Source organism: Salvelinus fontinalis, chromosome 8, assembly GCF_029448725.1.
Source record: "Salvelinus fontinalis isolate EN_2023a chromosome 8, ASM2944872v1, whole genome shotgun sequence".
NCBI lineage: Eukaryota > Metazoa > Chordata > Actinopteri > Salmoniformes > Salmonidae > Salvelinus > Salvelinus fontinalis.
In genome coordinates, this window is record NC_074672.1 from 29048960 (window position 1) to 29193138 (window position 144179).

Genomic DNA, 144179 nt, shown 5'->3' on the forward strand with positions numbered 1-144179 from the left:
TCAATGGAGACAAGTTTGTTTCTAAGGAGTCAAACTGCCGACGCGTTCACGTCACGTACACGTCATGTAGAGGTGGTGTTCACATTGCGTAACGTGTCACTGACACGTCACGTGTCAGTTTGCGTGTAAGTTTATTATGATGTTACGTCTACATGTGTTACGTGTTAGTTTAAGTGTCTGTTTAGTTCATAAATTTCATTTGTCGATTTAGCTAAAATAGGCCTATCACCGCAATGCTAAAATTATTAGGCTAGTTGATATGGCAGCCACCATTACTGTGTAGATATACCTATTTCTTGCATCTATACAAACCCAAGGGCTTCTTGGTAGCCTAGTGGTTAGAGTGTTGGGCCAGTAACCAAAAGGTTGCTAGATCAAAGCTGACAAGGCAAACTTTTTTTTGTAATTTTTCCCGAAAGGCAGTTAACCAACTATTCCCCGGGCGCCAAATACGTGGATTTCAATTAAGGCAGCCCCCTGCACCTCTCTGATCCAGAGAGGTTGGGTTAAATGTATTTTTTGTTGGTCCTGTCAATGTTGAGTGATCACACATGTCTCAGCACACATAGGTTACTTTGCCTGCTTGCAAATGTGTGTTAAAAGTGGGGATGCTTCATAGTATTTCTGATTATCTTAACTCACCACCACCAATGAATTAGATTTTTCACAGATATCCACGGAACCATGACTGCAATATAGGCCTACACTCAGATAAAAAGGTGCTATCTACAAACTAACAGGATTCTTCCACTGTCCCCATAGGAGAACCCTTTTTGGTTCCAGGTAGAACCCCTTCTGTCTCTAGGTAGAACCTTTTTGGGCTCCATTCCACATAAGGTTCTACCTGGAACCAGAATGTTTTCTCCTTTGGTGACAGCCAAAGAACCCTGTTGGAACCCTTTTCTCAAAGAGTATACTCAACAAGTTTAGCCTGTTAAGTTTACACCATTTGATTCTCAAATGTACTCAAACATCTGCTTGGTATTCAAGATAACATGCAACATAGCACCACCACCTTTGAAGGTTTTTGTCAACCTCTGCTCAGACTTAAATCGCAGTGCTCCAAGAACCTCCACCAGGGTAGTATCCTGTAGTATCCTCAAACGGTCAAAAAGGAGACACGAGGAACCACACACTCATTTTAGATCCCAAGGGGTCTTTATTTTCATACTGTATGCTCTTACTCTCATTACTATCTCCTTAGCCATCTTCTCAAGTCTTTACTTGGAACTCCATCCACACACACACACACACACACACACACACACACACACACACACACACACACACACACACACACACACACACACACACACACACACACACACACACACACACACACACACACACACACACACACACTATAGCATCTTGCTTACATTTCTCACATTTTAGGCATCCAGCTGAGGCCTTGGATGCATCATGTTACACTGAGATGGGCACAGGGGTATATGGACAGTCATTTTTAGTGTGGTGGCAAAGTAGTTGAACAGGAGAAGATGATGTGGTTACTTGTGGAGGGAGAACAGTGAGGGTGGTGGGTTGAGCACCTGCAGTGAAACTGATTGGTTTACATCTTGACTAAAAGAGAGATTTAGAAATTCACATCTTGGCTAAAAGAAAGAGATTTAGAAATTAGTTTGACATTGCCATAGTTCAACAGCTGAAAAGCCATCATTAACATACTCCCAGAGATAGCAAGACATTCAGTATTCACTGAATGAAGTAGCCTACCCATTCCCATTTACATGTAGACAACTCCTGTATCTACCATGTACAATAACGTAATCATTGAATGAAATAGCGTACCCATCCACATTTACAATTGAACTGATCAATTAGATAAATAATCATAGCACATACATTGTTGTAGAATAGGCTACTACTGTATCCACACTATATTAGGATACCGTTGTGATATTGTCAGGCATGATTTTAGGTCTTCGATCGAAGTAGCATGTTATACCTTGTTTCCCTTCTTCAGTGAAAAGTAGTTATTTCATTTACAATTGAATTAATCGATTAAATAAATAATATTAGCACATCAAATTATGTTATTGTACACTAGCCTACTCCGCTATCGACACAGTAAATAATATTTCCTATGTGCTTTCGACAATACGTTATCAGCAAAAAATTATTATTTTCAAATAAACCACATTTGCCTTAACACGGTATACTGTAATAAATACCATTTAAAATAACACAAGCATATTGCTATTACATTGTTATAACTAACTTCTTTCTAAGCAGGGTTTCTCACACACCCAGAGACAGATGGCTGACACAGAACATTCATAAACACTGATAAGAAGAGGGTGCAGACACACACACATACTCAAGGACAGAGGGCTGACTACGCACACACAAAATCTCCTGTTTTAGCTGAACATTTTGATAACAAAGAACTTTTGTTGCAAGACTCAGAAGGATGACGCACAGCTCATCCGGACCAATCTGAGAAGACAACAACCTGTCCAGAACCAACCAAAGGACCAGAACTTCCAGACTCAACCTACTTTCTGTGTTGTATAAAATGTCTATGCATTCTGTTATCTGGGCTTTTTCTGGAGGTTCTCTATGAGCCGAAGGAACGAGACCGTATACGCTTGTACCAGATATCTTTACTCATAATTAAACTGTCGCTTGTCATACAATTTATCACCTTGTCTGAATCGATCCTTGACCGGCTCGCCCTTCTCCATATCCTATTATCAACAGAATGGTAAGCAGAGGATGGTTGTCTAGATACCCGGTCCAGAGTGGTTGATATGGATGTGAGGGGGCGAGTTGGTGGAAGGACGGTTCACAGAGGACAGGTGAAATTCTTTGGGGGGAGGACAGCAGTTCTGCTCAGCTCGGGAAACTGATCTTCTGGTCGACCATAAACAAGGTAAGCAAGACCTGTTAAATCAAACTTTGCATATTGTCGTATAGTATATCCAAATTTCGATCAGTAAGTACCGAGTCTGGGTAAGAATTCTTGTTTAAATTTATGTGTATAGATGACATGTGAAGGACAGTGAAGTAAAGATATGTGGTTATTAGTTTTGAAAAACTGTGTTGAAATCGGGGTTAGATACGCCGTGGTGTTAGATACGCCTGTGTTGAAATCGGGGTTAGATACGCCGTGGTGTTAGATACGCCAGTGTTAGAGACACAAGTATGTGGTGTTAGATACGCCTTGGTGTTAGATACGCCAGTGTTAGAGACACAAGTATGTGGTGTTAGATACGCCGTGGTGTTAGATACGCCAGTGTTAAAGTATGTGGTGTTAGATACGCCGTGGTGTTAGATACGCCAGTGTTAAAGTATGTGGTGTTAGATACGCCGTGGTGTTAGATACGCCAGTGTTAGAAACACAAGTATTAATGTGTATTGTTTAATGACAAACGCTCCATGTACCAATAGGGTCGGATGTGTAAATTTCAACTGATTAATGTGTATTGTTTAATGACAAACGCTCCATGTACCAATAGGGTCGGATGTGTAAATGTCAACTGCTTAATGAGTATTGTTTAATGATGTACATTGCTAGTTAAAAATAGAGAAGAGAATTATAACTTAAAACGTGTGTAAATGTTGATTGCGCATTCCACAACGTCTGTAAAATAAATAACATCTATACAATTCTGAGTGTGCGAGGGAGGAGCTCTGAGATAAGACAGAGTACGTGTCTCCAGGAATACATTGCTGGTACTAACCGGTGACGGGCTAAGTATATTCAGATAGTCTAATTACAGTGTTACATTTGTGATAGAATTTAAGCTAATAAAGTAAAAAATAAATAAGCATAAAAGTATACAATATATGACAAAATGACGACCCCAAATACTCCAAAGCTAAAATTCAATGATTTTCTAGATCAAAAGATACAGGACAGGTAAGGGGGAAAGGAACAGTGGAAGACTATAAAGAAGGTTTGGGAGGGATTGAAGTTGAGATAGACACAGGTAGGTTATCGAGGAGGGGGGCCGCCAAGCAGGGTCCAACTGAGTACGATGGAAGGCGGACTGAGAGAGGCAGTGCAGGAGGCTAGAGACAGGGAGGTAGAAAAGAATAAAAGTCATTTGTTTAAGAAGGAAAGGACCACCAAGAGAGGGAGGTCATATGCCCGCTCTTGATGTACACCAGATAGGTATGACTGATTATGTAAGGAAACTGACGGAACTCTCTGTAGCACTCTCTACCCAGGTTCGCAAGGTCCAAGAGGGGGAGCTGCCAGGAGCACGCCGGTTTTGAATGGGCTGTTATTGAATTGGTTTGAACAGGAGATATTTTAAGCCTATAGGGCATGGAAATAAAAGTGATAGAGAGCTTATTAGTAAAGAAAGGAATTTATATGGTTAGCATTTGTTTTGGCCATAAGAAGATAGAGATAGGTTTATTAAGGTTATGTAAGGACTTTAGAGATTGACACTATAAGACATGTTGTTAATTTTAAATCCATGATTTTAGATAAAGTCATAACAGTGAGACACTTAGTTAATGTTTGGGACCAAGCTACAGACAGATAAGGGAAAGGGCAGACAGAGTGGCCCTCCCCGCACTGCTGAGACCTTGAAGGTTTGAGAGCAGAGAAGGGAGTTTTGGAAGGGGCGCCAGGACAGAGATAACAGAATGGGTAGATAACAGTTACTGAATGGAGACAAAAGGGAGAATTGGACATGTGGAGAATAAAAGGGGCGCTCCTACATAATAATGTAGAACATGAGAATATTTTACTAAGTCATTATTTAGAATAGGTAAGGTTGATACCTGTGCAGAGCCAGGTATCAAACGGGGGAGGGGTACATTGTGGTCTAGGATAGGATGGGGCCTATTGGATAATAAACTAATTTAAAATAAAAAATTCTAGCTAAAAAATAGACATAGAAGTTAAATATATAATCAGATAGAACAAATGACGAACTGTTTGTAAACCAAACCTGTATGTCCAAGATTTTATGCATTACAGGTGAATTAAAGGAGAAGGTGATTCACTCGACCTGGGGGCATATCGCACTTGGAGGGTGAGACACACTGACACTGCCGAATGATCACAGAGTTAAGGAGAAGAACCGTTACTAATAGAGTTCGGGGATCAACTCCTTAATGAAGAATTTCCTTTTCCCGACCTTTCCTCACTGTGTTTGTTCATAGAAGTGAAAGTGTTGCTTGGTCTCTGGCTGATGATGTGTTCTCTGGGAGAGGAGGGGGCTTTACAGGATTGCTTGTAGTCCTGAGCTGTCTGTTTAGGATACGATGGGGATGTTACCATCACAGTACTGCCAGAACCACCACCAGTTCCAACAGACCAGGTTCAGCCGGCCTCCTCCACCACTTCAAGACCAAGTCCCACGCCATCACCTGAACTCTACAATCTGGTATAGAAGTCCGTCCCCAGAAGACACCATGGGGGTTAAGGCATATGGGGGATATTACAGCTGTAACACTGGTACAGGTAGAGGTATGGACTATGGGAGGTTCCCTACTGCTGCCTGCATCAGTAATGTCACTATTAACTAGAGGTGTTGCTGATGTATGGTGGATGTGTGGACCTGCCAGGCGGTTGACCCCATTTTGAAAGGAGATTATCAGGGAACATGTGTTTTGGCCAGTCTGATAAACACCATTGCCTATTATTGAGGTTCCAGCTAACCAACTTTTGGGAGCTGCACATGACAGAGGCTTGGGACCAATCGAGGAGACGGCAGAAACGTGACGCTCCTTGGTCCGAGGGTACAGATAACATTCACACCAACCTGTTGGGGGTCCCAATAGGGGTCCCCCACGAATTCCAGACATTAAACAGGAATGATGGCCTGTGGCATCTGATGCCCATCATTGGCCCAGCTATTGTTGATGCTGAGCATAATGCCTGGATCAATTATATCTAGTATAATCAACAATGATTTGTTAACTACACCCACACTGCACTTAAGGGGGTGGCTGAACAATTGGATGCCACCTCGTAGACCAAATAGACTAGCACTGGACATGATTCTGGCCGACCAGGGGGGTTGTTTGTACAATGTTTGGAGAACAGTGTTGCACGTTTGTCCCTAACAATACTAGTCCGGATGGGAGCATTTCAAAAGCTCTGAGTGGGTTGGCAAGGTTATCGGTGGAGATGGGGGGTCTTGCAGGTGTGGAGGAGAGTGGACTGTTCCCCTGGCTGGGTGGTTGGTGTGGTAAGTGCACTACAGTGATGATTACTGGATTTCTGACCCTAAGTTGTTGTTTTTAATATGCTCATGTTCCGTAATGCCTGTGTCATACCTTGTTTGAAGAAGTCTGTTACAGATGTGGAAAGGGCCTATGGTATGATGCCGCTGCTTGATGCTCCAGTTGGAGAGGCTGATACGAAATCAAGCTTTCGCAGGAGAGTGGGCCTGACAGAGGGGGACCCTTGGTTCGCTGTAGTTGATGTTGTCGAATGAATAAAAAGTGATGTTTGTCCTCCCTGTTGTGAAGGTTTGAAGTTCCCGGGTGGCGACGAGCCCATCTGGTACAGAGTGTATAGAGGGATGGACCTGAGGGTTTAACATGATCTAGCTTTTTATGTCACGTCTCTTTTGAGACGTGAAGAGAGGGAATCAAAACTTTTTCCTTCTGAAAAAGTTCCCTGTCTCTGCTTGTCTTAGCTTTTGTCACGTCTCTTTTGAGACGTGAAGAGAGGGAATTAAAACTTTCTCTCTGAGAAAGTTTCCCTGGTTGTTTACTTTTGCTTTTCTTACTCTTACCTAGTTTATGTCACGTCTCTTGTGAGACGTGAAGAGAGGGAATCAAAACTTTATCTTCTGATAAAGTTTACTCTAATTTTGCCATTTATAGCTTTTGTCACGTCCCTTATGAGACGTGAAGAGGGGGATTTGTAATAAATACCATTTAAAATAACACAAGCATATTGCTATTACATTGTTATAACTAACTTCTTTTTAAGCAGGGTTTCTCACACACCCAGAGACAGATGGCTGACACAGAACATTCATAAACACTGATAAGAAAAGGGTGCAGACACACACACATACTCAAGGACAGAGGGCTGACTACGCACACACAAAATCTCCTGTTTTAGCTGAACATTTTGATAACAAAGAACTTTTGTTGCAAGACTCAGAAGGATGACGCACAGCTCATCCGGACCAATCTGAGAAGACAACAACCTGTCCAGAACCAACCAAAGGACCAGAACTTCCAGACTCAACCTACTTTCTGTGTTGTATAAAATGTCTATGCATTCTGTTATCTGGGCTTTTTCTGGAGGTTCTCTATGAGCCGAAGGAACGAGACCGTATACGCTTGTACCAGATATCTTTACTCATAATTAAACTGTCGCTTGTCATACAATTTATCACCTTGTCTGAATCGATCCTTGACCGGCTCGCCCTTCTCCATATCTAATTATCAACAATACCTAAATATTTCCTAAAGATATCACAACTTAAATATAGCCTACTTACTCCTCAACTGGATCAAGGACATCTTGGTAATTATTTTAATAATAATAATTTAATTTTAATCGTCTCTAATAAGGAAACTATCTGGGTCAGATACTCGAAAATCGCTTCTGCCACTTAAAAAAAGAAAGAAAATGTATGCCTGTTTTGCCGGCTAGCTCTCTCAAATACCGTGCCAATCTCTCACTCTACGAATGGTCACAGCTATCCGGATTCCTTGGGACGTCCTTACCCTGAACCTTAAACTAACACAAAACTTAACCATTTTATATATTTATACTTGATAGAGATAGGGACATCCCAACGATTCCGAATAGCACGGACCCTCTGGGAAAGAATATGCACTCCTCAGTAGGTAAGATTGCCTACATGCTTTCGACAATACGTTATCAACAAAAAAATATTATTTTGAAATAAACTAAATCTGCCTTAGCACAGTAGGACTAAATATTTCCTAACGATATCACAACTTAAATATAGCCTACTTACTCCTCAATTGGATCAAGTACATATTGGTAATTATTTTCATTGTCTCTAATGAAACTATCTGGGGCAGACACTCGAAAATCGCTTCTGCCACTTGTAAAAAAATAAAATAAAAAACAACTAACAAATGAATGTCTGTGTTGCTGCCGAGCTCTCAAATACCATGTCAGTCTCTCACTCTATGAATGGTCACTCCAATCCAGACTCCTTGGGACGTCCTTACCCTAAACTAACACTAACTTTAACCAATTTACATTTATATGTGTTAGAGGTATGGACATCCCAAGGATCCCAAATAGCAAATACCCTCTGGGAAAGTATGAACTGCTCTATCGACTTAAGGGACATCCCAAGGATACCGAATAGCACCTATGAACTCCTTTGAAAGCCGTGGACAACTCTTATTGGTTGTCTGATGTGAACTGGTAACAACACAGTCTGTGATTGGCTAACAACATTTAGATCTGTATACAGCGAAATAAAATAACACACCATGCCATGAGGTGTTGAGGAAAAGACAGATTATCTATAGATTGGGTATAATCTTTTCTAGGCCATTAGCGATAACAGGAAATACACAAGCCGTAGGCTACACTATAGTTCAAGGTGGCTACTTTGGAATGTCTGCTTGCAGGAACAACTGTACGTTTCTAACATTTAAGGTTGAGATTTAATATTTCACTTCACAGCCTCTTAAGTATTTATTTTATTATTAATGTAACATTGTACAGTTGATTGATCCAAATAATGAATGTACAGTATGTATTTAATTATTATTGTGTGATTAAACAGTAGATTGATTCAATTATGCAGGTGTCACGCAGACGTTAGGAAGGCGTTGGTATCATGTCATGTGGTACGGTTGCCTAGCCTTATATGTCCCTTATCACACCCATGGAGGGCAAAAGGGGGTGTGACTCAACATTAGGAAGGTGTTCCTAATGATTTCTACACTCTATGTAACTTACTGTATTTTAAATCACAGGTTTCGCCAATGGCTGCTGCTTAAACTGACATGCATTCATTGATGAAAAAAATAAAGTTTGAAACAAGCTTTGGTTTGTTTTCATTTTGAGTACTTGTTTTTTTCCATTCGTCTGATTTGTGGCTTATCTGGGGTGCACCACTATAAAACAAGTGGGTAACATCAAAATGTGATTTCACCACGCCATCCTGTGATGTGATTTCCCACTCATATTCTGGGCAAGACACGCCCCACTGAAGTGCTGCGATTGGCTTATTAAGGTCCTTAGTCTCAAGAATCCTCCTGATTTGCCAGCTGAAGGGCGCACCAGGCAGGGTTCCACGCACACGGTGATAGCTTGCTAGCTAGTAGAGACAGACTACTAATGAACTGAGGGGACAGGCAGACTAATTTATTTTGATCACCACCGACAGACTCAATGTCTGTGTCTTATAAGCACACCATAGCCATTTATCTTAAAGATCAATGGCACTCATGAAACAAACAGATTTAGAATGTAAATATAAATATTTTATTCCATCAAACTGACAAAACATTGACATTCAAAATAGTAATTGAATCAATCTACTGTTTAATCACACAATAATATTTAAATACATACTGTACATTCATTATTTGGATCAATCAACTGTACAATGTTACATTAATAATAAAATAAATACTTAAGAGGCTGTGAAGTGAAATATTTACACAAACTCTGCTTTCACCAGGGTCTGGAATCCCTGGCTATCTCAGTTCTGTCCCTAAATAAACCATTCTGTGAGCTTCTGGTAGACATGTAGCATTGGTCAGTTGCAATGGGTCTTTTCTGTGGAGTCGGGGTTGTCTTTCACCTTGGGAAAACAAGTTTGACAATACAGACAACTCAACTCCTGAACAACTATTACAGTAAAAAGGTGTATGTAATCTCAACAGGTCAGGCCCTGATGTTTTTGTGGTTCGTCCTGCAGCCCGGATGTCGTCGTCCACCCAACCTGTCCTTCCTGCGTGCGACCGATGTTTGGTTGCGCTGAGATTTGAGGCCCTGTATGTCTGGAGGCTCACTGGATGGCACTGGATCTCTTAGCGCAGTTCACCCTGCCACGTCGGCCAAACATGCATGACAGTTTTGAAGGGATGTCTTACACAATAAATCTCAACTGATAAAAAAAAAAACGTTTTGATTTACAACATATTTTAATTTGTGCCTATATGCAACATTTTGCTCTCATTTCAGATGTTAGTGGCAAGAAGTTGCTGCTCTGGCACTGGATGATAATGGCAGTCTGGTGCTGGCATGGATCACCTTTTCATCCCACTGGACAATTGCACATCTCCATATTACATGTCCACTATGTAGATCTGGCCAGGTGAGGACGAGCGCTTCACTTCAAAGTGCATGTCATTGATCTGTGAATAGACCACCCATACACAAAATGTATGCACGCATGTCTAAGCCGCTTTGGCTTCATAGTAAGCTGATAGACGAGTGGTCAAGAAGTCAAAGAGCTGGGGGACGTTATAAGCATTTGTTCCAGGCAGAATTTTATCCTTTAAGATCCTCTTGGCCGATCCTGCAAAGTTGTCAGTGCCGTTTCCTCTCACTGGCATGGTTTTTCAGTAGCACAGGGCACAATATTCTCTGCGGTAGTAGAGCTTTTCCAGGTCGTTCTTGAAGTGTTGTTACCTGCAAAGTTGAACACATGTATATGTATAAAATTAATGTATGCATGTATAAAATGAATGTACATTACACAATGAATGTACATTCATTATTATTCTAATTACTTAAACAAACAAAAAATAATATATACACATACCAAGATAATGCCCAAACTCCTGTCAGAAAATGAACCAAAATGAAATTAATTGTATATGCATTCAAACAACCTTTGTAACCCATAAGGCATATGCTAAACTGAAGTACTGTGCACGTGTGGTCCAATGAGTAAAAAAACAGTAGTACAACCTTTCCTGTGGCAGTCCTCATGAGAGCCAGTTTCATCATAGCGCTTGATGGTTTTTGCGACTGCACATGAAGAAACTTTTAAAGTTCTTGAAATGTTCCAGATTGACTGTGCTTCATGCCTTAAAGTAATGATGGACTGACGTTTCTCTTTGCTTATTTGAGCTGTTCTTGCCATAATATTTTTTATTTCACCTTTATTTAACCAGGTAGACTAATAGAATATAGCAAGTAAAACACTGGAATGTTAGATTTGCAGTTAGAAATAGAAATAATGGGGTGCAAAGGAGCAAAATAAATAAATAAATACAGTAGGGGAAGAGGTAGTTGCTTGGGCTAAATTATAGATGGGCTATGTACAGGTGCAGTAATCTGTGAGCTGCTCTGACTGCTGGTGCTTAAAGCTAGTGAGGGAGATAAGTGTTTCCAGCTTCAGAGATTTTTGCAGTTCATTCCAGTCATTGGCAGCAGAGAACTGGAAGGAAAGACGACCAAAGGAGGCTTTGGGCGTGACCAGTGAGATATACCTGCTGGAGCGCGTGCTACGAGTGGGTGCTGGTATGGTGACCAGTGAGCTGAGATAAGGCGGGGCTTTACCTAGCAGAGATTTGTAGATAACCTGTAGCCAGTGGGTTTGGCGACGAGTATGAAGCGAGGGCCAACCAACGAGAGCGTACAGGTCGCAATGGTGGGTAGTGTATGGGGATTTGTTGACAAAACAGATGGCACTGTGATAAACTGCATCCAGTTTGTTGAGTAGAGTGTTGGAGGCTATTTTATAGATGACATCACCGAAGTCAAGGATCGGTAGGATGGTCAGTTTTACGAGGGTATGTTTGGCAGCATGAGTAAAGGATGCTTTGTTGCGATATAGGAAGCCGATTCTAGATTTAATTTTGGATTCGAGATGCTTAATGTGAGTCTGGAAGGAGAGTTTACAGTCTAACCAGACACCTAGGTATTTGTAGTTGTCCACGTATTCTAAGTCAGAGCCATCCAGAGTAGTGATGCTGGACGGGCGAGCAGGTGCAGGCAGTGATCAATTGAATAGCATGCATTTAGTTTTACTTGTGTTTAAGAGCAGTTGGAGGCCACGGAAGGTATGGCATTGAAGCTCGTCTGGAGGTTAGTTAACAAGGTGTCCAAAGAGGGGCCAGAAGCATACAGAATGGTGTCGTCTGCGTAGAGGTGTATCAGAGAATCACCAGCAGCAAGAGCAACATCATTGATGTATACAGAGAAGAGAGTCGGCCCAAGGATGAACCCTGTGGCACCCCCATAGAGACTGCCAGAGGTCCGTACAACAGGCCCTCCGATTTGACACACTGAACTCTATCAGTGAAGTAGTTGGTAAACCAGGCGAGGCAATCATTTGAGAAACCAAGGCTGTCGAGTCTGCCAATAAGAATGTGGGGATTGACAGAGTCGAAAGCCTTGGCCAGGTCGATGAATACGGCTGCACAGTAATGTCTCTTATCGATGGTGGTTATGATGTTGTTTAGGACCTTGAGCGTGGCTGAGGTGCACCCATGACCAGCTCTGAAACCAGATTGCATAGCAGAGAAGGTACGGTGGGATTCGAAATGGTCTGTAATCTGTTAACTTGGCTTTCGAAGACCTTAGAAAGACAGGGTAGGATCGATATAGGTCTGTAGCAGTTTTGGTCTAGAGTGTCACCCCTTTTGAAGAGGGGGATGACCGCGGCAGCTTTCCAATCTTTGGGAATCTCAGACGATACGAAAGAGAGGTTGAACAGGCTAGTAATAGGGGTTGCAACAATTTCGGCAGATAATTTTAGAAAGAGTGGGTCCAGATTGTCTAGCCTGGCTGATTTGTAGGGGTCCAGATTTCAGAACATCAGCTATCTGGATTTGGGTGAAGGAGAAATGGTGGGGGCTTTGGCGGGTTGCTGTGGAGGGTGCCGGGCAGTTGACCGGGGTAGGGGTAGCCAGGTGGAAAGCATGGCCAGCCGTAGAGAAATGCTTATTGAAATTCTCAATTATAGTGGATTTATCAGTGGTGACAGTGTTTCCTAGCCTCAGAGCAGTGGGCAGCTGGGAGGAGGTGCTCTTATTCTCCATGGACTTTAGTGTCCCAAACCTTTTTTGAGTTAGTACTACAGGATGCAAATTTCTGTTTGAAAAAGCTAGCCTAAGCTTTCCTAACTGCCTGTGTATATTTGTTCCTAACTTCCCTGAAAAGTTGCATATCACGGGGGCTATTAGATGCTAATGCAGAATGCCACAGGATGTTTTTGTGCTGGTCAAGGGCAGACAGGTCTGGAGTGAACTAAGGACTTTATCTATTCCTAGTTCCATTTTTTTTTAATGGGGCATGCTTATTTAAGATGGTGAGGAAGGCACTTTTAAAGAATAGCCAGGCATCATCTACTGACGGGATGAGGTCAATGTCATTCCAGGATATCCCGGCCAAGTCGATTAGAAAGGCCTGTCCGCAGAAGTGTTTTAGGGAGTGCTTGACAGTGATGAGGGTGGTCGTTTGGTCGCAGACCCATTACGGATGCAGGCAATAAGGCAGTGATCGCTGAGATCTTGATTAAAAACAGCAGAGGTGTATTTGGAGGGCGAGTTAGTTAGGATGACATCTATGAGGGTGCCCGTGTTTACGGGATTTGGAGTTGTACCTGGTAGGTTCATTGATAATTTGTGTGAGATTGAGGGCATCAAGCTTGGATTGTAGGATGGCCGGGGTGTTAAGCATGTCCCAGTTTAGCCTGTTGAGGATGGGGGCGCTGTTGTCACTATTTATGCTAATCGTGTACTTTTTGAAACGGCTTCCCACAAAATTCTTGATCGTACAATATGCATATTATTATTATTATTGGATAGAAAACAGTCTATAGTTTCTATAGGAGTTGAAATTGTCTCTAAGTGGAACAGAACCCATTCTACAGCAATTTCCCTGACATGGAGTCAGATTTCAGAAATGTTGGCCCCTGATCTGGAGTCAGTTAAAAGGGCACTGTTATTGCTATGAGTATACGGACACTGCTTACGTCTTCCCCTGGATGCCTTTACGTGATGACGATTTGAATGGGGTCGATTGCGCGTTCACAGGCACTATAAATTAAAAAACCCTGTAGCTAGCAAGTCTTTTCTTGCTGCGTAATGCGCCTGGAGGACATCGACCCGCACTTGTTCCAAGCATTAGTGGAGGGAGTAATATTACTCTGGTCATGTTTCTACTCGTTATGGGAGTTAAAAACATCATAAGGTAGTTAATTTAAAGCGTTTTATAGCAATTTATATCCGTTTAGTGCGATTTTGGGACATTTATTTCTGAAACGCTGTGAATTGCTGGGCACGCTTCCAGTTCATCCCGAACGCAGTTGGCATTTCCACATGGCAAGAGGACAGCTTTCCACCAAAAGACGATTAGACCCAAGAAAGGATCCTTTGCCCAAGATACTGATGGAAGAACAGCTCAAAGTAGGACATTTTTATTATGATAAATCGTGTTTCTGTCGAAAAATGTTAGTGGCTTAGGACGCCATGTTTTTTGACGTAGCTTCGCTTGGCGCAAACTGTATTGAAAAGTAAGGATAATTTAAAAAATGTAATTCCGCGATTGTATTAAGAATTAAATTGTCTATCAATCCCTGTCCACCCTATATTTTTTAGTCACGTTTATGAGTATTTATGTATAAGAGTAGATCACTGTCTAATATGGCGCACGGACATTTTCTCACCAGCTGGGCTACATTTCACATTGTCTAACCATGATTTTGGTGGCTAAATATAAACATTTTCGATCAAACTCTATATGGATTGTGTAATATGATGTTACAGGAGTGTCATCTGAAGAATTCTGAGAAGGTTAGTGAAAAAATTAATATATTTTGGCGATGTTGACGTTATCGCTCACTTTGGCTAGAATCAATGCTGGGCTGCTATGTGCTATGTGCTATGCTAATATAACGATTTATTGTGTTTTCGCTGTAAGACACTTAGAAAATCTGAAATATTGTCTGTATTCACAGGATCTGTGTCTTTCGATTAGTGTATGCTGTGTATTTTTACGAAATGTTTGATGATTAGTAAGTAGGTAAACACGTTGCTCTATGTAGTTATTCTAGTCCATTTGTGACGGTGGGTGCAATTGTAACCTATGCCATCTACCTGAAATATGCACTTTTTTCTAACAAAACCTATCCCATACCATAAATATGTTATCAGACTGTCATCTGATGAGTTTTTTTCTTGGTTAGGGGCTATAAATATCTTAGTTTAGCCGAATTGGTGATAGCTACTGGTGTTGGTGGACAAATAAAAGATGGTGGATTATGCTAATGTGTTTTTAGGTAATAGATGTACATCTTTACATATTGTGTCTTCCCTGTAAAACATTTTAAAAATCGGACATTTGGCTGGATTCACAAGATCTGTGTCTTTCATTAGCTGTATTGGACTTTAATGTGTGAAAGTTAAATATTTAAAAAATATATTTTTTTTGAATTTCGCGGCACTGGTTTTTCAGTGGGGGTGGGGGGGGGGGGGGGGGAGTGCCGCTAGCGGCACCCTCATCCTAGACAGGTTAGGTCGCCTAGTAGAACGAGCTCAAAAAATAGATGGGGGGCAATCAATTCACATATGGTATCGAGGGCACAGCTGGGGGCAGAGGGAGGTCTATAGCAAGCGGCAACAGTGAGAGACTTGTTTCTGGAAAGGTGCATTTTTAGAAGTAGAAGCTTGAAATTTTGGGGTACAGACTTGGATAGTAATACAGAACTCTGCAGGCTATCTTTGCAGTAGATTTCAACACCGCCCCCTTTGGCAGTTCTATCTTGGCGGAAAATGTTATAGTTAGCGATGGAGATTTCAGGGTTTTTGGTGGTTTTCCTAAGTCAGGAGTCAGACACGGCTAAGACATCCGGGTTGGCAGAGTGTGTTAAAGCAGTGAGTAAAAGAAACTTAGGGAGTTGGCTTCCAAAGTTAACATGCATGAAACCAAGGCTTTTACGGTTACAGAAGTCAACAAATGAGAGTACCTGGGGAGTGCAGTGGAGCTAGGGCACTGCAGGACCTGGATTAACCTCTACATCAGAGGAACAGAGGGGAAGTAGGATAAGGGTACGGCTAAATGCTATACGAACTGGCCGTCTAGCACGTTCGGAACAGAGAGTAAAAGGAGCAGGTTTCTGGGCACGATAGCATAGATTCAAGACATAGTGTACAGACAAAGGTAAGGTAGGATGTGAGTACATTGGAGGTAAACCTAGGCATTGAGTAATGATGAGAGAGATATAGTCCCTAGAGACGTTTAAACCAGGTGATGGCATCGCATATGTAGGAGGTGGAACAACATGGTTGGTTAAGGCATATTGAGTAGGGCTAGAGGCTCTACAGTGAAATAAGACAGTTATCACTAACCAGGACAGTAATGGACAAGGCATATTGATATTGGAGAGAGGCATGCATAGCCAAGTGAACATATGGGTCCAGTGAGTGGTTGGGCTGACTGGGGACACGACGATTCAGACAGTTAGCAGGCCGATGCTAACAAGCTAGCAGTTAGCAGACCGGGTTAGCAAGCAAGCAGTTAGCAGGGGCTAGCAGTTAGCAGACCGGTGCAGGTGTAACAGTATAACTTTAAACCGTCCCCTCGCCCCGACACGGGCGCGAACTAGGGACCCTCTGCACACATCGACAACAGTCACCCACGAAGCAGCGTTACCCATCGCTCCACAAAAGCCATGGCTCTTGCAAAGCAAGGGGCAACACTACTTAAGTCTCAGAGCAAGTGACGTAACTGATTGAAATGCTACTAGCGCGCACCCGCTAACTAGCTAGCCATTTCACATCCGTTACACTCACCCCCCTTTCAACCTCCTCCTTTTTCCGCAGCAACCAGTGATCCGGGTCACGGCACCAATGTAACAGTATAACTTTAAACCGTCCCCTCGCCCCGACACGGGCGCGAACCAGGGACCCTCTGCACACATCAACAACTGACACCCACGAAGCAGCGTTACCCATCGCTCCACAAAGGCCGCGGCCCTTGCAAAGCAAGGGGCAACACTACTTAAGTCTCAGAGCAAGTGACGTAACTGATTGAAATGCTACTAGCGCGCACCCGCTAACTAGCTAGCCATTTCACATCCGTTACACAGGCAAGCTAGCAGTTAGCAAACCGGGGCTAGCAAGTTAGCCTTTGGGGGACGTCGCGATGGGGGTAAGTCTGTTTTTGCCTCTTCGTGCAGTGACGTCAATAGACCAGTCGTGGAATTAGTAGGGTTCCAAGTAGCTCTAGGTAACTAGCAGGCCTAGCAGGTTAGCAGAATGGGTCTTCAGCGGGCGTCGCGCCTGAGGGGCCTGTTGGAATCCTTGGGCAGATTATGTCGGTATTCCAGTCGTAGTGGATTGGCGGGGTTCCGTGCCCCGTACCGGCAGTAGAAGGGGACTTGGATATGGACTTGGGCTTTTACCAAATAGGGCTATCTTCTGTATACCACCCCTACCTTGTCACAACACAACTAATTGGCTCAAACACATTAAGAAGCAAAGCAATTCCACAAATTAACTCTAAACCAAGGTACACCTGTTATTTGAAATACATTCCAGGTGACTACCTCAAAGCTGGTTGAGAGAATGCCAAGTGTGCAAAGCTGTCATCAATGCAAAGGGTGGCTACTTTGAAGAATCTCAAATATATTTTGATTTGTTTAACACTCTTTTAGTTACTACACGATTCCATATGTGTTATTTCATTGTTTTGATGTCTTCACTATTATTCTACAATGTAGGAAATAGTCAAAATAAAGAAAAACTCTTGAATGAGTAGGTGTGTCCAAACATTTGACTGTTACTGTATATCAGAGGATACATCATCAATTATTACCTTTTCTTGATCCTATCTGAGTTCACCATCTTCAACAGCTGCCCGGGAAACAATCTGGCGTAACTATCGTATTTTTGTTATTTTATTTCGCTGCACCTTGGTCAAAACAAAGCGCTCGAGGTAACTTTTTTTTGCAATTTCTCGGTTTATTTCGTTGCACCTTGGTCAAAACAAAGCGCTCGATGTAACTTTTTTGCAATTTCTCGGCACCGTAGTCAAAACCGCTTACAAGACTCGAACCTAACACCAGCAGCCAATCGCAACACTTCAGCGGAGGCGTGTCTTGCCCAGAAGACGAGTGGGAAATCAAATAACGCCATTTTGTGCCCATCATTAAACAGTGTTTGCCGGTTTCCACTAGTTACCACACCCACAAAGTCATAAATGACGATATGGTCAAAATTCATGATTTATTTTTTGGGGTTCTTAATTTAAGTTTAAGGTTAGGCATAAGTATAGCAGTGTGGTTAATGTTAGGGTTGAGATTAGGTTTAAAATCAGACTTTAAGAAGACAACTTGAAATAGACAGGGTTTATGACTTTGTGAATGTTGTAACTAGTGATGACCGCGTTCACAGGCATTGTGCCGAAAATCTCCCCCGACAGAATTCCCCCCTTCGCTTGAACGCGCACGCACTCAAATCTTCATTGCTGCGACTTGCTTGCTAGTTGAGATTTCTGATCACGTTAGGATGCGTTTCATAATTTTTTTGTCGGTTTGATCGTGGGGGAGACAGTAATGTCTGCAGTTTTCCCATGTCCTATTCATCTAGTAGTTGTTCTGAAATGTTTATTGCTTGCCTACATTTTACTCCCTCCTCTATGTTTAATATAACACACATACATTCATTATTAATTTCGGTTGCCTATCCTGAAGTGAAGTTTGTTCTATAGAAAGTACTAAGGTATTAAAGAAATTAGAGGGGGGGGGGGGGAGAATTTCGCCAGGCAAGAAAATGGCCTTGCCGAATTCCCCCACCCCCCTTATAATTTCCTTATTTTTGTGGCTAGTGTCAAATACTTTCTGTGGCACACACTACTGGTCAACATGAGCTACCAAAAGGATTCCAAAGTGTGCCAGGCCTTGCAGTCCCAAGATAGAAGGGGGGGGGGGGGGGGTTGGCACACATCAGAGTCAAATACTTTCTAAAGAACAAACTTCACGTCAGGATAGGCAACCAAAATTAATAAGTAATATGTGTGTTACATGAAACATAGAGAAAAACATTTAGGCCAGCAATAAACATTTCAGAAAAACTACTAGTCGAATAAGACATGGGAGCGATGACGAATTTTGTCAAAGATATTTATTTATAGACTAATACACAAATAGCTAAACCGAAAACTGCAGACATTACTAGTGCCTCCCCTGCGATCAAACCGACATATAAAATAAAATGTAGTCTAACGTGATCAGAAATCTCTACTAGCAAGCAAGTCGCAGCAATGAAGAATTGAGTGCGTGCGCGTTCACGCGAAGGGAGGGATTCTGTCAGGGGGGAGATTTTCGCCACAACACCGGAAACCTCACAAGTCGCAGGCAGGTTTGACGGCAACGCCACAGGTGACAACGCCAGGTAGCACAATATGGCTGGTACAAACCTTTATGGGCATTCATTTGTTTATTGTTTTTTTCAAATGAGTTTTTAATGAAACCTGTTGATAGGACAGGCTCATTTGTACATAGGCCTTTGTGTGCTGTCTCTCTTGAAAGTTTTCATACATAGACTTTTACAACAAGAAGTTGAATGCCCCGGACCGACCGCTTTCTGCATTGTTCGCATAGGAATCGAAAGTAAAATGACGCTGTCACGAAATACATAAGGTAGGTGGTGATAATGAAACGAACCTGACAGAGCAACACAACAAGCCCACACCTGATCAGACGTGTGTTGCTGGTAACGACTGAATGAAAAGAACCATTTCACTGGAACTTCTAAATAAAATAAATGGATACACGGCCATACGAGACAACGCAGGGCAAGGTAAATATACCCGCTATTCTTATGACCGACTGACCTGTGTGATCATTCCTACTCTGGTTTGTCTCATTGAAGGAAAAAACATCCGTTAAGCTGTCAGCTAGCTTATTTTGTCAACTAAGTGTTTTACCAAAGAAGTGCACCCTGATCATGTAATTATGTAATATCCTACTCAAATCCACTTCCTGATTGTTTCATTGTGAAGGAAGTGTCCAACCAATGCACTGTGTTGTTTACAACTGAAACAAACAGGCATATTTGTGGCTCGGCTAAAACTATTGTTACAAGACATATTTCTAAATAATTGGTCATCATAGCACAATCAAACATTGAACATTTTCTTTGTACTAGCAGTCCCAATCCAGACACAAATGCATGAGTTACACCTCCATTAAAACACTAAAGTCTGAAGTATGATTCAACTTTCACTTTCCAGAGCTCCACCATGCCACACAGAGAATGCAATGAAGAGTCACGTGACAAGAGGCCACGCGAGGGACATATCAAACATGTCACTGCGGTATCAGTTATATAATCACTCAATCAATTTAACTGAAGTTACATGTGAGTCATTTTGTGTAATGCCAGGTTCAGCATGGTCCCAGTCGCAGATTTATAGTTGTTTGCTTTAGCCAACTCTTCTGCCATATTCATTCTATGGCATTTGCTGCATACAGATCTGGAAACCAGGCTACAGCGAGATCACAGTGGATACAATTTATCATCATGAACACTAATTAGCTTACTATGTGACATTTTCAGGAGGAGAAACAACCTTTGAGAAGAATGAGAAGTCCGCCTAGAAACAGAATAACTGGTTCGTTTAGGCAGAGGTTTGGAGGAAGAGTCAACAGACCACGGTAAGACCTGAGGACATTTCAGAGCAGGCTTGTGTAGCCTAAGGTTTGTTCTTGGTCATTTCAACATTTCCACACCTTCACCGACTCACAATACTCTCACTCATTCACGCTTTTTATTTTCTACTGTTTTCTTTACTGTACAGATTCATAAGGGACGATCATTCATTCCGGAAGCCCCGCTTCAGTTTTGGGTTCCAGAGATACCACTCCTTTACCCCCCGCCCACGGTTTCACTGGAGAGACCAGTCCGGCCCCCCTGGGCCCCCAGGCCCACCACAAGACCCATCAGGCCCCAACAGCCAGTACAGTGACCAGAGGAACATGGACAGGAACTCCCCCGTCAAGTCCTCACCTAAAGGACACACCAGTAGGTTTACGCTCATGTTGTGTTTGATGGGAGTTTTGACCAAATTAATTAACCTGTGGCTACAGGGTAAGCGTATTACCATCTATGCCAACATGAACCAGATCTCTTGGCAGAGTTCATAGTAGGGGCTAGGGCTGCACAATTAATCAGATTCACATCGAAATGTCAATATTGACATGTGAAATATTCATATCGCAATAAATATTTTGAAACGCATCTCAGCCGCGTAATGGCCTTTTAAAAAAAGTTTTCTATTTTTTTTGTTCTCTTGTGGCTGTTTCCCACCAAGCCCGCCCCCGTCAATCAAGCAGCGCAGTTCCTCTTCCTCGCTGTTAGATCATTATAAGTTTGCATGCTGTTCTCTTAGATCAAATGCAGTCAGCCGATTGTTCAAAACAAGAACGATGCTGCTTTCTACTTAGCTTCTCAATATGTCATCCTATTTCTAGGATTCCAACAGTTCACCCAAATGTTTTGATCTATATCGCACAAAAAATCGAATCGCAACATTTGGTTAAAAAAACCCTCATATTTTACCCATAGCGGGTAAAATATAGTACAGGCAACAACAAAACAATTATACCTGAAATACCTATATCACTTTCCTCGTGTGAACACTAGAGTGCAGTATGAGCAAACAGTGTTCATGTCAACTCAGACAGTGAATATATTAGCTACATTTGGAATGTGTTTTGCTCATCAGTATTCCTGGTGGTTGATAGTCACCAAGCAACAACCTGACAATGTTGCATAATACTGTCTGCACACAGCATTGGTAGATATTATAATGACAGTATTATGTCATCATTCTATATAATGAAATGGCAAACAATAGTATCCTACTGAAAAAGTGCTAATCATTCCAACCTTCATTAAACACCAGTGTATTTATGTCACCTCTTATGTAGAATACATAACAGCTGCTGAGCATCAAATTATAATATCATTTATTTTATACAGTACTCTATTGGGCATATATTTAAAGGGATACTTTGGGGTTTTGGCAAAGAGGCCCTTTATCTACTTCCCACGAGCCAGATGAACTCGTGGATACCATTTTTATCTCTCTGTGTCCAGTATGAAGGAATTTAGAGGTAGTTTTGAGAGCTAATGCCAACTAGCGTTAGCGCATTGACTGGAAGTCTATGGGTATCTGCTAGTATGGTAGTAGATACACATAGACTTCCAGTCATTGCTCTAATGCGAGTTAGCATTGACTCGTGAAACTACATCTAACTTCCTCATTGCCAAAACCCCGAAGTATCCCTTTAAGTACTGAACTGTAAATATTTCTGATCATCAAAGTTCGCCTCATCACATTAGCATTAGTATCATGAAGAATAAAAGTGGTTTAGTAAGACCACAATCAATGTGCCTGTAAGTCATCAATTACTTCTTATGCTTAAGCCCCATTCTCTATCATGTTTGAAAGTGTTTTCTTGAATAACTTTGCATTGCCTGAAGACGACCCAGGTCTTGTTATCTGCAATAGAAACCATGTCATTTTTCATCTCCTTGCTTTTGTTTAAATTAGCTGTATCGCTATTCTCAACTGTGGTAGTAGTGGTGGTGGTTGTTTTTTCTCCTATTTTAGTCAGCTGCTATGTCTCTGCGCAGACTGCAGTACTGTGGAGGTGTGTGGGTGTGGGTGAGTGTGTGAGGAACAGGTTGCTCTATGTGCCTGAGAGATCTGCTATGATGGTGACTCATTTGTATAGTGTGTGTTAGAGATGGAAAACGAGAGAGATATAGCTAAAGAAATCAAGGAGAAAGAGGGAGTGAGGTACCGGGCAGACAGGCAGCTTTGAATACAGGTAATGAACCATAACAAAGCTATCGCCTCACACACTGCGAGGCAGACTTTGCAAATCACACCCAATACTGAAAGAATGCTTAACGAAACATTAATTTTAGCCCCTGCGTGCTGCCTGTAGACAATAACTCTCCCGCTGATGGCAGATTGCAGCCAGAGAGATGGAGATGGGGAAGCTTAGTCCTGAATTATACCTGCAGCTAGAGGCACTAATGGGATGTTAGTTTGGCCCTGAGGACACTGGGTAGGTTGAGTAGTCCCAGCATCAATCACAGATATTAGAGTTAATTGAGAGATATCAACTGGGCCAATCAAGGATATTAGAGTTCATCACAGATGTCAGCTGCTGTAGTTTAGCTCTAAGTTATCCCCCATCTGTTCTGAGCTGTAGGTGTGTGTTATGTTGAGTGGGGGCTTGTGTTGTATTGTTGTTTGAAGATGTGGTTTGTCTGTGTGATGTTGCAGGTGCTCTCAGGTCTTCTGCAGGCGCCAGCAGAGAGGAGAAGCAGCCTGTGTCGTTCACAGTAAGTCCACATTCCACCACTCCTCTCAGCACGTTTGGGATCTGGGGAGTCTGTGCTGTTTAAAGTAGGGAGGGCACACATCCTGTATTTGTTGTCATGCTCCGCTAGTGTATTGTGGTGACTGAACTTGTAAATCATTCCCTCTCTCTTCCAAAACTACATGTAGGTAGGCCTCCTTCATAATTAAAAAAATAATAAGTTTCGCCAGCAGGGTTTGAGTAGGTTACATTCTAAATGTAATCCGTTACATTTACCTGTCAAATTGTAATCCACAATGTAACTTTTGGATTATCAAAACTCTGTAATGTTATCTGATTACTTTCCCCTTAAGAGGCGCGGGTTCGTGGCTGTCACAGCCATAAAGTCATAAAATCGGATTTTAAACCTAACCTTAAGCACTGTGCTAACCCTAATGCCTAACCCTAACCTTAAATTAAGACCAAAAAGCACATTTTTGTTTTCATAAGTTTTTACCATATAGTCAATTTTGAGGTTATGGTTAGGCATTATTGTTAGCAGTGTAGTTAAGGTTAGGGCTATATTTAAAATCAGATTTTATGACTTTGTGGCTGTGCCAGCCACTAACCTGGGCGTTACAATTTTGAAGACAAAATTACCATTTGAACGACATCAATAGCAGGAAAATTCAATCTTATAGTTTACATAGTTCGCCATACATGAATCAGATGTATGATTTTTACATTTTACTTTATGGGTTGGTTATGTAGGGTTCTTCTAATCCATTGCTTTCTACTACAGATAATAATACGATTAGGCTATATCTTCACATTAAAAAAACTGTGTACATTTCCAGTCATTCCAATTAATTAAATACTCCTTGATCCTCAAGAATAGGACTTGGAAATGTACACTGATCAAAAATATAAACGCAAAATGTAAAGTGTTGGTCCCATGTTTCATGAGCGGAAATAGAACATTTATGGGATCTTTTATGTGCACATAAAGCTTATGTGCAGAAATGTGTTTGCATCCCCATTTCTTCTCTGCCAAGATAATCCATCCACCTGACAGGTGTGGCATATCAAGAAGCTGATTGAACAGCATGATCATTACACAGGTGCACCTTGTGCTGGGGACAATAAAAGGCCACTCTAAAATGTGCAGCTTTGTTACACAACACAATGCCACAGATGTCTCAAGTTTTCGGGGAGCGTGCAATTGGCATGCTGACTGCAGAAATGCCCACCAGAGCTCTTGCCAGAGAATTGAATGTTAATTTCTCTACCATACACTGCCTCCAACATTGTTTTAGAGAATTTGGCAGTACCTCCAACCAGCCTCACAACCGCAGACCATGTGTATGGTATCGTGTGGGTGAGCGGTTTGCTGATGTCAGTGTTGTGAACAGATTGCCCTATTGTGGTGGTTGGGTTATGGTATTGTCAGGCATAAGCTACGGACAACAAACACAATTGTATTTTATTGATGGCAATTTGAATGCACAGAGATACCATGATGAGATCCTGAGGCCCATTGCTGTACCATTTACCTGCTGCCGTCACCTCACGTTTCAGCATGATAATGCACGCCCCCATGACACAAGGATCTCTACACAATTCCTGGAAGCTGAAAATGTCCCTGTTCTTCCATGGCCTGCATTCTCACAGACATGTCACCCATTGAGCATGTTTGGGATGCTCTAGATCGACATGTACAACAGCGTGTTCCAATTCCCGCCAATATCCAGTAAATTCTTACAGCCATTGAAGAGGAGTGGGACAACATTCCACAGACTACAAGCCCGATCTACTCTATGTGAAGGAGATGTGTAGCGTTGCATGAGGCAAATGATGGTCCCACCAGATACTAACTGGTTTTCTGATCCACACGCCTACCTTCCTTTTTAGGGTATCTATGACCAACAGATGCATATCTGTATTCCCAGACATGACATCCATAGATTACTGCCTAATGAATTTATTTCAATTGACTGATTTCCTTATATGAACTGTAACTCAGTAAAGAATTTTAAATTGTCACATGTTGCATTTATGTTTTTGTTCAGTATAGATTAGCCATTATTTTACCTGATCATATCCCCAAAACTAAGGACGAATTAGCCTCATTTATTTAGTCATGGAGGCCTGATTGCGCTCATTGCTTCGCGTTGAAAAATAAACGGAAGCAAACTGAGTAGTCCCTTATATGTAACTGATTACATATAATCCATTAATCCATGATCGCCCCTTGCTTGACTGCTGCTTCAATTTCTCAGAAGTGATATGATCCACACTGGGAGGTATGTACCACACTGGGAGTTATGTACCACACTGGGAGGTATGTACCACACTGGGAGGTATGCACTGCAACAAATGTACTTATATTGAATTTAAGTCTGAGTGAATCTCTTTGCCCATTATGCTCGCTGTCAAAATGTTTATTACACACACACACACACACACACACACACACACACACACACACACACACACACACACACACATACAGCGTCTTTCAAGGTCCTTCAAATCAAAGATATAAAAAAAGAAAAACTCAAACATTGAATAATCTTGGCTAGTCTGCTCGGTAAAATTATTTATATGTGTGTGTGTCCTCCGCGCTCCTGGCTATGATGGGAATTAGAAGGACAGAGAGAGCACAGGTGCAGCATAAAGAATGGAATTGAAGGTTGGATGGTCTGACTTAGAAAGAAAGGAGCAGAGTGAAGCAGAAGTCTCCTTCCGTTTTACCATGCTGATGATTCCAACTGCCTGCTAACCTTGAGAAGATGAACTCAACAACAATCAGGTGGGCTCTGAATGGCAAATGTGCTAAGGTCTTAAGGAATACAAAGGGAACATGGACTTCCTGAAGGGCCACCCCCAGGTGGTAAGGGTAGGTAACAACACATCCGCCATGCTGATCCTCAACACGGGTGCCCCTCGGGTGTGTGCTCAGTCCCCTCCTGTACTCCCTGTTCACTCATGATTGTATGACCAGGCATGACTCCAACACCATCATTAAGTTTGCTGATGACACAACAGTGGTAGGCCTGATCACCGACAACAATAAGAAAGCCTATAGGGAGGAGGTCAGAGACCTGGCTGTTTTTTTTGGCATGGGTCAAAAGATCCTCAGATCCTCAATGTTCTACAGCTGCACCATCAGGAGCATCCTGACTTGTTGCATGACTGCTTGGTATGGCAACTGCTCGGCCTCTGACCGCATGGCACTACAGATGATAGTGCGTATGACCCAGTACATCACTGGGACCAAGCTTCCTGCCATCCAGGACCTCTATACCAGGCAGTGTCAGAGGAAGGCCCTAAAAATTGTCAAAGACTCCCGCCACCCTAGTCATAGACTATTCTCTCTGCTACCACACGGCAAGTGGTAACGGAGCTCCAAGTGTAGGTCCAAAAGGCTACTCAACAGCTTCTACCCCCAAGCCATAACACTCCTGAACAGCTAATAAAATGGCTACCCAGACTATTTGCATTGCCCCCTCCCCTCTTTTACACTGCTGCTATTCTCTGTTTATTATCTATGCATAGTCACTTTAACTCTACCTACATGTACATATTACCTCGACTAACCGGTGCCCCTGCACATTGACTCTGTACCGGTACCCCCTGTATATAGCCTCACTATTATGTTACTGCTGCTCTTTAATTATTTGTTACTTTTATTTCTTAATTTGTTACTTATTTTTTTACTTCACACGTATTTATCTTAAAACTGCATCGTTGGTTAAGGGCTTGTAAGTAAGCATTTCACTAAGTTCTACACCTGTTGTATTTGGTGCGTGTGACAAATAAAATTTGATTTGAAGTGGAATGTGTCTATTATAGTTGCACAGAAGACTGTAAAACCAGAGTTCGAACCAGAAGGAATGCAGAATTTTTAGATTTGAAACAATTTCACTGTTCATAAGTAGTGCTTTGCTTATAACTGCTTGTAACTCTCTCTCCCCTGTGTCTATGTAGGTGGCTCAAAAGAAGGAGAGATCCCACAGCAGAGAGGGAGAAAGAGAGAGGGAAAGAGAGCTCCCCTCCACTGTGAGCAGGGCCGCAGCACGAAACAGAACCATCCAACAGAAGAGGAAAGAAATAGAACAGGTATAGTACAGTGAGCTTTTAACATCTAGTATTGTATATCATGTTTGAAATGATTTAGAGGAAGAGTAGATTTGAGAATAACAAATGAGTGAAAGATAAAGGAAGAAGGACTAAGAATATAACATCAGAAGAATAAAATAAAGTTAATCAGAAAACAACTTTCATCCTGATAACTCAACTGGATACTAACACGCAAACAGTTGTTTACACGTTGCTAAGAGAGTTGCTAAGAGAGTTTCTAGCTACTAGCTACCTGCTGTTAGCTAATAAAAATGACAATAAAAAACTGCAAAGGACAGGACAAAAGACAGGAAAACAAGTACCTAAACTTACACAAGCAAGAGAAAACAATTCAGACAGAAAACAAGAAAGGTGGGCTTTGTTTACATTAAGAAATGCCTAGCTACAACTAGCAAAGTGAAAACATATACTGTATCCAGCTGTAATCAACTAAGATGGATACATTTGTGACTCATTTCAGGAAAATAGATGTATGTCGTACGTCACTACTTCACAGGAAAGGCATTTGAATGTCGTTTATTTTTTTTAATCAAAATGCATCTTTTGGCACAAATTTCTTCTGGAACGTGAACTTTCATGTGCCTTAAAAACAACCGTATATGCCATCTGTAAATACAAATAAAATTGTTAAATTACGAGCCTAATTGGTTTAGCCATGGATAAAAACAGGAACCTTCTCACTAGCTGTGATAATGGATGGGCTGGATATGCCAAGAGATGAGTTCGGATTGCGCTTGCCATGTAGCTCGCTTCTGTCTATAACATGAGTTTAGTATGTGTAGGTGATCCTTTCTAAAGCGGCTTTTTTGAAAGATATCATAAAGAACTGCGCAAATGTTGCTAAGGCTCTCCACTTTCTGGAGGACCGAGTTATGAAATCAGTGGAATCCCCGGGAGAAGCAAAGGTTGTAGATCTTTTGTTTTGGCTTTACTTAGGCTTTCCTGTCTGACTAAAGAGAGAACACAGAAGGTTGTTGTATAAAACACCTGTCTGGATTACATCTTTAAACTAAGGGCAACCATGGCATCAGTGACAGAAGCAAACATCCATTTATATGGGTAAGAGAGTCTAGCTAGCTACATTTTCAGATATTATAGGTTTCTAATTGGCTCGCCAGCTAATGTTACGTGTCTGATCTTTGTAGTAATGTTATTTGTGTCTCAGAGCCATTTGCATTGCTAGTTATAGCATATTGTTAGCTAGGTAGCTAACATTGAACCTAGCTATTAGCTTTAGCTACCTGTATATTCATGCAGGGTAGTAAATGATGTCATGCAGCCTGTCATTTTTGTGTTTATACTTTTTCACAACGACAATTTTGATGTCGGACGACAAAAAAATGCTCATGATGTTGCTGCAACAACTGTATACAGACATGTCGATAGAAGTAGTATAAATATATAAATAAATAAATAAATCCTTAAAGGAATGGGTGGGGCTGAGTCTTAAGAGGGTGTGAATGATGCTGAATGGGTGTAGATAAAGAAGAGCTCTCCAGTAGGTGTACCAAAACATTCAAGGGCCATTTTCTCAAAATTGGGGTTACAAGTTTATCAACTTTCGTTTATCAACATACACTAACGTTTATCAACATACACTAAGTTGACTGTGCCTTTAAACAGCTTGGAAAATTCCAGAAAATTATGTCATGGCTTAAGAAGATTCTGATAGGCTAATTGACACCATTTGAGTCAATTTGAGGTGTACCTGTGGATGTATTTCAAGGCATACCTTCAAACTCAGTGCCTCTTTGCTTGACATCATGGGAAATCAAAAGAAATCAGCCAAGACCTCAGGAAAAAAATTGAAGACCTCCACAAGTCTGGTTCATCCTTGGGAGCAATTTTCAAACGCCTGAAGTTACCACGTTCATCTGTACAAACAATAGTACGTGAGTATAAACACCATGGGACCACGCAGCCGTCATACCGCTCAGGAAGGAGACGTGTTCTGCCTCCTAGAGATTAACGTACTTTGGTGCGGAAAGTGCAAATCAATCCCAGAACAACAGCAAAGGACCCTGTGAAGATGCTGGAGGAAACAGGTACAAAAGTATCTGTATCCACAGTAAAACGAGTCCTATATTGACATAACCTGAAAGTCCTCTCAGCAAGGAAGAAGCCACTGCTTCAAAACCACCATAAAAAAGGCAGACTACGGTTTGCAACTGCACATGGGGAAAAGATTGTACTTTTTGGAGAAATGTTTTCTGGTCTGATGGAAAAGAAATAGGACTGTTCGGCCATAATGAACATCGTTATGTTGTGAGGAAAAAGGGGGAGTCTTGCAAGCCGAAGAACACCATCCCCACCGTGAAGCACGGGGGTGGCAGCATCATGTTGTGGGGTGCTTTGCTGCAGGAGGGACTGGTGCACTTCACAAAATAGATGGCATCATGAGATAGAAAAATGATGTGGATATATTGAAGCAACATCTCAAGACATCAGTCAGGAAGTTAAAGCTTGGTCGCAAATGGGTCTTCCAAATGGACATTGACCCCAAGCATACTTCCAAAGTTGTGGCAAAATGGCTTAAGGACAACAAAGTCAAGGCATTGGAGTGAACATCACATTGCCCTGACCTCAATCATATAGAACATTTGTGGGCAGAACTGAAAAAGAATGTGCGAGTAAGGAGGCCTACAAACCTGACTCAGTTATACCAGCTCTGTCAGGAGGAATGGGCCAAAATTCACCCAACTTATTGTGGGATGCTTATGGAAGTCTACCCGAAATGTTTGACCCAAGTTAAACAATTTAAAGGCAATGCTACCAAATACTAATTGAGTGTATGTAAACTTCTGACCCACTGGGAATGTGATGAAAGAAATAAAAGCTGAAATAAATAATTCTCTCTACTATTATTCTGACATTTCACTTTCTTCAAGTAAAGTGGTGATCCTAACTGATTTAAGACAGGGAATTTTAACTAGGATTAAATGCTGGGAATTGTGAAAAACTGAGTTTAAATGTAGTTGGCTAAGGTGTATGTAAACTTCCGACTTTAACTGTATACCGTAATTTCCGGACTATAAGCCGCTACTTTTTTCCCACGCTATGAACCTTGCGCTTTATACAATGACGCGGCTAATTTATGGATTTTTCCCGCTTTCACAAATTCATGCCGCCAAAAAACTGAGCACCGTCACATAATGTGACGTAAATCGAGCGCGCTCAAACTTTCCATCATTCTGATTACGGTAGTCATTTTGTCACCCTCATCATGGCAAAGACACGGAGAAATGCATATGATGCAGCTTTCAATTTGAAGGCGATCGATCTGGCTGTTGGAAAAGGAAATAGTGCTGCTGCACGGGAGCCTTAATGAGTCGATGATAAGACGTTGGAAACAGCAGCGTGAGAAACTGACTTAGTGCAAAAAGACAACAAAAGTTTTCAGAGGAAAGAAAAGCAGATGGCCCGAACTAGAAAATGAGGCTTGGATGAGTTTGCCTCCGGATGAAAGTGAGGCGAGCGCAATGAAAACGATCCAACATCGGATGAAGCAATTCTGAGGCTATTCAACTCAGACACCAAAGGAGATGACTTCAGTGGTTTCAGTGCACAGGAGGAAGATAGTGACCAAGGACTTTCTTGGTAGGCTATTGTTTACTGCTATTTAAAAAAAAAAAATGTTACAAGCCTGTTTCGTTAAAGCCTATTTATTTTTGTTACAAGCCGTGTTTTGTTTAAAGGCTGTGTAAAGTTCATTTGTTTCAATGTACCGGTAGGCACCTGCGGCTTATAGACACGTGCGGCTTATTTATGTACAAAATAAAAAAAATATATTAAATTCAGTGGGTGCGGCTTATATTCAGGTGCGCTTAATAGTCCAGCAATTACGGTATATCATTTTTGTGCAAAAATATTGAATAGGGTAATTTTACCAATTGCACTTATGGATGTGAGGTTTGGGGTCTAACCTGTATTTACGATTACAAGCATTGGGAGAAAAATCTTAATACAGAATTCTGCAGAATTATCAAAAATAATAAAAATGAAGTACCAAATAATGCATGCAGAGTAGCTCAGAAGTTTACCTTTTAATTGTAAATATAAAGAAAATGACACAAATTTTTGCACTGTTTCAAATTAAGCCCCACAACATCCTTACAATTCAAAGCACTGAATATCCAAGAGCTTAACACTGAAAAGAGACGCCTGTGTCAGCTATTTAAAAAACACTAAACAACCCTATTATCCAAACACACAGGGAAATCTATCAAATTGTTACAGAAATTAAAACTATTTGACAAATTGGAAAAATGTAACAAAAACAGAGAAAACAAAATCACTATTTGACACTCAAAAGAGAATATAAATTGTCAGAATGTCTCTATTCTGTCAGAAATACAGATCCTGACCAAATACCACCAATTTGCTATAGAAAAGGGGAGACACAAAAAAACATGGCTACCCAAAGTGGGGCATCTATGTGGTCACTGCACAACAGGGGAGGTAGAGACAGAGATACACTTTTTCCTCTACTGTAAGAAATACTCCCAAATAAGAATCTTTTTTTCAAGAAATATCTCAATCAAATCCTAACTTCTCTGCATTTACTAACGACATAAAGCTGGGAATTATTCTGGGTGAGGGAGAAACTACAAATATTACTGCCATATATGTATATGATTGCCATAGCCTGAGGGACATTTCTCAACAATTAATTCCCTGAGGTATTTACATTGTATATAACTTACAAGTAATACATAGTGTAACCATCATTCATGTTTGTTTATTTATTAGCTGTTGTTTCTTTTTATAATCGTGTTTTTATTTAATTACATGTATGACTGAAGGTTACACAATACAACAGCAGTAGTGTTGTACATGTATACATGATTATATATGTACTATTATTACTACTGAAATGAACTGTATTTCACTATCTTCATTGCATTGTACTGTATTTACTGAAATGCTGTACCACCATACCACTTTGGCAATATCTACAAATTGTATTTCATGCCAATAAAGCAATTTGAATTTGAGAGAGAGAGAGAGAAAGAACAGAGAAAAGGAGGTAGGATTATGAGAGCGAGGGGAATAGAGAGGGAGGGAAAGGAGAGAGAGAGAGAGAAGGAAAGAACAGAGACGAGGAGGTAGGATTATGAGAGCGAGGGGAATAGAGAGGGAGGGAAAGGAGAGAGAGAAGGAAAGAACAGAGACGAGGAGGTAGGATTATGAGAGCGAGGGGAATAGAGAGGGAGGGAAAGGAGAGAGAGAAAGAAAGAACAGAGACGAGGAGGTAGGATTATGAGAGCGAGGGGAATAGAGAGGGAGGGAAAGGAGAGAGAGAAGGAGGTAGGATTATGAGAGCGAGGGGAATAGAGAGGGAGGGAAAGGAGAGAGAAAAAGAAAGAACAGAGATGAGGAGGTAGGATTATGAGAGCGAGGGGAATAGAGAGTGAGGGAAAGGAGAGAGAGAAGGAAAGAACAGAGACGAGGAGGTAGGATTATGAGAGCGAGGGGAATAGAGAGTGAGGGAAAGGAGAGAGAGAAGGAAAGAACAGAGACGAGGAGGTAGGATTATGAGAGCGAGGGGAATAGAGAGGGAGGGAAAGGAGAGAGAGAAAGAAAGAACAGAGACGAGGAGGTAGGATTATGAGAGCGAGGGGAATAGAGAGGGAGGGAAAGGAGAGAGAGAAGGAAAGAACAGAGACGAGGAGGTAGGATTATGAGAGCGAGGGGAATAGAGAGGGAGGGAAAGGAGAGAGAGAAAGAAAGAACAGAGACGAGGAGGTAGGATTATGAGAGCGAGGGGAATAGAGAGGGAGGGAAAGGAGAGAGAGAAAGAAAGAACAGAGACGAGGAGGTAGGATTATGAGAGCGAGGGGAATAGAGAGGGAGGGAAAGGAGAGAGAGAAAGAAAGAGGGGAGTTGTGGAAAGGGTGATTTGATAACTGCTGTGCCAAAACTAATTGAGGAACATTGCGCCAGAGACACCTCTAATTTATTATCATTTTTTCTTCATTGTAGCAGCTGAATCAGTTGAATAGGTTATCATTCATGATTAGAGCCAATACATGGTGAGGTTATAATCTGCTTGTACATCCCTGGGTAGTTTACCTGCAATCACTCACAGATGGAACTTCTGTTATTGTCAGGTTGTTTGTCCAGGTTTTTTAATCATAAATCATAATGAGTCATCACATGCGCACGATGCTGTTTTCTTTGAATAGCTTTTGATACACGTGCTTTAATAGATACGTCACAGTCAATGTGACAGAGCATCACATGAAGCGTTGCCAGTGGGAGGTGTGCTGTGTTGTCTCCATCCACTCGACTGATGAGAAGGTATCTCTCGCTCTTCACATCTCCATGGTTACTGGAGATGGTAGGCTCTGTGAGAGAGTAGTCTCGAAACAGGTAGCTGATACACTCATCCTTCAAAGATTCACACAGTGCCCTTTCATGGTGTGTACTGTCGTGTGAACAGCCGTCTGTGTGTGTGCTGCTGCCCTGGACTGCTCATCCACTCAGTGGTAATGACATACACATGACGAGACCTCTCGCCCCAAGCATCTCTCCTAGAACTCTCTCAATCCCTGTCTTTCCATCCTCTTTTCCTCTCTTGCTTTCCATCATCTCTTTCATCCTCTCTTCACACCCGCTCTCTTTCCATCCTCTATCTCTTGTGATTCTCCTCTCTCTTCAGCCCAGCTTCTCCCCCTCGCTCTTCCCCTCGCTCTTCCCCTCTCTCTTTCTCGCTCTTCACCTCTCTCTCTCTCTCTCTCTCTCTACCCCCTTTCTCCCCCTCTTCATCTTTTGTTTGCCTTACTCCACCTGTGTCTGAAGGCTCATATCTGCAGCATTCCTTTGGTATTAGAGTGAGCTGAGGTATCTTTAGACCAATCTGTGCTATGCTCCTCACTGGAACAGGAGCCACAATGCAAAGAAAACTCCCATGTGCCATGAAAATGTGTTTGTGTTTGTCATGCTGGTGTACAATTAGGATTGTGACACAGTTTAATGTGGTTTAGAAGATAATGTGGTTTAAAAGATGCGTGTACAGGTTTGTGTTTTAGGACTGTGATGCACAGTTTAAATGTGATGGTGAAAAAGCTGACTGTCTGTGTGTTATGCAGGTGTACCGTCAGGACTGTGACACGTTTGGTGTGGTGGTGAAGATGCTGATAGCCAAAGACCCCTCCCTGGAGCGGCCCATCCAGTCATCTCTACAGGAGAACCTCAGGGAGATTGGCCTGCGCTGTGTAGAGGCCATGCAAGAGTTCATTGAGGATTATGACACCAGGGAACCATCCACAGTGATACGCACACACGCACCTTTGTCTTAACCTGTGTAAGTGGCTGGCTTGTCTACAAAACACTGATTGTGGTGTATACATGCTGATTGGGTATGTAAACTCGTGAGCTGGTCTGTCCTTGGTCAGTCAAGCCAAAGTCACTCCTGGTGCTCAGCCTTCTGGAAGCTCTGTGACTTCTACTGAAACTCAATAATTTATGTTTGTCAACTTTCAATATTGCTCTTGACAATGTGATGATGTAAGATATAGCTATTGCACTTGTGCTTCCTACCAAAGTGTAGTTCATGAATTCCAAGCCCGGTATTATATTGAAATGTTGTCTTTTTTATTGAAAATGTATTTATGACATGATTAATACATGACCTATAATATTTTTATATACTATGTTGATATACAAGGGTGATTTCTTCCAATATAGAGCAAGTTTCTATTTACACAACTTTTGGATATTCTCGGTGCATTAAAATCTGTTCTTGAAAATTAGGTCTCTCTGTGTTTGATTCAGTCTTGTAATGTCTCATGCTGCTGCTCCCTACACTCCCTGATCTACAAATCACGCTTATACACAAATCACCTTGATCTACAAAACACTCCCATACACATATCACCCTGACCTGCAAAACACCCTGACCTGCAAATCACCTTGACCTACAAAACACCCTGACCTACAAAACACCCTGACCTGCAAAACACCCTGACCTACAAAACACCCTGACCTACAAATCACCCTGATCTACAAAACACCCTGACCTACAAAACACCCTGACCTGAAAATCACCCTGACCTGCAAATCACCCTGACCTACAAAACACCCTGACCTACAAATCACCCTGACCTACAAAACACCCTGACCTACAAAACACCCTGACCTGCAAAACACCCTGACCTGCAAAACACCCTGACCTGCAAAACACCCTGACCTGCAAAACACCCTGACCTGAAAATCACCCTGACCTACAAAACACCCTGACCTGAAAATCACCCTGACCTGCAAAACACCCTGACCTGCAAAACACCCTGACCTGCAAAACACCCTGACCTGAAAATCACCCTGACCTACAAAACACCCTGACCTGCAAAACACCCTGACCTGAAAATCACCCTGACCTGAAAATCACCCTGACCTATAAAACACCCTGACCTGCAAAACACCCTGACCTGCAAAACACCCTGACCTGAAAATCACCCTGACCTACAAAACACCCTGACCTGCAAAACACCCTGACCTGAAAATCACCCTGACCTACAAAACACCCTGACCTACAAAACACCCTGACCTGCAAAACACCCTGACCAACAAAACACTCTTCTACACAAAACACCCTGACCTACAAAACACCCTGATCAACAAAACACTCTTCTACACAAAACACCCTGATCTACAAATCACCCTTATACACAAATTACCCTGATCTACAAAACACCCTCATACACATATCACCCTGACCTACGAAACACCCTGATCTACAAAACACCCTGATCTACAAATCACCCTTATACACAAATCCCCCTGACCTACAAAACACCCTTATACACAAATCACCCTGATCTACAAATCACCCTGATCTACAAATCACCCTGATCTACAAATCACGCTTATACACAAATCACCCTGATCTACAAATCACCCGTATACACAAATCACCCTGATCTACAAAACACCCTTATACACAAATCACCCTGACCTACAAAACACCCTGGTCTACAAAACACCCTAATACACAAATCCCCCTGACCTACAAAACACCCTGGTCTACAAATCACCCTGGTCTACAAATCCCCATGATCTAGAAATCACCCTGATCTACAAAACACCCTTCTACACAAATCACTCTGATCTACAAATCACCCTGATCAAATCAAATTTTATTGGTCGCATACACATATTTTGCAGATGTTATTTTGTGTGTAGTGAAATGCGTGTGTACCTAGCTCCAGCAGTGCAGTGATATCTAACAATTCACAACAATACACAAATCTGAAAGAAAACAATGGAATTAAGAAATATAGAAATATTAGGACGAGCAATGTCAGAGTCCGGAGTGTAGAAATATGTGTCCATATATGCAGTACCGGTCAAAACTTTGGACACACCTACTCACTCAAGGGTTTTCCTTTATTTGTACTATTTTCTACATTGTATAATAATAGTGAAGACATCAAAACTATGAAATAACATATGGAATCATGTAGTAACCAAAAACGTGTTAAACAAATCAAAATATATTTCAGATTCTTAATTCAAAAGGCACTCACACATCTGAGCTATCTATTTTGTAGGTGCATGGTATCAGTTGAAAAAAATGAAAAGCTCTGACGAAGGCCGTGAGGCCATAAGGAAGCTTATTAAAGAGCAGTGATACTATCAAGGGCAGTGTGCGGGTTTCTTCTTTTTTCTTCAAGTTTTAGATTCTTCAAAGTAGCCACCCTTTGCCTTGATGACAGCTTTGCACACTCTTGGCATTCTCTCAACCAGCTTCATGAGGAATGCTTTTCCAGAAGACTTGGAGTTCCCACATATGCTGAGCACTTGTTGGCTGCTTTTCCTTCACTCTGTGGTCCAACTCATCCCAAGCCATCTCAATTGGATTGTGGTCGGGTGATTATGGAGGCCAGGTCATCTGATGCAGCATTCCATCACTCTCCTTCTTGGTCAAATAGCCATTACACAGCCTGGAGGTGTGTTGGGTCATTGTCCTGTTGAAAAACAAATGATAGTCCAATTAAGCGCAAACCAGATGGGATGGCGTATCGCTGCAAAATGCTGTGGTAGCCATGCTGGTTAAGTGTGCCTTGAATTCAAAATAAATCACTGACAGTGGCACCAGCAAAGCACCCCCAAACCATCACACCTCCCCCTCCATGCTTCACGGTGGGAACCACACATGCAAAGAACATCCGTTTACCTACTCTGTGTCTCACAAAGACACGTCGGATGGAACCAAAATCTCAAATTTGGACTCATCAGACTAAAGGACAGATTCCCATCGGTGTAATGTCCATTGCTTGTGTTTCTTGGCCAAAGCAAGTCTCTTCTTCTTATTGGTGTCCTTTAGTAGTGGTTTCTTTGCAGCAATTAGACCATGAAGGCCTGATTCACGCAGTCTCCCCTGAAAAGTTGATGTTGAAATGTGTCTGTTACTTGAACTCTGTGAAGCATTTATTTAGGCTGCAATCTGAGGCTGGTAACTCTAATTTATCCTCTGCAGCAGAGGTAACTCTATGTCTTCCTTTCATGTGGCAACTCTCATGAGAGCCAGTTTCATCATAGTACTTGATGGTTTTTGCGACTGCATTTGAAGAAACTTTCAAAGGTCTTCACATTTTCCAGATTGACTGAGCTTTATGTCTTAAAGTAATGATGGACTATCGTTTCTCTTTGCTTATTTGAGCTGTTCTTGCCATAATATGGATTTGGTATTTTACCAAATACATCTATCTTCTGTATAACACCCCTGGCTTGTCACGACACAGCTGATTGGCTCAAGCACGTTAAGAAGGATAGAAATTCCACAAATTTTACTTTTAACAAGGCACACCTGTTAATGCAAATGCATTCCAGGTGACTACCTCATGAAGCTGGTTGGGAGAATGCCAAGAGTGTGCAAAGCTGTTATCAAGGCAAATGGTGGCTACTTTGGAGAATATCAAATATAATATTTTTTTGGTTTGTTTAACACTTTTTTGGTTACTACATGATTCCATATGTGTTATTTCATAGTTTTGATGTCTTCACTATTATTCTACAATGTATAAAATAGTAAAAATATAGAAAAACCCTTGAATGAGTAGGTGTGTCCAAACTCTTGACTGGTACTGTATATGTGTGCATATGTGATGGGATGTATAGACATTATGGACAGTGTGTGGATAGAATATGTAGTGTATCTGAAGAATATGTGGATAGAATAGTATATATAGAGCAATAGTTGAATAGGATGGCATTGACTATAATACAGTATATACATTACAATTAGTAAAACAGTATGTAAACATTATTAAAATGACCATTGATTCCATGTCTATGTACATAGGGCAGCAGCCTCTAACGTGCAGGGTTTAGTAACCGGGATGTTGCTGGCTAGAGATAGTGAATAAGTCCAGGGCAGTATATTGGTTGGAGGCCGCCTAGTGATGGCTATTTAACAGTCTGATGGCCTTGACATAGAAGCTGTTTTTCAGTCTCTCGGTCCCAGCTTTGATGCACCTGTACTGACCTTGCCTTCTGGATGATAGCAGGGTGAACAGGCCGTGGCTGGGGTGGTTGATGTCCTTAATGATCTTTTTGGCCTTCCTGTGACATCGGGTGCTGTAGATGTCCTGGAGGGCAAGCAGTGTGACCCGGTGATGCGTTGGGCAGACCGCACTACCCTCTGGAGAGCCCTAAGGTTGCGGGCAGTACATTTGCCATACTAGACGGTGAAGTGGGTCTAGGGAGGCTGAAGAAATTTGGCTTGTCACCTAAAACCCTCACAACCTTTACAGATGCACAATTGAGATTATCCTGTCGGGCTGTATCACCGTCTGGTACGGCAACTGCACCGCCCACATCCACAGGGCTCTCCTGCACAACGCATCACCGGGGGCAAACTACCTTCCCTCCAGGACACCTACAGCACCCGATGTCACAGGAAGGCCAAAAAGATCATCAAGGACAACAACCACCCGAGCCTCTGCCTGTTCACCCCGATATGGATCGCGTTGCATGAGGCAAATGATGGTCACACCAGATACCGACTGGTTTTCTGATCCACGTCCCTACTTTTTTTGTAAGGCATCTGTGACCAACAGATGCATATCTGGATTCCCAGTCATGTGAAATCCATAGATTAGGGCCTGATGAATTTACTGATTTCCTTACATGAACTGTAACTCAGTAAAATCTTTGAAATTGTTTCATGTTGCGTATAAATTTCTGTTCAGTGTACAGTGCATTCGGAAAGTATTCAGACCCCTTGAGTTTTTCCACATTTTGTTACGTTACAGGCTTATTCTAAAATGTATTTAATAGTTTATTTTCCTCATCAATCTACACACAATACCACATAATGACAAAACAAAAACATATTTTTAGAAATATTAGCAAATTTATTTAAAAATAAAAACTGAAATATGACATTTACATAAGTATTGAGTCTGCAACACCACTAAGCAAGGGACACCACCAAGCAAGCGGCACCATGAAGACCAGGGGGCTCTCCAAACAAGATCAGGGACAAAGTTGTGGAGAAGTACAGATCAGGGTTGGGTTATAAATTTTTTTATCAGAAACTTTGAACATCATACTGAGCAACATTAAATCCATTACTAAAAACGTCCGCTCACCAAAACTCACAGACCAGGCAAGGAGGGCATTAATCAGAGAGGCAACAAAGAGACCAAAGACAACCCTGAAGGAGCTACAAATCTCCACAGCTGAGGTTGAAGTATCTGTCCATAGGACCACATTAAGCTGTACGCTCCACAGAGCTGGGCTTTATGGAAGAGTGGCCAGAAAAAAGTCATTGCTTAAAGAAAAAAATACACAAACATGTTTGGTGTTCGCCAAAAGGCATGTGGGAGACTCCCCAAACATATGGAAGAAGGTACTCTGGTCAGATGAGACTAAAATTGAGCCTTTTAGCCATCAAGTAAAACGCACAAACCCAACACCTCTCATCACCCCGAGAACACCATCCCCACAGTGAAGCATGGTGGTGGCAACATCATGCTGTGGGTATGTTTTTAATCGCAGGGACTGGGAAACTGATCAGAACTGAAGGAATGATGGATAGTGCTAAATACAGGGAAATTATTGAGGGAAACCTGTTTCAGTCTTCCAGAGATTTGAGACTGGGACGAAGATTTACCTTCCAGCAGGACAATTACCCTAAACATACTGCTAAAGCAACACTTGAGTGGTTTAAGGGGAAACATTTAAATGTCTTGGAATGGCCTAGTCAAAGCCCAGACCTCAATCCAATTGAGAATCTGTGGTATGACTTAAAGATTGCTGTAAACCAGCAGAACCCATCCAACTTGAAGGAGCTGGAGCAGTTTTGCCTTGAGGAATGAGCAAAAATCCCAGTGGCTAGATGTGCCAAGCTTATAGAGACATACCCCAAGAGACTTTCAGCTGTAATTGCTGCAAAATGTGGGGTGAATAGTTATGAACGCTCAAGTTTTCAGTTTTTTTTGTGTTATTTCTTGTTTGTTTCACAAGAAAAAATATTTTGCATCTTCAAAGTTGTAGGCATGTTGTGTAAATCAAATGATACAACCCCCCCCCCAAAAAATCTATTTTAATTTCAGGTTGTAAAGGCAACAAAATGGGGGTGAGGGGGTGAATACTTTCGCAAGCCACTGTATCTGTAAGGTCCCTCAACTAAGTAGTGAATTTCAAGCACAGATTGAACCGCAAAGACCAGGGAGGTTGCAAAGAAGGGCAGCATTTGGTAGATGTGTGTAAAAAAATTTTTTTTTTCAAAAGCAGTCCCTGAATATCCCTTTGAGCATGGTGAATTTATTAATTAGGCTTTAGATGGTGTATCAGTACACCCAGTCACTACAAAGATACTGGCGTCTTTCCTAACAGTTGCCGGAGAGGAAGGAAACCACTCTGGGATTTCACCATGAAGCCAATTGTGATTTTAAAACAGTTACAGCGTGGTTGTGATATGACAAAACTGAGGATGGATCAACAACATTGTAATTACATCTCTAATCTAAATGACAGAGTGAAAAGAAGGAAGCCTGTATAGAATACAAATATTCCAAAACATGCATCTTGTTTGAAACAAGGCAAAAAAACTGAGGCAAATAAATTATATTTTGTCCTCAATACGAAGCGTCATGTTTGGTGCAAATCCAACACAACACATCACAGAGTACCACTGTTCATATTTCAAGCAGGTTGGTGGCTGCATCTTGTTATGGGTATGCTTGTAATTGGCAAAGAATAGGGAGTTTCTTAGGATACAAATAAACGGAATACAGCTATAAGCACAGGCAAAATCCTAGAGTTAAACCTGGTTCAGTGTGCTTTCCAACAGACACGGGGAGACGAATTCACCTTTCAGCAGGACAATAACCTAAAACACAATGCCAAATCTACAAAGTGTTATGAAAGTGTCTGAAAGTGTTACCAAAAGAAGACGTGAAATTTTCACTGTTCATTAAAATCCACTTTAATTCCAATATGACACAACATCAACAAATAAACATGCAAGACTTTTCTATCCCTACATCATGTTATACAAATAATGATTCTGTAGTTACAAAATATATATAAATATGTAGGGCCATTATGTACAGAACATTTACATTACTACATCCATAAATTAAATAACATTTATTTGACTGTTATATACATTTAACATGTATTATTATTGTTATTGTTATTATATTTCATTATTATTAATCTAGTAGTGGTATTCTAACTCTATAAAACAAAGCAGGTTGCGGGAGGAAACGGGACCATATGAGGCGCTGCTGTGCCTGAATGGTCAAGGAGCAAAGGTTAGAGCTGTCCTTGGTAAGCATGGATGGAGGGAGGGCAGGAGGCTATGTAAAACACACAGCACAGGGTTAGGTTCAACAGGCTACTTATACATGGTGATAACATGGCCGGCTAGCCAACAATACTGTACATTCAGCAGCTCTTGGTTTCCACTGAGGTAAAAGACAACACTGTACAGCACACATTTTCCACAATCACGCAGCCAGTTGACTGGGTTCGGAGGGCTGCCGTGTGTGCCAGGCAGTTTTTGGTTCTCCTTAGTAATTGATTGACTGATTATAAGTCATTGGTGGATCACTGGTATGAGAGGTCCACTCAGGTGGTTTTCCAAGGTCCAGTAGGTACATAAAATACGTGAGCACTTCGGCCCGTAGAGCTCTTGTTGCTGTGTACCATTACTTCTTTTAAACTGAGTCATTTGGGAGCATTCATTAAACTTTACAGACATGGTGAATTTATCCCCTGTCTGTTTCAAGATGGAAAACAATGCTAAATAGTTGCTAAATTCCATCATGAATTGCAATATTTGCAGTATTATTTTATGCCTTGTTGACATACTGAATATTATGCATGCATGAATCCAATTTCTATAAATGTTTTAACTGGTTTGAAAAAACAGCTAGTAATTTTACTACGGCAGTACATTTTATGAATACGTCCAGTATTTCTTGGATGTATCTGTAGATGTACCACTCTCGCACGCGCACGCGCACGCGCACACGCGCACACACACAGTTTATCATTTGCCATAACCTTTCTTGTTCTATATAATAAACAGTTAACAATACAAATGTGATGCTCGTGCCAATCGTTAGTCACCATTGTAAACATTGCAGTTGTGTAAGAAGCCGGTCCATTGCAGGCTTCCTGTTCTGATTAGATCATACTGTGTAGGTGTACACAAACAACACCCCCCCCCCCCCGCGCACAGAGCCAGTTGTATAACTCACACACATCAAATATATATGTCTCTCTCTCTCTCTCTCTCTCTGACACATACACATACACTCTTTCACATACTCTCTCTCTCCCTCACTTAATTTTTCTCTGTCTCCCTCCCACTCCCTTTCTCTCTCTTTCTCCCTTCCACTCTCTATGAGATGGTGCAGTTCTTGCTCTTCCTCCTCTGGCGCATGTGTAGCTGTCCGTGCAGCTGCCCGTGGTTTCCTCCATGAAGGGGTCCATGTATGGGTCCATGGTGGCCCCCCATCCCTCCCACCCCTGTAGGGCTGTATCTGTGGCGCAGCTCCTCATTGTTGAGGTAGCGTAGCTGGATAGGTCTGGGGATGGGCTCACCCAGGAAGTACCCCTCATCTTCTTCAGACTCAGAGGACGAGGAGCAGCTAGAGCACCAGGGGTCTGCCCCCTCCCCGTACCCCTCTCCACCACAGTATGGCCCCCCCAGGCCCAGCGGCTGAATCCCCCCGCCCCCCGCTGCATTGTGCAGGGTGAGGTCTGAGGTGGTGCGAGGGCAGGGTCTATAAGGCTGTTGTCTGTAACCACCCATGCCCCCAACGCCAAACAGGTCCCGGGCGGTGCGGCCGGCGGGTAAACGGTCGTAGTCCTCCTGAACGCGACGGTGTGGTGGTTCCATCATGTGATTTGCCCGGTCGGCCGCCAGGTGGAGGGCGTTGTCAGAGCGTGAGCGTCGAGAGCGCCGGTGGTGGCGACCACTGTTGCGGTGGTTGCCGTTTCCATCATTACCATTGCCGCGGTGTTTCCGTCGCCGTGGTTGCGTTGGTAGTTGTTGCCGTATGGGCTCTGGCTCATTGGGCCGACGACGAGGTGTCCTCTCAATCACGGCGGGCATGCGGAGGTTGCCACTACTCCCCATCAGGGCCACACGACCTTTACCCTCAAAGGCCAGAGGCTGGGGGGCGTCCCAGTACCCCAGGGGGTACCCCACCTGCACGGGCGCATTCAGGTTCCTGTATGGCCGAGAGGAGGTCAGGGACTCAGAGCTGCGGAACTGGACAGGGGAACCCAGTGTCCCCATGTTGCTCTTCTCAGACACATTCATCCCAGAATCCTTACTAAGGTCTGGCATGGAGAACCTGGACAGGTGCTCCTGACGCTTATTGACTCCATCCAGAGAGTTACCTGGGAAAGATACACAGACAGGTTATTTATACTTTATTACCTGATTGGGAGCATAAATCATTAGCCATATTATCATATTAGATCATATCTACTGTCTATCTTCTAAACTCAGGTGAGAGGGCACAGTACCTGTAGCGTTGGACAGGGCCAGAGACTCCATGGATCCTCGGGGGGTTTGTTCCAGAGGGGTGAGGGGCTCTGTGAAGCTAATGCCGTTGCTCATGGCGTTCCTGGTCAGTGGGGGCCTGCTGTCCCTCTGGAAGCCATGCATGCTGATGCTCCTCTTATCTGAGAAGCCCTGGCCTTGGCTGGACACCTCGTTAAAACTCATCTGGGTCCTCAGCTTGGGTGGCCGGAACTCGTCCTGGCTGTGGTGGATCCAGTTGTCCTGGAAGGATTGGCCCCTCAATGCCGCCATGGGCGTCCGCTTGGTGTTGCCCTGCTCTTTAACCCAGGACTCAGGCCTCTTCCCTGGGTTGCCAGAGCTCTGGGTTGGGGGGTGGGGTTTGGGGCTGGGGCTGTAGCCCTGCCTGGGGTTACACGGGCCCAGGAGCAGGGGCGTAGGGGTTGGAGAGGGGTCCCGCGGGGAGCCCTCATAGGCTGCCTCGTATGCTGGGGGGTAAGGTTCGTCCCGGCTCATCCACACCTGGTTGAGACTAGGGGTGCGGCTTGGGGTGCGACTGGGGGTTCGGCTGGGTGTCTGGATGGAGCCAAGGCTCAGACGGTCCATATGGATAGACAGGGGGTCCACCTCGACAGACAGACGGTCAGGCATTGGCGCTGGCTGGCGACGCTCCTGCTCGGTATTTCGGTGATCCTGTTTTATGATCTTGGTGCTGTGGCGGGACTCACGGGAGCGGGCACTCTGGAAGGCCGAGTCCGAGGAGTCGGATTCATCTGGGTCCTGTTTGATGGAATTGATTACATAATTGAAATACATAGAAAAGACACATATAGGTGTCACCAGAACATTCCGTTAAATGCTGGTTGTTCACCTGTCCGGCGCTGCAGGAGCGCGAGCAGTAGATCTGTCCCTGTTTGGGCAGAAAGGGGCGCCCCAGGAGGGAGCGCTTACAGCGGGCACAGCAGAAACACTCCTCTGTGGCATGCCAGTGCTGCCCGTCATATGTCATTTGGCCCTGGTCAATGCCTGGGGAGAGGATCACATCCTGGCATTAGAATTAGAAATGATGCTTACTACTAATAAGGTGTCAGTTTCGGGATATCACAAACTGATTCTTAATGATCACAGACAATTGGAGGCTTGATCTAGCCTTTGGATGAAAGAACACTGGCATAGGCATATGGTATATCAGCAGCATTACCGTCAGTCTAACTGACTGGCTGAAACCCATTATCTATAGTGAGAGACTGTAACTTTCCTCAGTAATTAGCTGAGCCAAGCACACAGTCTCTGAAGAGCCTGCTCATAGCCTCAGCTAATCTGTAAAACATGAGCCTACAAAATATTTTTATGATATTTACTGGAAGAAGAAATTAAATACAGCACAAATGCTGCGTTTTATTTCCCAGAAGGTTGATATTGTGATTTTACCCAAAACTGGGATTATGCGGTCTGTATAATAACTAAATAAATAACTAAATAAATATACATTTATCTCAGATTGTATGACTATTGGCACTTAACGACCACAGGTTCTTTGAATGGCTCCGTTAGGTTGTCGTCACCAGTAAAACATGTCAATAATGAAATGATTTGAGAAGTAGAGAAATGGAGGTAGAGATACAGAGAGAGACAAAGGGAGACTGATGGTGTGTGGGAACAACACAGTCATAGAGACGTGAAAACAGGGGACAAGATACATGTAAAAAGAGACACTAACCACGTTTTCATCCAAAAAATGTATGCAAATAAAGTCATGCCGTTTAGTAGGCTACAGATGAAATAAGTTCTGATGAACTTCACAGAGTGGTGAAAGTGCACAGTGATCTTGATGCTCCTTTCAATACATTTCGATGGTCTTATTCTGGCGACATGATGATTGATGCTTGACTGCTGTTTGACATATAAAACTAGAGTTGGTAGAGTTGAAAATGAGATGGAAACACATTGAACTTTAGATTTTTATTCGGCACATAAAAAAGTGAATTTTGTGTGCACTATGTCATCACACACTGATTTTTATCCACAAGTCAGTTTGCTGGAAACAACACTTGGGAAGTGGTGGGAAAATGTACACATTTTCTATGAGGATTTGACAATATTCGCATGAAAATTCGCATGAAAATCTGTCGCCAATTGGATGGAAACCTAGCTACAGAGAGCGAGAAAGGGATAAAAATAGGTCAAGGGAATAAGAAATGGTAAAAATAAAAGCAGGGATGGATATGTCAACAAGAGAGATGGAGGAAGATGGACAGCAATGAAGAGAGAAGCAGTTACATAGAGGTAAATATGGAAGTACAAGTAAAGGATGCAGGCGTGTTTTGAAGAATATAGAATCATTACATGATTTATTAACTGAACATACGAACTGACAACAACAAAGAAAGAGAAATACACTGATTGAAGTGACAGCAATAAGGGATCATAGCTTTCACCTGGATTCATCTATGTCATGGAAAGAGCAGGTGTTCCTAATGTTTTGTTTCACTCGATGTATGTATACATCATGTTCAGGAAACATCTAGAACCGTGTACCTATGTGTTCAGCGCAGGCGTCGCAGTACTCTGCGTAGAGAGACTCAAAGCAGTTGCAGCAGTGTGGATGTCCATCCTTCATGATGTAGCGCTGGCCGCCCAGCGGAGCCTCACACTCATAACAGCAGAAGTGCTTCATGTGCCAGTGCCTGCCCTCCGCCTCTGTACACTCATCAGCAAAGATAATCTAAAAGAGAGAGCGAGAGAGAGAGCGAGAGAGAGAGCGAGAGCGAGAGAGAGAGACCATACATTACAATCATCAGCAAACCGGAATCTAAAGCAAATAGATAGACCAAAATCAGTAGTAAAAATAATTAAAGATAAAATGCCGGAGAGACAGAAAAGACTGTCAAACCATAGACCACTAGAGAGGGTGAGAAATACACACCAAGCGGAGACAGATTCTTACCAAGTGAAGATCACACATATCTTAGAATTAGCTGAAATAAGACTTAGTCAAACCCAGCAAGACTTCCTCAGATAACTGAGATGTGGAAGGTGAGACCCCTCAACACTCAATACCCCTTAAACCCCATCTCCCGCTGAGCTCCAGCTAACCCAGCCGACTGCCCACCACCCCAGCCCTCTGAACCCAGGCGTGCTTACCTCATCACAGGCACAGCAGCGGGGTTTGAGCCTCTCGGCATGGTGCCGGCCGCAGTAGATCTTCCCTTCTTGGTGGAAGTAGATGAGGTCCACCAGGAGCTCCTCACACATGCAGCACACAAAGCAGTGAGGGTGCCACACCAGGCCGTGGCCTGCCCGCGATGCAAACACCACAATGTCCCGTCCATTAATCTGGCCCCCACACTGAGAGAGAGAGAGAGAGAGAGAGAGAGAGAGAGAGAGAGAGAGAGAGAGAGAGAGAGGAGAGAGAGAGAGAGGAGAGAGAGAGAGAGAGAGAGAGAGAGAGAGAGAGAGAGAGAGAGAGAGAGAGAGAGAGGAGAGAGAGAGAGAGAGAGAGAGAGACAGAGAGAGAGACAGAGAGAGGAGGAGAGAGAGAGAGCCGAGAGAGAGAGAGAGAGAGAGAGAGAGGAGAGAGAGAGACGGAGGAGAGAGAGGACAGAGAGAGAGAGAGAGAGAGAGACAGAGAGACAGAAGAGAGAGAGAGACAGAGAGAGAGACAGAGAGAGAGAGAGAGAGAGAGAGAGAGAGAGAGAGACAGAGAGAGAGAGAGAGAGAGAGAGACAGAGACAGAGAGAGAGACAGAGAGAGAGAGAGCGAGAGAGAGAGAGAGAGAGAGAGAGAGAGAGAGAGAGAAAGGGGCCAAGATATAAATAGATAGAAAGAGTTAGAAAGAAAGAGTCAGATAAAATAAATGTACAGAGGGGAAAGGAAGAAGGAGGGGGAGAGAGGAGAAGGGGGAGAGAGAAGGAGGGGGAGAGAGAAGGAGGGGGAGAGAAGGAGGGGAGAGAGAGAAGGTGGGGGGAGAGAAAAGGAGTGGGAAGGAAGGTGGAGGGGGGAGAAGGAGGGGGAGAGAGACGGAGGGGAGATTGAAGGAGGAGGGAGAGGAGGGGAGAGAGATGCCAGTTACGATAGGAATAATCCAATGTTTCTAAATGTGAAGTGCATGATCTTATCAATGAAGGGCTTTTATGGCTAATCCTGCTGATTAGACATCAATCCAAAACCAAGGCAGAGAAAGCATCTCATTTAGACATGAACAGATCTGAGTAGAAAGCTGAATTTATTTTCAAATATAAATTAAATTTGCTGTAGCATGGATTTTATCCCATTTGCACCATCCCCTAGTGGTGCCCTCTATGTTTCCGCTCTTTGTGCTGTAGGATTTCTGTGATGTTTGTTTTGTGTCAGCAGTGAGTACCTGTTCACAGATGGCCCCACTGATGGACAAGGGGAAGGGGCGGACATTGCCTCTTCCCAGGTTGTCCCTCTTTCTCTGGTTACTGAAGAGCTTGAGCTCCCTCTTCTCCTCGTCGTCCAGCGTGTTGCAGTATCGGACCTGACGACCAAACCAAAACACTCTTTCGTCACCCATATCAAACACATTAGACATCCCTTCGTAAATGTGTCAAAGGTCACTAGACACAGGTAATCAGGTAAACTAATGTGTCACCTCGTTGTCGTGCGGGGGCAGCTGGTGAATTAGCTGTTTGATGCGGTGCTTCTCTCCTGGGCTGTTCACATACGGCACCCTGTCCTCGGGTAGAGAACCGTAGTACTGATGCACCTGACAGGGACACAAACCACAACACTCTGCCTTTAGTCTCACAAAACGCTAAGGGTCTTAGTTCAGCATAGTGACAATGATAGCATCTTCTACAGCCTTGGTACATGTTTGTTTTTGCACTCAACGATTGTTGATTTTTTGTAATGACAGGATTGATAGAGTGGCTAGTCTGATCCTTCCTGAAGTAGGCCATGTGCCTACCCATCATTATAAACTTTACTATCTCTGAAAATTGAATGGCAAAATGTCTGTTGATTAAAAACAAAAGTTAAAGAACCCTCCCAGATGAACCTGAAAGCAGCAGTTTCTAATGAATAGATGATGGGCTTTATATTCTGCTGTGTTGGTTATTGTTCTGTCCTCCATCATTCTTGGCCTTGAGAACAATGGCTGGAACTAGGAGTGTCTGGAACAAAGGATCTTGTGGCTCTGCCGCAGACACAGCCTTGGAGAGCAATGTTCTCTTTCATTGCAGACAGTGTTTTGTAGAGTCCCAATTGTAGGCTCTTATTCTACTTAGCTTTATTAGTCCATACAGGATGTAAATTTGTCTTCTGCTTTTTATCCAACACATATGTTCCTTGCTCTAGGGAACATGGAAGGGGGGGAGCGTGGCAGCATTGCATCACAGGTCCCACTGTGCAGCACTTTACCATGGAGACAAGCAGGAATTATTACTTCAACCTGAGACATCAATGCCAGCAAACCTCCAGCTGCCAGCTCACTCCCACTAGATGTTTGCCTTGGTCTACAGTAGGATTTGAACCGCCAACCTTCCAGTAGCTGGCCCACCCTCAAAGCTACCGCAGCCCCCATAGTGATGGGAAAATAAAAAAGTATCTATGATTTCTGAATGCCTGTAGGCTACAATCAAAGTAATTATAGGCATTCAGGAAAACTTGCTGAGCTGAAGTCACACGATAGAAAGTAGGGAAAATGCTTCAGGTAATTATTCTTCAAGAACACAACAATCTTATGGTACAATTAAAGTTTTGTCACACCTCAATGATTTGCAACATAATCCTCGACACATACAGAGCAGATTTAAACTAAAATCATTGTGTGGTTCACACCTAACATTGCACAAAATAAATGAGGGCCTTCCAATCCACTAGAAAACAGCCTACTAGTCAACAGCAGACGCTAAACTTAGTTGTAGGTCACAATAATCCAGCAGGCTTGATTGCCTTCATCTCCTGTTGGTTCAGAGAAAGGCCACAGCCTCCCTCAGAATCCTGTCAAGATGGCTGACTGGAGAAAATAACTATCATCAGCCCTGCCTGTCATCTATTAACAGAGCTCCCGAAGGGAGGGAGGAAGAGAGGGAGGGGAAAGGAAGGAAGGATGGAAGGAAGGAAGGGAGGGCAGTTGGGCTGGAGGGAGGGAGGGAGGGAGGGCGGGTCGGGGGAAGGGAAGGAAGGATGGAAGGAAGGAAGAGAGGGAGGGAGCGAGGGAGGAAGGGTTGGTGGGAGGAAGGGAGCGTGGCAGCATCGCATCACAGGTCCCACTGTGCAGCACTTTACAGTGGAGACAAGCAGGAATTATTACTTCAGCCTGAGAACAAACAAAGAACCAACTTCTCCCTCATCTGGACAGCTCCCGTCAACGGAAAGAACTAATCATTTTTAAGTCTGTGCTGTTTTCTCTCTGTGGTGGAAGTTTATGTTTCAGTTTGTTCCAATTTGAGGGGTTAGGAATGACAATCCTGATAGAATAAAACATAGCAATCCAACAGCAAAAAATGCAAGAATATATAATACACACTATCATTACACCACTGAAACCAAAAGAGGCACCATCATTTCATTACTTTCATGTCGTTCAGACGATGCATTCCACAGACTATCCTTCAGGTCATCTTCATGGTTTGGTCACGGTTGTCATTAAGTTGGGCTCTGACCTCTCTGCTTACGTCGTGTCATCTCAACAGTGACAGTTGAGTAATTTCTTCACATTTGTGCTTCCATGAAATGTTTGACAGCTAATTTGCTATGCTTGGTAGGTTTGATGCACAGGATCTCTCTCTCTCTCTCTCTCGACACCATTAAGGGAATTTTAAAGCAATTAACCATCAGTTCTGCTGCTTGGTTATCAATCAATGAATCCACCCCTCTCAGATAACTAGGAAAATTAAGAAGGGGAAAAGAGAGGTACAAAGTGGATGGTGTACCTGCTCAGGGCTGAGACCAGGGGGCGCCCAGGCGTATTCCTCCAGTGCGCAGCCTGAGTCGTCGTCAGAGGTAGAGTTCCCCTGGAAGTCATACATCAACTTAGTGACACTCTTCTCCATCTCCAGAGACATGGCCCTCACCACATGCTCCTCACTTGGACACTTAGAGTAGACACAGGTCTTACTTTAGCAGAGCAGAGAGAGAGGGAGGGAGGGAGGGAGGGAGGGAGGGAGGGAGGGAGGGAGGGAGGGAGGGAGGGAGGGAGGGAGGGAGGGAGGGAGGGAGGGAGGGAGGGAGGGAGGGAGAAACAAAGAGAGATATAGAGGGGAGAGAGAGAGAAAGATAGAGAAAGAGAAGGTAATTAGTATTCTACACTACAGGCTGCAGTTTCAGATTTCCCAGGGCCATACATCAGGGCTATGGCAGATATAGGAAAGCATTTTCACCAATTTGTTATAACCAATTATGCATAAATATTGTACAATGTCATACACACAAACACTGGCTCAGACTTTAATAAAACTGTCAAATGCACAAAATGTTTGTGCCATTATAGTTTTCAAAACTAATATACAGTCCAAACACAGAAATCTAACACAACAAACCTAAGTTACGTGACCATTTGTCAGATATGGCTGAGCTCCTAAGACAGTGTTGAGTGAGAGTGAGAGTGAGAGGATGGAGGGTCTCTGGCTGGATCGTGGAACAGCTGGACACATTACTAATACATGACTGATTAGGAGGAGACGGTATCTGCTGCAGATCGCTACCTGCCGTCACCAGAAACATAGCACTGAAAGCAATTCATTTAGGGAGCAAATGGGACATTTTATAGCATGAATGGATGGTGGGTGATAGGGGTAAAGGCCAGGGGCAGGGTGCCCCTACAGTAAGTTGGTCTATATGAGAAACAAGATGGGTTTACTGTAGCTAATCCACTTCCAATAAAATCAGTCCCACCACATGACACGTCACGGATCAGGCTCAAACAGGATCTGTCCACCATTAATCCAAAACAACATTCCCTCACCACAACACAGACACCCTGTGGAACGTCCATTACTTGGAATCTAACAGATAGCTACAACAACTTTGCAGAGCTTCTTACACAACACACAAAGCCACAGGAGATAACTAAAGCCATGAAAGCACAAGGACATAACTAATCTCCCTTGCTGTGCTTTGAGGAGTGAGCCAGTGAGTCAGACTGCATGAGGTAGTGTGGTGTGTTGTTTATCTCGCTCTAAGATGGACGCTGCTGATTCCTCTAGGGTTCTAGGTAAAGCTGGTGCTGATGGAGCTGCTAGCTCTTGGCCTGGCCCGAGCAGGCAGACAGTGCATCAGTTACATCACAACTATATGGAGTAGAGAGAGTGAGGGAGAGAAGGCCTCATGGGAGACCTGGAGAGTGTGTGAGTTTGACGTAACACACTCTCACTATGCCGAGTGGTTTGTCATCACGCACTCCTGCCCCGGCAACACATTAGGGGGGTGGGGGAATTTGGATGGAGGGAAGGAGGGAGGAAGGCAGGAAAATTTGATCTTTCAATTTTTTTCTCAATGGTTTGTGTTCAATTCTGCATTCTAGAGAGAGAAAAAACAGAGGCTTGTCTATCAGTCACAGCCAATCAGAGATAACATCCATTATGTGCCATTAGTTCACTGATAATGAATATGAGCACATAGCCAATATGAGTGACACATCATCTGCATTGCATAAATGACAGCTTTGGCCAGGAGCATCATTATTACCAGTCTTGTTACATACTGTAAAGTTCAAGGAGGTTCAGTCAATAATCACCATGACATTTAGTTTCACCATGGCTTAAGAAAAAGTTTATCAGACAAATATCAAGAGGGGGTGAATGCTGCCACATCTCATTGTCTGTAGAAGAAGGTAATCACTCAATTTTAATGAAAGGGTGGTAGTATTCTTTCAACTGCATCCAAAACTACAAACGACTTAATCTTCAGAGAGAAAGATTGAATTAGAAATAGAGATGCTGTAAATGGAGAGAGATTGATAGGTAAAGATTTTGGCTCTTTAATGTGTGAAAGTTAAATATTTCTAAAAAATATATTTTGAATTTCGCGCCCTGCACTTGAAGTGGCTGTTGTCATATTGTGCCCGGCTTCGGGCTTGTAGCCCAAAGAAGTTAATCTATAGCAAAGAACACACAGCAAAAACATATACATGATCAAATACAAATCTTAGAATCAACTAATATTAAAGACTACCAGAACCCACTGGATTCTCCAATTACATTGAATGATCTACATGACAAAATACAAACCCTCCAACCCAAGAAGGTCTGTGGGGTTGACGATAACCTAAATGAAATGATAAAATATAAAGACCACAAATTCCAATTGGCTATACTTAAACTCTTTAACATCATCCTCAGCTCTGGCATCTTCCCCAATATTTGGAACCAAGGACTGATCACCCCAATTCACAAAAGCGGAGACAAATTTGACAGCAATAACTACCGTGGGATATGTTCAACAGTAACCTTGGGAAAATCCTCTGCATTATCATTAAGATCATACATTTCCTAAGCGAAAACAATGTACTTAGCAAATGTCAAATTGGATTTTTACCAGATTACCATACAACAGACCACGTATTCACCCTGCACACTCTAATTGACAAACAAACAAAACAAAGGCATCCCATGCTATGTTGATTTCAAAAAATCTTTAGACTCAATTTGGCACGAGGGTCTGCTACACAAATTGATGGAAAGTGGTGTTGGGGGGAAAAACATACGACGTTATAAAATCCATGTACTCAAACAACAAGTGTGCAGTTAAAATTGGCAAAAAACACACATTTCTTTCTACTGGGCCGGGGGGTGAGACAGTGATGCAGCTTAAGCTCCACCCTCTTCAACATATATATCAACGAATTGGCAAGGGCACTAGAACAGTCTTCATCACCCGGCCTCACCCTACTAGAATCTGAAGTCAAATGTTTCTGTTTGCTGATGATCTGGTGCTTCTGTCACCAACCTAGGACGGCCTACAGCAGCACCTAGATATTCTGCACAGATTCTGTCAGACCTGGGCCATGACAGTAAATCTCAGTAAGACAAAAATAGTGTTCCAAAAAGGGTCCAGTTGCCAGGACCACAAATACAAATTCCATCTAGACACCGTTGCCCTAGAGCACACAAAAAACTATACATACCTCGGCCTAAATGGGGTGGCAGGGTAGCCTATTGGTTGAGCCAGTAACCGAAAATTTGCAAGTCCGAATCCCCGAGCTGATAAGGTACAAATCTGTCGTTCTGCCCCTAAACAAGGCAGTTAACCCACTGTTCCTAGGCCGTCATTGAAAATAAGAATTTGTTCTTAACTGACTTGCCTAGTTAAATAAAGGTAAAATAAAAAAACAAAACAACAAAAAACATCAGCGCCACAGGTAACTTCCACAAAGCTGTGAATGATCTGAGAGATATGGCAAGAAGAGCCATCAAAAGGAACATAAAATTCGACATACCAATTAGGATCTGGCAAAAAAATACTTGAATTAGTTATAGAATCCATTGCCCTTTATGGTTGTGAGGTCTTGGGTCCGCTCACCAACCAAGAATTTACAAAACGGAACAAACACCAAATTGAGTCTGCATGCAGCATTCTGCAAAGATATCTTCTGTGTACAACATAAAACACCAAATAATGCATGCAGACACATTGGAAAGAATTTGTGCAAAAATGTGCAAACTAGAACGATATTTGACCCTGAACAGAGAGTACACATGGGCAAAATACCTTACCACTGTGACTGACCCAGAATTAAGGAAATATTTGACTATGTATAGACTCAGTGAGCATAGCCTTGCTATTGAGTAAGGCAGCCGAAGGCAGACCTGGCACTCAAGAGAAGACAGGCTATGTGCACACTGTCCACAAAATGAGGTGGAAACTGATCCGCACTTACTAACCTCCTCCCAAATGTATGACCATATTAGAGACACATATTTCCCATATCTATTGGGTGAAATACCACAGTGTGCAATCACAGCAGCAATATGTGTGACCTGTTGCCACAAGAAAAGGGCAACCAGTGAAGAACAAACATCATTGTAAATACAACCTATATTTATATTTATTTATTTTCCCTTTTGTACTTTAACTATTTGCACATTATTACAGCACTGTATATATACGTAAAATGATGTTTGAAATGTTTATTTTGTGAGTGTAATATTTACTGTAAATGTGTCATTGTTTATCTATTTCACTTGCTTTGGCAATGTAAACATATGTTTCCCATGCCAATAAAGCCCCTTAAATTGAAATTTAATTGATTTGAGATTGATAGAGAGAGAGAAAGAGTGATAGTGATCTGTCAAATCATTGCTGAAATAAATGTATTTTTTTTCATGTGTCATGCTTCACCTCCCTCCGTCCTCATCCTTCCATCCTCGTGTGGATCTGACAGTCTCTGTGTGGGTGTGCATGAGAGAAGGAAGGAGAGCGTGAGGGAGGGAGGGAGGGAGGGAGGGAGGGAGGGAGGGAGGGAGGGAGGGAGGGAGGGAGGGAAGAAAGGAAGGAGAGAGTAAGAGAGAAAGAGCCTCTTCTTTATGTAAAAACGAACATGAGAAGAAGTGCTCATCTGAAGCACTGAACACCTAACCAAGGGTCCATTACCTCTTCACTGACAGTTCTCCACCAATCATATGCCGCTGTTGTGCGTTCCCCATGTCACACTGCTGTGATATAAAAACACATGACTTGTTTCTCTTAACTTCTCTAGGGTAGGGGGCAGCATTTTCACGTTTGGATGAAAAGCATACCCAAATTCAACTGCCAGTTACTCATCCCCGGGAAATAATATATGCATAATATTAGTATATTTGGATAGACAACACTCTGAAGTTTCTAAAACTGTTTGAATCATGTCTGTGAGTATAACAGAACTTATTTAGCAGGCGAAACCCCGAGGACAAACCATTCAGATTTTTCTTCTTTGAGGTCACTGTCTTTTCAACGAGTTTTCATTGGGAAAGCAGATTTCTAAGCGAATTGCTTGCAGTTCCTACGGCTTCCACTAGATGTCAACAGTCTAGAGAAATAGGTTGAGGTTATTCCTTTGTGTAATGAAGAAATACGGCCATCTTGAAGTCGAGGCACTCCAGGTGTCCTGGACATGCGCTTCAATCAAACAGAAGGCATGCTACATATCGTTTTAATCCTGTATTTAACACATATCATCCCGTCTTAAAGTTGTATTACATAAGTAGTTTGACATTTTTGGCAAAGTTTACAGGTAACCTTTGAGATATTTTGTCGTCACGTTTGAGCAAGTTGGAACTGGTGTTTTTCTGGATCAAACGTGCCAAATAAATGGACATTTTGGATATATATCGACGGAATTAATTGAACAAAAGGACCATTTGTGATGTTTATGGGACATATTGGAGTGCCAACAACAGAAGCTCGTCAAAGGTAAGGCATGAATTATATTTTTATTTCTGCGTTTTGTGTCGCTCCTGCAGGGTTGAAATGTTTTCTCTCTTTTGTTTACAATGGTGCTATGTTCAGATAATAGCATCGTATGCTTTCGCTGAAAAGCCTATTTGAATTGTAACATGTTGGCTGGATTCACAACCAGTGTAGCTTAAATTTGGTATCTTTCATGTGTGAATTAATGAAAGTTTGATTTTATAGTAATTTTCATAGTAATTAATTTTAATTTGGCGCTCTGCATTTTCTCAGGCTTTTTGCCAAGTGATACAGGTGCGTCTTGCCTAAACTCAGATTTTTGGATATAAATATGAACTTTACCGAACAAAAAATACATGTATTGTGTAACATGAAGTCCTATGAGTGTCATCTGATGAAGATTATCAAAGGTTAGTGATTAATTTTATCTCTATTTCTGCTTTTTGTTACTGCTCTCTTTACTGAAAAACTGAAAAAATTGCTGTCTTTTTCTGTGACTTGGCTCATACCTAACATCATTGTTTGGTGTGCTTTCGTCGTAAAACCTTTTTGAAATTGGACACTTTGGCTGGATTTACAACAAGTGTAGTTTAAAATGGTGTAAAATACTTGTATATTTGAGGAATTTAAATTATGGGATTTCTGTTGTTTTGAATTTGGCGCCCTGCAGTTTCACTGGCTGTTGACGAGGTGGGACGCTACCGTTCCACATACCCTAGAGAGGTTAATTATTACATTTACATACGTATTCAGATCCTTTACTTATTACTTTGATGAAGCACCTTTGGCAGTGGTTACAGCCTTGAGTCTTCTTGGGTATAACGCTACTAGCTAGGAACACCTGTAGTTGGGGAGTTTCTCCCATTCTTCTCTGCAGATCCTCTCAAGCTCTGTCATGTTGGATGGGAAGCGTTGTTGCACAGCTATTTTCAGGTCCCTCCAGAGATGTTCGATCGAGTTCAATTCCAGGCTCTGGCTGGGCCACTCAAAACATTCAGAGACTTTTCCCCGAAGCCACTCCTGGGCTGTATTTGCTGTGTGCTTAGGATCGTTGTCTTGTTGGAAGGTGAACCTTTGCCCCAGTCTGAGGTCCTGAGTACTCTGGAGCAGGTTTTCATCAGGGATCTCTCTCTACTTTTCTCTGTTCATCTTTCCCCCGATAATGAATAGTCTTCCAGTCCCTGCCACTGAAAAAAAACAGAGCATGATACTGCCAACACCATGCTTCACCATTCACCACTCGTTTCCTTCATACGTGATGTTTGGCATTTAGGCCAAAAAGTTCAATCTTGGTTTCATCAGACCAGAGAATCTTGTTTCTCATGGCCTGAGAGTCTTTACGTGCCTTTTGGCAAACTCCAAGCGGGCTGTCATGTGCCTTTTACTGAGGAGTAGACTCCAATCAAGTTGTAGAAACATCTCAAGGATGATCAATGAAAACATGATGCACCTGAGCTCAATTTCGAGTCTCACAGCAATGGGTCTGTTTTTGCTTCATCATTATAGGGTATAAATGAATTTAATCCATTTTAGAATAAGGCTGTAACATAAGAAAATGTCAAAAAAGTCAAGGGGTCTGAATACTTTCCTAATGCACTGTATCTATACTATACACATTCTTCGTCTGTGAAGGTTATGAGAAAAAAACTCTGTAATGATCATCTCTAAACACTGATCAGTATCTCTTTTCTCATCTCATGTTCAACAATGAGAAACAAAATGGGGATTGATTCTATTTGCAGCCACAAAAATATCAGCAGTTGCATAACTTGCCCACATAGTCCATTATGATCTAGAATGGGAGAGATTGTTGTTTTTTCTTGTATTTTTTTTCTGTAAAAGCAACTCAAAATATATAATATAGCAAAAACTATCAAAGCGTATACAAACATTACAAATAACAGTCTGGGGGAGGGGAGATGACATCAGCTATTCGCTGTCCCAACAATGGGAAACAAAGGGAAACCCAGCCGCGAGCTTCCAAGTGACGCAAGCCTTACCAGATGAGCTAAATGTCTTTTATGCTTGCCTCGAGGCAAGCAACACAGAAGCATGTATGAAAGCACCAGCTGTTCCGGACGACTGTGTGATCACACTGTCAGTAGCAGATGTGAGCAAGACCTTTAAACAGGTCAAAATCCACAAGCCACGGGCCAGACGGATTACTAGGACGTGTACTCAGATCATGCACAAAGCAACTGGCAAGTGTCTTTACTGACATTTTCAACCTCTCCCTGAACGAGTCTGTAATTCCTACAAGTTTCAAGCAGACCACCATAGTCCCTATGCCCAAGAAAGCGAAGGTAACCTGCCTAAAATGACTACCGCCCTGTAGCACTCACGTCAGTAGCTATGAAGTGATTTGAAAGGCTGGTCATGGCTCACATCAACACCATCATCCCGGAAACCCTAGACCCCCTCCAATTCGCATACCGCCCCAACAGATCCACAGATGACGCAATCTCAATCACACTCTCCACACTGCCCTTTCCCACCTGGACAAAAGGAACACCTATGTGAGAATGGTGTTCATTGACTACAGCTCAGCGTTCAACACGATAATGCTCAAATAGCTCAACCCTAAGCTAAGGACCCTGGGACTAAACACCCCCCTCTGCAACTGGATTCTGGACTTCCTGACGGGCCTCCCCCAGGTGGTAAGGGTAGGCAACATCACTTCTGTCACGCTGATACTCAACACGGGGGCCCCTCCGGGGTTGGTGCTCAGTCCCCTCCTGTAATCCCTGTTCACCCACGACTGCACGGCCAAGCATGACTCCAACACCATCATTAAGTTTTCTGATGCCACAACAGTTGTAGGCCTGATCACCGACAATGATGAGACAGCCTATAGGGTCCCAGGACAACAAGCTCTCCCTCAACGTGAGCAAGACAAAAGAAGCTGAACGTGGACTACAGGAAAAGGAGGGCCAAACATGCCCCCATTCATTTCGACAGGGCTGTAGTGGAGCATGTCGAGAGTTTCAATTTCCTTGGTGTCCACATCACCAACAAACGATCATGGTCCAAACACACCAAGACAATCGTGAAAAGGGCATGACAAAACATTTTTCTCCTCAGGAGACTGAAAAGATTTGGCATGGGTCCCCAGATCTTTAATAAAATCTACAGCTTTACCATCGAGAGCATCCTGACCAGTTGCATCACCGGCTGGTATGGCAACTGCTCGGCATCCGATCGTAAGGCGCTACTGTGGGTAGTGTGTACGTCCCAGTACATCTCATCACCAAGCATCCTGCCGTCTATTATTCAGACACCTCCATTTTTTCCATATTTTGTTTTATGAAAAAAAAACTCATCAATCTACACACAATACCCCAAATGATAAAGCGAAAACAGGTTTTTAGAAATTTGGGAAAATTTATAAAAAAGAAGAAACAGAAATACCTTATTTACATAAGTATTCAGACCCTTTGCTTTCAGACTCAAAATTGAGCTCAGGTGCATCCTGTTTCCAATCATCATCCTTGAGATGTTTCCACAACTTGATTGGAGTCCACCCGTGGTAAATTAAATTAATTGGGCATGATTTGGAAATGCACACACCTGTCTATATAAGGTCCCACAGTTGACAGTGCATGTCAGAGCAAAAACCAAGCCATGAGGTCGTAGGAACTGTCCGTAGAGCTCTGAGACATGATTTTATCGAGGCACAGATATGGGGAAGGGTGGCAAAACATTTCTGCAGCATTGAAGGTCCCTGAGAAACACAGTGGCCTCCATCATTCTTAAATGGAAGAATATTGAACCACGAAGACTCTTCCTAGAGTTCGCTGCCCGGTCAAACTGAGCAATCGGGGGAGAAGGGCCTTGGTCAGGGAGGTGACCAAGAACCCGATGGTCACTCTGATAGATCTCCAGAGTTCCACTGTGGAGATGAGAGAACTTTCCAGAAGAACAACCATCTCTTCAGCACTCCACCAATTAGGCCTTTTTGGTTGAGTGGCCAGACGGAAGCCACTCCTCAGTAAAAGGCACATGACAGTCCGCTTGGAGTTTGGTCTGATCTGGTCTGATGAAACCAAGATTGAACTCTTTTGCCTGAATGCCAAGTCACCTCTGGAGAAAACCTGGCACCATCTTCTGTATACCACCCCTACATTGTCACAACACAACTGATTGGCTCAAACACATTAAGAAGGAAAGAAATTCCACAAATTAACTTTTAACAAGGCACACCTGTTAATTGAAATGCATTCCAGGTGACTACTTCATGATGCTCGTTGAGAGAATGCCAAGAGTGTGCAACGCTGTCATCAAGGCAAAAGGTGGCTACTTTGAATAATCTGAAATGTAAAATATATTTTGATTTGTTTAACGCTTGTTTGGTTACTACACGATTCCATATGTGTTATTTGTTATTTCATAGTTTTGATGTCTTCACTATTATTCTACAATGTAGAAAATAGTAATATAAAGAAAAACCCTTGAATGAGTAGGTGTCCAAACTTTTGACTGGTACTGTATATACTGTATTTCATTTCCCTGACACCTTCACAGTTCACATTTTATTTATGGCAGAGAGGCTTGTTGAGCGAGCTGGATGTGGGATATAGCATCCTAAAGCCAGTGTCACATGAATACTGACTATAACAGACTGAGAATGCTGGACCTAGCAGCCTAACTGTTGAGGCCAGGATGGACTGGGCTCTTCAGGGAGCTGTGTGACCTGTACAGTACTGTCTGGCTGGATTATTTTTTTAAAATTTTATTTCACCTTTATTTAACCAGGTAGGCTAGTTGAGAACAAGTTCTCATTTGCAACTGCGACCTGGCCAAGATAAAGCATAGCAGTGTGAACAGACAACAACACAGAGTTACACATGGAGTAAACAATAAACAAGTCAATAACATGGTAGAAAAAAAGAGAATCTATATACAATGTGTGCAAAAGGCACGAGGTAGGCAATAAATCGAATAATTACAATTTAGCAGATTAACACTGGAGTGATAAATCTTTAGATGATCATGTGCAAGAAGAGATACTGGTGTGCAAAAGAGCAGAAAAGTAAATAAATTAAAGCAGTATGGGGGGTGAGGTAGGTAAATTGGGTGGGTAGTTTACAGATGGACTATGTACAGCTGCAGCGATCAGTTAGCTGCTCGGATAGCAGATTTTTAAAGTTGTTGAGGGAGATAAAAGTCTCCAACTTCAGAGATTTTTGCAATTCGTTCCAGTCGCAGGCAGCAGAGAACTGGAAGGAAAGGCGTCCAAATGAGGTTTTGGCTTTAGGGAATATCAGTGAGATACACCTGCTGGAGCGCGTGCTACGGGTGGGTGTAGCCATCGTGACCAGTGAACTGAGATAAGGCGGTACTTTACCTAGCATAGCCTTGTAGATGACCTGGAGCCAGTGGGTCTGACGACGAACATGTAGCGAGGGCCAGCCGACTAGGGCATACAGGTCGCAGTGGTGGGTCGTATCAGGTGCTTTAGTAACAAAACGGATGGCACTGTGATAAACTGCATCCAGTTTGCTGAGTAAAGTATTGGAAGCTATTTTGTAGATGACATCGCCGAAGTCGAGGATCGGTAGGATGGTCAGTTTTACTAGGGTAAGTTTGGCGGCGTGAGTGAAGGAGGCTTTGTTGCGGAATAGAAAGCCGACTCTAGATTTGATTTTGGATTGGAGATGTTTGATATGAGTCTGGAAGGAGAGTTTGCAGTCTAGCCAGACACCTAGGTACTTATAGATGTCCACATATTCTAGGTCGGAACCGTCCAGGGTGGTGATGCTAGTCGGGCGTGCGGGTGCAGGCAGCGAACGGTTGAAAAGCATGCATTTGGTTTTACTAGCGTTTAAGAGCAGTTGGAGGCCACGGAAGGAGTGTTGTATGGCATTGAAGCTTGTTTGGAGGTTAGATAGCACAGTGTCCAAGGAAGGGCCGGAAGTATACAGAATGGTGTCGTCTGCGTAGAGGTGGATCAGGGAATCGCCCGCAGCAAGAGCAACATCATTGATGTATACAGAGAAAAGAGTCGGCCCGAGAATTGAACCCTGTGGTACCCCCATAGAGACTGCCAGAGGACCGGACAACATGCCCTCCGATTTGACACACTGAACTCTGTCTGCAAAGTAGTTGGTGAACCAGGCAAGGCAGTCATTAGAAAAACCGAGGCTACTGAGTCCGCCGATAAGAATATGGTGATTGACAGAGTCGAAAGCCTTGGCCAGGTCGATGAAGACGGCTGCACAGTAATGTCTTTTATCGATGGAGGTTATGACATCGTTTAGTACCTCGAGCGTGGCTGAGGTGCACCCGTGACCGGCTCGGAAACCGGATTGCACAGCGGAGAAGGTACGGTGGGATTCGAGATGGTCAGTGATCTGTTTGTTGACTTGGCTTTCGAAGACCTTAGATAGGCAGGGCAGGATGGATATAGGTCTGTAACAGTTTGGGTCCAGGGTGTCTCCCCCTTTGAAGAGGGGGATGACCGCGGCAGCTTTCCAATCCTTGGGGATCTCAGATGATACGAAGGAGAGGTTGAACAGGCTGGTAATAGGGGGTGCGACAATGGCGGCGGACAGTTTCAGAAATAGGGGGTCCAGATTTTCAAGCCCAGCTGATTTGTATGGGTCCAGGTTTTCCAGCTCTTTCAGAACATCAGCTATCTGGATATGGGTAAAGGAGAAGCTGGGGAGGCTTGGGCGAGTAGCAGCGGGGGGGGCGGGGCTGTTGGCCAAGGTTGGAGTCGCCAGGAGGAAGGCATGGCCAGCCATTGAGAAATGTTGTTGAAGTTTTCGATTATCACGGACTTATCAGTGGTGACCGTGTTACCTAGCCTCAGTGCAGTGGGCAGCTGGGAGGAGGTGCTCTTGTTTTCCATGGACTTTACAGTATCCCAGAACTTTTTGGAGTTAGAGCTACAGGATGCAAATTTCTGCTTGAAAAAGCTGGCCTTTTCTTTCCTGACTGACTGCGTGTATTGGTTCCTGACTTCCCTGAACAGTTGCATATCGCGGGGGCTCTTCGATGCTATTGCAGTTCGCCACAGGATGTTTTTGTGCTGGTCTAGGGCAGTCAGGTCTGGAGTGAACCAAGGGCTATATCTGTTCTTGGTTCTGCATTTTTTGAACGGAGCATGCTTGTCTAATATGGTGAGGAAGTAACTTTTAAAGAATGACCAGGCATCCTCAACTGACGGGATGAGGTCAAAATCCTTCCAGGGTACCCGGGCCAGGTCGATTAGAAAGGCATACTCGCAGAAGTGTTTTAGGGAGCGTTTGACAGTGATGAGGGGTGGTCGTTTGACCGCGGACCCGTGGCGGATACAGGCAATGAGGCAGTGATCGCTGAGATCTTGATTGAAGACAGCAGAGGTGTATTTGGAGGGCAAGTTGGTCAGGATAATGTCTATTAGGGTGCCCATGTTTACGGATTTAGGGTTGTACCTGGTGGGTTCCTTGATGATTTGTGTGAGATTGAGGGCATCAAGCTTAGATTGTAGGACTGCCGGGGTGTTAAGCATATCCCAGTTTAGGTCACCTAACAGAACAAACTCTGAAGCTAGACACACAGCCTCTAGGTATGTCTGGGTGACATATATAAAGACACTTCTCTCTCCCCAGCTCTACTGACAGCACTTCATCACTCACAGCTGTAGAGGAACTTCAATGGTTCTGCTCAACCAATGAAATATTGAAGAAAGAATATATGTGAAGCCACTAAGCTACAAACTTTACTAGATGAGAGAGAGTGTGTGTGTGTGTGTGTGTGTGTGTGTGTGTGTGTGTGTGTGTGTGTGTGTGTGTGTGTGTGTGTGTGTGTGTGTGTGTGTGTGTGTGTGTGTGTGTGTGTGTGTTTGAATTGGTTCCTCATGTACGTGTGATTTAAATCCCCTCTAGGACTGGTGTGTCCTTCCTTTGCAATACTGTAAAACATCAAACACTTTTATAATATGCCCTTTGGGCCATTGAGCAAGTTGTGGCAGACAAATTTATAAATTACTAAAGTGCTTAAAGGTCAATTATTGCAAAATTGAAAATCCGGATTCATTGAGTAAGTCTGCTACAGTGAATAATAGAGGAATAATCAGAGTTGGGGGAAATACTGTAAATGTAGAATTTATGTTGAAAAGTGCTCTTCTCTAATGACATAACTCAGCAGTGTATGGATTAAACCTTCATAAATATTAATTTGGCTGATAAGGCCCACTTTCAATAGTAACTGAGAATGCCATTTTCTATTGTGTGTAGAGTGGATTGGTTTATTGGTTCTATCCCATTTAGAACCTTTATTTGTCTAAACTACCCAACAAAAATGTATGAACAAAAGAATATGCCAATCTGCTGTGGGACAACAGACAGATGCTACCTAACACCATCCCACTCACTTACTTCCTGCATCACCGCCTGGTATGGCAACTGCACCGCCCTCAAACACAAGGGTCTACAGAGGGTGGTGCAGAGGGCCTAATACGTCACTGGGGGAACGCTTTTTGCCCTCCAGAACATTTACCAACCAGTTTTCAACGTCTCACGTCAGAATTAGACATTCATCCATGTTTCAAAATGTCAAGTTTTGAAGTTGTTCCAAATGGGACATTTCGAAGGGTTAATGGATAAGTTTAGGTATTAACTCTTTATTTTGAAGGTTAGGGTTAAGTTGAGGCATTAACTCCAAATTCTTAAAGTTAGGGTTAAGTTATGGCATGTACTCTGAATGGTTAACCTTTTCAGACTTATCAACAAACTGGTGTGATCATTCTACAGTGGTCCCTGCAGCATATGCTCAAACCGGTGTGATTTGAACACTTATTTAGAATATCCGGTTTCAATTGACGCAACAGTCAGCATTTGAGCTAGCCTCATTGGTTTTTCACAGAGACATTTTGCGCAAACACAGTCCTTACAAAGTTATATCCTGAATGTGGCCGGTTTACTTTGGATTGCAATATTCAGACATTCACAGAAGTAATGACAGCATACACAATCATCCAAACCGGAAAATGTAGGCTACATTAGTCCTAGTGCTAACTGAGGAAAAATTGACATAACACAAGCAGTCATATTAAGAAAACTCTCGGCTGACAGAAACCACAATATGAATAAGCTAATAGCAATTACTATTTATAATTCATCACATCACAGGTGAGCTCAACATTGATCGAAATATTTAAATAAAACACTTTCTAGAAATCGAAAGTAATCTGAGGATGGGTAGTTTGTGTGTGTCTGCATATTTTTTTTCCGCGTCAACCAAAGATAATAAGAGGAGACGAGGAGTATGGTCTGTTTGCAGTATGCATGTTGAAGGGGGTGTGTCATCTACGATCATTCACTTCCCTTCATTCCCTTCCGGAAGTTTACTCGGAAGATGAGTGAACCATTGCTAGACCTTATTTTTTTTCATTCCTTTATCTCATTATAATATATTTGGTCTGAGAAGTTTACGTGACACCCAGAATGCATTGTATAATGTCAACAAACATGGCGCCACACATAGCTGTCAAATATCTTAGCATTAGCTCATTATAATAAGTACAACCTTCAAAAAAGTATTTTACACAAATTATAGGTGTCTATTACAATCTATACAATAATCGGAATGCATTATTTGTCACCAGTACTTGAAAACGTGAATAAAACGGTAAATACATTATGCTCCATACATACATACTTACATACCATATGCTACAGTAGAAACAACAACACGGCATACAGCAAATAAAGCACTCACATTTTGGGCTCCTGAGTGGCGCAGTGGTCTAAGGCACTGCATCTCAGTGCTAGAGGCGTCACTACAGACCCTGGTTCGAATCCAGGCTGTATCACAAATGGCCAGGTTAGGATTTGGCCTGGGCAGGCTGTCATTGTAAATAAGAATTTGTTCTTAAATGTCTTGCCTTGTTAAATAAAAGTAAAATACTTACATAGGAATACAAACATGTCCAAAGTTATTATTTGTAAGAAAAACATCAATGCAAAAAGGCAAGCACCAGCCAGAAAATGTGCCAGTTCTTGTAAGACTGTTTATATGTCTGCATACTTATGGAAGGGCTCTCCTCGAAGAGGGAGGTTTGTCTGGCTCAGTAAAGCCTCAACCATAAAGAAAATTGCAACACTGAAATGGGCTACTTATTTGTGAATTAATGAGGAGGTGGAACACACCTCAAATTAATATAGTTGGTTCAGAGTTCGTTTTGATATTTCAACCTGCGTGTCCTGATCGTGTCTGGTGTGGGTGGACAAAATCAACATGCACGCGGACGCAAGCGCATGAGCGGTCTGGACAGCATGTTGTTGTTAGAATTTTTTGGAACTTGTTAGAATTTTTTGGAAAATTGACCAGATGAAACATAGCCGATAGATAATTAGCAGGCAGCGCACGTTAACTGTCCTGTTGCGTAACAATCACATTTTGGAACAGTGAGTGTATTTTGACATCACGTGCATAAAACAACTCACGCTGGGGCAACTCTTATTTGGAATTCACATGTGAAAAGGTTAAGGTAAGGGTTAAGATTTGGGATAGGCTTAAAAAAACATTTCAAAAACAACTTTCCATCGCTGGATTCAAACATGCAACGTTTGACACCAGAGGCAGATGCCCCTAGTGGACGGGTTCCACTTCATCTCCCGACGTCCTCAGACATGGATGGATGTCAAATACTGACTTTTCTCACAGGTGACCTGGCTGCATTTACACCAAGCCGTGTCTGAGGAAGGCCAGGAAGAACTTCAAGTACGCCAGTCACCCAAACCACGCTCATTATGTTATTATCTGGCAAATGGTATCGGAGCATCGGGTCTCGGACCAACAGGCTCCAAGAAAGCTACTACCACCAGGCCATCAGACTGTTGAACAACTAACCCAAGCTGTCTACCTGCTCAAACCTGCACCTTAGAGACTACTTGCACATCAAAAAAGAACTGCTCCTAACATGCTGACCAGACCGCTCGTGCTCTTGCGTCCGCGCGCATGTTGATTTTGTCCACCCACACCAGACACGATCAGGACACGCAGGTTGAAATACCAAAACGAACTCTGAACCAACTATATTAATTTGGGGACAGGTCGAAAAGCATTAAACATTTATGGCAATTTAGCTAGCTAGCTTGCTGTTGCTAGCTAATTTGTCCTGGGATATAAACATTGGGTTGCTATTTTACCTGAAATGCACAAAGTCTTCTATTAATCCACAGATAAAAGGGTAAACTGTGTTAGTTTCTAGTAATCTCTCCTCCTACAGGTTTCTTCTTCTTCGGACTTTATATGGCGGATGGCAACCAACTTTGAGGTGCATTACCACCACCAACTGGACTTGAGTGTGGACCTCAGTTCATCTTTCAATCACCCACGTGGCCATGTGCTCCTAAAAAACAATGAGGAGATGGGAGAGAAGGAACTTGCAGCGCGTCAGGCGTCACAAATAGAAGCAAGTTCTATTTTAGAGCCTGGCTACGCAGACGCTCGTTGACGCGTGTGAGCAGTGTGGGTGCAATGAATAACATGTATGTGTACATTTATTTTGCACTCGACGCGGGCGGTGGGCTCAGCATGTTAGCAGCATTCTCCACACATCCAACCCTTACACACACGCACACGCACACACACAGCTAACACTGCCGTTCTATTATATACTATGTATTTAACTGCATGACCAAGACACTACCCACTTTGTTTTTAAATACTGTCATACTTGACATAGCACATTCATTATATATACTGTATATCCTATTGTTCATTATCTATACTGTATATCCCATTGTTCATTATCTATACTGTATATTCTATTGTGTACATATGAGTTTACCACCTTCCTCTAATTACTTCTTATTTTTGATTGACTTCTGATTATTATCATATTGATATTAGCACTGCAATGTTAAGGGAGCTAGCACTGCTTGTGGAAAAAGTACCCAATTCTCATACTTGAGTACAGGTAAAGATACCTTAGTAGAAAATGACTAGAGTAGAAGTGAAAGTCATCCAGTAAAATACTACTTGAGTAAAAGTCTGAAAGTATTTGGTTTCAAATATACAGTTGAAGTCGGAAATTTACATACACTTAGGTTGGAGTAACTAAAACTCGTTTTTCAACCACTCCACAAATTTCTTGCTAACAATCTATATTTTTGGCAAGTCGGTAAGGACATCTACTTTGTGCATGACACAAGTAATTTTCCAACAATTGTTTACAGACAGATTATTTCACTTATAACTCACTGTATCACAATTCCAGTGTGTCAGAAGTTTACATACATTAAGTTGACTGTGCCTTTAACTTCTTATGGCTGAAGGGGCAGTATTGAGTAGCTTGGATGAAAGGTGCACAGAGGTGCCCAGAGTAAACGGCCTGCTCCTATGTCATAGTTGCTAATATATGCATATTATTATTAGTATTGGATAGAAAACACTCGGAAGTTTCTAAAACCTGAGAAGTTCCACTTTCTGTTTGGATTTCTTCTGGGGGTGGCAGATTTTCAACCAAGCTCTCATTGAAATTACAGCGAGATATGGATGAGTTTTCACTTCCTACGGCTTCCACTAGATGTCAACAGTCAATAGAACTTTGTCTGATGACTCTAATATGAAGGGGGGCCGAAGGAGACAGGAATGAGTAATCACTGCCATGAGGTGACCACGCATTGAACTGGCGCGTTCACGCGAGAGGGAGCTCCGTTCCATCAGTCAACTGAAGTCAATGTAATTCTCCGGTTGGAACGTTATTCAAGATGTATGTTAACAACATTCTAAAGATTGATTCAGTACATCGTTTGACATGTTTCTACTGACTGTTATGGAACTTTTGGACATTTCGTCACATTATAGTGGACGCGCTTTGTGACTTTGTTTAGCGCGTTTGGTAAACAATTCCAAAGTAGCTAATTGGACATAAATAATGGACATTATCGAACAAATCAAGCATTTATTGTGGACCTGGGATTCCTAGGACTGCATTCTGATGAAGTTCATCAAAGGTAAGGAAACATTTATCATGTATTTTCTGGTTTATGTTGACTCCAACATGGCGGCTAATTGGCTATTGTTCTGAGCTCCGTCTCAGATTATTGCATGGTTGGTTTTTTCCGTATTTTTTAAATATTTTTAAATCTGACACAGCGGTTGCATTAAGGAGAGGTATATCTATAATTCAATGTGTATAACTTGTACTATCATCTACATCTATGATTATTTCTGTTGAAACGATGTGGCTATGCACTATCACTGGATGTTTTTGGAACTAGTGAATGTAACGCGCCAATGTAAACTAAAAGATTTTTTAATATAAATATGAACTTTATCAAACAAAACATGCATGTATTGTGTAACATGAAGTCCTATGAGTGTCATCTGCTGAAGATTATCAAAGGTTAGTGATTAATTTTAGCTATATTTCTGCTTTTTTGTGACTGCTATCTTTCGCTGGAAAAATGGCTGTGCTTATTGTGGTTTGGTGTGACCTAACATAATCGTTTGTAGTGCTTTCGCTGAAAAGCATATTTGAAATCGGATACTTGGTGGGATTAACAACAAGAATACCTTTAAAATGGTATGAAACACATGTACTGTATGTCTGAGGAATTTTAATTATGAGATTTCTGTTGTTTTGAATTTGGCGCCCTAGACTTTAACTGGCTGTTGTCATATCATCCCGTCACCGGGATTCCAGCCATGAGAATTAAACAGCTTGGAAAATTCCCAAAAATTATATCCTGGCTTTAGAAGCTTCTGATAGTCTAATTGACAAAATTTGAGTCAATTGGAGGTGTATCTGTGGATGTATTTCAAGGCCTACCTTCAAACTCAGTGCCTCTTTGCATTACTGGGAATGTACTGACAGAAATAAAAGCTGAAATAAGTCATTCTCTCTACTAGTATTCTGACGTTTCACATTCTTAAAATAAAGTGTTGATCCTAACTGATCTAAGACAGGGCATTTTAACTAGGATTAAATGTCAGGAATTGTGAAAAACTGAGTTAAAATGTATTTGGCCAAGGTGCATGTAAACTTCCGACTTCAACTGTACTTACTGTCAGAATAATAGTAAAGAGTATGACTTATTTCAGCTTTTATTTCTTTCCTCACATTCCTATTGGGTCAGAAGTTTACATACACTCAATTAGTATTTGGTAACATTGCTTTTAAATTGGTTAACTTGAGTCAAACGTTTCGGGTAGACTTCCACAAGCTTCCCACAATAAGTTGGGTGAATTTTGGCCCATTCCTTCTGACAGAGCTGGTGTAACTGAGTCAGGTTTGTAGGCCTCCTTGCTCGCACACTCTTTTTCAGTTCTGTCCGCAAATTTTCTACAGGATTGAGGTCAGGGCAATGTGATGGCCACTCCAATACCTTGACTTTGTTGTCCTTAAGCCATTTTGCCACAACTTTGGAAGTATGCTTGGGGTCATTTTCCATTTGGAAGACCCATTTGCGACCAAATTTGAACTTCCTGACTGATGTCTTGAGATGTTGCTTCAATATATCCACATAATTTTCCTCCCTCATGATTCCATCTATTTTGTGATGTGCACCAGTCCCTCCTGCAGCAAAGCACCCCCACAACATGATGCTGCCACCGCCGTGCTTCACGGTTGGGATGGTGTTCTTCGGCTTGCAAGACTCCCCCTTTTTCCTCCAAACATAACGATGGTCATTATGGCCAAACAGTTCTTTTTTTGTTTGATCACACCAGAGGACTTTTCTCCAAAAAGTATGATCTTTGTCCCCATGTCCATTTGCAAACCGTAGTCTGGCTTTTTTATGGCGGTTTTGTAGCAGTGGCTTCTTCCTTGCTGAGAGGCCTTTCAGGTTATGTCGATATAGGACTCGTTTTACTGTGGATATAGATACTTTTGTATCTGTTTCCTCCAGCATCTTCAAAAGGTCCTTTGCTGTTGTTCCGGGATTGATTTGTCATGTTATGTTATAATCTCCACCCAGCACAGCCAGAAGAGGACTGGCCACCCCTCATAGCCTGGTTCCTCTCTAGGTTTCTTCCTAGGTTTTGGCCTTTCTAGAGAGTTTTTCCTAGCCACCATGCTTCTACACCTGCATTGCTTGTTGTTTGAGGTTTTAGGCTGGGTTTCTGTACAGCACTTTGAGATATCAGCTGATGTAAGAAGGGCTATATAAATACATTTGATTTAATTTGATTTGGACTTTTCGCACCAAAGTACGTTCATATCAAGGAGACAGAATACGTCTTCTTCCTGAGCAGTATGACGGCTGTGTGGTCCCATGGTGTTTATACTTGCGTACTATTGTTTGTACAGATGAATGTGGTACCTTCAGGCGTTTGGAAATTGCTCTCAATGATGAACCAGACTTGTGGAGGTCTACCATTTTGTTCTGAGGACTTGGCTGTTTTCTTTTGATTTTCCCATCATGTCAAGCAAAGAGGCACTGAGCTTGAAGGTAGGCCTTGAAATACATCCACATGTACATCTCCAATTGACTCAAATGATGTCAATTAGCCTATCAGAAGCTTCTAAAGCCATGACATAATTTTCTGGAATTTTCCATGCTGTTTAAAGGCACAGTCAACTTAGTGTATGTAAACTTCAGACCCACTGGAATTGTGATACAGTGAATTATAAGTGAAATAACCGGTCTGTAAACAATTGTTGGGAAAATTACTTGTGTCATGCACAAAGTAGATGTCCTAACCGACTTGTCAAAACTATAGTTTGTCAACAAGAAATTTGTGGAGTGGTTGAAAAACGAGTTTTAATTACTCCAACCTAAGTGTATGCAAACTTCCGACTTCAACTGTAAGTATCAAAAGTAAATGTAATTTCTAAAATATACTTGAGTATCAAAAGTAAAAGTATAAATCATTTCACATTCCTTGTGTTTTTTTTTCATTTATAGATAGCCAGGGGCACACTCCAAATCTCAGACATAATTTATAAACAATGCATTTGTGTTTAATGACTCCGCCAGATCAGAGACAGTAGGGATACCCAGGGATGTTCTCTTGATAAGTGTTATTTTTAAGGTATTTTACCTTAAGTACTTTACTCCACTGCACGCAAGCATTTCACTGCACCTTTCATACCTGCTGTAAGCTGTGTACGTAACAAATAAAAATAGATTTGAGGAAGAAGGCATTCCAAACTACACAAGGATTGGTTGAAATCCCACTACAAAGAATTGATATAACTGTTATTTGGTTGTTGTTTAACAGCAAATACAGGGCAGCATTCTCTTGTGACACCTGTTATTCAATATGAATCACTTTCCACATTCTGAATAATATGAAATGGCAATAAAAAATGTAAGCCTGACAAACAGGTGCAAATGTGACCTTAGAGCAGGCACAGTGCCTACAACTCTCACAAAGGCAGCACAAACAATGCACAATGACTGATCATTAGATAACAAACTGTTGTATTCCTGTTGGGCCTTGCTAGAATGTCACCTCATCCCTGTGACACTGTGCTACAATAAGAAGTAGAATGCTTAGAACATGTTCACAGAGTCACAGTGACTCTGGAGAAACACACACCAAAGCAGTGGTGACAGTGTGGATCAGAGTGTTAACCCACTGATTCACACATGGTGTTGCTGTAAGTCCCCCTCCCTGTGGACTTACAGCAACAGCCCAAATGTCATCAGCTGGCCCCTTTCTCTCTGAAGCTGAACTCACAGCCATCCCCGATTAATAATGAAGTGATGGAGAGAGGGAGGGAGAGCAAGAGCATACACAAATTCGCCCTTCCTAACACCCCTAAGGAACTGATTATTTCACTCTGGGGAAAAAACAGCGTTCCAGAACACAGTGGTCTCCCCCTCATCCCTCCTTCCACCTTAACACACTTTTCACTTAGCAAGAAACCAGTGTTCTAGAAGACAGTCATCTTATCCCTCTTCCCTCCCCCCTCACTGTACGCCAATGGGGCTGGTTTCCATGGAGTAAGGTCAGGCGAATCCCCACAGTAACCCCAGTCCAGCTCTCCCTAGCACACTGAGTGAGTGATGAGAGAGAATACGCAATTACACGATGGCAAAGATGGAGGAACCACAAAGGATGTCTGTCATTCTGTTTGTCTGAGTGTGGGTACAAGGAGATACAACTGGAGATAAAGTAATGAGAGGGAGAAACTTTACATACTGATATGATGAAATGCAATAGCTTGTGCGGTGACAGAAGTTCACACTCTGATAGAGGTTGAAACGTTGAATATCCTAAGTGCAATCATTTGTGTTGTGATCATGTTGAGTCCAATTTGAATGAGTTTCAATTCAACCCAGCAACCACTCTCTCTGTTTTCCAGCCCACCACCCTCCTCTCTCCCATTTTCCATGTGTTAACATGCAGGATACATAGCAGCAGGTCCTTGGTAATATATGTGTGTGTGTGTGTGTGTGGCAAGGAGATCACAGTCAAGGACACAGAGGATATCCGCACTGCACTGTCCTTGCTAACTTCAGCATCAATCAATCAACACTGAGTAGCCTATAAGTGCCGTTATATCACATTACGCCTAACAAAACTGTCCCTTATTTCTCAAATCTGCACCTTATATTAAACTATATTTAGACCAAAGAATAACTACTGCACAATGCCTAGAATCAAAGATTATATCAATAATTACTGGAACAACAAAATTCTTAAAATACCTCCAGAAACAAGGGATTTAAGTTGAACAACTACATAAGAAACTGTCTGGGAACCTTAAAGGTAGACCAGACATGAAGAGTTTCATTCCAAAATGCTACATCAAATCTTTCACATTTGTGTTTTTTCATAAAAAATTATTTCTCATGCGTAACATCATGTGTGTGTAAAATATTACTGTTCTCAGATGTTTTATTCATATATTTTAGATGTGTATTAAAAATCCATTGTTCAGCTCGAATGGAATGTTCGTATTCTGCATATTTGACTGTGATATGTTGTCTCACCTAGCTATTTCAAGATGAATGCACTAATCGTAAGTCACTCTGGATAAAAGCATCTGCTAAATGACTAAAATGTCAAATGTAAATATTTTACATGCAGATCTCATATTACTGTATTGATCAATTTAAATATGTCTCCCTCCATTTAGTATGATAGGGTACGTATTATGTATGTACTTATTATGATATATATTCATTTGTGGATGTCCATCATCCTTTTTGTACAGTTGGAGTTGGAAGTTTACATACACTTAGGTTGGAGTCATTAAAACTAATTTTTCAACCACTCCACAAATTTCTTGTTAGCAAACTATAGTTTTGGCAAGTCGGTTAGGACATCTACTTTGTGCATGACACAAGTAATTTTTTCCAACAATTGTTTACAGACAGATTATTTCACTTATAACTCACTGTATCACAATTCCAGTGGGTCAGAAGTTTACATACACTAAGTTGTCTGTGCCTTTAAACAGCTTGAAAAATTCCAGAAAATGATGTCATGGCTTTAGAAGCTTCTGATAGGCTAATTGACATCATTTGAGTCAATTGGAGGTGTACCTGTAGATGTATTTCAAGGCCTACCTCCACACTCAGTGCCTCTTTGCTTGACATGATGGGAAAATCAAAAGAAATTGGCCAAAACTTCAGAAAACAAATTGTAGACCTCCACAAGTCTGGTTCATCCTTGGGAGCAGTTTCCAAATGCCTGAAGGTACCACATTCATCTGTACAAACAATAGTGCACAGGTATAAACACCATGGGACCACGCAGCCGTCATACCGCTCAGGAAGGAGACACATTCCGTCTCCTAGAGATGAAGGTACTTTGGTGCGAAAAGTGCAAATCAATCCCAGAACAACAGCAAAGGACCTTGTGAAGATGCTGGAGGAAACAGGTACAAAAGTATCTATATCCACAGTAAAACGAGTCCTATATCGACATAACCTGAAAGGCCTCTCAGCAAGGAAGAAGCCACTGCTCCAAAACCGCCATAAAAAAGCCAGACTACGGTTTGCAACTGCACATGGGGACAAAGATCATACTTTTTGGAGAAATGTCCTCTGATCTGATGAAACAAAAACAGAACCATTAGACCATAGTTATGTTTGGAGGAAAAAAGGGGACGTTTGCAAGCCGAAGAACACCATCCCAACGTTGAAGCACAGGGGTGGCAGCATCATGTTGTGGGGGTGCTTTGCTGCCAGAGGGACTGGTGCACTTCACTAAATGGATGGGATCATGAGGGAGGAAAATTATGTGGATATATTGAAGCAACATCAAGACATCAGTCAGGAAGTTCAAATTTGGTCGCAAATGGGTCTTCCATATGGACAATGACACCAAGCATACTTCCAAAGTTGTGACAAAATGGCTTAAGGACAACAAAGTCAAGGTATTGTAGTGGCCGTCACAAAGCCCTGACCTCAATCCTATAGAAAATCTGCGGGCAGAACTGAAAAAACGTGTGCGAGCAAGGAGGCCTACAAACCTGACTCAGTTACACCAGCTCTGTCAGGAGGAATGGGCCAAAACTCACCCAACTTATTGTGGGAGGCTTGTGGAAGTCTACCCGAAACGTTTGACCCAAGTTAAACAATTTAAAGGCAATGCTACCAAATACTAATTGAGTGTATGTAAACTTCTGACCCACTGGGAATGTGATGAAAGAAATAAAAGCTGAAATAAATCATTCTCTCTGCTATTATTCTGACATTTCACATTGTTAAAATAAAGTGGTGATCCTAACTGACCTAAGACAGGGATTTTTTTCTAGGATTAAAACTTCTTATGGCTGCAAGGTGCAGCACTGAGTAACCTGGAAAGAGGTGGCCATTTCAAACGGCCTCCTACTCAATTCTTGCTCGTACAATATGCATATTATCATTTCCATTGGATAGAAAACACTCTCTAGTTTCTTAAACCGTTTGAATTATTTCTCTAAGTGAACCAGAACTCTCTCTGCAGCCCATTTCCTATCCGGAAGTGAGATTTCCAAATGCGAGGTCTTTTTTCAAGAGCTTGTCTATAAAAGGGCATGTCACTTGGGACCATAGAAACACGTCATACGCCTTCCCCTGGGTGTCATGCGGAAGTGAGAGCAGAAAGGACTTGAATATCTCGTTCTGGGATTGAATACAGCCTCTTGGAGTGAGAGGTCCGCCATAATTTTCTTTTTCTTAGGCGCGAAGTTGGACCTTGAATTGCCTCCTGGAAAACCGTTGTTATAGGTGAATATAATCTCCGGCTTCGATTTTACTTGATACATGTCACAATATCATCCTAAAGTATGATTTTTCAATATAGTTTAATTATATTATTGAAATTTATTCGGGACTTTAGACGTGATGCGTTGGAAGAATTCTTTCAAGAAGGAGAGGTTAGCGCCGCACGGCCAGTGTGCTTGCTAATTCAAGAGGGAAATAGTTCGTTCTGAATCCAAACAAAGACCGTTCTGGACAATGGACCCCTTTACAACATTCTGATGGAAGATCAACAAAGATAAGGACCCAATTTGGGATGCTATTTCATATATCTGTCGAGCTGTGCTATCGCTACCGATTACTTGGAATCAATGCTGTTGTGTGTTAGCCATTGCAGTAAGCTAATATAACGATATATTGTGTTTTCGCTGTAAAACACATAAAAAAATCGGAAATATTGTCTGTATTCACAAGATCTTTGTCTTTCATTTTGCTATACACCATATATTTTTCTGAAATGTTTTATGATGAGTAATTAGGTAGTTGACGTTGGTGTCTGTATTTACTCTGGCTACTCCCGTGCTATTTCTGACTGTAGCTATGATGGTAGCATCAATGTAAAACTGATTTATAGCTCAAATATGCACATTTTTCGAACAAAATATAGATTTATTGTGTAACATGTTATAGGACTGTCATCTGAGGAAGTTGTTTCTAGGTTTGTTTGGTTAGATCTTGGTTAGTTAGGTTGGCTTTGTGCATGCTACCTGTGCTGTGAAAAATGTCTGTCCTCTTTTGTATTTGGTGGTGAACTAACATAAATATACGTGGTGCTTTTGCTGTAAAACATTTAAAAAATCGGACATGTTGGCTGGATTAACAAGATGTTTATCGTTCAAATGCTGTATTGGACTTGTTAATGTGTGAAAGTTAAATATTAAAAAAAAATAGATTTTGAATTTCGCGCCCTGCACCTGAGCTGGATGTTGTCATAAGTGTACCGGTGTCGGGCTGCAGCCATAACAGGTTAAATGGTGGGAATTGTGAAAAACTGAGTTTAAATGTATTTGGCTAAGGTTGAATGTAAACTTCCGACTTCAACTGTGACTTCAACTGTATGTGTAACGGTTCCGTAATGACAGACTCTGGGAGACAAGAAGCAGGTCCAGGGTGTGGATTTAATAAAAGACATGAACAAAACAAGAACAGCGTCTGGACAGGAGAAACATAACATCAATGATGACTGGGAATGAAACTGAAGAAGTGACAGATATAGGGGAGGTAAATGACGTGATGGAGTCCAGGTGAGTCCCATAATTAAGCGCAAGTGCACATAACGATGGTGGCAGGTGTGTGTAATGATGAGTGACCCGGTGACCTCGAGCACCGAAGACGGGGAGCGGGAGCAGACGTGACAGTACCCCCCCCCCCCCCCCCCCTCTAGGGGTGCCACCTGACGTCTTACCTGGGTGAGCCTGACGGGCCGGCCGAGGTGTAGGAACCTGATGAGCCGGCCGAGGTGTGGGCGCCCGCCAAGCCAACCGAGGCTTGAGAACCTCTCAAGCCAACTGAGGCATGTGAGCGTGACGAGCCAGCTGAGGCATCCCCGATTGCTTCGGCAGCAACACCCGGACCTAACGTCACCCCCACAAAAAATTTAAAAAATGTAACTCCCTGAATCTTCCAATTGTGGAGTCAGCATTCTGTAACAACAGATGCTGGGGAACGAGATGCAGGTCCAGGGTGTGGATTTAATAACAGATAGACATGAAACAAAACAAGAACAGCGTCTGGACAGGAGCAACATCAATGCTGACTCGAGAATGAAACTGAGGAAGTGAAAGATTTAGGGGAGGTAAATGACATGTTGGAGTCCAGGTGAGTCCCATACTTAAGCCCAGGTGCGCGTAACGATGATGCAGGTGTGCGTAATGATGAGTGAACTGGTGACCTCAAGCACCGGAGAAGGGGAGCGGGAGCAGACGTGACAGTATGATATGTTACGAATTACAATTCGTACAACATAAAAATTGCTAAACGTATATTACGTGACAAATTCCAATTTGATTAGCTAACGTTAGCTAGGTGGCTAGGTGGAGAACGCTAACATTAGCTAGGTGGCTAACTTTAGATAAGCTATGGGTTAGGGGTTAAGAGTTAGTTTAAAGGATTAAGGATTGGTTTAGGGGATGGGTTAGCTAACATGCTAATTAGTCACAAAGTAGCTGAAAAGTAGTAAGTAGTTGCAAAGTTGCTAAAGTTGTTCTCATCAATTCTCACAGCAAAGGGTCTAAATACTTATGTAACTAAGGTATTTCAGTTTTTTATTTTGCAAACATTTCTATTGATGTTTGTTTTTTATCCATTTTAGAATAAGGCTGTAACGTAACAAAATGTGGAAAAAGGGAAGGGGTTTGAATACTTTCCAAATGCACTGTATGTCATGTTTTACAACAAAACATGATTATTTGTGTCTCTGAAATTAAACCATCAAGTGATAGATAAAAAAATACACATGCCTGTCATTGAACATCCCCATTTCATGATTAGATGCTTAAAAAAACACACCAATCTCTTTTATAAGCTCTTTAAGCAATAAAAGCGAATTTACCAAAATGTTAACGTGTATGCAACTGTTCATCAGAATGATGCACAGCTTACTATCAAATCATAATCCAAACATGAGCAATAAATCCTTTATACAGTTTATCTGGATACAACCTAACAAGAAATGCATTGCAAGCACATGACCCTATAGGAGTAAACCAAACCTCCATGGTTAGACAGACTGATATCAGCATGGCAAAAAGGGTAGAGTGGGAGGAGAAAACAACAGAAAAATAAATAGATACAGTATGTTGCTTTTTCAAGAAATCTGTTGAACAAATATAGCGCTCACAGATGGCAGCAGCTATTCACTTCGAACCAAATCTTTTATGGTCAAATTGACCACAATTAAGAAAATGCTGAGAATCCTTATGAAATTTGCAATCGCAAACCTCTCACAAATACATGCGCACACGCATGCACGCACACACACACACACACACACACACACACACACACACACACACACACACACACACACACACACACACACACACACACACACACACACACACACACACACACACACACACACACACACACACACACAAAGTACATCTCCTTGATGTGCTAATTGCCAGAGGCCTGTTGGTTCCTTAAATCTAAAGTCTACAGAGGCAAATTATTTCTCAGGAAGTAGAAAGCTGTAATTAATGGTGACAAATGTGGCTTCCTCTCCCCCAGTGTGTGTGATGACCTAAACTAGAATCCCTAGGTTCCACCAACCAGGCAGGCAAATCACACTCATGTAGCTAATACGCCACAGCACAGTCAGGAGTCAATGTTGGAATAATAGGACTTGGCAAGAAATTAAGAGAAATGGATACCCTACTCCCTCTGCTGCTGCACATCTTTCCTTCCCCATCCCCCCTGTATGCTTTGTGCCAAATTGACATGTATTACAGGGAGAGAGACATGATAAGGTAATATGACAAGAGGGGAGAAGCACTGTGCAATGGGGAGTGGGATGGGGGTGGATGGGGAGTAGGATGGAACAACAGGAGAGTGACGGTGAGTATAATGCCAGTGCAAAGCAGACCGTCACTAGTTCCACTGTTAAGAACAGGAGAATGGATCCAACAGGGAGAGCAGAGAGGCAAATCTTCTCCTTTGGATGTTGCTGGTGATTCACTACCCATGACGTTGAGCTCTGCTTCAAAATTATACTTACACCATTTCGCTTGAGGGTGGAATCTTTCATCTGGGCCCATTATTATTTGAGTGTGTGTGTGCGCGTATGTGTGTGTGTGTGAACGAGAGAGGGGGAGAGAAGGAGAGAGTCTGTTGCTATGCATTTTTCCACATCCCTGCCTACCACCAGCCTCTTCACACCAACCATCAGTGAGCTGAGCTGAGTGCTCATACTGTGATGCTTCACCAGTAAGGGCTCTGAGAGTTCCAAGCCTACAGTGCCTTCAGAAAGTATTCATACCCCTTGACTTATTCCACATTTTGTTGTGTTACAGCCTGAAATCAAAATGGAATAAATGGATTTTGTTCTCAACCATCTACATACAATATCCCATTTTCAAGTCTTGCCACAGATTTTCATACCGATTTAAGTCAAAACTATCTAGGCCACTCAGGAACGTTCAATGTCGTCTTGGTAAGCAACTCCAGTGTATATTTTGCCTTGTGTTTTAGGTTGTTGTCCTGCTGAAAGGTGAATTTGTCTCCCACTGTCTGTTGGAAAGCAGATCTCTACAAGCATACCCATAACAAGATGAAGCCACCACCATGCTTGAAAATATGACGTGGTAGTCAGTGATGTGTTGTGTTGAATTTACCCCAAACATAACACTTTGTATTCAGGACATAACGTTCTTTGCAGTTTTACTTTAGTGCCTTGTTACAAATATTATGCATGTTTTGGATTTTTTTTTTCATTCTGTAGTCTTCCTTCTTTTTCATTTAGGTTAGTATTGTGGAGTAACTACAATGTTGTTGCTCCATCCTCAGTTTTCTCTTATCACAGCCATTCAACTGTAACTGTTTTAAAGTCACCATTGGCCTCAAGATGAAATCCCTGAGCGGTTTCCTTCCTCTCCAGCAACTGAGTTAGTAAGGATGCCTGTATATTTGTATAGTGACTGGGTGTATCGATACACCATCCAAGGTGCAATGAATAACTTCACCATGCTCAAAGGGGTATTCAAAGTATGTTTTATTTTAACCCATCTACTAATAGATGCTTTTCTTTGCGAAGCATTGGAAAACCTCTCTGGTCTTTGTGGTCGAATCTGTGTTTGAAATTCACTGCTCGACTGAGGGACCTTTCAGATAATTGTATGTGTGGGGTACAGAGATAATAATCATGTAAAACACGAGGCAACTTATTATGTGACTTATTAAGATAATTTTAATTCTGAATGTATTTATACTTGCCTTAACAAAGGAATTGAATACATATTGACTCAAGACTTTCAGCTTTTCATTTTTTATTAATTTGTAAAAATGTCTGAAAACATAATTCCACTTTGACATTATGGGGTATTGTATGTAGGCCAGTGACACAAAATCAAAATGTATCAATTTGAAATTTAGGCTGTAACACAACAAAATGTGGAAAAAGTCAAGGGTGTGTATACTTTCTGAAGCCACTGCATATATACAGCTCCAGTGGTCATGGGAATTCTCAAAGCACTATCTCTCTATACTGTATAGAGAAAAGGGCTTAAACCCGCTTTAGAATGATGAACCTGGACTCAGAGACAAACCTAACATAGTAACTGTAAATCTATATCCTTCCATTTATTATGATAAGTTTGTTTTGTCTGGTATGCATTAATTTGTGGATGTCCATCATCCATTTTGTATATATGTTACAAATTACAATTCTTACATTATGTTACAAATGAGTATGAAATGTTATGAATTCCACTTTGTTGTGGCTAATATTAGCTAGGTGGCTAACGTTAGCTAGTCTAGGGGTTAGGATTAAGGGTTAAGGCTAGGTAGTTGCAAAGTAGCTAAAAAGTATTAAGTAGTTACAAAGTTGCTAATTAGATCAAATGCAAAAGTTCATGATGTGATATGAACACACAACTTTTGGGTTGCTAGACATTCACGTTATAAACCGACCCATCCTCAAGGACCAATCTACCTCCTTTCTTTTTTGGATTAAATAACCTTCTGTCTTATGTAACCATACCAAACATAAAATACATTTACGTTTACTATGAGTGTCACACATTTACTGTTAATATTGAAATGAGAATGGCGTGAGAATGGCACCGGAGGAGATGGCGGACGTTTTGCGGACTCCTAACCAATTGTGCTATTGTGTGTGTTTTTTCGCGTTGTGTAACAAATTTTGTACATAATGTTTCTGGCACCTTCTCTTATGACTGAAAGAGATTCTGGATGTCAGGACCGCCATTATTCCCCTCGTACTGGCCGTAGAGTTTTTCTTTAATGAGTCGGACGCTAAGGATTTTCTTCAGACACCCGACAAGGCCCAAATCCCCGTCATTCACATGAGAAAGAGACGGAGATATCGGGGACGTAGGTCGGGGTGCCTTGTAAGGATCCGACGGCGAATGGGTAATCTTTCTCTACCATCAATCATATTAGCCTAAGTATAATCATTGGATAATGAAATAGACGAGCTACGATCATGAATATCCTACCAACGGGACAATAAAAACTGTAATATCTTATGTTTCACAGAGTCGTGGCTGAACGACGACACAGATAATCAGACGAGCTAAATTACTTCTATGCTCGCTTCGAGGAAAACCACACTGAAGCATGCATGAGAGCATCAGCTGTTCCAGACGACTGTGTGATCACGCTCTCCGTAGTTGATGTGAGTAAGAACTTTAAACAGGTCAACATTCACAAGGCCAGGACGTGTACTCAGAGCATACGCTGACCAACTGACATTTTCAACCTGTCCCTGACTGAGTCTGTAATACCAACATGTTTCAAGCATACCAACATAGTCCCTGTGCCCAAGAACACTAAGGTAACCTGCCTTACTGACCCGTAGCACTCTCGTCTGTAGCCATGAATGGCTTTGATAGGCTGGTCGTGGCTCACATCAACAGCATTTTCCCAGAAACCCTGACCCCACTCCACTTTGCATACCGCCCCAACAGATCCACAGATGATGCAATCTCTATTGCACTCCACACTGCCCTTTCCCACCTGGACAAAAGGAACACCTACATGAGAATGCTATTGATTGACTACAGCTCAGTGTTCAACACCATAGTGCCCTCAAAACTCATCACTATGCTAAGGACCCTGGGACTAAACACCTCCCTCTGCAACTGGACCCTGGACTTCCTGACGGGCCGCCCCCAGGTGGTAAGGGTAGGTAACAACACATCTGCCACGCTGATCCTTAGTCCCCTCTTGTACTCCCTGTTCACCCATGACTGCATGGCCAGACATGACTCCAAACCCATCATTATGTTTGCCGATGACACAACAGTTGTAGGCCTGATCACCGACAACGATGAGAGAGCCTATAGGGAGGAGGTCAGAGACCTGGCCGTGTGGTGCCAGGATAACAACCTCTCCCTCAACGTGATCATGACAAAGGAGATGATAGTGGACTACAGGAAAAGGAGGACCGAGCACGCCCCCATTCTCATCGACGGGGCTGTAGTTGAGCAGGTTGAGAGCTTCAAGTTCCTTGGTGTCCACATCACCAACAAACTATTGTGATCCAAACATACCAAGACAGTCGTGAAGAGAGCACGACAAAGCCTATTCCACCTCAGGAGACTGAAAATAATTTGGCATGAGTCCTCAGATCCTCAAAAAGTTCTACAGCTGCACCATCGAGAGCATCCTGACTAGTTGCATCACTGCCTGGTATGGTAACTGCTCGGCCTCCGACCACAAGGCACTACAGAAGGTAGTGCGTAAGGCCCAGTACATCACTGGGGCCAAGCTTCCTGCCATCCAGGACCTCTATACCTGGCAGTGTCAGTGGAAGGCCTTAAAAATTGTCACAGACTCCAGCCACCCTAGTCATAGAGTGTTCTCTCTGCTACCACATGGCAAGCGGTACTGGAGCACTAAGTCTAGGTCCAATAGGCTTCTTATTAACAGCTTCTATCCCAAGCCATAAGACTCCTGAATACCTAATCAAATGGCTACCCAGACTATTTGCATTGCCCCCCCCCACCCCCTCTTTTACGCTGCTGCTACTCTCTGTTTATTATCAATGCATAGTCACTTTAACTCTACCTACATGTAAATATTACCTCAATTACCTCGACTAACATGTGCCCCCGCACATTGACTCTGTCACGGCACCCCCTGTATATAGCCTCGCTACTGTTATTTACTGCTGCTCTTAAATCATTTGTTATTTGTTATTTTTATTTGATGTTTTACTTATTTATTTTTCGTGAACACTTATTTTTCTTAAAACTTCATTGTTGCTTAAGGGCTTGTATGTACGGTAAGCATTTCACTGTAAGGTCTACACCGGTTGTATTCGGCCCATGTGACAAATACAATTTGATTTTACTTGAATATGTTACGTCTAGTCTTTATGCCAGGCTGGAATGTTAGTAGTGTTGCAATTTTCCAAAAGCTCCAAATGCCAGTGTTCTAAATCATCTGGAGAACCCTGGCAGTTCTGCAAGACTATGAAGCTGCTATTCGGCTAGTACATTGTTGAGAAAGTGCCTGGTCAGTCAGTTTCACACACAAAGGAACCTCCTCACTAAGTTGTAAAAATAACATCCCATCTTTACCTTTGACTTTCAACAATCAGATTTTTTTCTCATTGATAATTGTCTTTGATTGTTCTCAGAAGCAGCGATAACTCATATATTTTTCTAATTTGTTGTTTGATTGATGACACTTTGGATTGAACAGTTGCAAGCACTCTCAGCATTCTCCTTCCGGAAATAAATAACGTCATAAATCCAAATAGATTTCATTCGGCGTGACGTGTTTTTTTTTTTTTACCAGCGCAGAGGGGCCGGCCAATGTGTGAACTCAACCATATGGGAAGCATTTACTTCACTCTACGCACGTGCAGTGTTATTCAATTGAGTCTTTGGTTGTGTTCAATCTGGAGATAAGTGTTGTGTGGAGCAGTTTGGTGTTAACGTGCAGACTAAGCATGTATGGAGATGTGTGTGTGTGTGTGTGTGTGTGTGTGTGTGTGTGTGTGTGTGTGTGTGTGTGTGTGTGTGTGTGTGTGTGTGTGTGTGTGTTCCGTTTAAATAATTTCTGCACCATATACATAATGTACAACTATCTTTATCAAGATTATATATTTTCATTAGCTCATGTTTGACACAAGAATGAAAGTCTATGTAGAGTATAAAATGCCTTTCACCTGGGAATAATTGCTTTGAGTAAGATATATTTCACATAAGCATGACCATGACCATGTAAAAGTAATAGCAGTAGGTTAAAATACGCCATCTGTCTGGGAAAGTCTTTTGTAGGGAAAGTCTTATGTATAGGGACTCCATTGGAGCAGTTTGAGCTTGGCTACCAATCCCAACAATAGAAGGAACACTCATTCAAGGCATGATTCATTTAGCACTGTGTCCCATTGTTGCAGCTTTTATTGAAAACTAGCTCCATTGTGTAGCCATGTCATGAACAATGGATGTGTAATGACTCACGCCCATTTCTTTATAGTACTCACAAAGAGTTCCAATTTGACAGTGACAGTCAACCATTTAAAAAGAAGGCAGACAATGAAACAAGATCAAGAGATCAAGTCTCCATAGATCAAGTCTAACTCACAAAGCCCCTTGAAGTAGAACAAAAAGGTGTTTATGTAACATACCGTATCAAAATACCATTCCTGGTGTTGCATAGTAGGCTGTTCAGAGAATAAAAAACTATGTGGTGCTTAATGTTATACCTTTTTATTTGATTGTGAGAATACATATTTAGACTACCAGGGATGCATAGCAGGACCATAGAATAGAACCAGAGGGGGATTACATATAGACATTGTTAGCGTTTAATATAGCTTTTTTTCACTGATCCCTTGTAGTAATCATACTACTGTGGGATTTTCATATCAAAGACCACAGCTACGCTCTTTGAATAACGACAATAGCGTAACTATGAATGTCCAACTTAACAATATAACAGTGTGAACATTTTCAGAGGTTATCTGTTAGCATTAGTGTAAATGTCAGTGTGCTGTTAGTTACAGTATACAGATTAAGACCTTTACACAACACACAATTAACTAATGAGGTGGATCTGGTAGCTATTAGCAATGTGTTTCTGTTTTTTGTGGGGCCTGGGAGGCATACAGCCATGTGGGGAGTAAACTCAGCCTGGATGACATCACCACTATGGTAGGGGGGACCATCACGTTAACAACCAGCAGAGAGAAGGACATAAAGGAGAACCAGGAGAACATTTTAGTTTGAACTAGTATATTAGTATGCAATGACAGGTTAAGGTTCAAGACATGGCTACACTGAGCTACAACTGAACACCATTTCTACCACAATGTGGGTGTTGCTCTTTTACTCCAAATGGGCCTTCGCACAAATTGTCTCTTGTAGGCATGTGGTCATTCTAAAGACAACTTATTTGCTACTGTAAATACTGTTACAATTAGCATTTCAACAAACTAATGGAAGAAATAACACGTTTTAATTTTGTTCTCTATTAGTCCAAATGGACCTCCTGTTACTAACATAGTAGGGTCGTTCCACAAAAAGAGTGCCTTTTGCGTCCCTTGATATTTTAAGTAGAAATTGTGCCCCAATATTGAATTGTAAAAGCTTGTTAAAGTCAATTAAGTGCCCTTTAATATAGACCACATGGAGAATTCAATAAATCTGATTTTTATATTAATAAAGACTTGCTAAAGTGCAAAAATGCAGCATTTTGACATGTTCCTCCATGCACCCTCTTTCAAAGGAAACATTGAACATTTAATAGTCAAATCATAGTGTAAAAGCAGGTGAGCTGGTTCTACTCTTTTTGGCCATTTGCTGGTGTTTTGTGGGCAGGTCGAGCGTAACACGGCAACCCTATTACGCACAGTTTCTTCTCCGCAATGAGTCTGGATCTGAATACCTCCCCAACCCTTCACCAAATGACATCACATTAGAGGCCGTCTGATTGGTCCAGAAACCGATGGGTTGGTCCAGAGCCAGAACACAGGTGAGTAAAACAGAGGTTTGAAAATGTGTCATAGGCTTTGATACTCTGATTGGTTAGAGACGATCCAATCTTTGATGACCTTGTTTTGCACAACACTCCTCGTGCCCCTTGTCACCACAAATTACTTCAATGATGGCAGTCTCAGACTAAAGTATTTACAGTGGCTTGCGAAAGTATTCACCCCCCTTGGCATTTTTCCAAGTTGGATGGGTTCCGCTGGTGTACAGCAATCTTTAAGTCATACTACAGATGCTCAATTGGATTGAGGTCTGGGATTTGACTAGGCCATTCCAAGACATTTAAATGTTTCCCCTTAAACCACTCAAGTGTTGCTTTAGCAGTATGCTTAGGGTCATTGTCCTGCTGGAAGGTGAACCTCTGTCCACGTCTCAAATCTCTGGAAGACTGAAACAGGTTTCCCTCCAAAATTTCTCTGTATTTAGCGCCATCCATCATTCCTTCAATTCTGACCAGTTTCCCAGTCCTTGCCGATGAAAAACATACCCACAGCATGATGCTGCCACCACCATGCTTCACTGTGGGGATGGTGTTTTCGGGGTGATGAGAGGTGTTCGGTTTGCGCCAGACATAGCGTTTTCCTTGATGACCAAAAAGCTACATTTTAGTCTCATCTGACCAGAGTACCTTCTTCCATATGTTTGGGGAGTCTCCCACATGCCTTTTGGCGAACACCAAATGTGAATGCTTATTTTTTTCTTTAAGCAATAGCTTTTTTTCTGGCCACTCTTCCGTAAAGCCCAGCTCTGTGGAGTGTACGGCTTAAAGTGATTTAATGGTGCTCCGTGGGATGTTCAAAGTTTCCGATGTTTTTTTATAACCCAACCCTGATCTGTACTTCTACACAACTTTATCCCTGACCTGTTTGGAGAGCTCCTTGGTCTTCATGGTGCCGCTTGCTTGGTGGTGCCCCTTGCTTAGAGGTGTTGCAGACTCTGGGGCTTTTCAGAACAGGTGAATATATACTGAGATCATGTGACACTTAGATTGCACACAGGTGGACTTTATTTAACTAATTATGTGACTTCTGAAGGTAATTGGTTGCACAATTATTTAGGGGCTTCATAACAAAGGGAGGGAATACATATGCACGCACCACTTTTTTCACTTTTTTATTTTAATTTTATTTTTTAAATCAAGTAATTTTTTTCATTTCACTTTACCAATTTGGACTATTTTGTGTATGTCCATTACATGAAATCCAGATTAAAATCAATTTAAATTACAGGTTGTAAAGCAACAAAATAGGAAAAACGCCAAGGGGGATGAATACTTTTGCAAGGCACTGTAACAAACGACAGAGCAATTTAGTGTGAGTCGTCAGGCTAAGATCAAATGGGGCATTCTGTCAAATGTGTCTCTTGTAGGCATGTGATCATTCTAAGAACAGCTCACTGGTTAGTGGAAATGTACGGAAATGCTGTTTCCATAACAATTAACTGCAACAAACTCAGCAAGGTAATTCAGGAGTCAACAAGTCCTTGTTGGTTATATACTACTCCAAATTAACCTTCTATTCCCTTGCAAGATAACCTTGGTCAAATGTGGTACTAGCAGGATCTGGTCATTCTAAGGACAGACCATTGGTGATTGTACATGCTTAATACTGTTTCATTAGCAATTAAAGGCATGACCAAGTCAACCAACTGTTTGAGGACATTGTTTAAAAGTGTCCAATAGTGCCTCAGTCTAACACTCTTTCAGGGTTAAGGTTCAATAACCTCTGATTGGCTTCTTAATAAGGAGTCTCTGGTCTTATAAAAATGAATGTCGTTTTACAACAACCAGGAGAAGCCTATATAACATATGAGCTCAGTATATGTCATATTAAGGAGTTTCATTATAGCAGTGCTTGTAAAAAGTCTACGAGGTGCTTAGTATTTCTACAGTGATTTCTTCAGAGTCTGGGTACTTTAGTGGTTGTCAGAGATATACTCTGGCTATGCATGAGTTAACACTGTGTGAACATATAGACACAGACACAGACACAGACACAGACACAGACACAGACACTGACACTGACACTGACACTGACACTGACACTGACACTGACACTGACACTGACACTGACACTGACACTGACACACACACACACACTGCATTTACAGGGCTGGGGGGAAATCATTAGCCACAGCCTCAAATTAATTTACCTGGCAGTCGCAGTCAGGACTACAGGGGTAAAATAACTCCCAGCACTCCTCACATTACACTTCCCTCTATGACCAGGTTGACCGTACCTCATCAACTAATCAAAACAGCAGCCCTATGCCAGTGGATCAACACAACCAGGAAGACTCAGGAGAGGGAGGTTTGGGATGCCAGTGGGGAGGGAGATAAAAGTATAATAAATAAAAATCAAGACCTGGTAGGGAAGAGAGAGCGATTTGATGCCTCTTTCAGTAGTTTGATTAACAGTTAGAGAGCCTCCCATGAGGTAAGCAGGAGACATAGTCACACAGAAAGTGCTTTTTCTAATCAGATCCAGACACTCAGCCGGGTTCTGCTCACCACATTCTGACCTCCACTTCCTCTGCACTCACAGAAGATAGAGAGGGAGAGAGATGCAATAGGGAGAAAGAAACATTTAGAAACATGGCAAAATAGCAAGAGATAAAAAAATGTATGTGTAAGCCAGGAGTGCTTTATTTTTTACTTGACTTCCCGAATGCGGGGAAAGAGGGGAAACCCCAATCCAGCCCATTCTTGCTGTGGGAACGCTGTATGAACGCTGTATGAATGCAGTGTGAAGGCTGAAGGAAGGCTGTAGGAACACTGTATGAACGCTGTATGAATGCAGTGTGAAGGCTGAAGGAAGGCTGTAGGAACACTGTATGAACGCTGTATGAAGGCTGTAGGAATGCTGTGGGAATGCTGTAGGAAAGCTGTGGGAACGCTGTAGGAACACTGTAGGAATGCTGTGTAAGGCTGTAGGAATGCTGTAGGAATGCTGTAAGAAAGCTGTAAGAAGGCTGTAAGAAGGCTGTAGGAATGCTGTGTAATGCTGTAGGAACGTTGTAGGAATGCTGTGTAAGGCTGTAGGAATGCTGTAGGAATGCTGTAGGAATGCAGTGTAAGGCTGTAGGAATGCTGTAGGAATGCTGTAGGAAGGCTGTGGGTTGAGACATTTGGATTAGGAGTGATATTGGTCATCATGGTCACCTAATAATCCCCAGTTTACAATTGGCTCATTCATCCCCCTCCTCTCCCCTGTAACTATTCCCCAGGTCGTTGCTGCAAATGAGAACGTGTTCTCAGTCAACTTACCTGGTAAAATAACGGTAAATAAATAAAAAAAAATATATATATATATTATTCTGCTTGATGGGGGGGTTAATAAGAGGCAGGTGGTACAGCACCATAGCAGCTCTGTTGATTTGGAGTGTGAGTGTCCGTGAGTGTGTGTGTGTGTGTGTGTGTGTGTGTGTGTGTGTGTGTGTGTGTGTGTGTGTATGTGCATGTGCGCACGCATGTGTGTGTGCATGCTTTTGTTTGTGCGTGTGTGTGTACATGCTTGCGGTTTTTACAGAGGAGGTGTAATAGCTAGCAGCTTCGCTGCACTGCGCTCCCTCATCTCGTCAAACCCATTTAGGTGATAAGAGAAATCATTAGCAGAAACCCACATCTTTCTGGTCGGCTGGATCTAGCCTCTAAAGGAATTTCAAACAGAAAACTCAAGAAAAATAAGGATTTAAATTGCAGATCTGCCATCTGGAGAAGAAGAATTTAGATTTGGGATTTGGGGAGTGTGTAAGCATTTTCTATGTAAATCAAGGGGATTGCATCCTCAGCCTCTTAACAGTGTAGTCAGTTTCATACAGCCGTGGTGATTTACATGGGTGTCACAGTCAATCATTGCAGAGCAGAAGAATCCCCTTCCATTCTGACAATCAGTACGCCATCCACTTGACTCCATTCAGTATTCACAGTTGTAAATATTAATGTGAGACTATGACACCAAGGCCAGCCTTATGAGTTCGGCTAGTGGGTATGTGTGTGTGTGTGTGTGTGTGCGCGCGCGTGTGTGCATCACAGGAGGTTGGTGGCACCTTAATTGGGGAGGACGGGCTCATGTTAATGGCTGGATTGGAATAGGTGGAATGGTATTAAATACATCAAACATAGTGTTTGATTCCGTTCCAATCGCTCTGTTCCAGCCATTATTATGAGCCGTTTTCCCTCAGCAGCCTCCACTGGCATGCATACATGCTTGTCTGTTTTATTGTCCATGTGTGAGCCTCTGTCTGTTTGAATCTATGAGTGTTGAATAGGGTTATGGTATTTCAGAGAGACAATAATAATGCCATTAGTAGTCTCAATTCTGTCCCTCAATGGAGAGAACCCCAGGCCTCGGCCGTGGCGGCCACACAGATAGTTCTCATACAGGCTGCTCTCCTGACACTCATCTGCATAGAGCAGACAGGCTGGGTATCTGTGTAAGCACTTTGTGACAACTGCTGATGTAAAAAGAACTTTATAAAATAAATGTGATTGATTGATTGACAGGAGAGGCCAAGCCAACATCACAACCATCCCCATCGTCACCACCAGTACGGCACCAGTAGCAGAATCACGATCTGCATTTCCTCTCAGTACCCCTGGTTAGGTAAGCCTACACACACACACACATCATCATCATCATCGATCACCTTTATCACCATCCTCTCTGGCATACACCGACATGGTATCCACCGTAGCCTGGCTTACCCCTTCTTCTGTCTCCCTTTCCAAACTGAGTTTGGCGGTAGGCAACTTTTGATTTGAGGAATCAGCCTTATGGAAAAACCACATGAATTTCACATGTGAAGTGTTCATGTAATCACATGTGATCTTAATTGAAGTTAATGTGATAATATGTGACAACATGTAAAGCAACATGCGATAACATGAAACTACACATGTGAAGTGTTCCCAAAAAACCATGTTGTCACGTGAAATGTTGTGGTTTGTATGCATGCACTCACTACTGTAAGTCGCTCTGGATAAGAGCGTCTGCTAAAGGACTAAAATGTAAATGTCAAATGGTAAGCATGAAGTCTGTATCGTTTTCTAAGTAATCTCCCTCTTAAGATGGTCGGCACTTTATACTGTGACAGATTGGAAAATCATATTGTGTGTGGTAGCATAAAGTGAAAGGGACTTCATCAATTGAAAAGCCATAACTATATCTACCCTGTAAAGCTCTATGTTGCCCTTTCATTCATCCTTCATCACACCTCCCTCTAGCCAGGAATGTTACACCGGAGCCATTTTGAAACCAGAACTCACGAGGTGATTGGCCATTTAGAGCGAAAAGAGGACCAGATGGCAGGAAGAGCAGGTCCAGATGGGACTAATTGGCCAGAGCTATGAGGTTAGCACCAAGACACCCTGAAACTAAGCTCAATGGCACCTCAGAAGGACCAAAATGACTCAGAACCTCTGTGTGAATATTACGAATCTGCTAGACAAATAGACGAGGAGGATGGAGGAGCAGTCGTGGTAAAAAGATAGTACGATGGCTCTTGAGCATTCAATCAGTACTAATGAGTGTGTTAATAATGGGCTTGCTGAAGCCAATTTAAGCATTTTAATATCGAGTGTGTGTGGAGAGGGAATTAGTCATCAGCAGACACCAGGGAGCTGAAGGCAGAGGCAGCCATCTCAGACACTCCACCAAAGCCTGCGGGATTTTCATGACAACTCGTTGAAGACACAACATTCAACATTTCGCCCCAGACAAAATAAATTCCTCTTCCCCTCAAACATCACTCTGCTTCAAAATTACAGTGCATTCGGAAAGTATTCAGACCCCTTCCCTTTTTCCACAAAAAACAGAAATACCTTATTTACATAAGAATTCAGACCCTTTGCTTTGAGACTCAAAATTTAGCTCAGGCAAATCCTGCTTCCATTGATCATCCTTGAGATGTTTTGTGACAGGATTGTGTCGAGGCACAGGAAGGTTACCAAAAAATGTCTGCAGCATTGAAGTTCCCCAAGAACATAGCGGCCTCCATCATTCTTGAATGGAAGAAGTTTGGAACCACCAAGACTCTTCCTAGAGCTGGCCACCAAGCCAAACTGAGAAGGGCCTTGGTCAGGGAGGTGACCAAGAACCCAATGATCACTCTGACAGAGCTCCAGAGTTCCTCTGTTGAGATGGGAGCACCTGCAGCACTCCACCAATCAGGCCTTTATGGTAGAGTGGCCAAATGGAAACCACTCCTCAGTAAAAGGCACATGACAGCCCGCTTGGAGTTTGCTAAAAGCCACCTAAAGGGTTTCATCAGACCAGAGCATCTTGTTTCTCATGGTCTGATGAAACCAAGATTGAACTCTTTGGCCTGAATGCCAAGCGTCTCATCTAGAGGAAACCTGGCACCATCCTTACGGTCAAGCATGGTGGTGGTAGTATCATGCTGTTGGGATGTTTTTCCACTGGCAGGGACTGGGAGACTAGTCAGGATTGAGGGAAAGATTAACAGAGCAAAGTACAGAGATCCTTGAAGAAAACCTGCTCCAGAGCGCTCAGGACTTCAGACTGGGGCAAAGGTTCACATACCAACAAGACAACGACCATAAGCACACAGCCAAGACAATGCAGGAGTGGCTTTCGGGACAAGTCTCTGAATGTCCTTGAGTGGCCCAACCAGAGCCCGGACTTGAACCTGATCGAACATCTTAGGAGAGACCTGAAAATAGCTGTTCAACGACACTCCCCATCCAACCTGACATAGTTTGAGAGGATCTGCAGAGAAAAATGGGAGAAACTCCCCAAATACAGGGGTGCCAAGCTTGTAGCGCCATGCCCAAGAAGACTTGAGGCTGTAATCGCTGCCAAAGTTGCTTCAACAAAGTACTGAGTAAAGGGTCTGAAAATGTATGTAAATTATTATTTTTACATTTTTTCTTTTTTATTATATAAAATCAAACCTGTTTTTGCTTTGTCGTTATAAGGTATTGTGTTTAGATTGATAAGGGGAAAAACATTTTTTAATCAATTTTAGAATAAGGCTGTAACATATCAGAAAGTGAAAAAGTCAAGGGGTCTGAATACTTTCCGAATGCGCTGTTAGAGTCGGGCTCACATGGCTGCAGATGGGTTTAAAATTAGCTCAGATTATGTCTCTGTCTGGATCAGGTCTCCACTAGTAATCCATATATACTATATTACAACTTTTTTAATCTCCTCAAGGTGCAATTTAGAGGGCATCATTTACAGCAGGGGTTTTCAAACGACGGTCTGCGTACTGCAGGTGGTCCACAATTTATCAATCCATTTTTTTAAGTGACTTATTTTAAGGAATTTTACATTACTTTTCACAATGCAAATGTTTAATAATAATAATAATAATAAATAATAGGCATTTTATTTGTTACATTCACTGCCCAAATTGTCCAAATTTGGATATTTGATTTAAAAATATATAATCTACTGGTGGTTCTCAAAAGCTTTTGACAGTGATTCGGTGGTCCCCAGAATGGAAAAGGTTGGGAACCACTGATCTAGAGTACATGGGCCATCTATAAAGAACTTCCCAGGTCCAAACCTTAACTGAACCACTAAAGGTAAAGAGACCCCAGTCCATTAAGTTGCGATTCGCAGCAGTAGTTCTTTCCACAGATCACACAGTTTAAGCCCCACGACAACTCAGCCATATTAACATTCTTCAGACCAGATATTTTAAAACTGCCCAATTTATCATTAGAACAATTCAATTAAAATGAAAGGCCCAAACTTATTGAGCAAATCAATCTATATGCCAGCTGGGGATAGTTGAGAATGTAAAGTCAATAACCGAAGCCTACTCCATAATCATTAATCTGATCAGCTAAGTGAGGGATGCATCCCTCTACATGAGTAGTGAGTGTCGCAGCTAACGTCCTCCCCCTCATCGTTTCACTTCAATCAATTACCCAGTCAGGATGGATCAGTCTTCCACACTGCATTACCCTGTTTGGGGAACGCCTCTGCCAGGCCTGGGCTTTTTTGGCAGAGAGAGGGAGGAGAAAACTAAGGGAGAAAGTAAAGGGAGAGGGATGGAAGGATGGGGGGGTGAGGAATGAGAATAACCTCCATCACACCCTCATTAATCACCAGTGGGGTACCTTGGAAACACTGGCTCCCTCCCACTCGTTCTCTCTTTATCAATCTCTCCCTCTCTCTCTTTCTCTCTCACTCTCATTTCCTCTTCATAAACACTCTCTCTTCCTACTTGTTCTCATCCCTGAAAATCTTCAATTTTGCCTGCTACAGTTTGGGTTGGTCAGACTGGCTACCCCCCACAATTACAGTGTCACCCTAACCCTAACCCTAGCCAACTGGGCAGACAGAGAGAGATGTGGTCCAACCAGGTCTTACCTGACCATCAAGACTGTTGGGATTGTTCAGGAAGGTGCTACTGTGACATCCTCCTACTTTCTCCCATCTCTCTCTCTTCTCCTCTCTTGGGGGATGTTGTGTATCCATGGGTACAGGACGTGCTAGTGCACAACAGGGAGCTGCCACTACAGTCAGCTGACTACTCGGCAGGAACGTGTACCAGAAGTCACATGACACACTGAATGAGCTGAAGGGCACATACACACACATGCTTGCACACACCCACTTTCTATAACTGAACAAATGAGCTCCAAAGGGTTGTACTTTAAGGAAAGAGCAGCTGATTTCCACCTGAGGCCCACAATTCCACACATATCCCCTCAGCTACACTGGAGGGGCAAGTGTCCTCAAACCATGACTGGGTCAGGACATAGCTCTGCACTCTAAGGCTTCCAATGGGGGTAACAGCATAGTCGTAAGAGATATCTGCTTCCGATGCTGTTCTAATGACATGAATAGAGAGAGAATTTAAAAAGTGAGAAACCTAAGGAAATAGAAATGTGAGGAAAACAATGTGCAGGAGCAATATCCTCTTATTCTATCCTCATCTTCATCATCAGATATTCTTCCTATCGTAACACCTTTAAGATTATGAAGCAGTGGCACCTGTGTTTTCCTCCTCCACCTGTGTTGAGCTATTCTCTCAGATGACTCTGCTCAGTGCTGTGACTAACTTTTGATGTGTCTGCAGTATGCTGTGTGAGTCTGGAGTCTGGGGCGGGTTCTGCGTCACACAGCTGACTGTAATGACTGCACCACTGCAGCCCACATCCTCTCTATTCTTCGATTCCTATTGTTATCGGAATCACAGAAATAGAATTGAATAGCCCCAACTAAACTTTGTGTAGACATTATACCATAGCAACTGGAAATGCCCATGCAGAGTGTCAGCCTATATGTAAGTACATACACATGCATTGTACTAACCACTAGTTTTCTTTAGCCATTAGACATGTTCTTACCCATGTAATGTAAAGTGGGACTCGAAGCTTTGAACCTTTCATACTGAAGTCAGTCTTATTTAATAGAAAGACTCCAGTCCCCATAGAGTATACTTCTAATAATATTTCTGGACGGATATAAAAGGAAATTACACATTGGGGGATCAATGACGTAATACATCACACAGCAGGCAGAGATCCAAAAGATCATTTCCAGGGAGAAAAACAACCTAGATGAACCTGGATCTCCCATAGTACTTCCTGCCTAAGCATAATTCCGGTCCTAATTTAATCAGGCATTCACTAAGGGCGGTCTCATGGGGTCCTGTGTGGGACTAACTGTGGTTCTGTGACAGTGACAGCATTCAGCGAGCAGAGGTTTCCATGGGGCCCCAAACTCATTCCAAAGACCTTTTTCATGACGTTAGTTTAAAAAGGGTTTATATTGACCTATAGCCATAGGGATGAGTCACTGTCAGCACTAGCAGCAGTGTGACATGGACCATAGGCCTGATTAACTGAGTGGATTTTAATGCCCTGTGATTCATCATCATCATGAATACCCACTCTCACATAGATATTAGTTCTGTATGCAGTGTGCTGGCATCCTTGTTATTCCATGGACCCTGCACCTGGAGTTTGATGGATGTTCATGTTTTAAATTGGGATTAATCAATATCACACTATACTTCATACGTTCTTAGAAAAAAGGGTTCCAAAAGGGTTCTTCGGCTTCCCGATAGGAGAACCAGGTAGAACTCTTTTGGGTTCCATGTAGAACCCTCTGGGGAATGGGTTCTACATGGAACCCAATTAGGTTGTACCTGGAACCAGAAGGGTTCTACCTGGAACCAACCAAAAATGGTTCTTCAATTGGTTCTCCTATGGGGACAGCCAAATAACAATTTTAGGTTCTAGATAGCACCTTTTTTCTGAGTGTACTCAAACCGGACAGTTGGCTGCTTTGCGTGATGTATTGTTGTCTCTACCTTCTTGCTCTTTGTGTTGTTGTCTGTGCCCAATAATGTTTTGTGCTGCTACCATGTTGTTGTCATGTTGTGTTGCTACCATGATGTGTTGTTGTCTAAGGTCTCTCTTTATGTAATGTTGTGTTGTCTCTCTTGTCGTGATGTATTTTGTCATATATTTTTATTACATTTTATTTTACATTTTTACTCCCAGCCCCCGTCCTCGGAGGAGGCCTTTTGCCTTTCGGTGGGCCATCAATGTAAATAAGAATTTGTCCTTAACTGACTTGTGAAATAAAATTATTTTAAAAAACATCTTAAGGACCTACAGTTTAAGTCGGAAGTTTACATACACCTTAGCCAAATACATTTAAACTCAGTTTTTCACAATTCCTGACATTTAATCCTAGTAAAAATTCCCTGTCTTAGGTCAGTTAGGATCACCACGTTATTTTAAGAAAGTGAAATGTCAGAATACTAGTAGAGAGAATGACTTATTTCAGCTTTTATTTCTTTCATCACAATCCCAGTGGGTGAGAAGTTTACATACACTCAATTAGTATTTGGTAGAAATGCCTTTAAATTGTTTAACTCGAGTCCAAAATTTTGGGTAGCCTTCCACAAGCTTCCCATAATAAGTTGGGTGAATTTTGGCCCATTCCTCCTGGCAGAGCTGGTGTAACTGAATCAAGTTTGTAATCCTCCTTGCTCGCACGCGCTTTTTGAGTTCTGCCCACAAATGTTCTATAGGATTGAGGCTTTGTGATGGCCACTCCAATATCTTGACTTTGTTGTCCTTAAGCCATTTTGCCACAACTTTGGAAGTATGCTTGGGGTCATTGTCCATATGGAAGACCCATTTGCGACCAAGCTTTAACTTCCTGACTGATGTCTTGAGATGTTGCTTCAATATATCCACATAATTTTCCTCCCTCATAGATCCCTCATCTATTCTGTGATGTGCACCAGTCCCTCTTGCAGCAAAGGACCCCCACAACATGATGCTGCCACCCTCGTGCTTCACGGTTGGGATGGTGTTCTTCGGCTTGCAAGCATCACCCTTTTTCCTCCAAACATAACGATGGTCATTATGGCTAAACAGTTCTATTTTTGTTTCATCAGACTAGAGGACATTTCGCCAAAAAGTATGATTTTTGGCACCATGTGCATTTGCAAACCGTAGTCAGGCTTTTTTTATGGCGGTTTTGGAGAAGTGGCTTCTTCCTTGCTGAGAGGCCTTTCAGGTTATGTCGATATAGGACTCGTTTTACTGTGGATACAGATACTTTTGTACCCGTTTCCTCCAGCATCTTCACAAGTTCTTTTGCTGTTGTTCTGGGATTGATTTGCACTTTTCGCACCAAAGTACATTCATCTCTAGGAAGCAGAATGCGTCTCCTTCCTGAGCAGTATGATGGCTGCGTGGTCCCATGGTGTTTAGACTCACGTACTATTGTTTGTACAGATGAACGTGGTACCTTCAGGCGTTTGGAAATTGCTCCCAATGATGAACCAGACTTGTGGAGGTCTTGGCTGATTTCTTTTGATTTTCCCATGATGTCAAGCAAAGAGGCACGGAGTTTGAAAGTAGGCCTTGAAATACATCCACAGGTACACCCCCAATTGACTCTAATGATGTCAATTAGCCTATCAGAAGCTTCTAAAGCCATGACATAATTTTCTGGAATTTTCCAAGCTGTTTAAAGGCACAGTCAACTTAGTGTATGTAAACTTCTGACCCACTGGAATTGTAATACAATGAATTATAAGTGAAATAATCTGTCTGTAAACAATTGTTGGAAAAAATTACTTGTGTCATGTACAAGTAGATGTCCTAACCGACTTGCCAAACTATAGTTTGTCAACAAGAAATTTGTGGAGTGGATGAAAAACTAGTTTTAATGACTCCAACCTAAGTGTATGCAAACTTCAGACTTCAACTGTATATGGCAAAAACACACAGTGAAGGTTGCATAGAATGAATACTATTTTTTGTATATTGTACTGTAGGAATGGAAAACTTGACAGGAAGAAAACAAACACAGAACACCCTAAAACATGTGTGTGTAGGAGGGGACAGCGGTGTTCTGAAATGATTCTGTTTGATTGACATGCCTGTGCTGTAGGTCCTACCAGAGACCTGCCTCTTACAGTGTTCATTGGCATGTGTGTGGTCCTTTACACTCTGAGGGGGCAAGCATGTTCCATTACATCATGAACACATTGCATGGCATGGCTTCTCAACATCTGGTTTGTGGTCTCTCCCGTAACTCGATCCATATCTCTCCATCATTCACTAGGCATCCTATCGACTGCAGGAGTGCAAGGTCGAGCCACAGCCATTAATAACTGTCTTGTCATGCTACATTACATTATTAATCAGCTCAGTGATACCGCTGAGAACACACGCACACACAGTATCCTCTGTCAGGTGTGTAACCCTCCAGCGTTACATTAGCCACAACATGGTCATAGAGCCGCCCCTTTCATTCAAAGCACAGAACGGGGAGCACACAGATTCAGTAACCAACAGTGACCCAAGCAGAAATTTAACCCACAACCGTGGTGTTGCCAGCACCAATCACTAACCCACTGAACCATCTGAGCCACGGCCAACTCAGATTCACATAGGCAATACAGATGCAGATAACTACAGCACAATGCTGCAGGAGGCAGAGCATTCAGGATCTCTGTGTCTTTTTCCACCCACCACTCTTCCAGAATCAGCCGTTTCTGTGGCGACAGAGCTGGGGGGAGAAGGGGAGGGGGTCGGAAGAGGGGGGGTCGATTCTGTGAAAGTGGAGAGACGACACTTCAATTACAGTGGGAGAGAGATGGAGGGGTGGAAGGAGGGGGGATAAAGGGATGTGAAAGGGTCAGTAGGGAGCTTACGCATCTCTCTGCATCTCTCAACATCTCTCAGATAGACAGACAGGAGTGGCAGAGGCTGTGGCAGAGGCTGTGGCAGAGGCTGTGGCAGAGGCTGTGGCAGAGGCTGTGGCAGAGGCAGAGGCTTGGCAGAGGCTGTGGCAGAGGCTGTGGCAGAGGCTTGGCAGAGGCTGTGGCAGAGGCTTTGGCAGAGGCTGTGGCAGAGGCTGTGGCAGAGGCTGTGGCAGAGGCTGTGGCATTCCCAGCGTATTATCCAGACGCTGCCTTTTCTCTGAAATCTGCAGTTGTCCTTGTTCTACTAATGAACCAAATAACATTCTCCACCATTTCCGCTCAGTCTATTCCTCTATGCTTCTACAGTAACTGATGTAAGAAACAGAAATGGCCTCAATCGATGTCTTCACACACTAAAATGGAGGAATTTCACACGGAATTGATGGTCAATTAAAAACAAACCCCAAAACAGCCAGAGCATACCAATAGCAATAGACAGTACCTAACAGAAAAATCTGCAGCAGAAACCTCCCAGAAGCATCTACAAGTGGTTAGTACTAACACATTAGACATCGCCACTGAACCCTTTCCCCATGCTGGCTTAGAAAGCCATTTATATGGCTTAGAAAGCAGAAATAGGAGGCAGTTATCAACTGTGTCACGGGCAAGATTACTGCAGTATAGTTCTCCATGCTCCACCCCTGCCCACACAGCTCAGTCCATATGGATGGATCAGCCTTCATACAGTACCGAGGAGATGATCTAGCAGTCACCCTGAGAACCAGAGGGACAGCTATACAGATACTGAGTTATACAGTTGACAGGCTGGCTGGACAGCTGTAAGGTACAGTAGCCTAGCTATGTGGATATTTGCATTCTGTCAGCTGGTCGGTGGTTTAAATCAGAGCAGCTGAAAAGACACTTGTGTCTTCATGTTTCATTGCTCCTGAGCTAAGTCAGATAACAGTAATGTTGCTGCTGCTGTGTTCATCCACCCACCCACCCACTCTCTCTCTCTCTCTCTCGCTCTTTCTCACTGCCTCTTTCTTTCTCTCTCACTGGAACGCACAAACACAGGCACAGGCACAGGCACAGGCACGAGCACACACACGGGCACGTGCACGCACGCACACATACACACATAGGTTGTAAGAGGGATATAGCTCGATACATTCAAAAAGTAAACAGGATACACAAACAGAGAGACACACACAAACATAAACATAGCACCCACACACACACCCATTGTCTATGGCAGTTCATAATGGATACACCCTAAAAATGGTATCAGACTCATAAAACTTTCCACACTTTCCTTTGGTAAGTGTCAGCATTAAACCATCAGCATTAAACCTGTTCAGTCTTATTATAAACACTTCTGTGTTACATCTTTCTGAGTCATCTAACACACCAAGAAACTAAGCCGTCACATTCTCTCACCCAAGACTAATGAAAACAATACCATAGATCAATTCATGAAGTTTTACGAGCACATTAAGCTGTGAACCAAAACACACCATACAAGTATTTCCCTCTCTTTCTTTCGTTCTCTCCCTCAATTCAGTGGATACATATGTTTTATTGCCAAAACAGTTCACTACTGCAAATTTAAATCTCTCTCGCCCTCTCTCTCTGACTACAGACTACAGAAAAGCAGCAGACAGACTCACCTCTGTAATTATCTGTCTGTGGCTGCAGGGTTCCGCAGCTGTAGCTTTAGAGAGGTGGTGGACAGGAGGAACTCTCTCTTTTCACTCACAGTGTTGTCATGGCAGTGGTGTGGCAGAGGTAGAGTACTGTTCACAGCTTACAGCTCACTGCTCTGTCTGTCTGTAGATCACTGAGAAAAACACCAGCTCAGCTCAGCCCCTGGCTCTGATTCTGACTGCAACGCAGCAGCAGACAGATGGGAGGCACGACTGGAGCCTGCAAGCTCTGTCACCAGCTCAAGTCTCCCTCCCTCACTCTGTTATTCTCTCTCTTTCTCTCTTTATTTCTCCTCCAGGCGTGGTGTCTTTCCTCAAGGCTGCTCAGAGGTAAAGGGAGAAGAATACTACAACAGATCAGCACATTCAGGTTGGGTTGGTTTCCTTCACATGCATTGCATGTGTGTTATGAACTTTCTGTGAGCGCTAATGAGAGTTAGGCAAGCAGGCTCTCACTGAGAGATAGACTGATAGAAAGCTACTCCCACCTCTACCGCCCCTCTTCTCATCATCTCTCCAGCCTGTTAGAGAGTGAGTCATCGTCTCTGAGCCAATCACAACGCGGCGAACTGCCTATGATTAAAATCACAAGCGTACTAACCAGGGCCGAGGCTCCACCACTGCTATCATGAGAAGGGGATGAAACAAGGAGGGAAAGAGAGGAGGGTAAAACAAGCAGAGACAAGGAAGGGGAAAGTCTGAGAGAACTTTTACAAACTTGACGATTTCATGGGCGGGGAGGCAGTGGACTCTGGTCATATGGTGAGGTAGTCAGTGAATGACAGCTGCATTCCTCTTTGAAACTGTGTCACAGTAGTCTGTCAGGGAAAGGGTTTCTCCTCTGATGCATAATTACATCAGGCACAGAAAGTGAAGGGGAATGCAGAGTCCACTGGTGGATTTGACATATTCTTGATAATAACCTATTTTTTCCTGTTGGGTTGCGCCTGATTGAATAGGGGAGGTAAATAAACCTGCTGGGCAGAATCAGGGAATTCTAGGGCTGATTCTCCTTATTCTGAAGTGCTGCTGATTGCAAACCCTTTACAACTGACCACTTCTGTAGGATTATGATGACATTCATTCAACCAACCTGCCACCATCGACACCAGGGGTCTCCAATTACATTCAGCCGTGGGCCGATTTTCCTTGAGCGGATGGTCGGGGGGGGAGGGGGGTAGGAGCATAGTTAAAAATAATTTGTACACTACAAATTGACTGCAAGAATCCCGAACACATATAGTGTTTGGCAAAACATAATTATTTCAAACCTTGATTAGATTTGGATATGATCACATATGCCTCTCTATTTATTATTGGGAATACTTGGGAACAGGTTACCTAAATTAAAATCACTTTGAGCTAATTTCCTGGTGATGTTATAGTCTCTCACGTCCAATATTGAAAATGATTATATTTATACTCTACCGGTCAAAGTTTTAGAACACCTACTCGTTCAAGGGTTTTTCTTTATTTTTACTATTTTCTACATTATAGAGTAATAGTGAAGACATCAAAACTATTAAGTAATTCATATGGAATCATGTAGTAACCAAAAAAGTGTTAACTTCTCTAGGGTAGGGGGCAGCATTTTCACGTTTGGATGAAAAGCATACCCAAATTCAACTGCCAGTTACTCATCCCCAGGCAATAAGATATGCATATTATTAGTAGATTTGGATAGAAAACACTCTGAAGTTTCTAAAACTGTTTGAATCATGTCTGTGAGTATAACATAACTCAACCCCGAGGACAAACCATTCAGATTTTTCTTTTTTGAGGTCACTGTCTTTTCAACGAGGTTTCATTGGGAAACCAGATTTCTAAGCGAATTGCTTGCAGTTCCTGCGGCTTCCACTAGATGTCAACAGTCATGAGAAATAGGCTGAGGTTATTCCTTTATGTAATGAAGAAATACGGCCATCTTGAAGTCGAGGCACTCCAGGTGTCCTGGACATGCTCTTCAATCAAACAGAAGGCATGCTACATATCGTTTTAATCCTGTATTGAACACATATCATCCCTGCTTCAATTTTATCGATTATTAACGTTAAAAAATACCTAAAGTTGTATTACAAAAGTAGTTTGACATTTTTTGGCAAAATTTACAGGTAACCTTTGAGATATTTTGTCGTCACGTTTGAGCAAGTTGGAACCAATGTTTTTCTTGATCAAACGTGCCAAATAAATGGACATTTTGGATATATATCGACGGAATTCATCTAACAGAAGGACTATTTGTGATGTTTATGGGACATATTGGAGTGCCAGCAATAGAAGCTCGTCAAAGGTAAGGCATGAATTATATTTTTATTTCTGCGTTTTGTGTTGCGCCTGCTGGGTTGAAATGTTTTCTCTCTTTTGTTTACAATGGTGCTATGCTCAGATAATAGCATCTTATGCTTTCGCTGAAAAGCCTATTTGAATTCTGACATGTTGGCTGGATTCACAACCAGTGTAGCTTTAATTTGGTATCTTTCATGTGTGATTTAATGAAAGTTTGATTTTATAGTAATTTTCATAGTAATTTATTTTTATTTGGCGCTATGCATTTTCTCAGGCTTTTTGCCAAGTGATACAGTAGCGTCTTGCCTAAACTCAGATTTTTGGATATAAATATGAACTTTACCGAACAGAAAAATACATGTATTGTGTAACATGAAGTCATATGAGTGTCGTCTGATGAAGATTATCAAAGGTTAGTGATTAATATGATCTCTATTTCTTCTTTTTGTTACTGCTCTCTTTAGCTAGAAAAATTGCTGTCTTTTTCTGTGACTTGGCTCATACCTAACATAATCGTTTGGTGTGCTTTCGTCGTAAAACCTTTTTGAAATCGGACCCTTTGGCTGGATTTACAACAAGTGTAGCTTTAGAATGGTGTAAAATACTTGTATGCTTGAGGAATTTAAATTATGGAATTTCTGTTGTTTTGAATTTGGCGCCCTGCAGTTTCACTGGCTGTTGACGAGGTGGGACGCTACCGAGAGGTAGCGAGGTTAAACAAATCAAAATATATTTGAGATTCTTCAAAGTAGCCACCCTTCGCCTTGATGACAGCTTTGCACACTCTTGGCATTCTCTCAACCAGCTTCACCTGCAATGCTTTTCCAATAGTTTTGAAGGACTTCCCACATATGCTAAGCACTTGTTGGCTGCTTTTCCTTCACTCTGCGGTCCGACTCATCCCAAACCATCTCAATTAGTTTGAGGTCGGGAGATTGTGGAGGCCAGGTCATCTGATGCAGCACTCCATCACTCTCCTTCTTGGTAAAATAGCTCTTACACAGCCTGGATGTGTGTTTGGTCATTGTCCTGTTGAAAAACAAATAATAGTCCAACTAAGCCCAAAACAGATGGGATGGAGTGAATCCAGCCAACATGTCCGATTTTTAAAATGTTTTACAGCGAAAACAGCACGTATATTTATGTTAGCTCACCACCAAATACAAAGAAGAACAGACATTTTTCACAGCACAGGTAGCATGCACAAAGCCAACCTAACTAACCAAGAACCAACCAAACTAACCAAGAAACAACTTCATCAGATGACAGTCTTATAACATGTTACACAATAAATCTATGTTTTGTTCGGAAAATGTGCATATTTGAGGTATAAATCAGTTTTACATTGCAGCTACCATCACAGCTACCGTCAAAAATAGCACCGAAGCAGCCAGAGTAATTATAGAGACCAACGTGGAATACCTAAATACTCATCATAAAACATTTCTGAAAAATGCATCGTGTACAGCAAATGAAAGACAAGCATCTTGTGAATCCAGCCAATATTTCAGATTTTTTAAGTGTTTTACAGCAAAAACACAATATAGCATTATATTAGCTTACTATAACAGCCTACCACACAACCACATTCATTCATCAAGGCACGTTAGCGATAGCAATAGGCACGTTAGCGTTAGCGAATAAACCAGCAAAAGATATTAATTTTTACTAACCTTCATAAACCTTCCTCAGATGACAATCCTATAACATCAGGTTATACATACACTTATGTTTTGTTCGAAAATGTGCATATTTAGAGCTGAAATCAGTGTTTATCCATTATGCTAACGTAGCTTATTTTTCCCAGAATGTGCAGATATTTCTATTAGACTCTCACCTATTCTGACCAAATAGCTATTCATAAACATTACAAAAAAATACATGTTGTATAGGAAATGATAGATACACTAGTTCTTAATGCAATCGCAGTGTTAGAATTCTAAAAATATCTTCATTACGACATAAGGCTTATGTTATAGCGAGAGAGTGGCCAAAACCTGGGCGCAAAACTACTAGTACACAGTTCGACAGATATATGAAATAGCATCATAAAATGGGTCCTACTTTTGCTGATCTTCCATCAGAATGTTGTACAAGGTGTCCTTTGTTAAGAACAATCGTTGTTTGGATTTAGAACGTCCATTTTCCCTCTTGAATTAGCAAGCGCACTAGCCAAGTGGCGCGAAGCTCTCCTTTCTGAACAAAGCACACAACTCAACACGCCTAACGTCCCGAATAAATTTCAAAAATCTAATAAAACTATATTGAAAAAACATACTTTACGATGATATTGTCACATTTATCAACTCAAATCAAAGCCGGAGATAGTAGTCGCCTATAACGACAGCTATTCAGAAGGCAAATCCAGGACCAGCTTCGCGCCTTCCTGAAAACAAAAAATGGGTGACACGTCATTCCAAGAGGACGTATTCCATCTCAGACCAAGATAAACACTCCATTTCTTCTCTCACTGCATCTTGACATCCAGGGGAAGGTGTATGACGTGCATGTATACTAATAGGTATCATGCCCATTTATAGGCAGGACCCAGAAGAGAGCATCGATTTCAGATTTTCCACTTCCTGGTCAGGAAGTTTGTGCCAAATGAGTTCTGTTTTACTTACAGATATAATTCAAACGGTTTTAGAAACTAGAGAGTGTTTTCTATCCAATAGTAATAATAATATGCATATTGTACGAGCAAGAATTGAGTACGAGGCCGTTTAACTTCTACTGCCTCAGAAACCCGGATCCGGGAGCACCCCCCACCCCCCACACACTGTTTAGCATAGCTAGCATAGCTTCACAAGTAGATAGTAGCATCTAAATATCATTAAATCACAAGTCCAAGACACCAGATGAAAGATACAGATCTTGTGAATAAAGCCACCATTTCCGATTTTTAAAATGTTTTACAGGGAAGACACAATATGTAAAGATGTACATCTATTACCTAAAAACACATTAGCATAATCCACCATCTTTTATTTGTCCACCAACACCAGTAGCCATCACCAATTCGGCTAAACTAAGATATTTATAGCCCCTAACCAACAAAAAAACTCATTAGATGACAGTCTGATAACATATTTATGGTATGGGATAGGTTTTGTTAGAAAAATGTGCATATTTCAGGTAGCTGCCATAGGTTACAATTGCACCCACCGTCACAAATGGACTAGAATAATTACAATGAGCAACGTGTTTACCTAACTACTAATCATCAAACATTTCGTAAAAATACACAGCATACACTAATCGAAAGACACAGATCCTGTGAATACAGACAATATTTCAGATTTTCTAAGTGTCTTACAGCGAAAACACAATAAATCGTTATATTAGCATAGCACATAGCACATAGCAGCCCAGCATTGATTCTAGCCAAAGTGAGCGATAAAAGTCAACATCGCCAAAAGATATTAATTTTTTCACTAACCTTCTCAGAATTCTTCCGATGACACTCCTGTAACATCATTTTACAATATACATATACAGTTTGTTCGAAAAGGTGCATATTTAGCCATACAAAACCGTGGTTACACAATGAAAATAGTAGCAAAACAAGCCTGAAAATGTCGGTCGCCATCTTTCAGAGTGATCTAGTTTAATTAATAGCTAATCATATACTTGACTAAAAAATACAGGGTTTACAGGAATCGAAAGACAAATTAGTTCTTAATGCAACCGCTGATTTACATTTTTAAAATTATCCTTACTTTTCAATACAGGGTTCGCCAAGTGAAGCTATACCAAACAAAATGGCGAAATATGCGTTTAAAATATTTCGACAGAAACACGATTTATCATATTAAATATTGCTTACTTTGAGGTGTTCTTCCATCAGATTCTTGGGAAATGTATCCTTTCTATGTTATAAACGTCTTTTGGTCGATAGATGTCCTCTGTCCTTCGAAATGTCCACCACCAACGACCGACACCCCAAAACGTGTCCAAAGTTTCAGAGTGCACAACAAATAAATTCCTCTAAAATCGCACTAAACGGATATAAATTGCTATAAAACTGTTCAAATTAACTACATTGTGATGTTTTTAACACCTAAAACGAGTAAAAACATGACCGGAGAAATATTGCTGGTTAGAAAACGATTTGGAACGAGGCAGGTCCGATGCCCTTCACGCTTCAGGCGCACGACGAGAAAGGGCGGTCTCTATACATTTTGGTCTTTTATACTGGCTGTGAATATCCCATCGATTCCATTGAAAGCGTGATGACGTACAGACACCCAGAGGAAGACGTAGGCAGTGTCGGTTTCTTCATAGCATTCACTGTCGCCTTAAAAACAGACCCCAGATCAGAGGTAAAAAAAATTGAAATCTGAACCCTGTCATGAAAAGTGCTGTAGAAATTGTTCTGTACAACTCAGAGACAAAATTTCAACTTCTATAGAAACTAGAAGGTGTTTTCTATCCAATAATAACAATAATATGCATATTGTACGATCAAGAATTTAGCACGAGGCAGTTTAATTTGGAGACACAAATATGCTAATGCGGAACAGCACCCCCTATAGTTCCAAGAGGTTAAATTGGGCACGTTTTTCCCCCAAAGTGGCAACAGCGCCCTCTGTCCTCATCAGGTTAAGGAGAAGTGGATCTAAAATTCCATGCATAACACTTGTATCTTTTAGCAGTATGAGTATTTCTGTAAATTGATGTGGCTCTCTACAAAATCACCGGATGTGTTGGTACTACTGAACGCGCCAATGTAAACTCCGATTTTTGGATATAAATTTGAACTTTACTGAACAAAACATACATGTATTGTGTAACATGAAGTCCTATGAGTGTCATCTGATGAAGATCAAAGGTTAGTGATTAATTTTATCTCTATTTCTGCTTTTTGTGACTCCTCTCTCTTTGGCTGGAAAAATTGCTGTTTTTTTCTGTGACTTGGCTCTGACCTAACATAATCGTTTGGTGTGCTTTCGTTGTAAAGCCTTTTTGAAATCGGACACTGTGGCTGGATTTACAAACAAGTGTATCTTTAAAATGGTGTAAAATACTTGTATGTTTGAGGAATTTTAATTATGGAATTTCTGTTGTTTTGAATTTGGCGCCCTGCAGTTTCACTGGCTGTTGGCGTCCCACATACACTAGTGAGGTTAAACTATATCTTTAATAATAATTAGCTTTGCAATAGCCTTTTGACTTTCAATGATCCGCTATCTCTAATGAACCATTGAAAGTGACTACAGAAAAGTACAAAGATCTTTTATAGCCAAGATACACCCCTCTCAACTTACATGACGAACCACAGATCTTAGGAACAGTTCACAAAGGTTAAGATTTGTGTGAAAGATATCTATAAAACATAGCAGACAGTTACTGCTGTGTCAACAGTTTCCAGTGTAAAGACCAGTGTCTGGCCCCCTTACTCCAAAAGGGAACCGTCTCTCCCTGGTACGGCATAGAACAGAACCATTAGCTCATGTTCTCTGGAATGCTCTTTAGATTTTATCACCCAAAGACCTCGTAAATCTCCTCTGTCAGTGTTCTCTCATAGAAGCCCATTCTCAGTGGAACACACACACAATACTCTATTCTGTCGAATAAAACAACCATTATAATGCAATGCAAGCATTATAACATAATCATGCAATTTTCCACGACAAGGTATAAAAATAAAATCTGAGGTCTTGGCTGATTTCTTTTGATTTTCCCATGATTTCAAGCAAAGAGGCACTGAGTTTGAAGGTAGGACTTGAAATACATCCACAGGTACACCTCCAAGTAACTCAAATGATGTCAATTAGCCTATCAGAAGCTTCTAAAGCCATGACATAATTTTCTGTAATTTTCCAAGCTTTTTAAAGGCACAGACAACTTAATGTATGTAAACTTCTGACCCACTGGAATTGTGATACAGTGAATTATAAGTGAAATAATCTGTCTGTGTACAATTGTTGGAAAAATGACTTGTGTCATGCACAAAGTAGATGTCCTAACCGACTTGTCAAAACTATAGTTTGTTAACAAGAAATTTGTGGAGTGGTTGAAAAACGAGTTTTAATGACTCCAACCTAACTGTATGTAATCTTCTGACTTCAACTGTATACATTTCCTTGTTTTTGAAAGAAAATCATATTTTTTGTCCATTTAAAATAAAATTGATCCGAAATACAGTGAAGACATTGTTAATGTTGTAAATGACTATTGTAGCTGGAAACAGCAGATTTTTTATGGAATATCTACATAGACGTACAGAGACCCATTATCAGCAACCATCTTTCCTGTACTACTCCCTTCACAGAACAGGGCAAACTGGCTCTAACCAGAATAGAAAGAGGAGTGGGAGGCCCTAGTGCACAACTGAGCAAGTACATTAGAGTATCTAGTTTGAGAAACAGATGCCTCACAAGTCCTCAACTGGAAGCTTCATTAAATAGTACCCACAAAACACCAGTCTCAACGTCCACAGTGAAGAGGCAACTCCGGGATGCTGGCATTCTAGGCAGAGTTCCTCTGTCCAGTGTCAATGTTCTTTTGCCCATCTTAATATTTTATTTTCATTGGCCTGTCTGAGATATGGCTTTTTCTTTGCAACTCTGCCTAGAACGCCAGCAACCCGGAGTTGCCTCTTCATTATTGACATTGAGACTGGTGTTTTTAGGGACTATTTAATGAAGCTTCCAGTTGTATATTTCCAAATTTATTAGTCTGGTAATTTGTACTTGTTTATTTTATCTTTATTTAACTAGGCAAGTCAGCTACGACCAATTTCTTATTTTGAATGACGGCCTAGAAACAGTGGGTTAACTGCTTTGTTCAGGGGCAGAACTACAGATTTTGACCTTGTCAGCTCGGGGATTCGATCTTGCAACCTTCCGGTTACTAGTCCAACCCTCTAATCACTAGGCTACCTGCTGCCACTTATGGCAGAAAATATTACTGTTTGATTCAGTCACTCAGTAAACTCTGAGTTATGTAGATAAGGTTAATGTCTTCGAGGATATGTCCTTATTGTCTACAGCTGGACACTCACCCATGTACCAAAGCAGGAAGGTCTCCATTGAACGGCCACTACACATGTCCATGTACAACCTTGTGTTATGTAGATGAGGTTAATGACCCGAGGGTCAAGCCTTATCCTCTACAGGTGGACAGCCATTCTCACCCATTTGGTATAGTAGGAAAGTTATCATTGAAAATGCCATTACACAACACAACAAAATGTCTTGAGGGTCTAGAAAATAGGAAAATAGGAAAAACTAAAACAAGAAAGAAGTGACTGTCATTATAGTGTGAATAAGAAAAACAGCAAAATCAAGTGTATAGCTCACAACATGACACAATCAGTCAACAACCAGAAGAAAAGGACATACGAGTGCACGTTTTCTAAACCACACTCCAACATTTACTGAACGTTGCCACACGTGATAGCAGCATCCCGGAAAGACACTTGACCTGCTTGTGTGAGGAAGTCGTCATTGAGGTTGTTGCACACGTATCAAGCAATTTTGGTTGCTCTTTCTGCTGACATGTTTCTTGCATCCAGGAAGCTGGTGTCCCCTTGTAGCACCTGTCTCCACTCTCCTGGAAGCAGGTCCCCAGTGGGTGTGGAGTGGTCAACAAACATGGGGTGGATGTACCGTGTTGAGGAATCTGTGTTGTCAGTGTCTGTGTTAGTGTCTGTGTTGCTGTTATGGGAATTTTATGAATAATGACTAAATGTGGTATACATGTAACGTAGAATTATAACTAACAGAATTATATTCTGTCTGATAAATCATGTTTGTCCATAAGGAAGAGGGACTGTTAGCAGGCAAGGAACTGTGTTAGACATTTTGTGACCACTATGGAACTGATAACAGGGAAGGAAGTCTCCCCAACCAGGGAGGGGAGAACCCTTGGGCTTGTAGTAGATTGTACAACAGGTGGCAGGCAATATATAAGAAGGACTTGTAAACTATATTATCATTGTATTAGAGGAGGAGGGACATTTATGACGAAATGAGAGGTTTATAAACCAATGTACATGTAATTATTGGCAGAACGTTCCCGTAAATAAACATTTGACTATTGTAGACTGGGCCTCTGTCTGTTTTTATTTCTATCAGTATCCTACAAATCCTGATATAGCAGACTGAGTAATTTAATTGAATTGGTTAAAGAACATGAGAACTGAATTCTCATAAAAATTGGTCCTTCGAAGCCGGAACTCAATATCTGTCACTGCCGTCAGAAGGTACCACGCCGTAATACTGTGCACGGGCGGGTCATTGACCCGTAAATTAAAGACCTGTGCCCTGACATTGGGGTTCCATACCAGGCCGGTATATACCTAAGGTCGGCAGAGACGGTGACGGGATCCAACCTACATTACTTTTCCCAGTCTACAAGACAAGTCAGTAAATCTTTATTTACGAATTTGGGGGGAATGATTTAAGATATCTGGGATTGGATGTTCTAAAAATGCTTAGAATTAATCAATAATAGGTGCTTGATTATTCTAAACAGATTCACTAGGTTTACTTTGTGTTGTAACCAAAATCGATAGGAGACAGGTCTGCGATGACCCTGGGGTAAGGTGCACTACCACAAATAAAACTAACTTAATAGATCCGGCCACCTTTGTGACGGCCTGCAAGGTTTGTTAAGTAGGGATATTAAATAAGTGTTGTTAGAGAGGACGGTCATTTGTACAAATAGGATAACTTATGGTTAACTGGCATACATTTGCCATTTGCCATTCAAAAGACATACCTGAATAAAGTCCTAATACCTAAGTAGTCTATCTGTATATGGTAAGTAGTCTGAGACTATGAAAAGTAGTGATAGATATATTAAAACAGGTGTGGATATAAACTAGGCTTGGTGAGAAAGGAAGGTGATTCTATGCGAACAAGATAACTTAACCTATTCAATACTGCAATAAAGTCCAAAAATGAAGAGACAAGGGAAACCTAATATAGTTGAGTGAGATAAGAGATATTAACAAACCTGTTGGGGATGGGGGCGCTGTTTAGACTATTTATGCTAATTTGGCTAATTTTTTAAACGGCTTCCCACAAAATCCTTGATCGTACAATATGCATATTATTATTATTATTGGATAGAAAACAGTCTATAGTTTCTATAGGAGTTGAAATTTTGTCTCTAAGTGGAACAGAGCCCATTCTACAGCAATTTCCCTGACATGGAGTCAGATTTGAGAAATGTTGGCCACTCTTCTGAAGTCAGTTAAAAGGGCACTGTCGTTGCTATGACTATACGGACACTTCTTACGTCTTCCCCTGGATGCCTTTACGTGATGACGATTCCAACGGGGTCGATTGCGCGTTCACAGGCCCTACAAATGAAAAAACCCTGAAGCTAGTCATTCTTTGGGAGCTGCGTCATGAGCCTAGAGGACACCGGCGCGCACCTGTTCCAAGCGTTAGTTTAGCCTGTTATATTTCTCCGGTCATCTTTTCACTCGTTATAGGAGTTAAAAACATCATAAGGTAGTTAATTTAAAGCGTTTTATAGCAATTTATATCCGTTTAGTGCGATTTTGGGACATTTATTTTTGCAACGATGTGAAAAGTTGGGCACGCTTTTCAGTTCATCCCGAACGCAGTTGACATTTCCACATGGCAAGAGGACAGCTTTCCACCAAAAGACGATTTCTCCCAAGAAAGGATCCTTTGCCCAAGATACTGATGGAAGAACAGCTCAAGGTAGGACATTTTTATTATGATAAATCGTGTTTCTGTCGAAACATTTTAGTGGCTTAGGACGCCATGTTTTTTGACGTAGCTTCGCTTGGCGCAAACTGTATTGAAAAGTAAGGATAAATTAAAAAATGTAATAACGCAATTGTATTAAGAATTAAATTGTCTATCAATCCCTGTCCACCCTATATTTTTTAGTCACGTTTATGAGTATTTATGTATAAGAGTAGATCACTGTCTAAGTGGCGCAAGGACTTTTTCTTTACCAGCTTGTCTACATTTCACATTGTCTAACCATGATTTTGGTGGCTAAATATAAAAGTTTTCGATCAAACTGTATATGCATGTTGTAATGTGATGTTACAGGAGTGTCATCGGAAGAATTCTGAGAAGGTTAGTGAAAAAATTAATATCTTTTGGCGATGTTGACTTTTATCGCTCACTTTGGCTAGAATCAATGCTGGGCTGCTAATTGCTATGTGCTAAGCTAATATAACGATTTATTGTGTTTTCGCTGTAAGACACTTAGAAAATCTGAAATATTGTCTGTATTCACAGGATCTGTGTCTTTCGATTCGTGTATGCTGTGTATTTTTACGAAATGTTTGATGATTAGTAAGTAGGTAAACACGTTGCTCATTGTAATTATTCTAGTCCATTTGTGATGGTGGGTGCAATTGTAAACTATGCCATCTACCTGAAATATGCACTTTTTTCTAACAAAACCTATCCCATACCATAAATATGTTATCAGACTGTCATCTAATGAGTTTTTTTGTTGGTTAGGGGCTATAAATATCTTAGTTTAGCTGAATTGGTGATGGCTACTGGTGTTGGTGGACAAATAAAAGATGGTGGATTATGCTAATGTGTTTTTAGGTAATAGATGTACATCTTTACATATTGTGTCTTCCCTGTAAAACATTTTAAAAATCGGAAATGTTGACTGGATTCACAAGATCTGTGTCTTTCATTAGCTGTATTGGACTTTAATGTGTGAAAGTTAAATATTTTAAAAAAATATTTTTTTTGAATTTCGCGGCACTGGTTTTTCAGTGGGGGGGGGGGGGGGTGTGCCGCTAGCGCCACGCTGATCCTAGACAGGTTTAAGAGAACAAGCAGCAACAGAAAAATAGGCTGCTGACTAGGGATTTACGACCCCTGGAAAATAGCTTATAGTTGTATACGGATGAGACTTAATGTCCGATCGAAAGACACCTCTATAGATAAAGTTTCAAGAAAGGAAAAGCACACAATAGGTTAAGAGATATCAACATACACACCAATAGTGAGACACACATTGGAGTAATTTAATCAGAATTAAAGAGCCACACACATAGATTGTGATAACAACTATAAGTAATTAGGTAACGGTAAACAGCACATACATAGATCTTAGATATCCATACACCTAGAGTGTAAGAATAGATCATAGAAATACATACACATAGATTGTGAGCATAAAGAAACACACACAGACATCGTGCAGGACAAAACTATAGCAATTGGATAACGGTAAAAAAAAGCACACACATAGATCACAAAAGTAGATACATAAGAGATATGGAGATGAGACAGAAAAAGGTCAGTAGGAAAGGATTGGGCGGCTGTAAAAGGAGACGGGACCCCAGGACAGGAGGCAGCAGTAGTTTTACAGTGGGCTGTAAATACAGAGACAACGAGAGAGAGAGAGAGAGTAAGGAAAATCCATGCTGGGGAAAAGCTTGGACCTTTAAATTAGGGCTATTTTCTGGGAAATTGTCTCGGTGCCGGAGTTTGCGACTTCAGACAATTATAATAAAAGGGTTGTTGGCGGGGAGGCTCTGTCATTCCAATAGTGATGGTGGTCGAGGGGTGGAACTCTTGCCTTACAACACGAGAGACTCGGGATCGTATCTCAGCCTATGCACCGATAAACAAAAAAAATATTATGATTGTAATTAAACTATTTATAGCTTTTGTCCGGCAGAGATACGGTTAGTTAGTGTTTGTTTAAGATATAAACCGAACGTTTTAAAAGCTTGTTTAGGTTAAATTGAAAGACTAAGCCATTCAAAATAATAGCGAGACGATTTCGATGTAATACGTTTTGTTGCCTAAATGATCTGATGGAATAATGTATTGAGACTGGAGTCGTATTTAAAATGCTGAATCATAGAAGAGACAGTTACCTAAATTTAATGAATTCTAAATAATAACGGCGAGATAATTACGATAGTTGTGCCCATTGAATGTTTTTATTCTTATGGATTGACTGACATATGTTATAAATTTAGCGAAGTACATGGTACTTTTAAAATTTGGAGTAGGGAAAGTTGGAAAGTTTGGTTTTGCTCTGGCGATAGACTTAAAGCGGAGCTCGGTTTGAGTAGGGGGTATGTTTGCGTAGTAGCGTAAAACTGTGTCATTACGTAGAATACACAATAACGTTACTCAAATTGATTTGACAGTGGTTCGGATACAGACTCCCACTCTTTTCTGTACTGCTGGCAGTACAATTTTGATTGAGAGATGTTGATTGATGTTGTAAGTTCTGTTCAAGATCAAACATTCGTGACCAACTATATTCCTTGGTTGCTGTTGCAGTCAGCCAACAACATTTTGCAATTCGCTGAAATTGCTGCTGCCTGGGCACGGGCTGAGCGCCTGCTGCTGAGGTCACTCACAATGCACTTTTGCAGCCAGGCAATGATGTTGTGACAGAGTGGGACAGAGAAAATTGTTTGTCATTGAGAAGGAAAATGCGTGCATTATAGCTTTGAGTCACTTTTAAAAAGTTGCTAAAAGTTCCAAATATATTTTCAAAAAGTAGCTAAATTTGTCAGGGTAGTCTGAAAAGATGCTAAATCTATCAACAAAATTGCTAAGTGGGATTCACTGGTTGGTGGAGCTCACTGGGCTATATTTGGCTGTAAGAGAGGGAGGTCTGAATAGTTGAATCGTAAAAGTTTTGTGATAGTGCCCGGTTATTGATTTTAGTTTGATTGTTTAGGTAACACCAGTGAATTTGAAGAGGAAGTTACGTATTCTAAACATTATAATCTGTTTCCATTACGTGGAACCATGTCCGGTCGATAAAGGGGATTGCAGGTTAGTTCATTTTCTTTTAAAGGGACAGTGCACGCTAATCACAGTTGTGGGCATCTAATGGCAGGATATTCCTATTAAGAATTTTGGGAGACTGTCCGCAGACGGACTGTAATCTTGAAGGGAGCGAGTGAGTGAGATAGAGGCATGTTTCTACCAAAATTGAAAAGGCCTGGATATGTTGTGTTTGTTTTTAGCCTTTGGTTTTGAGGAAATTTCCATTTCCCTATAGACACGAAATCTTAAAGGGGTACACACATGTGGAATATGAGAAGTTTTATTTTCTGCGTTTTAATTAAACACATTAATTATTTTGATAAGGGAATGTCCTCGGAATATATAAATTGAGTAACAAGACTGTAAAAGGGTGGTATGACTCTTGACCTCTATCATGGCTTTTTCCTTTGGGGTCTGATCAGCCTCAGGGGAGGGCCATTTGGATAAGGAATTTAAGGTCATTTGTGATACTGATTTTAAAGGTAAATTGAGTAATTTATAATTATGAACGAGTTTATAGTTCTTTGACATAGTTGTAATTTGAACCAATGAGAAGATAGAGATAACCTTAATCAACCTATGTAATTACTTTGGAGATGACCACCATAGACAGGTAATTTTTCCAAAATCTATCAGTTCAGACAGTAAGACACTTAGTCAAGATTTGGCAACAACCCATATAATTGACAGACTGTTATGAGAAAGTGCGACAGACAGATAGGAGAAAGGGCAGACGGAGGAGCCCTCCCCGCACTGCTGAGACCTTGAAGGTTTGGGAGCAGAGAGGAGAAGGTGGGGAAGGGGTCCAGGAAATCAGCAAGATAGGAGTGACACAGACTGGGTCACGGTTAGTGAGGGGAGACAAAAGGGGGAATGAAAGCTTAGTTGGTTTCAGGAACTAAGGTGTTAAACACGGAAACATTGCCCAGAAATTATTCGACACAGCAGGCCGAAATAGTAGCATTGACCAGTGCCTGTGAAATAAGAAAGGAGAGAAATGTTACTGTTTACATAGACAAGCACATATATATCTAAGACCATACAAAGCAGCACAGATAACTCTTAAAGTAGATAAGACACTTGACAGAGAATTGATACAGGATAGACATGAACGAACGCCCCAGGGAGAATTGGACATAAAGAGAATGAAAGGGGCGCTCCTACATGATAAGATCAGACATAAGGATAATTTACTCATCTTACCTAAGTCATTGTTTAGATAATGCAACATATATGTTAAATTATTGATGAGACTGATTTAAGATTAGTCCATGTTATTGTTAGATAAAATACAGTGGACACCCGAAGGAGAGATTTCATTAGTACAGAAAACATATGCTATGTTTAGCATTCGTTTTGTCTTTATTTAATCATTAGAAGACTTTTATTTAAATAAGTAAAAAGTTGACAGGGATATATGGCGTCTGTGGTGATCCAGAATCATTGAGTTTTCTGGGAATGATAAACTATTGTAGAGCGTGGGTCCCACACCTTGCATTACATACAGGGAGACTTAGTGATTTGATCTATGGTAGGACTATGGCAGCAAAAGACAAAATTATATGGACAAGGGAGGCGGAGAATCAGTTTATGACTATGTAGCAGAGACGGAGAAAGTAGTTCTCCCCAGACCAGATCTAACTGATTTGCCTATGCCAGATGCTGAAATTACTATGTTTGTTGATGGGTCTTCTAGAAAGAACCCAGATGGCTCAAATGCCACTGGTTATGCAATAGTGACTCTTACTGAGGTGTTGGAAGCTGGAGCATTACAAAAAAATTACTCTGCTCAACAAGCTGAAATTGTTGCCCTTACCAGGGCTTGGGAATTGGGGAAGGGTAAATGCATTACGATACATACTGATAGTGCTTATGCTTTTAACACCGTCCATATATTTACAGCTCAGTGGAGAAACAGGGGTATGATCACTACGGTAGGTAAACCCATTACACATGGGCACAGCTAATTTTGAATTTGCTAGAAGCAGTCTTATTACCAGAGAAGGTAGCGATTTGTAAATGCGAAGCACATACAAAAGGCACTGACTACGTCAGCATTGGGAACAGAAAGGCAGAAGAGGAAGCAAAAAGGGATGGAGGAAAGCCACACCCACACACACAGATTCTCACTTGAAGGAGGAAGTTAGTATAGACACAGAATTACTGAAGGAAAGTCAGCTTCGAGCCCCAGTTAAGGAAGTTACTAGATGGGTTAAGATGGGGGCCGTTGACAAAAGAGGAATTTGGCACAAAGGGAACCTCTCTATTTTACCTAAGTCATTGTTTAGATGCAGCAAGATTGATACATGGGCGGAGCCAGGTATCAACCGGAGGGATGAGGGCCTAGTGACCTATTGATGGCCCAGTGGCCTAGGCAGGATAGGAAAGATGTCGTCGCCTAGTGGCCTATGCGATAATGAACTACTAATAAAAAATAAAAATAAAATGTTTTTAATAAATAAGCAAAAATATTAGGTCAAGATATTATCCCTAGAGTGGTTTACTAGGATATATGTCTTTAAATAATGGATGACATTTTATCTAATCAGGTAGAACAAATAAAATGCCAGAGTTAGGGACCAGAACAAGTAGACATAGAAGTTGAAGATATACGAGCAGAACCCATGAGAAGACTTTCTGGTAACCAAACCCGTATGTCCAAGATTTTGTGTCCAACAGGTGAATGACAGGAGAAGGTGATTCACTCAATCCAACCAGGAGACTGGGGGGGGGGGGGATCCAGTCCCTGAGGAGAATAGACGGGAAGCAGCCCGTTGGGAAGGCCCATACCAGGTTCTGTTAAACCACCGCCTTTGCCATTAGAAAAGCTGAGAGAGTCACTTGGGTCCACGTTACCCACTGCAAGAAATGTGTGTACCCATATAAGCACTGCTGATCACACAGAGAGTTAGGAGAAGAACCGGGTTACCTCCTTAACTTTTTATGGCTGCAGGGGCAGTATTGAGTAGCTCTGATTAAAGGTGCCCATTTCAAACGGCCTCGTACTCAATTCTTGCTCGTACAATATGCATATTATTTTTACTATTGGATAGAAAACACTCTCTAGTTTCTAAAACCATTTCAATTATATCTGTGAGTCAAACAGAACTCATTTGGCACAAACTTCCTGACCAGGAAGTGGAAAGTCTGAAATCGAGGCTCTGTTCTTCTTCCTGCCTATAAATGGGCATGATACGTAAGAGTCTACGTGCACTTCATAGACCTTCCCCTGGATGTCAAGAGGCTGTGAGAGAAGACATTTCGTGTTTATCTTGGTCTGAAGTGGAATACAGGCTCTTTGTATGACGTGTCCCTCATTTCCGGTACTGCATTTGTAATCCGGTACATTCTCTTTTATTAGAGCGACGAACAACGACGAAACAAAACAAACTGACAACCGTGAAGCTATATAAACAAATGGTGCTGACACTGACCACTACACAATGACATAGACAATTACCCACAAACACCTAAAGCTGCCTTAAATATGGCTCCCAATCAGACAACAATAAACAGCTGTCTCTGATTGAGAACCAAACCAGGCAACCATAGACTTTCCTAAACACCTACAATGAACACAACCCCATACATTCTACAAAACCCCCTAAACAACACACACACCCTAAACTAGACAAAACACACAAAGATCACCCATGTCACACCCTGACCTAACTAAACTAATAAAGAAAATCAATATAACAAAGGCCAGGGTGTGGCAGTACCCCCCCCCCCCCCCCAAAGGCCAAAGGTGCGGACTCCGGCCGCAAAACCTGACACAGAAGGGGAGGGTCCGGGTGGCCCTTCCTATGGCGGCGGCTCGGGTGCGGGACGTGGAACCCCTCCACCATAGTCACTACCCGCTTTGGTGGCGCCTCTGGAACGGCGAATCCCGGACTGAATACCATCTCAGAGGGCGCCACTGGATGGAGGGGCGGATCCTGGCTGGCTGGCGACTCTGGCCGCTCACGGCTGGCGACTCTGGCCGCTCACGGCTGGCTGGCTGGCGACTCTGGCCGCTCACGGCTGGCTGGCTGGCGACTCTGGCCGCTCACGGCTGGCTGGCTGGCGACTCTGGCCGCTCACGGCTGGCTGGCTGGCGACTCTGGCCGCTCACGGCTGGCTGGCTGGCGACTCTGGCCGCTCACGGCTGGCTGGCTGGCGACTCTGGCCGCTCACGGCTGGCTGGCTGGCGACTCTGGCCGCTCACGGCTGGCTGGCTGGCGACTCTGGCCGCTCACGGCTGGCTGGCTGGCGACTCTGGCCGCTCACGGCTGGCTGGCTGGCGACTCTGGCCGCTCACGGCTGGCTGGCTGGCGACTCTGGCCGCTCACGGCTGGCTGGCTGGCGACTCTGGCCGCTCACGGCTGGCTGGCTGGCGACTCTGGCCGCTCAGGACAGACGGGCGGCCCAGACGGCGCTGGGCAGACGGACGGCCCAGACGGCGCTGGGCAGACGGACGGCCCAGACGGCGCTGGGCAGACGGACGGCCCAGACGGCGCTGGGCAGACGGACGGCCCAGACGGCGCTGGGCAGACGGACGGCCCAGACGGCGCTGGGCAGACGGACGGCCCAGACGGCGCTGGGCAGACGGGCGGCTCAGACGGCGCTGGGCAGACGGGCGGCTCAGACGGCGCTGGGCAGACGGGCGGCTCAGACGGCGCTGGGCAGACGGGCGGCTCAGACGGCGCTGGGCAGACGGATGGCTCAGACGCCGCTGGACAGGCAGGCGGCTCAGACGGCGTTGGGCAGACGGCCGACTCTGACCTGCTGAGGCGCACAGTAGGCCTGGTGCGTGGTGCCGGACTTGGTGGTACCAGACTGGAGACACGCACCTCAAGGCTAGTGCGGGGAGCAGGAACAGGGCACACTGAATTCTCGAGGCGCACTATAGGCCTGGTGCGTGGTACCGGAACTGGTGGTACCGGGCTGAGGGCACGCACCTCAGGGCGAGTGCGGGGAGAAGGAACAGTGCGTACAGGGCTCCGGAGACGCACAGGAGGCTTGGTGCGTGGTACCGGAACTGGAGGTACCGGGCTGGGGACACGCACCTGAAGGCTAGTGCGGGGAGAAGTTAACAGGGCAAACTGGACCCTGGAGATGCACATTAGGCCTAGTGCGTGGTGCCGGCACTGGTGGTACCGGGCTGGGGACACGCATCTCAGGGCTAGTGCGGGGAGCAGCAACAGGGAGCACAGGACTCTGGAGACGCACAGGAGGCTTGGTGCGTGGTGTAGGCACTGGTGGTAATAGGCTGGAGACACGCACCACAGGGCTAGTGCGTGGAGGAGGAACAGGACTCTGGAGACGCACAGGAAGCCTGGTGCGTGGTGTAGGCACTAGTGGTACTGGGCTGGGGCGGGGAGGTGGCGCCGGAAATACCGGACCGTGCAGGTGTACTGGCTCCCTTGAGCACTGAGCCTGCCCAACCTTACCTGGTTGTATGCTCCCCGTAGCCCGACCAGTGCGGGGAGGTGGAATAACCCACACTGGGCTGTGTAGGCGAACCGGGGACACCATGCGTAAGGCTGGTGCCATGTATGCCAGCCCGAGGAGACGCTCTGGAGACCAGACGCGTTGAGCCGGCTTCATGGCACCTGGCTCAATGCTCAATCTAGCCCTGCCAGTGCGGGGAGGTGGAATAACCCGCACCGGGCTATGCACTCGTACAGGAGACACCGTGCGCTCTATCGCATAACATGGTGTCTGCCCGTACTTTCGCGCTCCACGGTAAGCTCGGGGAGTTGGCACAGGTCTCCTACCTGACTTCGCCACACTCCCTTGTAGCCCCCCCCCCCCCCCCCAATAAATGTTTTGGGCTGACTCACAGGCTTCCTACCGCATCGTCGTGCTGCCTCCATTCGCCGGTATCCCTCCTCGCACTGTTCCAGAGAATCCCAGGCGGGCTCCGGCATTCGCCCTGGGTTGATCGCCCACCTGTCGATCTCCTCCTACGTAGTATAGTCCAGATCCTGCTCCCATTGCCATAAATCATGTGTATGTTCCTGCTGCCGCTTGACATGCTGCTTGGTCCCGGTTTGGTGGGTAATTCTGTCACGATCGTCTTGAGGATAATGAGTGGACCAAGGCGCAGCGTGTGGAAAATACATCTCTTTTATTTGAGACGAGTGAAACACGAAACGAACACTTATAACAAAACGAAACAAAACAACAAACGACCGTGAAGCTACATACGTAAGTGCAATACAAAAGCTACAAACGTTCTACATAGACAATTACCCACAAAACCCAATGCCTGCCTTAAATATGGCTCTCAATAAGAGACAATGAACCACAGCTGCCTCTAATTGAGAACCAATCTAGGCAGCCATAGACATACAAACACCTAGACAAGACACTGACCCATTTAACATACAAACCCCTAGACCAGGGGTGTCAAACTCATTCCACGGAGGGCCTTGTGTCTGCAGGTTTTTGGTCTTTCCTTTCAATAAAGCCCTAGACAACCAGGTGTGGGGAGTTCCTAACTAATTAGTGATGTTAATTCATCAATCAAGTACAAGGGTGGAGCGAAAACCCGCAGACACTCGGCCCTCCGTGGAATGAGTTTGACACCTGTGCCCTAGACAATCCCAAAAACACATACATTCCCCATGTCACACCCTGACCTAACTAAAATAATAAAGAAAACAGAGAATACTAAGGCCAGGGCGTGACATCTACTGTTTGTTTGTTTACGCATTTCTGTGATTATTTAGTTAGTTAGTAAAAACATGATTAAGACAATTGGTGTATGGATGATTCATAGTAAAGGCTGGGTTCGTGCACAATTTACAGCGTTTGGAATGAGAGTAACGTGAGGTAAAGAATAATTAATTAATTAGAAGACTAACTGATCCGATATTAAAATATCTGAAGAATTATATTAGGAAAATTATAACTTTTTAATCTGAAGTTTTTCCTTGGTGCCCCAACTTCCTAGTTAATTATATATACATGATTAGTTTAATCATGTAATAATAATTACAAAGAATCAATTTGATAAAATAACAATCCTCAATTTAATGATGCCAAAGACACGACACAACGGGGACTTCCTCTCTGGTTGGAACGCAATTAAAAGGGTTAGCTGCCCCTTCAAAAACGACTCCAAACACACACATTTATGCAAGTAGATCTACTCACTTAAACCGTGTAGATCCCTTAGATGGAAACAGAAAAGTCTGAGCCTTTTGGGTAAAACAATAAGGTAAATCTGAGCAGGTTGACATTTACAGTCATGAATCTTACCCTGGATGCAGCTCTGCAGTGGTCACCACAAAGTCATAACCTCTGATTTTAAATCTGTTTTTAAACCTAACCCTAACCTTAACCACATTGCTAACCCTAATACCTAACCCTAAGACCAGAAAGCAAAAAAAAATATGAATTTTGACTTTGCAGCTGGTCCATCTAGCGGAAATCGATCAGTTCTGCCCCCAGGGCAAGATTTATGACAATAAACACCAACCTGCTAAATCTGATGGAAACTTGCAAAGAGAAGAGGAGAGGCCCAATCTTCACACACTCAGTCATTCCATCATTCCCTCTCTTTCTGGTCGTATAAATACTAAACCTTTATTTCCCACTCAATCTTTATCTTTCAAAATGTACCTACAATGTTAGACCCGCACTCCATATCTTAGTTCAATGTGACATGGCCACAGCACCACAAAATATTATCTTTTTCACTTTCACAAGTTAAAGGACCCGACATGAAATGGGTTTAGAATATTTAACGAGGAAATGTAATGGAAGTGGGGAAATGAGAATGAACTGGATGAAGCCAAGTGCTGCAGATGAAGGATCCAGAGGGGTTGACTCATTATGGTTTGGCTTGGAGTCTCAGACAGATATCACTGTCAGGCTGGTAGTGGGGAAGAGGATAGATGCAACACAAAACAGAGATAAAAAATTATTGTTTGGTCAGGTTTAATTAGGGTGGTAATGGTGATTAAGGAAAGTGAGAACAGGTGTTGAGGCTGATTAGCAGTTAGTAGCAGCTTGAGCTTGTTTGAGGAGTTACGTTCAAACCATCTAGTCAAGTGTTGCAAACAGTAGTTGAGGCAGATTGGCAATGGTTAGCAGCTGGTACTTGTTGAGTTGCTAGGAAGCTGCTTTCAAGGCAAGTGTTACATTCAAATTTGGTCCTTTCCCCTGAATTTTTGTTAATCCTTAACACAATAATCTGAGTACACACATGCTAATAAAACCAATGTGTTATTGCAAAGGGGTATTACAAATCAAGCGTGTACAGTATCTGTGACTGAACCAGAGTTTAATTTGATTCCAGATTTATGGAAAATCTGACAACGTCAGTAGAACGTGCAATACACAATGCTGTAACAGTAACTCAACAACAGACGCCACTGTTAAAGACGGGACCTGTGATTTAGCCATGGAGTCAATACTGAAGTGGTCCGTTTCCAAGCGCTCCGATCCAAATCAATTTCCTCCTCTCCTGTTTCTTAGAGTTCTGCGATAGAATCAGAGAGAGTCAGAGGAAAAGTCCAGATATTAAGTGAAGAGAAATATGAACAGAGAGATAGAGAGAATGAAAAGGCTTCAAAAGAAAGCAAGAGAAAGGAAAAATTGGTAAGCAAGAAAGAAAGGAGAGATGGATAGAGGGAGGGAGACAGAGCAATCCACATGACTGAAAATGAAGGCTGTGGTGTAGCTGTTAAAGCCATTTCCCCTCTACACATTTCTGTTTCAGCCTGAAAATAGGCATTGACATCTGATGCACATAATAGAATAACCTGATGATTATAAAGCCAGACAGCCCTCTTTCTTAACAGTCTCCCTTTTTGTTCAACATTTTCCATGAACTCAAAAGCAATTACTCTGACGGAAGGGAAACTGGATCCATCTTGGCCATTTATTCAGAAAGAAGGATGTATAGCAGTGGTGGTCGGTGCCATTTAAAATGAGGGAGGATGAAAAAAAATCCTGAGCATGGCCTTGTTTCTGTAATAGCATACTGGATGACTGTCATTCATATTCCATTCACCCAGTTCAATGTAACGTTGATAGATTTTGGCTACTACATGATACTCAAATTTCCCTACACCCATCATGAGGTTGCTACAACCTAGCCTATGAATGAACGTTTACAACGTAGGTGCCCGGTCAAGATCATTTTTTGTAATCAAGGTGACAGACAGTGACACATTCAATACCGTCTTGCACACTCTTGCCTGTATCTAGCTGATCTTGGGTGTAATCATTAGTCCAACAGTTGCAAACAAGAGTTCCTATTGGACAAATTCTGTCACGCTTCGCTCCGTTTGCTTCCGCTTAAGATTTTTTTTTCAACAGAATTGGCCGAACGAATACACCCCTGATCACAAGCAAACACAGTTAATTTTCATAGCAGCTACATACCAACAGCATGATCACTTCGCTCTTGTAATTCCTTCTCACGTCTACGCGTTCTCTTCTTCTCTCACCTTTTCCCTTCGCTTGTGGACTTTAGTGCACAACACGTCAGCTGTCTGTGACCAACTTTTCCAAGCCAAACCTTCATATCATAACCGCTATCCGCCTACATTGTTGTCAACATATTATCTAACGTCATAATCAGCATAGCTAATTAAACTAATGCATTTGCTGGTAAACCTGCTACAATGAGGCAGTACAGTGTACAGTTAGCAAGCACTTTAGCACCGGCAGGCCCCGGTTGCAATAAATTAATAAAACCAAAAGTGTTGGATAGCCAAAGCCAGCTAGCTAACATAGCATCCCTCTCTGTTTGAGACAGTTGTTTGTGTAGGCTAAACTAGCTAGCTGGCAAAGAAATTGAATGTTAAAAAAATACTATGAAATATAGCTAGCTCTCTCTCTCTCCCACTTTCTTCTGCTTAGCCTTCATTTTTGAAGAAATATATTTGATCAAAACTGTTCAAATATTGTCTTTCTCTCTCTTTGAGTCCTCTAATCACCACATTTTATGCACTATAGCTATAGCTAGTTGTAGCTTATGCTTTCAGTACTTGATTCATTCTCTGGTCCTTTGATTGGGTGGAAAACATTTCAGTTCATGCTGCAAGAGCTCTGATAGGTTAGAAGACGTCCTCCAGGAATTGTCATAATTATTGTGCAAGTCGATGGAAGGGGGTGAGAACCATGAGCCTCCTAGGTTTTGTATTGAAATCAATGTACCCAGAGGAGTACAGAAACTAGCTGTCCTCCGGCTACAACAAGGTGCTACCCTACAGAGTGCTGTTGAAGCTACTATAGACCTTCATTGCAAAACAATGCGTTTTAATCAATTATTTGATGATGTGAATATATTTGTATAATTTTATCTAAAATTATAGCTTTTTTTAATGTTTCACTATTTTTATTTTAAGAAATTCACTGAGGAGGATGGTCCTCCCCTTCCTCCTCTGAGGAGCCTCCACTGGTGGACGGGGAAGAGGAGGGGAACTGAAAGCGACAAGAAAAGAAACATATCTTATCAGTTGCTAGGATGATATTCATAGAATGAAAAGCCTGACAGAATGGACTTTGCCTAGACGGCCAACAGAGATATTGAGTTAACATCACAGGACCAGATTAGCACTTTCCTGAGCGAGAGATGAGGGTAGGAAAAAAAATGATTCTGGGTCTGTGTGTGTCAGGGCAGAATATCCTTGACCTTCCATGTAACTGACTGGGTGTCTGTTTGTCAGATTGGTGTCGCCTCCATAATCCAATGTGAAAAACCCAGACAATAAACACTAGCACGTCCAATAAAATGTCTATTGTTTTCAATTATAGGTGATCAAGACAAGATTGTCCTTTTGTACAAACTTCTGTAGGGGCTATGTTTAAAAAGTGAACTGCTCTACCCAATGTGCAGCTAAACATACTGTATGTCTGACTTGCCACCCTTCACCTATAGACTCATAAATGGTGTCTTACCTGTTTAACTATTTCAAGGTGGCACAATGTTAGAGCACTCCAAAAAGCAGTCCATAAACACTCCAGCCTTCTTCCAGATGGAAAAACACATAGATAGACATAGATCCAGCATTGATTCTTTTGCATCCTCAGTGTGTGGTGGTCTGATTGCTACATCTCCTGTGACGTTATTAGCCTTGGTTAGCATCTCCAGGGCTGGGAGGACCAACTTGCTGAGAACACAGGCAGGGTGGAGGGTGAGCTCCATGTAAAGCTGTTGAATGGTTGTCTTGAGTGCCTCCAAACTACGTTGGCCAAGCATGTCCAAAGTGTCCCCTTTTGCCTTTAAATATAAACAGCAATACTGTAAGTAGACCTATAGCCAGTCTTCTGAATCTGTTGTAGATTTTGTGTATTTGACAGCTGGTTCAGATCTGCTTTTCTCTTCATTTCAGAAATGAAAATGAGACATATGTGAGTTTCTGTACCAATATGGTGGAAAATGTTACGCTTCACGTTCTGAGGAGAATGCTGCTCATCCCCCATGCGAGGCTGGACTTCATAAAAATAGCTAGAGACAACTGACCTTGATGTATGGCACGACACAAGGCTGTTTTTAAAGGACTTGCCAGTACGTGGGAACAAGAGTAGTATATGTATTTAGAGTGCCTTGCTTAATAGATGACTGATTATTAATGGCCGTGACTCGTGAGCAATTCATACAATACATTGCAGCGATAATGTCCGTATGAATGCAAATCTGAACAAAAGAGTTTCAGAAGGGGTAATTGGTGTTGCGGTTCTGCACTAAATACTAACACCTAGATGTTGATCATCTGAGTTCCTCAACACACTTTCCAAATGTAGGCCTTCTACCCACGAGCAGAGCTCTAAAATGCAACCAATTTTATTTTGGGAGGAATGTGCGCCCAGGATAAAAAAACTCCCAGATGATAATTGTTGTAATAAAAAGGCTTTGCTGTACTGTTGTTGCCAAATGCCCTAGAGAAAAAGTGAGTGCAGATTCGTTAGCGTCATGTTTGTACCATTACTAGAGCGAAGCTTCTAGCCCAATGTCTAGCTTCTAGCCCAATCAAGCAGGGTTCTAAATTTAAAAATTTCATTGGTACTGTATTGAAATACAACCTATATTGGGCCTATATGAATTCTAGCTATTTTTGAAGCATGTGTTGTGCCCTAGAAAATAATATGTAACACTGTAAAGACCTTAGTTTATTATATAATCTGTAAAAGTCATTTGTGTAATTTTAGGTTTCTACATTATGTAAAAGCATAATTCTTCTATTGAGATGCATTACTGTGACAATTGTATACTGTCTCTTTAAAAACATCAGGTTTGTGATGAGAACGAGCAAGAGATCTGTCATCCAGTGAGTAAGGAGTTCGCACTCGGAGACACGGGGACACAGATCGGGCATGGTACAGTCTGCAAGCTACTAGCAATGATGGCTAGTATATGTAGTTAGATAGCTAGGTTAGATACGTTAGTTAACTAGCTGGCTATGGTTAGACGTAAGTCAACCCATTATAAGAGATGAGTAGATGGATATAATCTACTAAAATCATTCTGGTCTAACAAATAACATTTAAACTGCTAGTTGTCATATATATGATGACATCATCAGGGTATCCCCACAAGAGATAGGAATCACACCTGCCTCCTCTGCCCCTGTACTGTGACACTTACTTTCTTGCGCAGTAAAGCTGTTCCTTGACTCAATACTGTTAAAGCTGCAAGCCAAAGTAAGTAAGAGTGTAACCACAATGGCTCATAGGAGCTACTGTTTCTGTAGTGTGAGGCCATTTGAGGTACAAGTACACCCCCTGGACAGGACGCTAGTCTATCGCAGGGCCTTACCCCCAATCTATCTCTATCTCAGTCTATCTTGAGCAGAGACGCATCTGGTCCCATTTTCACAGTCTTTGGTATGACTCAGCCAGGGATCGAAATGTCCAACCTTCAAATCTCAGGGAAGAAACTAACAACAAACACACTGAGTTGGTTATGCAAGCCATACGTATAACTATACTGAACAAAAATATAAACACAACATGCAACAATTTCATTGATTTTACTGACTAACAGATCATATGGATTTCACATAAGTGGGAATACAGATATCCATTTGTTATCTGTGACCAACAGGGCATCACAATGGGTCTCACAGTGGGTCTCAGGATCTCGTAACGGTATTTTTGTGCATTCAAATTTCCATCAATAAAATGCAATTGAATTTGTCTGTTCACAACGTTGACATCAGCAAACCGCTCACCCACACAACGCCATACACGTGGTCTGCGGTTGTGAGGCCGGTTGGACGTACTGCCAAATTCTCAAAAATGACGCTGGAGGCGGCTTATAGTAGAGAAATGAATATTAAATTCCCTGGCAACAGCTCTGGTGGACCTTCCTGCAGTCAGCATGCCAATTGCACACTCCTTCAAAACTTGAGACATCTGTGGCATTGTGTTGTGTGACAAAATTGCACATTTTAGACTGGCCTTTTATTGTCCCCAGCACAAGCTGCACTTGTGTAATAATCATGCTGTTAATCAGCTTCTTGATATGCCACACCTGTCAAGTGGATGGATTATATTGGCAAATGAGAAATGTTCACTAACAGCGATGTAAACAAATTTGTGCACACAATTTGAGAGAATGGAACAATTGCACGTATGGAACATGTCTGGGATCTTTTATTTCAGCACACTTTACATGTTGCGCTTATATTTTTGTTCAGTGTATATTGCAGATTAAGTTATTCCATGTCGACTGAAAAATGAGAGGCATGCACAATTAACCATCACAAATAATTTTATTAAAGATGTACCTTACTGTACCCTTGGTGACCTGTGGTAGAGACATTGTCCTACAGGTATCAGTTATTCTTGTTCTTAGAATCACGGGTATTCAACAAACAGGTTACTATCGACACATTGTGTTCAACTACTGTAGGATTCCATGATAATGGTTTCCAACATAGGATTGGAATAACCGCATTGAAGAGCAAAAACATTTCTGTTGTATTACTACATGTATTTTTGCAGAACGTGTTATTGCACATGTGACCAATGGTAACAATGTGGCACTGTACATTTGACTGAACACTTCAAGCATTTCAGCAACAATGGATAATTCTGCCCTCCTCTTCCTCATCAGTACAGCTATTTATTTTCTAAAAGTATTAGTAGTATCATCGGGGACGATATTTCTTCTCGGTTTCTATCAGCTAGTTGACTATATCATAGTTCATGTGGGATTCAATGACATTAGAAAGGGCAGCTCAGAACAGCTGAAGATGGATTTTAACGTCTTATGGCTGGGGGCAGTATTGAGTAGCTTGGATGAATAAGGTGCCCAGAGTAAACTGCCTGCTACTCAGGCCCAGAAGCTAAGATATGCATATTATTAGTATATTTGGATAGAAAACACTCTGAAGTTTCTAAAACTGTTTGAATGATGTCTGTGAGTATAACATAACTCATATGGCAGACAAAAACCTGAGAAAGAATCCAACCAGGAAGTGGGAAATCTGAGGTTTGTAGGTTTGCCTATCCAATGTACAGTGTCTATGGGGTCATATTGCACTTCCTAAGGCTTCCACCAGATGTCAACAGTCTTTAGAACCTTGTTTCAGGCTTCTACTGTGAAGGATGAGGGAATGAAAGCTGTTTCAACCAGGTGTCTGGCAGAGTGCCATGAGCTCACTCAGGCGCGCCCCCGTGACAGGTAGCTGCGTTCTTTTTAGTTTCTAAAGACAAAGGAATTCTCAGGTTGAAACATTATTGAAGATTTATGTTAAAAACATCCTAAAGATTGATTCTATACATCGTTTGACATGTTTCTACGAACTGTAATGGAATTTTTTGACTTTTCGTCTGGCCTGCACGTCATGAATTTGGATTTTTGAACTAAAAGCGCGATCAAAAAGGAGGTATTTGAACAGAAATGATGGACTTTACCGAACAAAACAAACATTTATTGTGGAACTGGGATTCCTGGGAGTGCATTCTGATGAAGATCATCAAAGGTAAGTGAATATTTATAATGTTATTTCTGACTTCTGTTGAATCCACAACATGGCGGGTACCTGAATGGCCTGTTTTTGTGCTTGATCGCCGTACTCAGATTATTGCATGGTGTGCTTTTTCCGTAAAGTTTTTTTGAAATCTGACACAGCGGTTGCATTAAGGAGAAGTTTATCTAAAGTTCCATGTTTAACACTTGTATCTTTTATCAATGTTTATTATGAGTATTTCTGTAAATTGATGTGGCTCTCTGCAAAATCACTGGATGTTTTGGAGGCAAAACATTACGGAACATAACGCGCCAATGTAAACTCAGATTTTTGGATATAAATATGAACTTTATCAAACAAAGCATGCATGTATTGTGTAACATGAAGTCCTATGAGTGTCATCTGATGAAGATCATCAAAGGTTAGTGATTAATCTTATCTCTATTTCTGCTTTTTGTGACTCTTCTCTTTGGCTGTGTGTTTTTTGGATTTGGTGGTGATCTAACATAAATATATGTTGTGTTTTTGCTGTAAAACATTTTAAAAATCGGACATACTGGGTAGATTAACAAGATGTTTATTTTTCATTTGCTGTATTGGACTTGTTAATGTGTGAAAGTTACATGTTTCTAAAAAACATTTTTGAATTTCGCGCGCTGCCTTTTCAGCTGAATGTTGTGGGTGTTACGCTAGCGGAACCCCTGGACTAGAAAGGTTAAAATGGTTTAAAATACTTGTATGTTTGAGGAATATTAATTATGAGATTTCTGTTGTTTGAATTTGGCGCCCTGCACTTTCACTGGCTGTTGTCAAGTCGATCCCGTTAACGGGATCTCAGCCATAAGAAGTTTTAAAGAACTGATTGGGTCACTAATTGACACCAACAAAAGCCTCAATATATCTGGCCCTCTGTCCTCTGTAAATCATGGCATTGAACAGTTCAGCTGATTTTTAGCCCCCCATAACTGGCAACGAGACTATTGCAGCTCTCTGGGAGTAACATTTATTGACAATTTTGATACCTTCTGGAAACAAAGTTTATATTATAAGGAGGATGGGATCCATCCAAATCATTTGGGTTCCAGGATCCTTTCACATTATTATAAGGCTGTGTTGAGACAATGACCTATCTATGACCCAAGCCCAGCTAATTTAAACACTACCATTGTGTCGCTGAGTTGTCATAATGCTTCAGCAAATGTACATTATCCCAAGGGTGCTAGAAGAGGCAATGTAACTAACCTAATTTATGTCCTTCTTACTGACTTGAATGCCTCTGCTGACCCTACAGCTATTGTATACAGTAATCATGTGCCTATGAACCAGAGTTATACTGTTATGACTGAGGCGGTGTGCTCTAGCAGGAAGTCCACTGTGTGCAGCTCACCCTGCACTAACATAAATAACCCGAGAATGTCTACCTCTGCTAAATGTTTCAGTAAAGCAATAAAAACAATCAAGCATCCCAGAAAAGTGTTCAAATTAGCCCACGTTAACATATGCAGCTCAAGGTTAATGAAATCAATAATTTGCTGGTAACAGATGACATTCATATTCTGACAATCTCTGAAACTCACTTAGATAATACCTTTGATGATACAGTGATAGCAGTACATGGTTATAAGATCTACAGAAAATAAAGAAATTACAAAAGTGGAGGTTTATATTCAGAACCCCATTCCTGTAAAGCTTAGACAGGATCTCATGTTAAATACTATTTAAATAATATAGCTACAGGTTCATCTGCCTCACCTAAAGCCCATTCTGGTGGGAAGCTGTTATAGACCACCAAGTGCTAACAGTCAGTATCTGGATAACATGTGTATGTGTATAATGTATGTGATATCAACAGAGAGGTATATTTTCACTCAAGAAAAAGCTTCAAACTGTAACTATTGCCTGCAACCTGGTCAGGTTATCAGTCAACCTAGCAGGGTAGTTACAAACAGCACAATAATGAAATCATCAACATGTATCGATCATATCTTTACTAATGCTGCAGAAATTAGCTTGAAAGCAGTATCCAAATCCATTGGATGTAGTGATCACAATATAGTAGCCATATCTAGGAAAACCAAAGTTACAAAGGCTGGACCTACTATAGTGTATATGAGGTCATACAATACGTTTGTAGTGATTCCTATGTTGTTAATATAAATAATATTTGTTGGTCCGTGGTGTGTAATGAGGAACCAGATGCTGCACTTGACACATTTATGAAATTGCTTATCCCAGTTACTAATAAGCATTCACCCATTATGAAAAGGACTGTAAAAACTGTTAAATCCCCATGGATTGATGAGGAATTGAAAACTTGTATAATTGAGAGGGATGAGGCAAAATAAATGGCAAATACGTTGATTGGCAAACGTACTGCAAATTGAGAAATCATGTGACTAAACTGAATAAAATTAAGAAAAAACGACACTACAAAACAAAGAATAATGACATAAAGAATGATAGTAAAAAGCTTTGGACCACCTTAAATGACATTTTGTGCAAAAAGGCTAACAATGCTCTATGATTCATTGGATGATGGCTCATTCATCACGAAACCAACTGATATTGCCAACTACTTAAAAAAAATGTTTTGTCAAGATTAGCAAATTTAGTCATGACATGCCAGCAATAAACGCTGACACTATACATCCAAGTAGATCTGACCAAATTATGAAAGAAAAGCATTCTGTAAAGTGAGTGTGGAAGAGGTGAAAATATTATTGTTGTCTATCAACAATGACAAGCCACCGGGATCTGACAACTTGGATAGAAAATAACTGAGGATAATAGCAGACGATATTGCCGCTCCTATGTGCCATATTTTCAATTTCAGCCTATGAGAAAGTGTGTGCCCCCAGGCTTGAAGGGAAACAAAAGTCATTCCACTATCTAAGAATAGTAAAGCTGAATGGCTCAAATAACTGACCAATCAGCCTGTTACCCACCCGTAGTAAACTTTTGGAAAAAATTGTTTGACCAGATACAATGCTATTTTAGAGTCGACAAACTGACAACAAACTTTCAGCATGCTTATATGGAACATTCAACAAGCGAGCACTTACACAAATGATTGATGATTGGCTGAGAGAAATTGATGATAAAAAGATTGTGGGGGCTGTTTTGTTAGACTTTAGTGTAGCTTTTGACATTATCGATCATAGTCAGCTGCTGGAAAAACACGTGTTATTGCTTTACACCCCCTGCTATATCGTGGATAAAGAGTTACCTGTCTAACAGAACACAGAGGGTGTTCTTTAATGGAAGCCTATCCAATAAGATCCAGGTAGAATCAGGAATTCCCCAGGGCAGCTGACTAGGCCCCTTGCTCTTTTCAATCTTTACTAACAACATGCAACTGGCTTTGTGTAAAGCCAGTGTGTCTATGTATGCAGATGACTCAACACTATACACATTAGCTACTACAGTGACTAAAATAACAACAACACTTAATAACGAGCTGAAGTTAGTTTCAGAATGGGTGGAAAGGAATTCAAAAACTAAAAACATTGTATTTTTTTCACTAAACCCTAAACTTTAACTAAATCTTGTAATCAATAATGTGGAAATTGAGCAAGTTGAGGTGACTAAACTGCTTGGAGTAACCCTGAATTGTAAACGGTCATGTTCAAAACATATTGATGCAACAGTAGCTAAGATGGGGAGAAGTCTGTCCATAATAGAGCGCTGCTCTGCCTTCTTAATAGCACTATCAACAAGGCAGGAGTTTAATCGAATCCCCTCTTTGTAATATCGCTGTAGCCCTCAGTTACAGGAATAGGCATATGAGTCTTTGAGAGGGCACATGAGGGCTACATCCCAATTCTCCACCCTTCTCTTCTGGTGTGCACTTGCAAACTCATGGAAGTATGCAATTGCACACTTTCGGGGGAAGGGAGTAGAATCATTACAGCAACTCTGCAACAAGTCCAACTCATTTGGGTACTGCCTATGAGGAGAACGGATGGTCCATACAGTCTGTTCACAGTGTGTCTTTGGGTTGCACAATCACATCCACGCAATGACTTGCAAACATACAGTACACAGTATGTTCCGCTACTGTATGCTTGCAACATCTGCCTCCTATATATCTAAGTAGTAGTAGCTAATATGGCATACTTACTTCTACATGTCATACATGTGCCCAGTAAAGATGCCCTCCAGTGTTGTCCACCACTACTATCCTGCAGCAACATCTGGGGGGGGGGGGGGGGGGGACTAAATGTTATTTTGTGTATGTGACGTTACACTATCTAGTCTGGTGACATGCTTTCACAAAATTCCCTTGTTTTTGAGTAGCCACATACCATTAGTGATCCCCTCTAGAATAACTAGTTGTGATAATAAATAAATAACCATGCTAGTTATCCAGCAAATTGTTTCAATGCGCCTTCCAAATGTGAAATTACAAGACAAATAATCCCCTTAACGTAACTAAAGGTGTTCCACAATGTCTTATTGTGAAAGTAGCTAGATAGCTAGGCTATCTAGTGGGCTAGGTACCTAAAGATAGACAGTAGTTCCTCTTCATAGCCAGCTACCTGGGGTGGCATGTAGCCTAGTGGTTAGAGCGTTGGGCCATTAAGGTTGCTAGATTGAATCCCCGATCTGACAAGGTAAAAATCTGTAGTTCTGCCCCTGAACAAGGCAGTTAACCCACTGTTGCTACTGTATGCTGTCATTGTAAATAAGAATTTGTTCTTAACTGACTTGCCTAGTTAAATAAAGGCAAAATAAAAAATACCTGCTAGCTATCTAACCTACTGGTAGCTAACTACATATAATAGCAAATAGCCATATTAGCTAGTAGCTCCCCTTACGCAAACTCCTTGCACACACTGGCTGTTCTTCTTTTTCTTTCCTAATTTAACCTTTATTTAACCAGGCAAGTCAATTATGAACAAATTCTTATTCTTACACTGATAGCCTGGCAAGAGGCAAAAGTGCTCCTGTCGGGATGGGGGTTGGGATGAAAATTAAAAAAACACACAATGTAAGACAAAAATGGACAGAACACAGACAGAAGACACTGGCAACATCACATACATACAACAGCAAACAAACAGTGTGTCACGATCGTCTTGAGGTGAATGAGTGGACCAAGGCGCAGCGTGATATGAGTACATCTTCTTTTAATATAACGAAGACGACAACTAACAAACTAATACAAAAACAACAAACGATCGTGAAGCTATACAAACTACATGCAACATAGACATAGACAATTAACCACAACCTACCTAATGCCTATGGCTGCCTTAAATATGGCTCCCAATCAGAGACAACGATAGACAGCTGTCTCTGATTGAGAACCAATCCAGGCAACCATAGACTTACATAAACACCTACACTGAACACAACCCCATGAACTCTACAAAACCCCCTATACAATACAAACACCCTAGACTAGACAAAAAACACACAAACATCCCCCATGTCACACCCTGACCTAACTGAAATAATAAAGAAAACAAAGATAACTAAGGCCAGGGCGTGACACAGTGGAAGTGTGTGTGTGAAAGGCATGTGTGCAGTGTGTGTGAAGTAAAACAACATACTTCCTTACGTAAGGCAACGCAAACTATGGACATCGGTTGACAACTAGAAACAACTAAATGTTTCAACAACCTGTTAATCTATGTGTCCTTTGAACTCCCCCAGGGATATCAGATCCTACAGTTTTAGATAGGCTTGGAGAGAATTCCATGACCAGGGGGCTGAGTCGTTTTTCCATGCTCGGTTCAAATTGTTGGGACTTTAAGCATAGAACAAGATTGATTGAACTTGTATGTGTTTTCATTTCGAGCTAAAAGAGAGGATAGATAAAACGTCCGTTTCCTGAAATGGCCTTATAAATAAGAATGTTGCTAGTGATGTTCACCCGACAGCTCTGTAGAGGTCACAATGGTGAGTTAGATGTTTCTGATTGGTGATAAATCCTGGAGAGACACCCAAGCACAACTCTACTGTGGGGTTTCACATTGCCTCTTGTTGCCGGAGCAGCGTAAAACACACCACATCTCATTCTTCTTCTTTAAATTTGTATTGGCGGATCGCAACCAAGAGGTGCATATACTACCACGTACTGTACTGGAGTGTGAGGCAGGTGACAGCCTCCCTATTAATCAATGTATCTTATCTAGCCCTGTGTTTACGCCTACTGTTCTGGAGAGTGAATTCATAACACTTTGTGAGTCAAAAAGGAAGGGAAAAAATATGGGGCAAAGGGAAGAAAAATTATCCTACCAACTAGCCCTACACCCATTAAAACCTCACCACTATTCCACTACATGGGCCTGTCTGATACTACACCAGGCCAACAGCCTGGGAAGATGGGAAACTGTAGTCTTATCTAGGATAGGGGGCAGAGTTTTCACTCTGGGAAAAATAGCATGCCCAATTTCAACTTCCTTCTACTCATCCCCAGAATATAAGATTTGCATATTATTAGTAGATTTGGATAGAAAACACTGAAGTTTCTAAAGCTGTTTGAATCATATGTGTAAGTATAACAGAACTTATGTAGCAGGCAAAACCCAGAGGAATAACCATTATTTTTTTTATTTTTTTTCAGTCACTGTCTGTTCAATGTGGTTTCATTGGAAAGCCAGATTTCTAATCACTCTATTCTCAGTTCCTACTGCTTCTACTGGATGTCACCAGTCTTAGGAAATAGGTTGAGGTTATTCATTTGTGCAATGAAGAAGGCCATCAGGAAGTAGAGTAACGTCATGTGTACTGTTTGAGAGTTGCGCAAGACTAAAAAATGTAGCGTTTGTTTGTTGAACTCCTGTATTGAGAACAGATAGACCCGTCTTCAATTTGATCGATTATTAACGTTTACAAATACCTTAAGTTGTATTACAAAAGTACTTTGAAATGTTTTGGCAAAGTTTAGATGTAATTTTTTAGATATTTTGTTGTGACTTTGCGCAAATTGGAAGCTGTTTTTTTCTGGATCAACGGCGCCAAATAAATGGACAATTTGGATATATATGGACGGAATTAATTGAACAAAAGTACCATTTGTGATGTTTATGGGACATATTGGAGTGCCAAAAAAAGAATCTCGTCAAAGGTAATGCATGTTTTATATTTTATATCTGCGTTTTGAGTAGCGCCGGCATGGTTGAAATATGCTACACTCTCTTTGTTGACATTGTGCTATCATCAGATAATAGCATCTTATGCTTTCGCCGAAAAGCCTTTTTGAAATCTGACATGTTGGCTGGATTCACAACGAGTGTAGCTTTAATTTGGTATCTTATATGTGTGATTTAATGAAAGTTTGATTTTATATAATTTTTTTGAATTTGGCGCTCTACATTTTCCCTGGCTATTGGCCAGGTGGGACGCAAGCGTCCCGCTATCCCAGAGAGGTTAAACAAATAAATACCTTGTCACAACACAACTGACTGGCTCAAACTCATTAAGGAAAGAAATGCCACAAACGAACTTTTAACAAGGCACACCTGTTAATTGAAATGCATTCCAGGTGACTACCTCATGAAGCTAGTTGAGAGAATGCCAAGAGTGTGCAAAGCTGTCATCAAGGCAAAGGGTGGCTACTTTGGAGAATCTGAAATATAACATATATTTTGATTTGTTTGACACTTTTTTGGTTACTATATAATTCCATATGTGCTATTTTATAGTTTTGATGCCTTCCCTATTATTCTACAATGTATAAAATAGTAAAAATAAAGAAAAACCCTTGAGTGAGTAGGTGTGTCCAAACTTTTGACTGGTACTGTATATTTTCTATTGGCCTCTTTCTACGCAAAGAAGGGGCCTCTTAGGATTCGTCACACTGGACCCATCTTCCTCTACTAATCTCTTCACTGCTTCACTGCTTCAGCATACAACACCTTCTGTACTACTCTGATCCTGGCAACCTCAGTCTGCATTTCTCTCCCAGGACACTTCTGATTTCCAGTACCATGGGTAACGCTACAGTTAATACACACAACTTTTTCCATGAATACCACACATTCCTTTGTCTCATGCCCTCCTGCACACTTCTGACATCTAGGAATCTCCCTCCTACACACTGCTGCAACATGACCATAACCTTAGCACCTAAAACACCTTAATGGGTTCGGGACAAATGCGCTTACAGGATATGTGTCAGTACACATCCTAACTTGACTTTGTTGGGTAAAGATTTTACATCAAAACTCAGCAGGACAGACAGTGTCTTTTCTGTTTCACCACGCTCTCTGCCGGTCTGCGTCGCAACAAATGGCGGTGGTCTCAGAAACTGTGAATCTTCCATTTCAGTTGATCCTATTTAAAAGTTAACGCCACCCCAGTTATCACTCCTTTCAACGGTGCACTGCTCTGAGAGAAAAGCAAGTCAGTTTTTGTCCTTAAGCACGTGGTGCTGAGTGTCTGCTCCCTCTGGACCAAAAAAACACAACCAATCATCACGAGTCCACTTCCAGTTACTTTCACCGACTCAACCTGACACCACATATGGATCAGCGAGAAGGCAGGAATCCATTCTCCCCTAAAATCTCACTCCCACAGGGCCAGAATCATCTTTGTCATCCTTTTCTTTCTTCCCACTCTTCACAGACACATCAACCTCCACACTTTGCAGCTCCGAATCCGCTCCTCCATTTTTTTTTAACGTCTTCCTCTCTTTCTTAAACTCCATGTCACTCTCCTCAGTTTCACGTTCTGAGCTATTAAAGTACTGGTTTTCTAGTTTTGTACTTGACACCCAACATCTTCTCTTTCCCCAGGGTTTTTCCTTGTTCACTCGACCCTGCCACCATCTTCCCTCTTGTCATTTTCACTTTCTGAACTGCTGTAGCATGATTTCCCATTTTTGTACTTCTCTCAACATCCTCTCTTGTCCCAGGCTTTTTTCCTTTTGTTTCTTCAACTTTTCTGCTTTCTTCCTCATGTTCTCTTCCGAGCTACTGAAATACTTTTTTACATTTTTGCACTTGATGCCTATCAACCTCCCGTCTTCGTCGTCCATATTCGAAACCATTGGGACTCAAACTTCCGTCTACCCACGCCACATTGATACAGTTATGACCGAAAGTGACTGTTGCCAGCAAGCACAGGCAACCTCTTCCGCCTCGCGTTACCGAAACCCCACACTCTTTGAATGACAATCGAAAATGATAATACAAATGAAGAAACTAAATAGCAAAATTAAGCAATGCGATTGATTTATCGAATTTGATTGATCATTAGAATTTTGACTGTCTTTAACCACAGAGTATGGAAACTAATTGTCAATTGCGAATTGATCATTATTTATCTTTTCGTCACAATTCATGCTATCACAACAAAGAAATTAAATGGCAAACATGAGAAATTATTTGTCATTTAAGCATTTACATTATATTTTTAAATGTGTCAGTGTTGTATTTGATAGTACCATGGAAATAAAATATCAAACACACTTTGCTATTTATTTTTCATATGGCTGACGTTATGCATACTCAATCATGAAAATTCAAATGAAATATCTAGCTATAGTTGCTAAAATTGGTATAGGCCCAATATAGCTTATATCTCAATCAATAAAACAATTCTGGTGCTTCTATATTTCATGTGGTTGCTCCTAACTTTTTCAAGTTGGGAGTACCAGTTCTACCAAATATTTGTATTTATTTATAGCCCTGCTCACAAGGGACATCTGTTTTTAACTGAAGCATATTGTAAAGGCAGTCATTGTTGTTCTCCCCCTTAGACGAGGAGGAGCATGGATAGGACCAAGATGCGGATTGAGGGAAATAAGCCATCTTTTAATGGAAACAGCAAAACAATACACTACAAAACTACAAAACAACAAATGAGACTAACCTTCAACTGTCCTGTGAGGACACAGGAACAAACACCCACAAAACACCAGTGAAACCCTGGCTGCCTTTGTATGACTCTCAATTAGAGACAAACAATACACACCTGTCTCTAATTGAGAATCATACCAGGCCGAACACAAAACCCCACATTGAAATACAAACATAGACAAACCCACCCAACTCACGCCCTGACCAACTAAAATGAATACAAAACAAAGGAAAACAGGTCAGGAACGTGACAGAACCCCCCCCTTAAGGTGCGAACTCCGGGCGCACCAGCACAAAGTCTAGGGGAGGGTCTGGGTGGGCGTCTGTCCACGGTGGCGGCTCTGGCGGTGGACGAGGTCCCCACCCCACCATAATCAATCCCCGCTTCTTTATCCCCCTCCCAATGACCACCCTCCCACTAACCCCACCTAAATGAAGGGGCAGCACCGGGACAAGGGGCAGCACCGGGACAAGGGGCAGCACCGGGACAAGGGGCAGCACCGGGACAAGGGGCAGCACCGGGACAAGGGGCAGCACCGGGACAAGGGGCAGCACCGGGACAAGGGGCAGCACCGGGACAAGGGGCAGCACCGGGACAAGGGGCGGCAGGTCCTGGCTGAGGGACTCCGGCAGGTCCTGGCTGAGGGACTCCGGCAGGTCCGGGCTGAGTGGCAGCTCCGGACTGTAGGGCAGCTCCGGACTGTAGGGCAGCTCCGGACTGTAGGGCAGCTCCGGACTGGCGAGCGTCTCTGGCAGCTCCTGACTGGCGGGCGTCTCTGGCAGCTCCTGACTGGCGGGCGTCTCTGGCAGCTCCTGACTGGCGGACGGCTCTAGCGGCTCCTGACTGACGGACGGCTCTACTGGCTCGGGACAGACGGGCGGCTCTAATGGCTCGTGGCAGACGGCTGACTCAGATGGCGCTGGGCAGACAGATGGCTCAGACGGCTCTGGGCAGACAGATGGCTCAGACGGCGCTGGGCAGACAGATGGCTCAGACGGCGCTGGGCAGACAGATGGCTCAGACGGCGCTGGGCAGGCAGATGGCTCAGACGGCGCTGGGCAGACAGATGGCTCAGACGGCGCTGGGCAGACAGATGGCTCAGACGGCGCTGGGCAGACAGATGGCTCAGACGGCGCTGGGCAGACAGATGGCTCAGACGGCGCTGGGCAGACAGATGGCTCAGACGGCGCTGGGCAGACAGATGGCTCAGACGGCGCTGGGCAGACAGATGGCTCAGACGGAGCTGGGCAGACGGGCCGTTCAGGCACCGCTGGGCAGACGGCAGACTCTGGCCGGCTGAGACGCACTATAGGCCCGGTGCGTGGTACCGGAACTGGAGGTACCGGGCTGAGGGCACGCACCTCAGGGCGAGTGCGGGGAACAGGAACAGGGCACACTGGACTCTCGTGGCGCACTCTAGGCCTGGTGCGTGGTACCGGAACTGGAGGTACCGGGCTGAGGGCACGCACCTCAGGGCGAGTGCGGGGAGAAGGAACAGTGCGTCCAGGGCTCTGGAGACGCACAGGAGGCTTGGTGCGTGGTGCCGGAACTGGAGGCACCGGGCTGGAGACACGCACCATAGGGAGAGTACGTGGAAGAGGAACAGGGCTCTGGAGATGCACTGGAAGCCTGGTGCGTGGTGTAGGCACTGGTGGTACTGAGCTGGGGTGGGAAGGTGGCGCCGGATATACCGGACCGTGAAGGAGGACACGTGCTCTTGAGCACCGAGCCTCCCCAACCTTACCAGGTTGAATGGACCCCGTAGCCCTGCCAGTGCGGCGAGGTGGAATAGCCCGCACTGGGCTATGCAGGCGAACCGGGGACACCACCTGTAAGGCTGGTGCCATGTACACCGGCCCGAGGAGACGTACTGGAGACCAGATACGTTGGGCCGGCTTCATGGCACTCGGCTCGATGCCCAACCTAGCCCTCCCAGTGCGGCAAGGTGGAATAGCCCGCACTGGGCTAAGCACGCGTACTGGGGACACCGTGCGCTTTACCGCATAACACGGTG

General features: G+C 42.3%; 2 protein-coding genes and 1 long non-coding RNA gene across 7 annotated transcripts; 1 reads left to right on the forward strand and 2 right to left on the reverse strand.

The window, feature by feature from the left end:
- Nucleotides 1–9401: 9401 nt before the first annotated feature.
- On the reverse strand, nt 9402–18058 carry LOC129861049 (uncharacterized). The gene is made up of 2 exons (XR_008760498.1): nt 17717–18058; nt 9402–10579 (listed from the first exon to the last, which is right to left on the reverse strand). It is a non-coding gene; the product is annotated as an uncharacterized LOC129861049 (long non-coding RNA).
- A 1130-nt stretch (nt 18059–19188) lies between these two features.
- On the forward strand, nt 19189–35116 carry LOC129861050 (periphilin-1-like). Of its 4 annotated transcripts, none has more exons than XM_055932103.1 (8): nt 19189–19541; nt 20135–20218; nt 20461–20558; nt 20702–20925; nt 22520–22573; nt 23204–23262; nt 27210–27341; nt 34454–35116. In XM_055932103.1, the coding sequence occupies exons 2-8, from the start codon at nt 20144–20146 to the stop codon at nt 34661–34663; spliced, it is 852 nt and encodes a 283-aa protein (XP_055788078.1). In that variant the 5' UTR covers nt 19189–19541; nt 20135–20143; the 3' UTR covers nt 34664–35116. The 4 variants fall into 4 exon arrangements, with proteins under 4 accessions (XP_055788078.1, XP_055788077.1, XP_055788079.1 ...); XM_055932102.1 differs by having other exon boundaries at nt 19190–19701; XM_055932104.1 differs by lacking the exon at nt 22520–22573 and having other exon boundaries at nt 19192–19701.
- A 6667-nt stretch (nt 35117–41783) lies between these two features.
- On the reverse strand, nt 41784–102876 carry LOC129861052 (prickle-like protein 2). Of its 2 annotated transcripts, none has more exons than XM_055932107.1 (9): nt 102352–102876; nt 51255–51434; nt 48971–49084; nt 48719–48856; nt 47500–47703; nt 46894–47080; nt 45227–45381; nt 44361–45135; nt 41784–44231 (listed from the first exon to the last, which is right to left on the reverse strand). In XM_055932107.1, the coding sequence occupies exons 2-9, from the start codon at nt 51384–51386 to the stop codon at nt 43225–43227; spliced, it is 2712 nt and encodes a 903-aa protein (XP_055788082.1). In that variant the 5' UTR covers nt 51387–51434; nt 102352–102876; the 3' UTR covers nt 41784–43224. The 2 variants fall into 2 exon arrangements, with proteins under 2 accessions (XP_055788082.1, XP_055788081.1); XM_055932106.1 differs by having other exon boundaries at nt 51255–51438.
- Nucleotides 102877–144179: the final 41303 nt, after the last annotated feature.

What these genes read in the sequence shown, in the direction of transcription:
- LOC129861050 (XM_055932102.1), top strand. Translation starts at nt 19,666, where the DNA reads ATGGATACACGGCCATACGAGACAACGCAGGGCAAG. An exon ending in ATATCAAACATGTCACTGCG is followed by an intron (nt 20,219 to 20,460) that starts GTATCAGTTATA and finishes TGACATTTTCAG; the next exon opens with GAGGAGAAACAACCTTTGAG. An exon ending in GTGGAGGTGTGTGGGTGTGG is followed by an intron (nt 22,574 to 23,203) that starts GTGAGTGTGTGA and finishes GTGATGTTGCAG; the next exon opens with GTGCTCTCAGGTCTTCTGCA.
- LOC129861052 (XM_055932107.1), bottom strand. Translation starts at nt 51,386, where the DNA reads ATGTCTCTGGAGATGGAGAAGAGTGTCACTAAGTTGATGTATGACTTC. An exon ending in GCTGCTGTGCCTGTGATGAG is followed by an intron (nt 47,081 to 47,499) that starts GTAAGCACGCCT and finishes TCTCTCTTTTAG; the next exon opens with ATTATCTTTGCTGATGAGTG. An exon ending in CGCCTGCGCTGAACACATAG is followed by an intron (nt 45,382 to 46,893) that starts GTACACGGTTCT and finishes TCCTCTCCCCAG; the next exon opens with GCATTGACCAGGGCCAAATG.